Genomic DNA, 111,433 nt, shown 5'->3' on the forward strand with positions numbered 1-111,433 from the left:
CTAGGTAGCTTGGAGAAATCGATTCGATTTGGAAAACTGTCCGCGGACCGAGATTGCCGAACACGCTTCGTGTTTACTGCTAACTTCTTTCATTAGTTTCTATCGTGCTCGCCACGTTGCTCTATTTTCGTTTCTTGACATTAAAGGATGGTCAGCATTTACAAGCATGAAAATGCTTAATTGGCTGGGTCAAATTATATTGAGTTGAACTCTCTTTTTCAAAGTCGGGTTAAATGAGGTATAGGGTATATCCCTTCAAAGAAATAATGCCGTCATAGAAATTCCATATATGTATATATGTCATGATTGTTCTGCCTATAACTAATTTTAAGGGTGGCTCATCTTGGCTCACTAGGCTCATCTTACCCTACCTCCCTACTGATCAGTTATTACGAATGCGGCTGATTTTTTGGAAAATGGGTATATTTGGCCTAGTATATATTTATTAACGTTGCTATATACTTTTTGGATTCTGCGTAAATATAAGTCAATTAAGATCATCGCGTCATGTTGACTGCATTTGAACTTTCAATTACAGTCTAAAATTGAAATTCACTCCTTGTAATGCATATTCTGATATGCGAACGTCAATACCAGAGAACGACTTGACAAAGAACGTAGGACGCGAAGAACAAAATGTCGAAGGAAAAGGGGTCAGGTGTCAGCAAAAGGTGTCAGTCGTGCGGCAACCTCCTCTATTCACCACTTCCGTTGGGTCACATCAACTACTGGGATGCCGATTCTCGAAACGTTGGTATCACAGTCAGTTTTTTAAAAAATAATTCACCACCAGGACACCAGATGGTCTATTTATTTTAGTGTCAATAGTATAACTGTCCAATTTTTGCAAACCAACCTGAACTATAACGTTATTAAACAAAACTTACCTTTCCTACAGCTTCATTGGTTAAAACGGTAACGCAGCATTTTTTGTTGAAAAAAAGTTATACCATTTTCACAGTCAGAAGAAATATTAAAATGGAAACAAGACACGTTGATTAGATTCGTCCGGTCCAGTTGCATATTAAGTTTACGAGCCTGTCTGATGCAAAAAAGGAAGCTTACGGAATGAGGGTGCGACAAAACAGAGGGCTCATAATTTTTGAATTATACATATAGTAGGGAAATGGTTACAGAGTTGCGAGTCAAGGTAAATAGATGAATGAATAGATAGACAGACGGATCAAGAGTATAAGAGAGAGAGAGAGAGAGAAAGAGTGAGAGGGGGGGAGGGGAGATACATAGTCAGATTGTTAGAGGAGCGAGAGAGTTGAGAATATATGTATAACGGTATATAGGTATAGCTGAAGCCCAGAACACAGATTCCTGTAGCTACTTCACCTCATCCACAGCAATGACCAATATTATGATAATTCAACCCTCTCGTGTACCTTCGTCCGCCCTCCGGCGGCCATGTTTGCGTGGGCGTGGTTTTTCCGGTTTCCTCGGCAACGAGACCGCGCGTTATCCAGATATCGACCTGGACCATCGGAGGGTTGCTAGGCTCCCGCCCGGGAGGGAAAATGTTATCACTGCTTTGTGGTGGCTAAGATAGCAATCCTCTCCCTGTCTCTACGTGTGTCAGTGGTGCAGGAGCCGGGATCGTACTTTGGTACACGGGAATTTCCAGAATGTGTGTGTACCAGGGATGATATTAGATTCTTGGGCAAAGTTTTCGCACAGCCGAAGTCTCGAGAGTTGTATTCTCTCTCGCTTATGAGAATACCTCGTGTTTCTCTTCGACTTTCGAAGGAACTGTCGGATTCACGCTCGACCGTTCTCTTAATTTCATCTCATTCGTCTGTCCTTAACGGCACGAAATTTACAGTAGTTTCTTTTGACTATAAACGAAATAGGGTCTTCCTGTTATTTTCATAATATTTAATTTTTTACTTTCTGACTTGTTGGATGAGAAAAAAACAGACGAGTCAACCTGAGTATTGCCCCAGTTTACGTTAGGCAAACGAATTGTCATTCAGAACTATTTCTTCATTGATAAAAGGAAAGATTGTTTTTTTTTAAAGAATCGCAAGTGTTGGTGATTCGAGAGTACTTGGAGCTGCGTTAAATCGAAATAACAGAAATTGAGATGAAAAATTTCAATTGAAAAAGAATGGAAGTAAATGAGACAAATGTTTCCAATTGATTAGCACATTTTAGAGGTACCTTATTCTGATAAGACTACGAGCCTGTTTTGAACTTGACAAATAGTACATTAAGCTTATTGTTACTTTTCTTTTTCCTCTTCTTCGGTCATCACCTCCTATAGGGGGATGCATTTCGGTATAAACTTGCTTATAGCTACTCTGTAATATTGGATGACTTTAAATCCGTATATACGGTAATTAACAAATATGAGCAGATATCAAAGTGACTGACATGATGCTTTGCTTTGAATTTTCAAAATTTTTAAATCCAATATACGAGTTTAATGTGGTGGGGTTGGTTGGGAAATAGTGACATAGCATTTCACTTTCTAGTCGAGACATAAGTACTGGTCCACCCTTCGAATGGGAATACGAGTTTTTCGAGTCGAATCTGCGACACTTTATTCTTCCGCGTGCTGGGAGGGAAGGAAGACGTCAGCCACGTGTCTATTCTTTCTCCTTCCCAGCGGAAAAAAGGCAGAAAAAGAGTGTTTCCAGAGAGACAAAGACATTTATAATGTATAGGTTTCTTGGGAAGATTCAGGCGTGTGTCTCAAAACTTTTGCTCGCCTTTGTCTCCTGGCTGGAGTGGTTTCCGGAAGAGTAATGCAAGAACAAATCCGAATATCGGTACGGTGACAAATACAAGTAAAAACTTACAGGCAAAGTTGTCGTTCTCTATGCTATTGACTGATGCGTTTCATTCTTCTTTTTGATTAAATTTTTTTCAATTCGTTTAACGCAAAAACGTACATTTTATACTTTATTTTTTGTCAGCAGTGTTGTTTCATCGAGAAGCTTAGATATTAGACAATATACATATATATATTTTACTCAAATATATATTTGAAAATATTCACGTACCTTTCATTCAAAATATTTGACATGAATACAGGGTTAGGTGTATAACAATAAATGTTTTCTACATTGAAATAAGTTCATAATCGGCATAATCGTTAGTAGTCGTGTCTGCCATTAAAAATCGTAATTTTCATTTTTTGTAATCAATTTTTTCTATCTTTGTTCTATCAAAGTATTCTTGGTGTAATTATAATTATATGTAACAGATTGGATTCATTTTTATTTCTTATTTATAAAATTGATGATAATCTGCAAAGGATACAAGTATTGAAACGGAAGACAGCAAATCAATGTAATTAATACAAAAATTACCGTTGAAGTATTTCTGAAATGATAAGAACGTAAAGTTGCTGTCATTCTTCCTGGAAAAGGTGATTTGAAAAACCAAATAAAAAAAAATAAATATTTTAAGCAATCGATAAATTCGTAAAGTTTAGTAATAATAAAATAGGGGATGAATCCTTATAACTAGCAGAATCAATTAATATATTTATTTTTATTTATTCTTCGTATACCTAAAGTGCCTAAATTTCTTGTAGTACTGGATGCATACAAATTCCATATTCACAGTTAATACCTAACTACTAAACAATGATATATCAGGGCCATGACTTACTTGTAATAGAGATTTAGGAGGCTCAGATTTTGTACAGGTAAGTGCACGTCTCATATATGTATAATTGTATACGTAATACCTCGAGATAAGCAGAACATTCGATAGTGAGGGACTTTCGGAAGAGAAACTAAAGAGAGGTTCACAGGTTGGCCGCGGGCTGTGTAACTTCATGCAATTGCTAAGCCTAAAGTTTAAACATCATTACACCCCCAGGCCCGAAGCAGAACAAAGCCGATCCAGTACGCACGGACAAATTTAAATCTCACTAAGCTCGACCATTAGTACGGAATGTAAACACTAAACAGTGCATTAAACAGTACGTGTGGGCTATTTCACCCTAGTGAGAACGAATGAGCTAACGCGAAACCAAGTGTCTAGTCCCACGGGGATTTTGGGTACAATCTTCGGTCCCGTATCTGCCATGTTATACCTATACGCACGTTTACCGTTCTCTCCCTTTTGTGAGTTTGCTTATGGAGATGTTCAATACTGCAAGTTGCCTGATACATTATTTGTACTATGTGATAGTACGGAACCGCGCTGAAGATAATAAACGAATTTTACAAAGAAACGTGATCGAAATTAAATATCGGAATTGGAAGGCAAAGAATAAGCGGTAAAAATCGAAAAATTTTGAACATTCGCAAGATTTATTTTATTTAAGGAAGTATTCCACTTTGAAATTTTTTAAAAATAGTGTTTCGTTTCTTGATAGAGTCCGAGAGAATAGACATTGAAAAATACTTTTAAAAAATAAAAGCCGCAGAAGTTTTATATGGACCCGACATTGCCGATTAAATATTTAACACCTTTAAACACACTTTTTTCATATCGACTTTTTTTCACCTACCGGAGGTAAGAAAAAAAAACTAGCTTTCCGATCGAGCTCAAATTTTTACACAGTACTCTACAGCTTACTGGCTCCATCCCGTAGCAAAAGTAAATTATTTTCTTAATAATTTCCTATTTTTTTTTTTATTGAAAATTGATTATAATAAAGGGCAAATTTGGATACTTTTTCTCCACTAGTCGCCATTATGTTATTTATTAATTTAAATTGTTAATTCTTCTAGGGATGAGAATTATACTCGTATTAATCAAGAATTTTATACCACTTTGTGTGTCGGATGATTACGAGGTTGAATCACCTGCGCCGCGAAGGGTCATTTTTAATACTGCTCCACTTTAACTCCTGATTAAATGCACTAAAAAATAAAAAAAAAATATAACCAAATGGTTTTCAAAGAAAGAATTTTCAAGCTATCCATTTGAAATTTTAACAGAGCATTCTTCACGTTATTTCTTATGTTGCTATGGAAGCTTTTTTTTTTGAAATCTTATTTTGTTTTACGAAAAACTGTCGAAAAAAAGGCTAAATTTTATACGTTTTGTTCAAACCGACGCAATTTTTTGAAATTTCACTAACAACAAAAAAGTCTCCATAGGAGCATAGCGGCTTTCCTACAGATTTATAAATCATTTGAAATTTTTGTTTGAGGTAAAATTTGCGCCCGCAATCCTGGCCACCATGGGACACCATTTTTTTTCCATTCAATTTTCCACAAATTAAAACAACGAATACATAAAGAAACTTAAAAAAATCATTTTGTATACTTCATAGGTGCTTCAATTTGTAAAAAAAAAATTATACCAATTACCATATTCCATCCACCTAAAAAAATAATCGCGAAAATCGGCTATTTTGCGGGCGGTGACACTGTGATGATCCCTTAATAAGCATAGCGATTTTGTACATACGAAAACCGGAAAAGAAGAAAAAAGTTAATTAATGTTTTTTTCTTGCGTAAATAACCTATTTATTGTTAATATTGCTAAATAATATTATAATAACTATTCAAAATGGTGTCCTTCAACATCATTGCATTTTCGAACTCTCTTGAGCTAAAAGAAAGTCTTAGTTATTTAAATTTGTTTACTTTTTTTTAATGCTACACATCCGGAGTTGTGATGAGCTTATAAAGTGTTTCGTTAGGTTAGGTTAGAATTTCAATGCTGTGATGCCTGAGGGTATTAGCTAAAAAAACGTTAGCTCGCTATTGTGAAAGCCCCTTAATCGCCTGGGTCCTCAAACTATACTTTCTACATGATTATATACATATATAATATACTATAATATATTTTATTATTGATATTTTTCTTGTTCTACTTTTTACAGTGTTTATTATATATATATAATTGTAGTAAGGGATACTTTGGGGGCACGAAAAATTAAGGGGCGTTCACAATAGCAACCTAGTGCTTTAGAAAAAAACCTACTTGTGTCATCACAGGATTGGAGTTTTGAGCTAATCTAGCCTAATGAAATATTTCTAAGTCCACCACAAATACTGGATGCCTAACATTGGAAAAATGTGAACAAATTTGGTGTGACAGTCTGCTTTCCTCAAAACAGCCATTACGGTGGAAATTCTTTGGAGAAGGTCCGCAAAACAGCCACTTGGTAAATAAAATCGTCTCCAAGGTATCCCTTAGTAAAAAATATACCTGTATAAACTTATATTGAAAATACTGGTCGAGCAAATTTCTAGGATAGTTCCGATAGGTAAACACATAATAACAAGTCATTATCTAGTTCTTCCGACTCATAGACGCGAGTGTCGGGTGAGTGATAGTAGTTGCTACTGACGCGTTCAGCTGTGTTTGATGGGTTATAATAAAAAAGCGGGAAATTACATAAACCACTGACTTTTCATTTATCCATCCAACTTTGATACCGCGGTATGTTTCAGAATGACAAAAATGAAAATTCCAAATCAAGTACCAAGTGTGATTACTAAGGGATCGAAATCCTGAGAGCCGGGAGATGAGTGACCAGGAGCGACGATTGAAAATCTGGGGCCAAGGGAATAAAGCTGCGCGACTTTAACCTGTTAGGCATTAGTGGCGCATGATAGGCGCCGCGGGTGGTGCTGCGATGAAACGAGAGTGGCTGTGGGGAGGTCGAAATAGATTGAGAGGATCCGAGGGGTACGAATGAAACAATTAGGGGTGCGTGGACTTACACTCGAACGACCACCCCTCACGCTTCAAATACTTCCCGAGCATTTGACGACACAGCGAAACCTTTGCCTTACAGCTACTTCACTATAGTATAGATTTATACGCTTCTTCCACGCTAATTCAAATATAGTAACCAGCCATGCTTTCAATTTTTGACGTTTGTACTATCTATTAATTACTTATTAGGACACAGTTGAATTATCTGCATGAGTATAGTTTGCGTATAGTAGTTAAACAATTGTTTGTTTATTTAAAATGATATTGATTCACATTGTAATTGTTTACGAAAATTGTATAGTTACGATTATTAAACCAGTGATTAGTATTTGGACAGCAGCAAATTTTAGTAGTAAATAACAAAGTTATTTAATTAAAAATACAATGCAATAGCAAATCTTCATAGAATTGTCATTGCTGCTTGAAATTGTCGTTCACCTAATCAAGATCTACTCATCGTTGCTTCGGGTCTTAGAAAGCAAAATGTGATCTAAGAAAAAACGGAGATAACGAAAATTTATACAATTCGCATTATATTTGTTTGTTACTTATGAACAGTGCTGTTGAATAATCTGCATATCATTTAACCTGTAAGCCTGAGTTGTTGAGTAAAGTCCTAAGAACGCGTTTCTTATAGATTTCCGATTCATAGAAAGTGAGCAACTGCTGTTCTTCAAATGTTTACGGCATCGCTGATCGGCAATACTTTACTGCTGTTTGCCGCTTTATTACTACAGTTACGTGATGCATCGATGTCAGAGCAATCTAACAGTCTAATGTGAACGCACCTTGTAGCCGTTTTACTGGCAAGCTGGTTCACCGTTGCTAACGCATTTCTCGAAAATTCGTAAACAAGTTGACTATGTTTATATTAAGAAAATGGCATTGACAATTTCTACATACTGCTACGGTGTCTATCCGTATTCGATTATAAAATTTTCTGAAGCTCACAATCGCAACAAAATCGAGCGATTTTCGTATATTATATATATTTCTCCTGAATTTTCTCGGTCGGATTTAACTTACTTGAAAATACTTAAATTTCTCGAGGTTAGGTTACTTTTAAACTGCGTTACGTTTAGTACGAATAACAGAGGAAAATGCTTTCACGGTTTCCAAGTTGTTAAGGAAAATCGAAGAAGTACTGAAAACTTTGCAATTAACGTTCCTTTATTTTCTTGAGTTTGAAATCCGCGGTACCGCACAAAGTAATAAAATGTCAGGCAATTAAACTCCTCATAACATTTTTATAAAGTTCTCTCCGAAGATTTCGCCCGCAACCATTCGCCAACTGTCCGCGCTCTTTAATGTCAAACAAAAAATTACCGTGAATTTAGAAGAAAGAAAAAAACAGCTTCGCGTTCCCTTCTCGAATCTGAAAAGCTCTCGGCGTTCTCCACTATTTTGCCGAAGGAGTTTCAAGCTTTCTTGTTATCCCACAAAACTTCTCGCTAACTTCGTTTAAGATATCTCTCAGGATTTTTCATCGAGAAAAGTTGAGCAGCCTGTTTTTCCCTCTCGCCTTCTATTAGTAAAATGTTTCTTTCGTTTATCGCGTTTAGTTATAATTTCTGACTCCGTAAACCGCACACTACAGTGCATACCGGTTATCATACTATATTATTCATATGTATAATTATATTTAAGGATATTCCGGTATGCGATAAAGTTTAGAGGTCGAGAAGGATGAACGTTACTATATAGTATAACATTCCTAACAGTTTGCCAGGATATACTTTGTGCACGGACTATACCCTCCTTTACGTTGAACGAATTTTCCGCTGGATTGCTAGAGCTGAACTGTAACCAAGGGGGTGGGCAGCCTGAACTCTAGGGGGTTCACGCTTCAACGGGGAGCAAATTGTTTTTAAATCGAGCCCAGTAGAGCTGCTGTTGTCTCGAAGTTGTTCTATACATAGATTTCTCTCGCAAAGCCTTATAGTGCATATTTTCATCTTTGACATTATCGATAGTTCGGTTATATATTAAGACAATGCATTTTTTGCTCATGGGACAGCTCTTAAAAAGAGGAATAAAGATTTTTGACATTGACTTCACTTTTATTTGCTTAATTTATTTTGATTTAACAATAGTTACTTCAACATAATTTAAAAATCCTTTTTCGATCCATGTCCTTTGGATTTGAAATTATTTAAGTTAAACTTGAGCCTGCCATTATGAATGAGTTTATGAAAGCGGTCAATCCTATTACGTGAGTAGATTTATTTTGACAAGAGCACGTGATCTAACAAAAACATTTCAACCCTTAATCCACTTAGAGGCGAATCGAAAAGCAGCACCTGCCTTCAACCAGATGCGTTTTGCCCCTATGCATTTATATTCATTCGCAAAGAGGTTTTCTTTCGGAACCTGTCACTGGACACAATGCTAAATTGTTTTATTGTGCTTCATAATATTCTACGGCACGTACGTAATGCCTTGCTCATTTATATACATGCAGATCGATTTAAAATATTCTTCATGCACAATTATAAAATTCTTTGGCAACTTCTAGTAATTCATTTTTTACACGTAATACATATGTATATTTTGACTATTCATTTCTTGTGCTTTGGATTAAATACTTTTTGAGCTTGGTATACAAAAATTTATTTCATTAGGAAAATTTAGACATCAGGTTTCAATATAATAATATAAATAAAAATGAAAAAGATCGAATATAGAGCACAGATATTTATTTTTTATAGTTACCACGTGGTGCATTTTACAGTAAGGAAAAAGAGGAAAATCCGTTTGGTATACCAAAAGAATTATTCCTATAGGAATCGCTAGCTTATTGTCGAATGTTTAATCTGTATACTATATAGTAATCAATGCATTAAATATCTGATTTATTATTACATGCGTAATATTATGTATATTTTAAAAAATTCCCTTGTACTATCGAATTTTAGACATAATCTTTTTTTTCTATTTAAATGAAGTGGTCAACACATTTTCTCATGTTCAGTACAACATTTACTAGAATCTCGAATAATATTTTTAACACTAGAACGACAGAACCCATAAAAATGAGAGATTACTCGCTTTAAATTACCAAAATTATTAAAGTGTTTTTTCTTGTTGGAATTTATCTTGACTTTTGTCGAGATAAAAGAACAAATATACATATAGTATGTGCCAATTTTTTATCCACCAACTGCTAGAATTTCAATGTTAGGATATTTATATACATCAAAAACAACGCTAATTATTCTAATGGTAATTCAGTAACAAAGCAATGTCAATCAAGCGACAGCATCAAACTATATTGAAATAAAAAATAATTTTTCCTGTACAATATTCTGCATATTTTCATGGCAATTCTCAGTTGGTTCAGCTTCATTGGTCTGGATTAGAAGTAGGTAATATAGTTCAGTTAGTCTATAATATTTCAACAATAAAAACTATGTAACTCAAAGTGTGTCCACTAGGTGGCAGACTGTAAACTTATTAACCCGCAGTCAAAGTGTGCTTCAATGTATACACTAGATTAATATATATGATTGATACATTTATTGTCATTTTTTTCACTCGTACGCTTTTTTCCAAGTTATGTTTGAAATCGCTAAACGTCTTATTAATCGAAATTATATTCAAAAAATACCCAAACGGCTACAGCAACCTCATCACGCCATCACGGTTTATATTTTCTTTCCTTCTCAGAGAAGCATATAAACTGTGGGTTGGTACGCCGTGCCAGTCATTCTGACTCATAGACTTATTGTTGATGCTTCCGCTCACCAACGGTGGTTCCTTTGATTGGAGGTGGTCTGCGGGTGGAGACAAAACTTGGCGCCTTCTTTCTCCTTCGTTCTCTTTGGATGCACCTAAATAAAAGTGTGTAGGCCGAGACTTGACCTATCAGATCGATCAATTGTGACAACAGCATACAAATAAAAGTGTTTGCAATGAAATCTCCAGCATCATATATTATTTGTTGGTTTCACGGCATGACTACCGTATAATGTTACAATATATTAACAGAGTAAGTTGGCAGAACTAAATAGTAGCTGGAACAAGTATTTGATTTTGATATTGTAGATACTTTTCATAATTAGCATCTCGATATAAATAAACGATGAAGAATATCAATACGATGAAATTTAATGTACCAGAAATTAATACGTGTATATTACTGGCTCGTTACGAAAGACCGATATTCTATGACATACAGCGATGTTTATTTTTTCTCTATTTTTTCTCCGTGTAAATACTGACCGACAGACAAATGTTTCATGTAAGTAATATTTAAGAAAATATATTTCACATATCACATGGTGAAGAACTTTGGTAAATAATAATATAAATTCTATTAAGCAGTATTGTCAAAATTGTTCATACTAAAATGACTGTTTACTGATACCTCAATAGTGACGAGATAGAAGTCGAGGCTCTATTTAAATGTGGGATCGCTGATTCACTGTAGTGCTAAAGGAAAACTCTATAATGCAGAAACCCCACATAACAAATTGTTCAGCAGCCCATGCGGTTTCCGAGAGTAATACCCCATAATTTACGACCATAACCCCGTCTCATCTCGGTTATAGGGGCATGTCACTAGTTATGGATGTCATTTGTGAGGCTGGAACAGAGCTTATCCCCCTTACTCTGGTGTGACCTGTATTAACGTATCGAATGCTAAGGTCAAACGTTAAGCCGCAACACGCGACAGAAATACGAGTCGTCCCTTGAAATGCACATATATATATTATTTGCCTATTTACTTTTATAAATATATTTCCTATACCGCCAGTACCAGATTTGCCTTGGATTCAATGAAATTCTATTATTCGTTCAATCGTTTCTCGTAGGCATACAAAAGCACGTATTTCATGTATTTTGTCATTTATAATACAAAGATATCATCAATTTTGTTTGTTACTAGAGGAGTAAAGTAGACGCGTTTATGACACACAATATAATTTGAGCGTAGATTAAGTGTAGAACTGGAAGAATGACGTCATGCTGATATAAAGCTCAATAAAGTTTTTTATAAATGTGGTGAAAATTGACTATTAACGTATTAAAGATTGTTTTTGAAGGTTAATCGCAGAACCTACGGAGTCGATGTTTTATATTTATGTGAATTTTCGTAGCGAAATGCCGTCTTGAATTTTATTAGACGATCGGCCGATTTCGACGTAACTTCACGTCCTGTAAACTCGTCGGACGATTCGATGGTATGGCAATAATATTGGTGCATTCCGTGACAGTGCCGCTTTATTACCCGGTTCACACGTTTTAGTCTAGTCTAGTCAAGTCTGGAAGTTTTGCGTCTGGGGATGTAATAGTCAGCAATGGACTGAGCTTATTAGTTTTATACCTTCATGTTATCCGTTAAAAATTAATTGACTGTTTTTATATTATTATTTTCTATTTTCTCCATGTCATTCAACATTTCGTCCTGTCTATTATTTTATGTAATTATCTAAACTCACCAACTTCGTTCAACCAAGTTCGTTTTATTGTATGAATGCAATGGACCGGCTAGCCTTACTTGGTAAATTTTTCTTAATAAGTCTTCTCTGAACCGAAAAAAGTCCTGCTTCCCTACTTTCTCATTCTTCTCCACAGTACAAGAACAAAATTTATAAGTTCTATTTCAATCCGTAATACGCAACAAATAGGCCTAGGTCCGGACCAAAAGAACGAAATCAGACCCACGAGGACCGAAGCATTATTCATTTTTTGACTCGAGGGGCCTTTTTTCATAGAATATGAAAAAAAAAGAAAATTATATTAAATACAAAATTTGATATCTTTTTATTACATGAAACCAACTGGAAGATACACGTAAAATAATATTTCAAAGTAAATCGTCCTACGTATGTTGTCATGCAATCTGATGTGTTACTAACGATGATGTCAATCAACAGAAATTTTTATAATTAAACAGCAACGTTTATTTATCACTAATATGTACAATTGTTTAATATGACAAAAGTATATATTTTCCATTTATGTTTAGAACTAAGTAATGGCTTTTTTAGTTCTTAATGTTGTATCAAAGAAATTTTAAAAAATTCAAAGTACATAGTTTTCTAAAATATGCAATGTTTGGTGTAGTCATTTTATAGGCTACCCTTTTCTTTCACCTTTCCCGATTCACAACAAAATCCTGCAATTTAAAATAACAGTGTGAAAATCAATTTAACTCATTTTGAGCTTTAAGAGTATCTGGCAGTCTTGTTGCAGTTAATCGACTATATTTAGACGTATTCAGAAAACTGCAAGGACAGGGGAATTCAATGACTTTTTTTTTACAGTTTGCAAGCAATGAAATCCTTAGTAAATCACACGTGGATTTACGTACGAGAACGTAAATATATGCTAAAATAGAAAACTAAAATATTTTTAGTGCAAAAACATGTGACACGTGTGCCTTGCTAGAGAATTTATTATTTTTGATCTGTCAAAAACCATACTCAACTCGTGGATCGACTATAACTATAGCTACATAGACGTCATAAAGGTATGAACATGGCGATAACTAAAGTGACACGTACTTCATTATATGAACTTGTGAAATTGTGTAATTGTAATCAACTAGAACTAATAATCATTTTGCGGAAATTATTTAGCGAAACGTATGTAGATGAAAACAATGGGCGCATGCAATACAGATAATAAAACAGCATATCTTTGTTGAATGATGTTAAGAATTTGGTCGTTGCATTTCTGTGAGCGACAATAATTAACGAATACGCAAGGGGAATGGCAGTGTGCTTTGTGCGAACGAAACAATACGAGTGAAGTCGCATTAGACGGCAAAGAGGCGGCATCCTCTTTCAGAACGTAGCGGAATATTTTATTGCAAAGCGAAACCCTCGTATATTATAGTCTGAAAACACGAGCCAATATTTGTATGAATCGTACTCTCTAAAATTGAATCAATGAATATTCATCCATTATCAGTTGATGACAATGTGACACTGACAATCAGTGAAATTCGACTAATTTAATCAGTGAATTCGACAAAATGTTTTCTACATGCAACTACTCTATGAGTGTTTATTATGGTTTTTTTCCGGTAATTATACGGATAAAATTCACGATTAAAAGAAACTTTTAAAAATGTATGCGTATGTGACTTATGATCGGTACATGCACCTATTTGCATTGCCGTGAGTGGGACTCGAACCTGCGATCGTCGGGACGCTCGGGAAGTCACCGGGCCAATTTGTAAATTTTACTTTGATTAAATATTATATTCGTCAATATTAATACATATGGATACATATAAAATTTGAAAATTATTATTGCCACAAGTAATTGCATGAATATGTACAAGTACAACTTACATCGCAATAAAAGTACCATATCATCGTAATACCATTGAAAGCTGCATCAGTTCATTGTTTGTTAATATGACCAGCTAGTATCACCAGAAGCAAATCACAATAGTCGTACGTAAGTATGCGTCAAACAATGTGGTGGCGTTACAATGAATCCGTTATACAGCTCCTATAACAGGAAACCACTGATTTAGTAATGATTTAGACCCGAAAGCACTATTTTTCGTAAATTTTTAAAGAACTGAAACAATCAGGGAAAACTGTCATTGAACATTTTTTAAAGAGTAACTTGTGCGTGCATTTCGGATACATGATAAATATAAACAAGGACGAAACAAGGATGGAATGGCGTGGAGTAGCAGGAGAAATTACGGTTAGTTGTGTTAATGTTATCAAAGGGGCGCAGGACATTATATCTCAAATTCCCTCAAACGAAGGCAAGGACGATCATGACAGTTCGTAGAACAAAATTGACATATCTTCTAATGACAGTCATACCGAGTGTTATTCTATTTTCACGTGCCAGCATGGAATCAATCATTTTTACTATGCTTGTACCTTTTTGTCGCACCGATGCTACAAGCTAAAAATACTTCACCTTTCTATCTTCCAAGTTAAAGCTAACTGGTAACTTTAATTCGTAGCCGAAAGGCGTTACAAGAAATAATACTATAGAGATTCGGAAATTTTTATCTTGTAATTTTTAGAGTACGTAATATTTCTATACTGGGCTACGCAGGATCGTCTATGAAAAGAACAAAATTTCATATGATGCGTAGAAACGCGCACCCAAACGAGTATCTAGGATATACGCGTGGCTATACGTATTTCGAATATTCATTTCGGTTTGTTGCTCAAAGGGGTAGCTGTTTGTTTAGCTTCAAAGCGAGACTGAATATCTGCCTTGTTTGTACAGTCACTAGTGAAGATTCAATCCAGGTATAAAAAGAGCCTGAATAGGGAGATAGTGAATTACGACCGTATAATTCTAACATTGATTATTCGACTATCATCCTATTTTAACAGAATTTAATTACATCAGACACGTGGCTTAAAGAATTTTCATCGTACCGAACAGGTGAATCCATAGCGAGTGTTTTGCAATTTCTATTGACACTCCATCGATTAACCTATTTTTTTGTTATCTAATAAGCGCGGCAAATGAACAACGAAGAATTCCTTAATGGAATTACTAAATTTTTTTTTTTAGTATGGTCACGAAGTATTACAGAGATTACGATATGCACTTGAAATAAAACGAAATGGTTCAAGGTTTTGCTCTTGCAGTACAATTCACAGACAAGGTTAATACAATTTAATCCTTGTTAAAGTTTCAATCATTCACTCCTCATGCCTATTCGTACTCGGTATTTTCAAAAAATTTCGTTGACCCAGTTTTTTATGAAAACGCGACCAAGGAATAAAGGAAGTATAGTGAGTAGGAGGAAGAAAGAAAGAAGTAGAAAACAAAGGCTCCGATCCGTCTCATAATATTAAATCTATCCAATTTTATTTATAGCCAACGACGTTCTGGGGCCACGATAATCGCGAGCAGAGAGGCGACTCTGAAAAGGAATCTTAGTCGCGTCTCGTGAAAAAAAAAAAAAAGAAAAAAGTGCCTTTGGCGGTTGTCACGGAACAGTAGCAGAAGAATGGGCCAAATGAAGCCTCCTGAAATTCAACACCCTCTTGAGGCATCCCGCTACCCTCGTTTAATCCCTACCATCAGACGCGAAACTACAGAGGGGTGCCGATGACGCGAAGTCACTCCGGGCCAATGGGCAGGCTCATTCGTCTGTGGTGGGGAGTGCTCCGATGGGCGTGGTTAGTGGTAAGGGTGGTGGGGCTTAAGGGTGCCCCCGGGTGTAATATCATACCACTAGGTGGATAAATAGACGCGTGAGACGACTGGGTGGCAGGGCCACAGGGATAGAGCGAGCCACAGTGGGAGGAAGTGTGGCTCTAGTTGACGTGGATATAGTATACGCGACGAGTAAATGTGGGTGTCGCGGGAGTAGGAAGGAGGGGGAGAGCGAGAATTGATGGGAGGGGAAACAGGCAAGAGGGTTCAGATGACGAGATGACGAGAGGCTGAGACGAATTGGGTGGCTGCCGTTGCCACTGCTGGCTGGGAGACTAGAACAAATAATGGTTGTAGGCAGCCTCAGCTTCTGAGCTATTTCCTACTTGTGTGAGTTATGTATGCGTACGTATTTGACGGGTTCCAAAGGCTGAGGCAAAGTTGGAACGTGGCTGCTTCCCGAAGGAGCTGAGTGACGGAACACGAAGCAGAAGGGTCGTGTATGGATATATGTATATATGATTACAGAAAATATTTCAAAATAGATTATACTATTCGTAATTGAAACGCAAAATGGTTGAATCGTGCAATTCTCATATGTATTTCGTAACTTCGTCCTCGCGTTTTCACGTATCGTATTAGTTCAAGCTTTTTTTCTATTCTCAACCAGTCTTTATAATCAAAAGGGAACGGAATTGACCTGATCGTGAAAAGGGGGATAAAAATTATTAGTTTGACTTTCTTGAAATCTGACGACTTGTTTGCTTCCTGCGGATACAAATATTGGGTGCTCCGATTCGAAAATCGGCTTATTGAAAAAAAGTTTCCACGGTCAAATACAAGCAAGGACAAATTCAATTCGAACACGGTTTTGCCAAATGCTGAATAGCAATGTGCTACGGACTCGAATGCTGTTGGCTGAAATTAAATTTTCCTCCTAGAACGACGCGTCGCTCAGCAACCTAACATTGTGAGTGTCATGTCTACAACACTCGTTTCGTGCCAACTCGGTAAAAAGCGGATGTCGAGGGTAGGCAATGACCTCGTTGCGTCCCTCTCGCTTCCACTCACTTCTAACGATCAACCTCTCGTGCTTCTCCTTTTTCTTTTGTATCCTTCCGTCCGGGATATTTCTATCGCGCCTACCAAAAAGACTTTTCGAATGAACATGCATCGTTTAATGGATAAACGTCGTTCCACGAGTAAAATATTCAGTCGGGGGGACTCATTTGCTTTAAAACTCATAAAAAGATGACCCCTCCAGAAGCTGTGTTACTCGTGGACGGTCTTTATTCGTGTATTTAAGAAATATATGAAAAGAAGCCTTTAGAAGTCATTTGTCCCGTGGACTTTTGACAAAAGCCGTGAATTATTCTTACGAAAAATTTAACAACATGACGGAAACCTATTTATGCACTTTTTGCTTTAGTTCGTCGACACTATCCTATCCCGGCCGTTCATCAGCCTTTATCGGCCTTTCACTCTTACAATTAGATTCTTCCTATTGGACTCTCGCTCGCAGTTTCAAAAGCGTCGGCATCCGTTTCCATTGAGCTAACTACACTTACGGAAGAAGGAATGCCGAACCAGACAAATTGCTCAGTTTGTACATTCGCAAGGACAGCCATCTTGAACTTGCGCCCCTAACATAAAAGTACAATTCCGAACCTGTGCGAGTGTAGATGCTGAGGGTGGCACAGAGGGATGGTGGCTATGCGATATGGGGTGTGAGCATAGGGGATGGATTCACCAGTGCGCTTGTGTGTATATACGCGGCACACACAGCGATTGGGAACAAGTACATGGGGCAGAGACTTTTATGCGATTGATTCAATTAACGTGGATTCGGTGGTAAGCATTATTCATTCAAATGGCTGCCATTGGGGAAGAGATTCGTATTCTTCGAGAATCGGATCAACAGCGGGTCATGATGGAGATGAAAATAACGGAACGTCCAATGAAGTGTCCAAGAAAATGCCCAATGAATGTCCAAGTGTCCATCTCCAGATGAAAATAACGAATACTGCGAAGAAAACTAGTATGTGGATGTCGATTAAATCAAGGGGGTCAACCTGTTAGGGCTGGGCCATTGTAGGCAGGTTCTCCCGAAGACCGGTGAATTTCTTTATTTGGCGAACACTACGCGATACACACGATTGCCCTACTGGATTGACAGAAATTAGCGAGTCGTTGCGGGTAGTCCGCTCGCTTCTCCTCGTCGTACTGCCGACCCCCCTGCGCACCCCGCTACAGGCTTCCTTCCTCTACCCCCTCTGGCTCGCGTCTATTTTCATTTTGTTTTTTCTCTTAAAGCCAATGAACAAAGCGCGCCGTCATGTATATACAGTGTGACGTGGCATTTTGATGCACGTCACAAAAGTAGGTAAATTCGACTACCTCGTGGGGCCTGATGGGTTATGGAACGTTTCGCGTGACGTTGGACTGACTTGATTTTGAGAATTTGTATTTATTTGCCTTTGGGGAATGTTTCGTTTGTTTCTGAATTCATTATCGGGTCCGAGAGAGTCAACTACGAGCCTGTCGGAAAGCTGTCGAGAAGAAGCGACGTCAAGACCGAAGGACATAATCTAGCTGCTCGAGTAAAATCAGAAGACATACAGGGGTTAAAATTTTCGTAAATCATTTTCTACGAGTGTCCATAAAAATATAATTCCTCGTTTAGAAATTTGGGAAATTGAGTTTTGGCGCTTGTTGTCTCTTTCACGTTCTACAGGCCTGTTAAAAAATGTTCATTGGTAGAAAATATTCAGGTGATCTTCGGGCAGAGACTGAGGTTTGCCTGTAAGTTACATCTGTGCGATTTCCCTATGGCCATCTTGTATTTACTGCAAAATACATATAATAAAGCTTGAGTATATACATATAATATACTTTATAATCGTAATATAGTAATATTTGCAATACAAGAAGAATAGTATGTTGCATAAAAAAATACTATCTCATGCCATATATTTCCCTACGCTATTGTCATTTGTATCAGTTTATTATATTCGTATAGTACTTTATAGGGCAACTATACAACTCTTAAGAATGAATTTTGATCAATTAGAAATAATTTCTTTAATGTTTTTAAAATAAAAGATTTATTACTTAAAATAATAGCCGCGACATCAGTGCCACATTTAACGAAAAATTTTACGTTTTAACTTATAAGGAGCTGGTCGCTCGAAAACATCTACCAACCATGGCCATTTTCTTTTTAATAGAACACTAGGACACGAACTTCAGCCAATTGTACACAATTGTCTTTTTCGTCCTGTAGTGGGATATACGTACAGTTATGCTGTTTATTATACAGACTATCGAATATTATCGAAGGCTACCGAAGACTAAAGCAGCCGAAAGTTGCCGACTATTGCCGAAGGTTACGCGCGGAACCAGCGTGAGTTTCTTGGTCTAGCACATTGTCAAAGCATCAATAGAATCTGATTACAATGGCTTAGGTTTCCGGCGGAGTTCAGTTGAGGTGAAATACGTATTGTATATCTATAGATTAATAAACTATAGATATACATATTCGTATTCCAATTCTCGTTTGACTGCAGTGCAAACTTATACCCAATGCTTACGAAGCATGTAATATAAACTGTAAGGAGTGTGATAAACGTTACCATACATACTTTGTTTGAAATATAATACATACTTTGTATACAATAAACGAATATAAACTCAGCAAACACAATATTACATTTAACGTACATGGTGGTTGTAATTTCCTTTATAGTTGTAAGTTGACGTTATCCATACGAGTGCAAAATTACAACTGATATGCACGTTAAATGTGCCTACTATTGTATTTGCTGGGAAATACTATGTGTTTGTTAGAGTTGCTACCTCATATGATATTCGTTACTTTAAACATTGCACCAGCCGGTATAATAGCGACAAATAATGGAAGTATATATATATCAATCTTTCTATTTTTTTTTATATACAGGGTGAATCACGAATCGTGATCAGTAGAGATTACTTTGTTATTAGCAGTCCGTTCGAAAATGTTTTTATCAGCTTTTTCATGGTTTTAAGAGAGCTTTAACGTGATAGTGAAAAATTACTGGTCAACTCTTTTTTTAATGTTTTTTCAAGGTTACCTTGAATTTTTTGTCTGTTAGAAGATTTCAAGACGAATTCGGCACATGTAAGGACATGACATTTTTTTCATCTGGTTCGAAAGAAAATTAAAAAACTTTGTATCACAAGGAGAATCACAGCTACGCCGTTATACGCATCCATTCTGTCGTCTTCAGTCGCCATCAGTGTGGAGGAGAGGCCATAAAGAATAGAAAACAATCTTTTGTTCAACGTCTACGCGAGAGCACTGCAGCTCGTGAACACTATTTTGAACATCGTTACAATTAAGATTGGTAAATTTTGACTTGTCAACAACATTGGTTGCGTAATAACGGCGTAGCTGTGATTCTCCTTGTGATACAAAGTTTTTTAATTTTCTTTCGAACCAGATGAAAAAAATATCATGTCCTTACATGTGCCGAATTCGTCTTGAAATCCTCTAACAGACAGGCGTAAAAAAATTATATGTTCGGTTGCAAAAAATTCAAGGTAACCTTGAAAAATCATTAAAAAAAGAGTTGACCAGTAATTTTTCACTATCACATTAAAGCTCTCTTAAAACCATGCAAAAGCTGATGAAAACACTTTCGATCGGACTGCTAATAACGATGTTCAAAATAGTGTTCACGAGCTGCAGTGCTCTCGCGTAGACGTTGAACAAAAGATTGTTTTCTATTCTTTATGGCCTCTCCTCCACACTGATGGCGACTGAAGACGACAGAATGGATGCGTATAACGGCGTAGCTGTGATTCTCCTTGTGATAAGGAGTATCTAGTTTTTTAATTTTCTTTCGAACCAGATGAAAAAAATATCATGTCCTTACATGTGCCGAATTCGTCTTGAAATCTTCTAACAGACAAAAAATTCAAGGTAACCTTGAAAAAACATTAAAAAATGAGTTGACCAGTAATTTTTCACTATCACGTTAAAGCTCTCTTGAAACCATGCAAAAGCTGATAAAAACATTTTCGATCGGACTGCTAATAACAAAGTAATCTCTACCGATCACGATTCGTGATTCACCCTGTATATGGCTGTACTAGTATCCAAAGCGATAATAAGTCAATGTTTCATGCGTGTAGATTTCTAAAATGTGTTGATAAATTCCTAAGCGTCAAAAAGGCATCCTCTTACGATGTCAAACTTGTTTTCGTGACTAAACTTGAGACTTTAAAACTACAAAAAGAGTAAATTTAAGGGGCTTTCTCTTTGACCGGGTCAAAAAATATTGATTTTTTAGGAATTTTTTCTCTGAAATTTAAGAAGATAGAAACTTAGAAATTGACCATCACATTCATCGGGGTTCGAATTTAGTACCTCCGTTATTTTCCAAAAACAAAAACATTCTAAAAAATCGTTACTTTTTGACCCGATCAATGAAGAGTACCGCCTTAAGGCTGTTTCCAGCAAGCTGATTGGTCAAATTTGACAACTGTTGCAAGATACACGATCAAATGACCAGTCAAATGCTTTTGCTCCTTTAACGCTATTTCCACTAAGCACAACGTAATACTATGCTGGTAATTGAAGAAAACATTTAAGTTAAGTTTACAAGAGTGCCTAAGTAAATGGATGCCGCTGGTAGAACTTTACTAAAGGATGTCTGTACCATATATATGCAGATATACAGGGTTATCCAAAATTAACATGCCAATTGATGATAGTTCTACCATATGAATCAAATAGATGGTTCGATTTCAGGTGATGCGTTAGACTTGAATAACCCTATAGTACAATACAAGCGTGAATAGCAACGGAGGGGTTCTGAGTGGCAGAGGGTTACTTGATTGTGCTGGAATACATTATCACTCACTAGTCATTCCAGTCCTTCACAGCAATTCTCGTAAATCGTGATGATAACGTATCGCCCTCGCAAACCTACCAATTATTACCAGACCTTTGTCTCGCTCGAATTTGGAAGGATATTGTCAATATAGGCTGTGTTCTAAAATTCACTAGTAGTATTATGAGTATCATCGTGTTTTGATGAAGACGCAACACAATAGTTGCTATACCATAATTCGTATGCATTCGATAGAGGACACAATGATTGCTTAGGGTGCTGACAGGAAGCTTTAGAATGTACTTAGACATAAGCTTTTATTCGTCTAACAAAGCTCATTCCATGGAGTAAGAATGAGAAGATACTATTCTTAAATTCATTTCATTTGACGATGTAAAATATTAAACGTATATTATATAAACGTTCAACTATGAGGATAAAATTTATACTCGATATATTGATTACTTTGAGTTTAATAGTTAGTTGATTAGTTGAGTTAGAATACAGAGAAGGAGAGGGGGAGAGGGTGGAGGGGGAGGGGAGAGAGAGAGAGAACAGAAGTAGTAATAATAGGACATTCGTCGGTATGCTTAGTTCACCGTGCAAGTTAGATGCAGGGGTTGACGAAGGTTAGGTCAGAGAGAGTACACAGGCTTTGACGAGGGCGGTGTATCCGATGGATAAAAAGTCCTGAAATTATGTTCTTGATGACGAGGGGCTAGCCATACTGGATTGTAAAGTTTAAAGGATCTAATCGCTTCGCGTAGTCTTTGAATGCAAAGTTAATAACGAGTATTTATGTATTTGCCGCACGTAATTGCCTGTACCGTGATGTATGGTCCTGTTACGGCTATTAACTCCACTCTGAAATGCGTGGACCCGCGGAATATGCGAGGGAGTGAAGTACTCCCTGAAGTACGCCGAGTACCAAAGCATAGAACGATCTTGATGCCAAATTATCAAACCACCTAGGCTGATTTCTACGCTATAACTGTGAATAGAACGGGTTATTACATTTTCCATGGCGCAGTCGAATTTTGTATGCCTTTAATATTACCGAGATTTTTCAGTCCTTCGCACTGATAGGTCGTATTGTTATTTTCATTAATTATTTATTGTAACGAGCGAGACAAATCACTGCACGTTTACTGCATCGTACTGTCGTTATTCAAAGTTGACCGTACGTTGTTTAATTACATCATTGTGATATGACATCATTGTGTCTGCAAACGTACTGTTTCATCCATATTCGGAGATTAATTTCTTCGGTGTCACATTGTCATTGCGAAAACGATACCACAATGTTGGTTAAACTAATAGAATTTGTCGTCAACTGCGCATAGGGAAAAAAACTATTGACATTGTACTGTTTATGAATTTCATAAATGAAAATTCAAGATTATCATCACGGGTTCCTAGAACAGTTGCCGTGGAAAGCGAAATGAACCAATCATGTATCGGTAATTCAGAATTGACAGAACCTTGAAAACCGTCAGTAGGTAATAATGAGTGATGGTAATATCGGTTTAATACATAACCTAACGTATAGTAACATACATATTATATGTTAGATATATGTATGCTTACTCAAACACGTAATAGATTATATTCTTCTTTGTCATGAGGAGGCAATATTAAATTTACATAAGAAAGATGAATGCATTGTGTTACATATTCTACTAGGAATTAACATAAATAAAAGGCATTTCTTAAAAATGGGCATAATAATCATCAGAGAAGTTCAGTACATTATGAATGTACTTTAATACGTATTGCATTAGTAATACTTTTTTTAATTGTTACATGATATACTGTGTTTCATATAAATCATGACAGGTGGCTCGACTATTCTTATCATTAGACGTGATATGCTTTAGCATGGTGTAACAAGATAAGGTGAGCTCTTGCGCACGAATTTTGTGAGAGCCAATAGAATCGTGACCTCACAATACGTCATTACGAGCGGAAAATTTAAAGTTCAAAATTGCAAACAGCGTCTATTAATTCAATTATTACAAATGCAGGTAATTACTTGCGTGCAAATGCTATTTGACCGAATAATGATTGACCATAGCATAAGGTCACTATAGAGGGTCAAGTCAAATCGTAAAAGCATCATCAGTGAACTCAATCGTTTTAATCTTCAAGGATTACACGTGACAATTTTTTGCCACTGCATATAAAATTTTGGATCGATAATCCGTCATAACGAAAAAAATGATTTGATGAAATCTCTATATCGACATGAATTTTAATGTAAATCTTTGCTGATTGGATAAATCGTAAGCTTAAGGCTAGATCTTCACACAGACGCCAGGGCTCAAACGCTGTACTTTGATTGGCGAATACCAGGCGGTAGGAGAGAAATTGTCATTCTTCACCCACCAAAATCCTGCGTTCAAGCGGAGGCGCCTGTATGAGGATCGAGCCTAAAACGAGACAAGGGAAAAGTAGAAAGAATCTCAAAGCATCGACAAGATGAAGACAACTGGTTAATTGGGTTTCATAATAAATAAGACGTTTTATACACGGACATAATCTGTATTTTATAATTCTGAATTGTAAATGTACATTTAATTATCGAGTTGTTCGATATACATATTTATATTGTGTTATTTGTCATTTTATGCATTTTCCTTTTCGTCACTGAATCACGGTTACGGTTAACATACATATTTCAGCCAATGCCATTGACTAATTTTTATCACCGGTCGAAAACAGTCAATGCAGTTGGCTGAAATTTAATAACCGCAAGCGTGGTTCAATTACGGAATATACTCTTATGCCCTTTTTCTCCAACGTGGTTTAAGCCTGGTTCAATTTTTTAAATATAGTTTTAAGTTATGATAACCATAGTTTAAATTTATATTAAAATCGGAGGAAAGGGACATTAGGCCTGCTTTCTTCAACGTGATCTAATGCATAAACTCCGTAGTTTATGCATTGAACAGCATCGGAAAAAACGGGCATTAATGATTACGATGATTGAATATCCAATAGTGATATGGTTAAAAATGAGAACTCACCATAATTTAAATTAACCTCTTTAATACCCAACGACGCACACCACTGTTTTCCAATTTCTGGATCGTTTGGGGACCGAAAAATTTAATTTTTAATTTTTTCATTTCTTTAGTACGATTTCTGCAAGCTCTTACAGCGTAAATGGGTATTTTATTATTATTAGAAAAACCACATCAAAACTGCGATAAATGCTTATGTAACATACAATGATCATACCAACCACTATATTATGTCGTCATCTAAGGTCTGCGCAAAGCATACCAAAACGTATCATAGAAACGAGCACATTACATCATCTGCCTTAATGTGTATGGTACTGTCCTATCCATTGCAATGTACTGCCCTTGAGAGATTCATGTAAAGGTTAATTTCCTAATGAGTTTCCCTGACATTTAAAGGAATGTTTTGGATCGGTGTACGGTGCTTGTGGTCTTCAAGATATGTAGATTTATGATTAAAATTTCAACACATGCTTTTAATTGAATTTATTAATGGTTAATAATAAATTATCTGAAAGACGTGTCACGTCATAAATAGTAAATAAGATGTCTATCTTACGTCTTGTCACTGCATACAAATGTTATGCAAAGAATGTAGTTATTAGCAGGTAACATTTACGTTTATTTTCTCTATGAACTTTTTATTTTTTATACTTATCCTTTTACATTCACAATTTTGAGGTTAGAAATATAATATCAACAAAAGATGTTTGTTTCAAAATATATTTGCCAGTCTGGAACATTGTATTTTACTTTATTGATATAGTATCGAGTAATTAATATGGAAATGATTCCATTGTGAGTGATAATTTTCCATTATTTAAAGTAGACGAGTGATATTCTAGATCATTGAAATAGATTTCTATAATCCATTTATGTATTTAAAAATTCTTTATTTAGTCATTATAGTGAATCTCAATATATCATTGCCATTTCTTACAAATATAGTTAAAAGAGAAGATTAAAGAATAAGTTTGTATCATCTGATTAAGTCAGATATTTATTACTATATATTATGGCAATAATATCAAAGGCATTGAATATTCTTTTTACAAAAAAATAATATTAATATTATATAATTTCAGAGATAGGTGCTTTCCATACTCTCTAAAGCCAAGAAATCATATACTTAATAGAGTTAGAAGAGAGTTTAGTGTAACTCTTCGTAAGTTTACTAAAACACGAAATAATGAAACAAAAGTCTGGACATGTTTAATATTTGGTCTGGGGGGATTTGGAGTAGTAACAACTTTTTTTTCAAAATTATATACCAATCGTGCAATATGTGAGAGAAACCGAACAATTGGATCCGTAAAGTCTGATAATCAGGAACAGCCTTTTAAATGGCGAGCGTTTTCAAGATATCTTTATCCACACTTTTGGGAGTTATTAATTGCTATAACAGTAAGTTTTTTCAGAAAACATTATCTAAAGTTTTAGTTTACATGTGTATATAAATACAATTTTCTGTTATACAGAGTGCATTCATAGTTGCTATTTTGAATATATGGATACCACAATGCGTTGGAGGGGTGGTTAATGTAATAGCAACATTTGCTCGAAAGGGTTCAAGTAATGGCTTCAATGATGATTCCATGATCAACATTCTAAAGCAGCTGTCTGAACCTGCATTTAAGTTGGCATGCATGTATGTAGCTCAAGTATGTAAATGATACAATATTAAATATTCAACTTTAAATAACAATGAGAACATTTATTGCACTTTGTTTATATGTATATATGCCTGCTTGCATAGTATAACGTCGTAAGCAATTTGCATTTTCTTATCGTATCATCAGTCAGAGAATTTCAAATAAACATTTAAGTAGATGCTATAATGATAGTAAACGTTTTGGTGACTTCAATACTTTACTTTAAATAGCTATAACAAAAATGGAAATAACTAAAATTCTATTGGATTAACTAAAATTATAACATTCACTGATGCACATTGATGAAAAAAAAAGATAAAGCTTCTGTATAAAAATGAATGTTTTTATAATTATAGCATATCAATTTTGTAATCAATATATTGATTTTCTTGCACACTGTACGTGAGATTATAAATGATTGGTGTTAATTATATTTAAGTAAACAAATATCTACATCCAAAACTATTTTTGATTATAGGAGAATGTTTCACAGTATTTATAACGCCAGAAATATAAAATATTGTACTTGAATTATTTTACGTATTTAATCAATTTCATGTATATTTATAACTAATATAAAATGATTGTTCAAGCAGCTTACAGTATCAAAACTTTGCTTTCACGATATAAAAATATTATGTAGGATGTTTTTGAATTCGTTATGGTTTCTATAATACAATATTTTTGATAACTGTAGTTTATTTGATGTAATTGCATGCACCAAAAAAATGAACTTTGAGCAGTAAACAACAATTTTTTCGTGGAAAAAAATTGCAATTTATTTGTTTTACTTTTATAAACGTGTAGTTTAAATTGAAATAAATAAGCGAAACACCTAATTCTTAGTACAAACTACCATACTGTATACATATGTTCAGAATAATTTTTTTTACAGGCTGTTTTTTCTTTCGTGTATATTTATACGCTTTCTGGAGTTGGGGAGAGAATTGCAATGAGGCTTCGGCAAAATTTATTTAAATCAATAATTATGCAAGACATAGCCTTTTTCGATAAAAATCGCACCGGAGAAATAGTTAATCGATTAACTAGTGACATACAGGATTTTAAGAGTGCATTCAAGATGTGTATTTCACAAGGATTAAGGTGCATGACACAGATAGTGGGTTGTGTCATTTCTATAACAGTGATATCACCACAGCTCACTGGTTTTATGGTAATTTGCGTGCCAACAGTGATACTTGTCGGCACGATTCTTGGCAGCAGTTTGAGAAAATTATCAAAAGATGCCCAAAATCAAACTGCAAAGTCAACAGCCGTGTGTGAAGAAGCAATTAGCAACATACGTACGGTAATCTCTTCTACCACTGACGTCACTGGTACACTGAATACTCTTATATTATTATACTTTGTTCATTTGGAAATGGAAATCCAATATACGTAGTTTATACTCTTAATTATTTAGCGAATTAAAAAAAAAATCATATTTCCACAGGTTCGACCTGCGTTATTTGGTTATAAGAGTAACAACTCTATTATAGAATCATTATATAAAACTAGTTTTTATTACAATGCAAATTAAAAGAAATATGTAACATGTCAGCTAATATTAGTAATCCTTTGCCAATAAGATATTTAAATAATTCTGATTTCAGATACCTTTGTTTATTATATTGACTAAAATGCTATTATAATATCTGTCGCCATGATTAAAAGGTATATGCTTTCTTGATTTAGGTACGAGCCTTTGCTGCTGAAGAGAGAGAAATTGAAATGTTTTCTCACGAGATTGAATTGGCTTCGCAGCTACAGGAACAATTGGGGCTTGGTATTGGTCTCTTTCAAGCAGGAACTAATTTGTTTCTTAATGGAATTGTACTTTCTACGTTATACTTTGGTGGGCACTTAATTTCCACTGGTCAATTAAGCTCAGGAGATTTGATGGCTTTTCTGATGGCCACTCAAACCATACAAAGATCCCTTACGCAATTGTCCTTGTTATTTGGCACCTATGTCAGAGGTATAAGTGCTGGTTCGAGAGTATTTGAGGTAAATTCTACATATGTGTGTCTTATCTCATTATCTGTTCCTCTATCAATTTTTATTTCTTCTCTATAACATACATATTTACACATTTCCTACTACGATTAGTTACTTATTAGTTATATCCAACTTTTCTTATAATTGATGCAGCAAAATATTTAACTAAATGTTTCTGTACAGTATCTAGAGTTGCAACCAACATCGCTAATGGTTGGTGGCGAAATAATCAAAGATCGATCCTTCCGTGGGAATATAGTTTTCAAAGACGTAACATTCAGCTATCCCACCAGAACAGATCATCCAATTTTAAAAGATTTTAATTTAAATATTCCTGCTGGAAAAATGATTGCTATTGTCGGTTCAAGTGGAAACGGAAAATCAACTGTAGCTGCATTACTTGAAAGGTATATATATAATTGTATTGTTTCATCGTTAAACGCAAAATATAAGTGTAGCATATAAAAATGATCATTTTAATATAACATATTATTTTTAGGCTGTACGATATTGATAAGGGTGCTATTACGATCGACGGTATAGACATCAGAACTTTAAATTCTAGTTATTTGCGGGGTGATGTTTTAGGCTATATTAATCAAGAACCTATACTCTTTGCAACTAGTGTTATGGAGAATATCAGATATGGGAAACCTGATGCTACAGATGAAGAGGTAAATTTATTATATATCTTTGATCTTGCCCTTTTCAACCAAAATTTTGGCATGTAGCAATGTTTTTATTAATTCCTAAATTATCTATTTCATTCCAAAGTAGTACTTGTAACTTTTGTGTATTAATGTTATCAATTACAGTCATACCCCGAAGTTATGTTGTAATTGACTCCGTGATCGACGATGTTAGCCACAAGGACGTAATTCGAGAAAAAATTCTTTGTTGTATAACGTCGTAATAAAATAGGAGGTTGGTTTTAAACAATTAATCTTACCAATAACGATCTTGGCACAGATGAGTCCATTGTCAAAGCGATAGTAGAGTTAAGGATAAAAGTAAACAGAATATAAAATTACAATTTTTTAAATGTAAGAAAATGAAATTATGCAGAGTTAAAGTGGTTCGGTAATAATAATCATAATAGTAATGGGGAAGCATGGGTTAAACAGGGAGTAAAAGAAAGATTCCAAAATTTTAAGTTAAAAAATATATGGGTGATAAACAATATAAGATAACCACAACATTCGAGTCCAAAATTATTATATTATACTGTACGAAAAATGAAGATATTGAATTTTGATGTTATTCATTTTTATACATAGGTTGAGTATATCTCATAGGGTAGGGATGAAAAGGGGGTAGAATTTGGAACCGAAACTTCCTTTTCAATTGTAGAATTTTATCACTCATTAAGAAGTTATTAACGTTTGAAGTTGACCAATCACAGTGCGGCTCCGCTTCGCGAATCGATTGTATTCAACTCAATATTCAATAATCAACTTAACATATTTATTATTCTGAAACTTCAATCGTTAATAATTTCTTAATGAGTGGTAAAATTCTACACCCTCTTCAGCCTCGAGAGGAAATTCACCAATGCCGGGACACCCTGTATAGTGAAAATTGACACGCTTAGACTTTTTATATCTCAAAAACAGTACGGTAAATGATATTCAAATTTTGCATAGGCGAAGATTTTGGTGTTGTCGATTATATACAAAAAATGCACAATTTTATAATTTTAACTTGGATTATGTATTATCACCGAATCTCTTTAGTTGACATATCACTTCTACTCGCGCGTAAAAATATTTTCAATCAGAGCACTCGGGTATATATGTATTCGTAGGGTACGCGTTCAAACATATTTGCGCGTTTTGATACGGAGTGTTTGGAAAGAGCGAAAAGTAGATCAGCCGAACAATTGAACTACGAAATGACGACGTAAGTCGGGGGATGGCTGTATTAACTGCAAGTGCATATTAAAATGAAATCATCCATCTATAATTATCTAGTCAACATGTAAATCGCAAAGTCATCATAAAAATGTCTAAAAGACAACTTCTGACGTCTTAAAAGTGACTTTTGGATAGTATGTGTTGTCTTGGTAAATACTTGAGTCAATAATAGTACTATAAATTACATGTCATATTGTGCATCGCACTGCAAAAGGAAAACGCAATAAATTCGAATCAACCGACGGCTGTAATGCGATATGTTACCTGCTCTTTATGGTACTTTAAAAATGCCTGATGAAAGTAATATTTAATTAGATGTCATGTCTCTTTTTTTTCATTTTGAGATGCGTAATAATTTCAGCCAATCAACAATATTAGAGTCTATTAAAAAATATTAAGATAATGCTAATATTTCTAAAGAAATGGTTGCTGCAAAAAATGCATTTTGCTTATTTTGCACAATTTTTATATAAAACATTTATCTATAGGAATACAAATTCCTAATAGCTACCAGTGACGCTCAGATAAACTGCTCTGTGTTTTATGAAATTAGAGTAGTGTCACATCTCCTGCTTTATATTGTACACATTTTAATCTATGTATTTGCTTAGGTAATGGAATCAGCAAAAGAAGCAAATGCTCATGAATTTATTATGAACTTCCCAAATGGCTATGATACTCTTGTTGGTGAAAAAGGTGCACAGCTTTCCGGTGGGCAGAAACAAAGAGTCGCCATTGCCAGAACATTGCTGAAGAAACCATCTATACTGATTCTGGATGAAGCTACTAGGTGAGCAATTGAACAAAAACGTATATATCAATTGTGCACATTTGACATATTTTCTTTTTGAAAACGTGTCTTTGTGCTGCTCTTGAGTTTCTGTAAAATTTACAGTTTATGTGTAACGTATTATACAATCGTGTCTTTGAGTCGTCAAGCATTAAATTCATACAACTTATCTGACATTGAATCTGCGTAATGTCAAATACTTACCTGATGCACTTCTGCCACAACAAAGTTTAGTTTTAAAGTACAGTCAGAGATATTATGGTTTATATAATACGTGCTAGTCAGTTAATTTATAATATGATAATATCACGTTATCATGATTTTATTTTGCAATTGATATGATAGTCAGGAACATGTTGATTGGATGCAACGAAGAAAAATGCTTAGCTATAAAAAGTATGATCTATCTTTGAAAAGTCGACGATGATTATAATTTAATTTAATTTATAAAATCACTTGCAGCGCTCTGGACTACAAAAGCGAAAGAGTCGTCCAAAAAGCATTGGAGAATGCAGCAAAAGGCCGTACTGTTTTAGTTATAGCCCATCGATTAAGTACCGTTAAAGCTGCTGATATCATAGTAGTGTTACAAAACGGTGTTATTGTGGAGGTAAGATGATTTTTTTGGTAAAATCTGAAATAACGAATTGCTTTCCACTATTAAATATATAATATACTTATCGCGAATCCTATATTTCCAACATTTTATATTCAAGCCTGCTCAATAGTCCTAGCAAACATAAACTATCGATTACATATGAGCGCTGATACAATTTGCTACTCAGACATTTAATAGTTTTAAGACAACTACTTTATGTAACTTATATTTGCTCCAGTAAAAAATTATAACATTGATGATATTTAACTGTTACTTTGTATTTGCTGGAGATATTAACCCATTGAGTGTCAAAAAAAAATGTGGCCAAAAGTAGTCTTGATAGTAAAATTATCAAATTATTTTAGGTATTAATTCTAAAGGGTTTTTCGGGTTGTTGAATCCAGTTCTTTGATTCAAATTTTCGAATTCAAAATGGTGGCTCCAGTATGGTAGCAATCAGTTTAGAAAGCTGTCAGATTATTGAAAATAAATGTTATCGTTTTCATGCAAATCAAATTTTTCTTCATGTTTTCGAATATGATAATTTTGACATCAGATATGAATTCATCAACCCCGAAGAGTGTTAGATAACATGTTTCGTGAAAATAGCACTAATAGATAACACTCTTTTTTAAAAAGACGTCTGTAGATAGACGTCCTTGCCACTGGCAGTCTAAAGTTCTGCAGACGTCCCTGACACTCAAGGGGTTAATGAAGCCTTATGACATTATTCCTTATTCGATGTGCTGAGTAGTAAATCCTAATAAGACCTTTGTTACACGGTGTTGGTATTTATGTATGTCTATACACATATACTAATTTTATGTACATTTCTGAATACTTGTTCAGGACTATCACCACAAGTCGACGAAGTTACATTATTCGTTGCAATTTGTTACCCAGTATTATTTATTTTACGTATTATGCGGATAATGCTGCGTTACGCTCATCTTCATCACATAAATAGTTAAAAGATGAATATGTATTCTGTGGAACCATGAACTGATAACTCCCGTCTAATTAGTTTGTAATTTTGTAAACTATGTATGATGTTATAAAACGGAATCGTAGTCCTCGCCAAGCTTTTATAAAACTAGGTTCCCTCGCGGTTGCTGTGAATCGTAGCAATGTGGTCGGGATTCTTGTTCAGCCAGTACTTACATCGCGCGGTGTGAAAATCTAAACAAAAATATAAATATTAATATCAAAAGTCCGAAAAATACTCTGTTTTTATATTATGTATGTGGGTGTGTATGTACAATACATACACTTCCAACAAGATCCCCTGTATATACAGGGTGTCCCTAAATTGCCTTACTAACGGGGTACAGCGATGTACGAGGCGCATTGCTGATCATGAAAATGTTCTTCTTTTTGTTGGGAAGTGCTTAGTTTTCAAGCTAGAGCCGCTTAAAGTTGGTTATTCAGAGCGAGGTATCGGCAGAAACGTAGATATGCGTTCTCTGAGTTTTCTGCCCTTGATTTTAATTATTAGAAGGCAACAAAAATGTACACTTCTGTCTTCGATTCAGAAAGATCAGCATGTTTTAAACACGTTATATGTATTTATATTATTTAGAATCAATTTTTTTTTTCCTTATCTCATCGTATGCTCAGATACATTTATATATACGATCGGTTGTAATAATAGTTTCTTTATTACTGTTATAGAGTTTTGCAAACAAAAGTAGTAGTAATATTAAATAATTTATTTTTTGAACAAAGATTTTATTTTGTGTAGATGGGTACACATACTGAACTGATTAAAAGGAAGGGGTCGTACTACAACTTGATTAATCAACAAGGAAAAAATAACGAGAATCAGCATAATTGATAGAAGCCAGAAAGAAACTGTGACATTGAATACCTAATCACGAAGCGAATCATACAAACAAGCAATATTTCAACGATTCATCGATGAAATTCTTAGATACATTTGTTATAAATTATAAGACATCTTGTATGTATATATGAGTAATAAACACAAGGTGTTTGGAATAATAAAATGTATATAAATGCCAATGTCATGTTACTGCTAAGTCATTTCTGGAATTATGTCTGAATATGGGAATAAAGTTTAGCATGCGACTAGCTATGTTGAAGGTTGGATGCAATAAAAACAAAAATGTATGTTTCATTAATGCAGATCGATAAGTAGTCACACGTTAGAGGTCATTCTGTGTCGACCCCGGAGGAGTCACAATATAAAGATTTTCTGCAAATTATGAGACGATAGATAACCATATCGAATCGAGAAAATCTGTTATTTTTTGTTTAAACATGTTTAATAATTTATTGCTCTAAAAGATTTCAAGGTACCAAATTTTTCAAGACTTTAAATATAATCAAAAATCGTTTCCAAAAGGAAAAATCAGGAACCTCTCGTCGAGACAGTATGACCCCTAGCGTATGTACTAAAGTACACATGTATACGATTTTATGAATTTATTGATGACATCCTTTTCATCGGTGTTACTCTGCTTAGTGCAATGGACTGGAGAGTAGATTTTGTAATCTCAAAATGAAATATAATAATTTATAAGAATGTAACAACAAATTATCAGGCAAACGCATTGCACGTAGATTCTTGCAAGCTGCACTGTTATTTGAATGATACATTTATGCGGAATAATTGTGAAATAAATAAATGAGATGAATGCATTTTTTTGACATGAAAGGTGATCGTGCAAATATTTTGCATTCACCTCATTCCTTTATTTCGCAATTAATTCTTATGAAAGTATCATTTTAGTAATTATGGATCTTATACAAATCTGTCTCCATCTGAGTTCGATGAAGATAATTCATCAATTTCATGTAATTAACGATTTTCCTAATATACATTCAAGATGGCCGTTTGCATTTTCCAGTTCCCTTAATTACTTTTATGTGAGTTGGACATAACACAATATTAAAGTATACTATAGAAGCTAGTCAAAAATATCACAATGCTTACCAAATTTAATAATAAAGCGTAGAGACTTTATTTTTAATAAATCTTTTCAGGATTATGACATGGTGGATTGCCCGAAATTCCTGAAACTGAAAAATAATTATTTTTACATTGAGAGATCAAATAGTTAAATTATGTGAGGGGAAGATTCTATTTCGAATAATTATTTACGAAAATCATACATTAGTCAGGTATCAATTGCACAAGACCAATTTTATACAAATACAGTGAATGAGATTTCTTATAGAAAGGTAGTCATATATTGAACTATTTAGCATTTTAATATAGAGAAATGTTAGGGAGTAAGGGAGAAAGAATCGAAGAGGTTACATACATGGATGAGTTGTCATATACTGTTCAAAAAATTTACTAGAGAATTACAAATCCGAACTAGAAATTTTTATTCATATACCGTACCATAAATATCTTATCCATTTGAATTAGATATTAAAAGTAGCATTACTGAAAAATAATGAAGATATTTGTATATTTACTGATACAAGGTACTAGAAATGTACTATGTCCTCGTAATATTTTATGAATAAGATGCAAGAAAATTAGTAGACGTTCTGTACTTTTTTTATTTCCTATGCCGTTTATAAATTTCGAATACATCTCGAGTAAAATTTATTGACCCTCTGTTGAACCCAAAAAGCCGAAGTTGCAATATTAAAACAAAATTTTTTAATATATATAATATTTCGTCTAGAGTGTCATTTACTATCTTGGGCTTGTTGTTAGATTGGTCTATTTAATTATTTCTTCAAATTACATTCTCCATCCTACTCAGGATTCAAACCAGCGACCGAACGACTAAAACCGTATGCACGCTATCCACTACGCTATGGACTACTTGCCAATTCTTTGTAAGTAAATAAGATATGAGATGCATCGGGTGCAAAAATAGAGAAATTAACTATTCAATTATTTTGATTACACTGTTCAAGCGCTCAATGCGTCCCTTTGAATAGACAAAGGCAATCTTCTTTGATAAGCAGCACTATTTTTATTGTGTTTTTCTCGATCTAACAACCATATTACAATCCGAATAACGTAATATTCAGTGGCAATCCGTAATTTTACTACGCGAATTTCGAATTTCACCAGGTGAGCTTAAATTTTTCCAATACAAGCGTACTAATAATTCCATGCGTCTTTGAAGAAAAAACCATTATGCTGTGATTTTGTAGTATGCATCCCACAGAAATTTCATTTAGACTCGTACCCAGTCTTTCAAGTATTGTATCTGAAAATTCGGTAGGAGTGAACTTGTAATTTTTATATAAATGTTCAAGTTCTGCATATAAATTTTCGAACGGGTCAATGAATATTAGAAACCGGATTTTAATTTTACAATTTTTTTATGTAGCAACCGAAATGTTAAACAGGTTACGTGAATTTTCAGAAAACTTTAAAAAATGTATCATCAAGTACATATAAATTTACCCTACTATTATTAATTTTGTAATGCGTATTATACAAATGATTATTTCGCATACCGGTTTTGTAAATTTCGCACTACTTGTTACAGTAAATTAACAATTGTTTTTACAGTGTACGGACGAGGCTGGAACCGAGGAAATTTCGCACCCGAAAATATTGTAATTAGCTATACAAGAACAATTCCCAGTAATATTTTGTATACCTGATACAAGTAAATCTATTCCTGCGTGTTTTTTTTATTTCATCCGTGACTCTATGCAACATTACGATAAGCGTTGGATAGGGAACGGTAAAGATCAGTTCCTCTATGGGCTGCCATGACTGTATTGTAGGCTTTATATTCGAGATTCAGTTATATTTTATATATTTTCTGAAAAATAATTAAAAAATTCGCCTTGATGGGGAAAAACATTTTATGGGAAGACACTAATTTTATACATTCAGTGAAAAGATTTTTGGGTGAGAAGCTTCCTCGCTTGCAGCCTTGTCCGTGTGACAACTCAGCCATAGAAATAGCTTTTTCTGTTCTCCCATAATGCTCAAGTAAGAAAGAGAAAAGCTTCCATGAAAATAAATACGATGTACACAATAATAGGCTATGGGAGCGTAAGCCATAAATTCCCTAGCTCATTTAATTTAGCGAGGTAGATGTGATTTTCGTACTTACATTCATCCATTTCTGTTCGATCGCCACAGTAACCCCCATCTTCACTGAAAAACTCTCCATCAGGGCAAGACCATTCTACTTTCTCTAAATCATACTGTTTATCCATTACAGCACATGTGTAATATTTGTCACAATGGTAAGGATCCGCAAAGAATCCAGCCTCTGTACACTGACCAGCTGGATGAGGAAGAGGATTTTTTATATTTGCAGCAATATCACAACACAATGTTTCAGGATTATAGATCAAATCTCCCGAACAAATACTCGAAGATAATATTAGGCCCTCGGATGATTGGGAACACGTGTAATATGTTCGCAAGTCTACAGTATCGCGGAAAGTACCAACTCCAGTACAGTTCCGGAACTCACTCAAACCATCTGAACATTCAGGAACATTAAGCGCATAATCGCATCTTCCTAACTGCTGATTAAACCGTAAACAAGAGGGACAAGACATGATTTTACTTTTCACGAAACCACCATTATAATCTGGATCACACACGTAGTATAAAGAGCAGCTATTCGGTACCCTGAAAGCACCTACACTAGAACACACATCTGTAATTAGAAAAAAAAAAGAACACTTGTCAGATCCAGGAAGGAATTCCTTACAGCAAAACGGATTCAATTACGGCAAAATAATATATATCAATGAATAAAAGATAATTAATAATACTTACCGTCGCTAGCGCTAGATTCTTCCGTGGATAAAGAAGAAGGGTTGGTGCTAGCACTAGATTGTTCCGTGGATGAAGCAGAAGGACTGGTGCTATCACTCATTGATTCCGCCGCTGCGTTGGAGGAGCTTGAGCTAGTGCTAGATTGTTCCGTCGATGTATCAGTAGCGCTAGATTGTTCCGTGGATGAAGCAGAAGGACTGGTGCTATCACTCATTGATTCCGCCGCTGCGTTGGAGGAGCTTGAGCTAGTGCTAGATTGTTCCGTCGATGTATCAGTAGCGCTAGATTGTTCCGTGGATGAAGCAGAAGGACTGGTGCTATCACTCATTGATTCCGCCGCTGCGTTGGAGGAGCTTGAGCTAGTGCTAGATTGTTCCGTCGATGTATCAGTAGCGCTAGATTGTTCCGTGGATGAAGCAGAAGGACTGGTGCTATCACTCATTGATTCCGCCGCTGCGTTGGAGGAGCTTGAGCTAGTGCTAGATTGTTCCGTCGATGTATCAGTAGCGCTAGATTGTTCCGTGGATGAAGCAGAAGGACTGGTGCTATCACTCATTGATTCCGCCGCTGCGTTGGAGGAGCTTGAGCTAGTGCTAGATTGTTCCGTCGATGTATCAGTAGCGCTAGATTGTTCCGTGGATGAAGCAGAAGGACTGGTGCTATCACTCATTGATTCCGCCGCTGCGTTGGAGGAGCTTGAGCTAGTGCTAGATTGTTCCGTCGATGTATCAGTAGCGCTAGATTGTTCCGTGGATGAAGCAGAAGGACTGGTGCTATCACTCATTGATTCCGCCGCTGCGTTGGAGGAGCTTGAGCTAGTGCTAGATTGTTCCGTCGATGTATCAGTAGCGCTAGATTGTTCCGTGGATGAAGCAGAAGGACTGGTGCTATCACTCATTGATTCCGCCGCTGCGTTGGAGGAGCTTGAGCTAGTGCTAGATTGTTCCGTCGATGTGTCAGTAGCGCTAGATTGTTCCGTGGATGAAGCAGAAGGACTAGTGCTATCGCTCATTGATTCCGCCGCTTCGTTGGAGGAGCTTGCGCTAGTGCTAGATTGTTCCGTCGATGTGTCAGTACCTCTAGATTGTTCCGTGGATGAAGCAGAAGGACTAGTGCTATCGCTCATTGATTCCGCCGCTTCGTTGGAGGAGCTTGCGCTAGTGCTAGATTGTTCCGTCGATGTGTCAGTACCTCTAGATTGTTCCGTGGATGAAGCAGAAGGACTAGTGCTATCGCTCATTGATTCCGCCGCTTCGTTGGAGGAGCTTGCGCTAGTGCTAGATTGTTCCGTCGATGTGTCAGTACCTCTAGATTGTTCCGTGGATGAAGCAGAAGGACTAGTGCTATCGCTCATTGATTCCGCCGCTGCGTTGGAGGAGCTTGCGCTAGTGCTAGATTGTTCCGTCGATGTGTCAGTACCTCTAGATTGTTCCGTGGATGAAGCAGAAGGACTAGTGCTATCGCTCATTGATTCCGCCGCTTCGTTGGAGGAGCTTGCGCTAGTGCTAGATTGTTCCGTCGATGTGTCAGTACCTCTAGATTGTTCCGTGGATGAAGCAGAAGGACTAGTGCTATCGCTCATTGATTCCGCCGCTTCGTTGGAGGAGCTTGCGCTAGTGCTAGATTGTTCCGTCGATGTGTCAGTACCTCTAGATTGTTCCGTGGATGAAGCAGAAGGACTAGTGCTATCGCTCATTGATTCCGCCGCTTCGTTGGAGGAGCTTGCGCTAGTGCTAGATTGTTCCGTCGATGTGTCAGTACCTCTAGATTGTTCCGTGGATGAAGCAGAAGGACTAGTGCTATCGCTCATTGATTCCGCCGCTTCGTTGGAGGAGCTTGCGCTAGTGCTAGATTGTTCCGTCGATGTGTCAGTACCTCTAGATTGTTCCGTGGATGAAGCAGAAGGACTAGTGCTATCGCTCATTGATTCCGCCGCTTCGTTGGAGGAGCTTGCGCTAGTGCTAGATTGTTCCGTCGATGTGTCAGTACCTCTAGATTGTTCCGTGGATGAAGCAGAAGGACTAGTGCTATCGCTCATTGATTCCGCCGCTTCGTTGGAGGAGCTTGCGCTAGTGCTAGATTGTTCCGTCGATGTGTCAGTACCTCTAGATTGTTCCGTGGATGAAACAGAAGGACTGGTGCTAGCGCTAGATTGTTCTGTGGAAGAACCAGAAGGACTAGTGCTATCGCTCATTGATTCCGCCGCTGCGTTGGAGGAGCTTGCGCTAGTGCTAGATTGTTCCGTCGATGTGTCAGTAGCGCTAGATTGTTCCGGGGATGAAGCAGAAGGACTGGTGCTAGCGCTAGATTGTTCCGTGGACGAACCAGAAGGACTAGTGCTATCGCTCATTGATTCCGCCGCTGCGTTGGAGGAGCTTGCGCTAGTGCTAGATTGTTCCGTCGATGTGTCAGTAGCGCTAGATTGTTCCGGGGATGAAGCAGAAGGACTGGTGCTAGCGCTAGATTGTTCCGTGGACGAACCAGAAGGACTAGTGCTATCGCTCATTGATTCCGCCGCTGCGTTGGAGGAGCTTGCGCTAGTGCTAGATTGTTCCGTCGATGTGTCAGTAGCGCTAGATTGTTCCGGGGATGAAGCAGAAGGACTGGTGCTAGCGCTAGATTGTTCCGTGGACGAACCAGAAGGACTAGTGCTATCGCTCATTGATTCCGCCGCTGCGTTGGAGGAGCTTGCGCTAGTGCTAGATTGTTCCGTCGATGTGTCAGTAGCGCTAGATTGTTCCGGGGATGAAGCAGAAGGACTGGTGCTAGCGCTAGATTGTTCCGTGGACGAACCAGAAGGACTAGTGCTATCGCTCATTGATTCCGCCGCTGCGTTGGAGGAGCTTGCGCTAGTGCTAGATTGTTCCGTCGATGTGTCAGTAGCGCTAGATTGTTCCGGGGATGAAGCAGAAGGACTGGTGCTAGCGCTAGATTGTTCCGTGGACGAACCAGAAGGACTAGTGCTATCGCTCATTGATTCCGCCGCTGCGTTGGAGGAGCTTGCGCTAGTGCTAGATTGTTCCGTCGATGTGTCAGTAGCGCTAGATTGTTCCGGGGATGAAGCAGAAGGACTGGTGCTAGCGCTAGATTGTTCCGTGGACGAACCAGAAGGACTAGTGCTATCGCTCATTGATTCCGCCGCTGCGTTGGAGGAGCTTGCGCTAGTGCTAGATTGTTCCGTCGATGTGTCAGTAGCGCTAGATTGTTCCGGGGATGAAGCAGAAGGACTGGTGCTAGCGCTAGATTGTTCCGTGGACGAACCAGAAGGACTAGTGCTATCGCTCATTGATTCCGCCGCTGCGTTGGAGGAGCTTGCGCTAGTGCTAGATTGTTCCGTCGATGTGTCAGTAGCGCTAGATTGTTCCGGGGATGAAGCAGAAGGACTGGTGCTAGCGCTAGATTGTTCCGTGGACGAACCAGAAGGACTAGTGCTATCGCTCATTGATTCCGCCGCTGCGTTGGAGGAGCTTGCGCTAGTGCTAGATTGTTCCGTCGATGTGTCAGTAGCGCTAGATTGTTCCGGGGATGAAGCAGAAGGACTGGTGCTAGCGCTAGATTGTTCCGTGGACGAACCAGAAGGACTAGTGCTATCGCTCATTGATTCCGCCGCTGCGTTGGAGGAGCTTGCGCTAGTGCTAGATTGTTCCGTCGATGTGTCAGTAGCGCTAGATTGTTCCGGGGATGAAGCAGAAGGACTGGTGCTAGCGCTAGATTGTTCCGTGGACGAACCAGAAGGACTAGTGCTATCGCTCATTGATTCCGCCGCTGCGTTGGAGGAGCTTGCGCTAGTGCTAGATTGTTCCGTCGATGTGTCAGTAGCGCTAGATTGTTCCGGGGATGAAGCAGAAGGACTGGTGCTAGCGCTAGATTGTTCCGTGGACGAACCAGAAGGACTAGTGCTATCGCTCATTGATTCCGCCGCTGCGTTGGAGGAGCTTGCGCTAGTGCTAGATTGTTCCGTCGATGTGTCAGTAGCGCTAGATTGTTCCGGGGATGAAGCAGAAGGACTGGTGCTAGCGCTAGATTGTTCCGTGGACGAACCAGAAGGACTAGTGCTATCGCTCATTGATTCCGCCGCTGCGTTGGAGGAGCTTGCGCTAGTGCTAGATTGTTCCGTCGATGTGTCAGTAGCGCTAGATTGTTCCGGGGATGAAGCAGAAGGACTGGTGCTAGCGCTAGATTGTTCCGTGGACGAACCAGAAGGACTAGTGCTATCGCTCATTGATTCCGCCGCTGCGTTGGAGGAGCTTGCGCTAGTGCTAGATTGTTCCGTCGATGTGTCAGTAGCGCTAGATTGTTCCGGGGATGAAGCAGAAGGACTGGTGCTAGCGCTAGATTGTTCCGTGGACGAACCAGAAGGACTAGTGCTATCGCTCATTGATTCCGCCGCTGCGTTGGAGGAGCTTGCGCTAGTGCTAGATTGTTCCGTCGATGTGTCAGTAGCGCTAGATTGTTCCGGGGATGAAGCAGAAGGACTGGTGCTAGCGCTAGATTGTTCCGTGGACGAACCAGAAGGACTAGTGCTATCGCTCATTGATTCCGCCGCTGCGTTGGAGGAGCTTGCGCTAGTGCTAGATTGTTCCGTCGATGTGTCAGAAGCGCTAGATTGTTCCGTGGATGAAGCAGAAGGACTAGTGCTATCACTCATTGATTCCCCCGATGCATTGGAAGAGCTGGCGCTAGTGCTAGATGAGCCCGTAGAAGCGTCAGAAGAGCTCGTCCTAGCGCTGGTTGGTTCCATTAATGAAACGGATGTGCTGGAGTCGGTGGTTGATGAGTTAGTTGATGGCTCGGGAAAGCTGGTTGATGTGCTGGTTCTCAAAGATTCACTGCTTGTTGTTTCCTTTTGATTACATGTTTCTCTGTATGTGCATATTCTAGTAATTGGATCGTAGCCAGTTGGTGGTGGACATGCGTGAACAGTTTGATACATCTCCTGACAATGTATATTACACATGTAAAATAACGTGCAGTTGTTCGGTACTGGAAATCTTCCTAGTTTTTTGCATTCTGGTAGCTCTAAATGATTGTATTCTGGTTGCTGAGTTGTTGTACTCGTTGTTGCCTTATGTGTTTCATTATTAATAGTGCATCTTCTCAGTCGTGTGTCAAAATGCTGCGTTGATGTGCATGAGGCCATTATGACTTTATGCTTTGTACAGACATAGTAACGGTTTGGATCGAATGTATGTGGTTTGATTGTGGTTCTAGCACAGTTCTGTTTTGTATTCTCATATTCGAATGTACCTCCGCCAGGAATCCCGATGCACCGACCTTCAGTTTCATCGTAATATTGTCTTGTATTAGGGCATGTCGAAGTTGTTCCATATGGTGAGCGACGGTTACGTTGCTTTCGTGGAGGATATGGGGAGTCGCTGTAGATGCTGCCTACGTACTGTAAATTGGTGTTCATATATTTTTAGAATATTTATTTATGGCTTGAATTTTCTATAAGTTAATACTTCCATTAAAATTAATACTAAATGGATATCAACGTAGCGTCATAGTAATATTTTTATCGGTGCAGTAGGGTAATGATATCAAATAGCTAATGCCGGCCATACACGCTACGGTCTACCTGAGAGGTCTACCTGAACAGGTATGCCTGCGCCGGTAGGCCGGAGTGTGTGTTGGAATAGACCTGTGCAGTTTTTTAACCTGTACAGGCGACCGGTGCAAGATCGAAAATCAATTTTTTCGAGTGACACTGTACGATGTACCGGTGCGTGTGTGCAATTGTGCATGTACTCCGGTCGCCTGCGCAGGTCGCGTCAGTTGTTTCTTCACCAAAGCCAGTGCGTCCTCGTTCGATGCCATCGCGAAAAAACTGAAGACCGCTCCGGTACACCGGAGACATATCCGACGTCCGGTTTACCTGCACAGGCATACCTGTGCAGGTACACCTTTCCGGTAGACCGTATCATATATGGCCGGCATAATTAAATTTGATTCCATCATCTATCACCTGACATTATATAGTGCAAACTTAAGGATAAGCAAGGTAGTATAGAAATATTGAGTAAATCATTTTAATTATCTTAAACCTTATTAAGGTCAATAAAAAAATTGTATAATGGATTTGATGTAAGCAAATTAATTATTGAATTTGTAAATTAAATTTGTAGGTGGCACAGAAAGTTTTCGTGATTCATTATGAATGTATAGGAGTTACAAAATAATGCTGCGTATCTTTTTTCCATATAACTATCACGATATATAAATAATTTGTTTGCGTTGCAACGAATATGTTATGGTCACAGAAAATACTTATTTATTTATTTCATATTTTATTTTTGATAGTTTAATGAGTCTTTCACTTTATTCAACATACCGAATTATTTAGTGCATCAACTATGTTGAACAATTGTAACATTAAAGGATAGCATTTTAAAGGATTGCAGTTGTTATTTAAGTTGCACGTTTTCTCAAAGTTATACAGTATAATCCGTTTACTATGGCTCCGCCTATATTGACCAACCGCTTAATATGACGTAATTGCAGTGCGAAGTTTAGTTTTCATATAAACTACTGTGAAATAAAGTTCGGATACAATGACTTCGCTTATAGTGACATATCGCTTATTATGACCTATTTTTAAGAAATTATGTCCGGTATATATAGTGACCGACATGATTTCTAAAATTTTCATTCGATTCCACGACCCCTCCCGCCTTTCCCCTGTGCCAGCAACGTCCGGGGCGTTCGTGGCGCGTTAAATTCATAATTCAATATGAATTATACATTATCATTTTTCTCCGAGAGCCCGACACGTAGTAATGCGAGAACGCTCAAGCGACGACTTTCTTAGAATCCTATTTCCCTAATCGCCTTAATGTTCGCTTATAACGAGAGAGTACTGTAAATATTAATAACGACACGTGTGCAATTTGAAGCCGGCCCGTTGTTCGATTTTCTCTAAAAACATTCCCAAATTATTCCTATTTTTCACTGCTGCAAACCAGAGACCCCGTTTTAAAAGAGCACACGTACGTACGACAAAATATGAATAATTACATAAATATTAGTACTCAACTAAAGAAAAAATTAAATAATTTATCATAAGATTCCACTTAGTAATGAATGCGCGTATGTACTTACATCTCCGAGTACAGCAGGTAGGACGGCGCAAAAGATAAATACGCCTCCCAGGAACATGTATTTTTGGGGGCTCTTCATAGTTGAACGTCGAACTCAAACTGAGACTAACTAATAATTATACCTCACCTGCTGCACTTGTAATTTTTATGCGATAACAAAATCACGGTATTATCGTGTCACGAGTTCAGGATTCGTGTATCAGGAACGTGCTCAAAAGTAAACAAAACATGCGCCTCATGATTACTTGACATCAATGTTTTTCAAGAAACGTTCAATAAATGGCATTTCAATTTTGCATAGCTTAAAACTTAAGCTAATTAACTTATACATCAAGTTTAGATATTTATCTAGGAATATGAATTTATACGGTTAATGAAATTTAAAATTGCACACTTATCAGTTTCAATTTTATTAATATTGCATTATGGTCATATATAAAACTGTGTTCACTAGGATCCACATAAAATTTGCACTGAAATTACATAGCTCATCGTCATTCCACTTGATTGTGAAATTATTTCGTTTATTTTGCCCTTTATAAATTAAAGATGTAAATATTTGAAATAAAATTTTGTTTCTTCCAAATATTTAAATATTTTGACTTCTGAACTCTTCAGCGAAGAGTGGCAATGCCCCTTCTAGTACTATGTAGACGGATTCATCTATAATATTCGTGTGAGCTAAGCCAAGTAAATGTATAGATCTTTCATCAAAATGCTGTTGATTTGTTTAACATGGCAAAATTGTATGTCTTAATATGTACGTGGCATTAATAGATTTAAATGTATTTAATATTTCAATATCAGTTCTATTTGTACTATGAGTAACACGTAAAAAAGAACTAATGCCATCTTCAAATCAAAATTCAGACTGTGCCCATAATGGTCCAAAAACGAAGTATAAAATGCGCATTGTCAAATAATGACATTGAATGGACATATATTTTTCAATACCATATTGCTCACTGAATTCAGTAATAATTGAATTCTCTGATGATGAATTTTGATTTTAGCAAGATTTGAATGGCACACACATGTAGCAAATAATTTTGACCCTTTGAGATCTTTTACATGTTTCATTTCATCTTTAATTGCACTTGATGCCTGTGAGAGCATTTTTTCATCGTTCGCATTGAACGATTTGAATCAGAAGGTGGGTATACACGTGCGAATCCTCGTCCAACTACGCAAATTTGACCTTTGTGCTCGCAAAATGAAAATTCATAGTTAGCATTAAATTGCATCAAGTTGTGGATAGATGCTCTTGCGAGACAATCCAAAGTAGCAGTGAGTCCCATTACAACACTGCTCATTACTGTACATCGCTTATGCAAAAGGTTTCAAAAAAGTATTCATAGTTGGTTTGGAATGTAGGCTATAATAGAGGTGACATATGAATTAAAATGTTCAACTTCTTGGAGGCACATTTAAAATTTTGCATTTGCACGGGCCAAAGTTTCGCATTAACCTGTTTCTAAGTGGAATTCCATCCGTATTACAAAGAAGACATAAATCATAGTCGACCTTTATAACTGTGAGTTTAAATTTTTTGTATCGACAACCACCAGTAATGTCGTATGTAAAACTCTCGTCATATCGCTACTGCAGTATTTCTTTTGTTTATCTATGAAACTGTGCAAATTTCTTTTTTTCGAAAGCATGAGTTACCAGCGACGATAAATTTATTGTACTCGACAAAAATTCCATCGACTCTTTCGCTTTTATAAGCTTTACATGGTTCAACTGGTTGTTCGGTTGTTCACTCACCCATGTAAAATGAGCAAACTTCACAGAATCGATACTTTTTTGTAACATCGAAACTCCATGGAAGTAATTCATTAATGAGTTTGCAAAAGTGATGTTTTGTAAGAGGGATGTTATTAGGCTGCTGTAGTAAGATGTTTAGTAACTCTAAAAGATCAGCGAGCGTTTTTTTATTATATAGAGAGTTTTTCAAGGAGAATCCAAGAATATGGTGAACAGATTCACCTACTGTTATAAAATCATCATTGTTATACGGCATTTTATGAATCCGTGATCGTGATTCCTGCTGTTTTTCCTTATTCTTTTTGCAGCGCGGCTCGGAACGGGCGTCGGTACTGAAATTCAGTGGCTATTCATTTCCGGGGTGAAAATGTCCTGTATAAAATTCAAATTCGTCTAAATTAATTTAGAGAGGACATGTCGTATTACTGAAATCCGCATACATACTAGTGCCAGATAGCACTAATAATATATCGTCAATGTATAATAATATTAATTTTTAATGGTAAGAATAATTATTTATTGAAGTAAAACTATTAGGAAATTCAAGAAACCAGTACTTGTGTACATAACATACTTCTACGTCTACAAGATCAGAATTCAACATTTTCGGCTTCCGTTGAATTTCGCCACCGACGAAGTGTATAACGCGGAATCGAAATTATTCAGATATTAAAAACGTAATAAATAAAAGCAATGACAACACTAGTTATTATATTGTATATACTAATTATTGTGTAGTACCTCCCAATCCTTTGTGCAAACTTTATATCGCTTCATAGTTACAAATATACAGAACATCTATGCATTTAATAAATAAATTAGCTGAAAAGATTATGATGATTCATTCAGTGTACTTGTAGGCACCCACTGATTTTTTAAATCACATTATTAAAAATCGAAAAATCAGACTGCCCGAAAAAGAAATGCACGAAAAATGTATAGTTTGCAAACAATCGAAAAAAAAGAAAACATGGTGATGAATGTACTAAAGTTGCAAAATTTTCAAAATCACATATTTTCAAGAAACTTATAGAAAATTCGCCTGAATCTAACAAGAGAGTGATCTGTTTACCTAAAGACAGTACATCTAAAACAACACAGGTATGAAATATGGAAATCGTTTAAATTTTAATAATTCAATACTACCTACAGTCTATCGTATAAATATTCAGATACTATGGCATTTTCTGTATAAATTGTTATATATCGTAGATTTTGGAATCAAACAGACATTCCTTTTTGGATGCAAAAACTATTTTTAATAAACTAAGTTTTACGTTACGCTAGACGACAAACAAAAGCACATTCAGAATGAGTTTTAAAAAAAACAAAGAGCATGAAATTCCGATTTCCGAGATTTACAAAAATGGCTACGATAGAGTAAGATATAGAAATTACGAATGAAAAAAAAAGCAGAAAAATTCGTATCCATTCCCACCTGGGATTTAGCGCATAGATTATTTTCTAATGTCCGATAAATGTACGAAGGAGGCTGAACAATTCTCCAGCATTCTGACGTATACGAATTCTTAGGATTAAAGATAGTAAACGTCCACTGCTAATGTACGCATAAGAATGTATTTAGAATAGTATTTCAAAAGAATGTATAGGGGAAAAAATATCATTTTCATAATAAGAAGCAGGTATGGATATCATCTAAAGCTTTTGTTCGAGATACTTTTCTATATATACTCTATATGTGCAATATAAAAATCTATAAAAAGCTTTTTTTGAATACAAAATTGAGTCACGTTTTTATAAATCGTAAGTCAAATGAGGCGAATATTAGTCATCTAAGGGAAAACGTATACGAAAATGATACAAATACATCAAAATACCAAATTTGTAAACAAATAGCAACATTTTGTTATTTAATAAAAATTTCGAACAAAGTTGTAGTTACTTGTTTATTGAATAACCTATATTCTTATCAACTTAGTATATTGATCATAATTCATATATTTTCGTTAGGACTTCAGATAAGCACTTAAATTATCTACAGATGGGATTATCTTAATTAATTTTGTATTTCATTATTTAATTGCTTTACTTATTTTAGAAAATTTTTAATGATAATATTTAAATGATATTCGAGAAAACGTAAATTTATATTTCATAATATGTGTGATCACTGATCATACATATGTATATGACACCATACCTACCAGATACGCATATGGGACTAATCTAGATCATGTAGGATTATATAAGTTTTATGTCTATTCACATATGGTTTATGTCTATTCATATCTGCTTAAAATATTATCCTACATGAGCATATAAAGTCATGCATAATTTTGTTCTTCTAATATCTAATCCTAACACATAGCTGCAATCTCAATTCTTAGGTATCTTTCTGCGTAGCACACTGACTGGTGTCGAACGTTCTTGCCAATATACGATACTGATTCAGTTTGCAAATAGTGGAATTATATCGACTCTTAAACTCTTATTCTTAAATCAATTTCAGCTACAAATGTATATTGAAACAAAGCTGCCAGATCAAAAAATGTGAACTCTTTTTGTCCGCAATTTTCAACAAACAATAGAAAAGGAGACTTTTTTACAGTCCGGTTATATTCGCCAGACGGACAGAATCAGACTTTTTTTCGATAATAATAATTATTATCATAAATAATAAATAAAATTAATAATATTCTTTCTTGTATAATTAAGAAATTTTTTAAATTAAATTTTTCATTATAATAAGAATGTGAATCTGTCCCATGTTTTGTATTGTCAATAAACACATTGTTGTTACTACTATTTAAAAAAATTTATAACTTGATATATTACACTGATTCTCTCCTATCTCATCGTAATATTAATTCATCAATGATGCGGATAAAAACAGATCAAAAAATCACTGTTCGGATAAAAATGTTACTTTTTTTATCCTTTTCTTTGAAAATGTGTATTATTTTTGTCCGGTAGACTTTATATTATACTGTTTTTGGCTGAATAGTCCATTCGTGAATTAATAATTTGATGAGCAATGATAAATCATTTAAAAATTTGAATTTACACAATTTTTGAAAATATTTCTTAATTAATCAAGAAAGGTTATTATGCAAATTATATTCTTGCGTAAGAGCTAGTTACTATTTTCCATAATCAAAATAATCTTTTATTTATATAAAAGACAAAAATCTAAAGAAAAAGTCTAATTGTGTGCGTTTGGCGGATGTAATCAGACTATGAAGAAATCTTTTCTACAATTTCTTGAAAATCGCGGACAAAAACATAAATATTATAGGATAAGTTTATTATTTTTAATGAAAGGCAAAAAACCGTCGAAGATTTTTGACCTGAATAACGAAACACTTAATATATCCACCTCCTACCTATCTCTAATCTGGCACTTGGCTCTATAGAACACAAAGCCAATAAGGATCAAGAAGAAGAAGAATACCTATCTTTAATGTGCGCAATGCTCATCGCATTTCGATATAACGATACTGCCTCGTATTGTGGCACGCTGTGAACAAATGTGACACAATTATTGATATTTTGACTAGCTGTCACACATAGTAGCACAAACGTCTGACGTCACGCCTCAATATCTACAAGTAACTGACAATGAGTGAAGCATAATCATACTCGCAATATTCGCAGTTATATACTTCGAACTCATAAATCTTATTGTTAGCTATTTTGCTGTCTCGGCTGCAATCTTGAGTTGCGAAGACTCAAAAGAAAATACGAGTCCCATAGTGTAAATACTAAATGGAATTTTGGAATTTCTCAGTATAGTCCGTCCAGGAGTTCAATGTGTTTTTTTCTTACAATGCTTAATAATGCGATGCTTAATAAATCAGATGTGGCTCTACGTACAATTTCTTGTTAAGAAGGTTTCGCACTGAAATATATTTTGTTCTACTATTTTCATGATTTATGGAAAGCCATGTGTGACTTGCTAAGGATTGCATTGTTTTCAAACTGTCAAACGAAATACATTGAACCCATGGACCGATTATATTTCAAAGCGTAGCCCATGTCTAAGGGTCGTATTCACAATCAGTCTCTCGTTATAAGCACGTAAGAATAAATAAGTTTTTAAATTGATAACTTATACAGATGTTTCGGACAAGGGTTGCGAAACAGTAGAAGAAAACAATAAGATGAATAGTTATTAGAATCGAAGTCAGATAAGATGGCATATAAATTATAAAAAACTTTTTACAGTTAAGATAGCTTTGGGAAAATTGATCATAATTCAAGGAACTGATATGTCTTACGTAATTTCTATCAAGTTTTCGCAGAATATCGCACGAAAAAGAAACATAACGATAATACTGTAATTCAGACTTTTGTAGCGTCATCCAGGATGCATAACACAGGGGTAAGCTGTATTTCGCAATCCGCACGTGCTCGTATTTGTTTGTGTGCATATATCGGTAAGTCATTATAAGAGGTGTTCGATGTTACCGTCGTTAACAGCAATGCATAACTCCAGTGCACAGCGAAAATTCGTAACGACAGAACGAACCATTTGAGGAGGTATGTTCATGTTAAGGAGGTTTATATGATGACACTTATGATGCGTCTCTACAAGTCTCGTTGATTATTGATTCTTTTAATATTCTAATATAAAAAATGTAGGAATAAGCAAAAAATCGAAAGATATAAAATATAAGCAGCCCGTATTATTTTCTTAAGGGAACTCCGGACCTTTTATTTACCACGCGAGTAAAATGTAAATGAAAATCGTAAATAACAGAATTTTTATAGAAATATTTTCCCAAAGTGGAGTTCACCGCACATTCTGCAATAATAACAATCATTTTGACACCATCTTCGTAATTATTAAACAAACTGATAGAATAATCCGATCGAAAATTTTACGCATTTTTCAAATTTACATCGAAATTTCTGGATCGGATTATTCTTTCAGTTTTGGGTTAATTATTGCAAAAGTAGTGTCTAAATGACTGTTAATTTTGAAAAATATGTGCTGAACTCTATTTTGTAATAATAACTTCTATAAAAATCCTGTTATTTACGACTTTCATTTGCATTTTTATATTATTATTTTTAGATTATTTATCAAAATTGCTGTGAATAGGCTGCAGGTAGTATTTGTTTGAACAGCACTTCGCGCTGCCAATTCTCACTCAGCCAGTCTTGCAAAGAATAAGAAAATTAATAGGTTTAAAATAATCGAAGAGTCCAATGTCCCCCCAGTCCATGTAACTTTTTGGTTCGACGAGTCAATTTTCATTTATTTTATTTCTTTACACATAATTACTTTTTAGTGTAATTGTAATCAAAATAAGTCAATATAGTAAGTTGCAGTGTTCGAATGTGTTTCTACGCACTGATATGAACAATAACGCCCTATACTATGCAATAGGAAGAAACTTGGGCTTTTTTATATTTGACAGACACAAGTCGTAATAAGTGTTCAGGTTCAGATTATTAATTTAGGTATCCCATCATCACAACTAGACACCTGGCCGTGTAAAATGCGATGCAACTTTTTCCCACGTTATGCAGACCAGAGAACGATATTCGTCTGTCAAGTCGACTCTCATTTAATTTGCGACGAGTATCAGATAAAGATGTGCCTAATCTGCTCCGGGCAGGATTAAGTTAAACTTTGTGTCGTTCTTCTTTCCACATTGATTACTAAAATCATAGTTTTCTATATACATAAAAATAAAATGGTCAAATCAACATCGACATTATTACTCTTTCCCTTTTCTCTTAGAAAAGCCTTTCAAAATTTCGTCATTTTCATTTCTCTGAATAGTTCCATTTTTTATAATTAATCTGGCTGCATTTTGTATTAAAGATTTCAAAATACGACCAATTTTTTGTCTTCCGTCCAACCGAAAAAAAATTAATAGTAACTGGGCCTATTGCATATTTCTATTTTCGAGCGTATTGGAAGTTTTTAAGCAGCGCAACATTTATATTAAAGGTTTCAATAATTTCAAAATTGCACGAAGATTTTAATTATAGTCTATCTACAGTTTTCAAATATATCCAATTTTTTAAAATTTAATGATCAGGGCGAAAATAGTACGAAAATACGTACACTCCGCGTATCTAAAAAAAGAAGATAGAGCCGAAGATTTAAGTGAAAGTTTATATAATATTCTTCGAGAAAATAGCAATGCAAATCTCAGTCATTTTAATAAACGAAAGTAATGACCTAGTTCCACCTTCCTCTTTATTAAATATGTAATAGAAACCTATTGCATTATCAAAATTGCTTCCAAATGGATTGCATTTATCAGAATAGAATATTTTTATTTCTTGCAACAACAATAACCAAAAAAATGCTGATTACTTTTTTTAAGTAACTGTTTTGGGACGTAGAGAACTTCACTACACCATTCAGGTATATTTTTCTATTACTGGTTAGGAACTCAAGCCTTTCCTATTAAGAGTTACATTTGCAAAATAATATTATATCAATGACGTAGAATAAAAATTCGCATCTATACATATAAATTTCTTATATAAAACCTCATAAACCAATATGAAAAAACTTCTTTGTTTTTTTAAGTACTAAGATTGATTCATTTACAGTAATACCCAGCAAACACATTTGCCACATTTTTGTAACTTGTACATAGTTGCTGTAGCGTGTCTTCATTAATAAATGGATGCTTTCACATGAATTATATCTATATATAGCGATTTACTGGAGCCGTTTCTTAAGATGCTTACTTACTGATAGATTCACCCTACGACAAAGTACAATTTATGTACAATAGTTAAGTTGTAGCTGCCACAAAAATGTGTTTCCTGGGTAACCAGTTAAAATGGGTTTGAAGGTAGCAAACGTTCAATTTCGATCTCATATACCACCATAGCATGTAACGTTAAATTTGTTCAGAACCACTACTTGATAATTAAGCGTACTTGTAACATAGAAAGCTAATTTCACGGAATAATGAGGAACTTTATCTATTGATTGTGAAATTCCTTTTTTAAGCAAAATGCTGAATACACAAGAAGTTAAGTTAAGGAATACTTTAATCAGCAAACACAAAATAACAAGAAGTACATACCTGTAATATTACAATTTACTATTTAGGGATATAATAGTTATGTTCACCAAGTCTTTTATAACTATTATATCCTTGCGTAGGAAATCCTAACATTTCTGATACGTAGATGTTGTTTTAAATGTACTGGGTATTTAAATATTATAATATTATGAGGACACGAGATTAAACTCCCTCGTCAAGCACTGATTTTTCTTGAAAAAACCAAGGATTGTTTTCCATCAACTTTTTCACATTCAGGAGATGATCCAAGTTCATCTTGACGATAGCCAGAACACCTATGGATGCTTAGGACATCCTTGAGAAGTGAAATCTGCCCTCCTTGCTGGAAAATTGTTGACGATACAACACAAACCTCTGCGCCAAAGTAGCCTAGGCTGGTTTTTGAATCTCACATCAATATAAGGAATGTTCTAAAATTAATCACTATGTAATGTTTATTCGACAATGTGCATAAAACATTCTCAGCATTTATTTTATTTATAAAATTTATACAGCGATTGGACTGTGATATACATATATGTACAATGTTCATATATTTACATAATAAATCCTTTTACTAGAATTGTTCAACATCTTGTTATTTTAGGCTATATTAAGATTTCCTTAGTGATATTTCCGTTTTGTTATCTCCTTCATGAAATTTATTAACAACAACCTTCGCTAGCCAGAAATACAAGCTCGAACCAAATTCATAGACAAAAAAGGTACAATTAAGAATAATTTTCTTACATTATATACATATTTATCGTCTTTGATCTCAATAACCAAAATATGTTGAGATATATATGATTTACTATCAAATATTTTAAGAGGACTCCAGACCTCTTATTTACCACATGAGATAAATGTAAACGAAAATCACACTTAACAAGATTTTTACAGATTCTTTCCCAACGGGGAGTTGAGAGAACAATCTGTAAAGTTAATACTCATTTTGACACCAGTTTCGCAATAATTAACTCAAAACTGGATGAATCAGTCAGGTACAAGGAACAGTAATGACGATTCCCTCTCTTTCGCTACTCTGGCAAATGAAAGAGATCTGTCTCTTCACTTACCTATGTAAGCTGGGTAAATGAAAGCTAGGCGAAGTCTCACTGTATTGCGAAAGTAGTATCAAAATGAGTACATTCTTTTATGCAGCAACAGTAACAGTGATTATAATATAATATTCACTGCGTAACAGAATGCACTTAATGATTGACTTGATAATGACTTAACCCTTACAGAATATGCGTTCAACTCCGCTTTGTGAAAGAATCACTGTGAAAAACGTGTTATTTACGATTTTCGTTTGCATTCTACTTGCATAAGAAATTCGTATAAGAAAGACCCCTTAAGAAACAAGTATCATTGTTCTTTTATTTTCTGACTTATATTGAAGAATCATCATAATGCGAAGAATGGAAGTCGAGTGTATTTTCATCAAATTTATGCGTGAATCAAGTTTATGATGTTATGAGATACAAATCTCTTTTATTATTAATATTTAAATATTATTAAATTAGGATTTATGTAAAATTAGGATTTATAATATGTATACCTTCCAGTGGACAATTGCATTTATAAATTTAAGAAAACCAAGCGATATAGCTTATGCAGATTTATAAAAGTTTGGCAATTAACAAATGTTTTGCATTCTTTGCGAAATGTATGAATTTATAGGGATCTAACATTCAGTGTCATATATTATACAAAATTCTGATCACCAAAATATAATAACTTTATCACTTTTCAAAACACTATATGTGAAATAAAAGACAATAAACAGTAATCAGAAAATGTAACTGATGAAGTAATTAAATATACTCAAAATCCAACCTGTTGTGTTTCACCAATCAGACTGAGGTACTCTGTATGTAAAATTATTACTACTAATTACTGTAATCCCTGCTCCATAATATGGCATAACGTATTGTGATCCATCAGCAGGTCCAACAATTTGCGTTGCTATAAGTATTACATCACAAAACTGACCGAGGAATAGAAACCCTAACGTGCTTAATTTAAGCAACCCAAGGGCAGGGTATCCAAGGTAAAATCTGTCGGCTCCAAACATCCCAAGGAAAATTGACAACAGTAATGATGTCTCGAAGGAATAGCCATTGCTGTAAGGGAAGAATTTGTTTAATAAAATAACTAAAAATTAAGTTTTATCAATAAGAAAAAATTAGTTAATATACATACGTCCATTTGCAGGGAATATCCTTTTTGAAGGTATTATTTTTTGTTTCAATACAAATAATTCCATCTGCTGCTTGACATATAACTGAGAAAGAAATACAGATGAAAAATAATGAGTCTAAAATATTATTACATGGTTTCTATAGCTCAGTGCAGAGCTTAATAATTGGCGGTATAAAAAGAATATAAATATTGTATTCAAAGAGCATTCTGAAATAACATTGTTACTACATTGAAATATAGAACATGTGATGTAAAATGCAGTAAACTTCAAAATGCTAATTAACTGTACAGAAATCATGCACTCAACTTTAAAGCACAATTCAACTGGAACATATAGAAATAGGGATCCATCTTATTAGGGACTTCTTGTGAAATTGTAATAGGATATTTTCATCAAGAACGTTATTCGAAGGTGCCCAAAAAATATAAAACCGATCAACAACAGTACATCATGTCTACTGATATTATTCAAATTATTTGTCTCTTCATAGGTTATGTTTGTATACACGATACTTCTAATCATAGATAAATTATAGTCATAGAAATATTATAGGAAAATATAAATCTTTTGCTTACTTTTGGCTTTATTTTCTTTTGTACAGCCTTTGGGCTGTTGAGTTTTTGGATCGATGAAGTCGTAGTCCGGGTGAGGACATATGTACTGTCCCATTCGGAGGTTATTGCAATCGATTTCATTAGGGTTGTCTGTCTGATCACTTAACGAAATCGTTATCATGAATACGAATACACTACAGAGACGCACCGATTTAATCATAATGTATCATTTTACAATATTCAACACTTGCTATCACGTATAACCTCGCTGAACGTCAATAATAACAAACTGCATCGTGGAACCGTGGAACTCACGGTGGAATTGGACCGTTTACTAACTGATACCAACACAGTATCAAACCCAATCAAACCCACTTCCTGGTCGAGACATATTGTGCTGCCATCAGTTGAGTTTATATTGACATTAAATCACGTTCCAGAGGAGACGTGGTAAAATCTTATTTACAAATCGTAAGTATGAATTTCAATCGGACGTAATAGTCAGATAAAATATTACCTTTCAAGATTTAGAGCAACTAATTTATATATAATTTATTTAATTTCATACATTCGGTGTTTTATATTAATAATCTACGTTATTAAATAATGCAATTGGAAGTACATAGAGGACTTTGTTAAAGATATTTAATGATATGAAATGAGTGATATAGTATTGTCATTGTATTACAATAAATATATTATAATAAATCCGTTAGTCATTTCAACTTTTGTACATTACTCTTTTTTTTTCATTGCTAGACAAAATGTTACACCCGAAAGGTGAAATATTAAAAAAAAAACAGCGTAGCGTCTACCGAATGACTTTTGCTATGCGAAATGGCGTCAACGTCGATGAAAGGCACACGGAAAACATATAGTTTTGAAGAACGAGAGATTCTTATGAACCTAATTAATAAGTACGACGCAGTGGAGGACAGGAAATCGGATCCTACGTCCATGTGTAAAAGGAAGTCGGCTTGGGCTCAATTAGCCGAAGAATATAATTCCATGGTTGGCCCAGAAGGGACTCGATCAGCCGTGCAATTAAGACGTTGCTGGGAAAACATGAAAGCTTGCAAGAGAAATCGAGAAGAGAGGAGTTCTCGGTAAACCGTAACAATTAACTAGTTTATTAATCCTTATCAAGTTTTTAATAATGCAACGTTTGTTTGCAACAGTATATATCCCATTCGTGAAACTGCTGTTGTAATACAACTTTGAAGGTTTTCCGAAATATTCAAAATATATGGTACATTAACTGTCGGTTTAGATTTGGATTTTAGCAGTTACATCTATGTTCCGTATATGCGTATGCAATTGTGGCGTAACCTCTTTATTACTTTGAGATCTGCCCTTAATATTATGATATATTTCTGAAAAAGGAAAAAAATTGGTACAATATTATTTAAACGCAGTTTTTGTTTATAGAAGTCATTTAAAGAGTTTTAATGATCTTTGCAGTGACCGTACTAGAGTTGTTGGACCATCTTGGGAGAATTGTAATTCTAACCAAACATCAACGGAAACTCCTTCAAGCAGCGGGAACATTGGACTTCCTCCAAACGTAGTTTTTGAACCCAAAGCGTCGGAACCTTTTACTCTTCAAGGAGTATCTGCGCCAAAGACTTCTAAGCTTGGCATAAAAAAGGAAATGCCATTACGAGATTCAGGCTGTCCGGATAGTCTGAACTCTTCGAGTTTTTTATCAGGGCTTCTTCAGCAGCCAGAGGAAGGAAGTAGCGGCAAGCAATTCATAGTAATTTCAGACCCTTTTGGAAATAATCGAGAAAGCTCCTCGTCCGTTGGCCCAAGAGATGATTGTAGTGACAGATTGATTACTGATCGCGAATCATCTGTCGAAGATAATCAGGGGGAAAAAGAAGAGCTTGCACGAAAAAAGCTGATAAACTCCAGAACATATCCTACCGACGTCATGATATCGCCTCAAATTCTTCAAGGAAAAACTCGTAGAAGCACTAAAAGTTCCCAAAGAGAAGAAGAGCTTCACGTACTTGCGCTTTCAGAAGCTCAGATGAAGGTCGATATTGCAGTTATGCAAAAGGAAGAGATTCGCGTGAAGCTCGAAGAAGCTCACTATCGGAAGGAAGAAGCTAGATTAAGAATGCTTTTCTTTACGTATAAACTTGACAGAATAAAGGAGGATTAATTGTTTTCTTTTTTTTTCAAAATTATTCAGAAGCAGTCATAAATATTTAGCAAGAGATACGTTTCTATTTTCCATAATATTATATTTATTTTTCATAAATACCAGTAGCAAATTAATACAAATGTTTTCTCTTTATATTAGTTTATACTTATTGGCTTCTCTTTATGAATAATGCAATTATAGTTAATGTTTCAATTAATTCCGAAATGGGGAGAATACTTGAAACATATTTCTCCATCTTTGTACCCGCATTTTACATTTTTACTGTTAAATGCACTTCTTTGTATTCGATGAACAGCAATGATAACGTAATTTTTCACCTAAAGTGTAAAGAAATCCGTAAAATAATTTCACAGTTTTGCTTTTGCGAGCTTTGGCGATTGCATTCTTGTTTTTATGTATTGAATACAAAATGTATTATTTTCGCCATAGATAACTTAATTATATTTATCCTAACATTTAATAACTTGTTTATGCTTTTTGAAAAAATTATGATATTTATAGGATAAATGAATTTTTGACCACCACACATTTCAATGAATAAAGCATTTATAAGATCTTTATTCGATACCTCAAACAACAATTATTATTACTGACGAATCATCTTCGCCTATAGTTCAAGTATTTTTTTTTTCTTAGAAAAGGGATCCTCCTCGTGTTATATTTTGTATTAAATATGATTACGACTATCATTTATTGGTCTAAGTAAGGCAGTGTGCGGATGTAGTGGATTACGAGACATAGAAACCAATTTAAATATTTTTGGAGAATTCTACAAAATTTGGAAACTTCAATATTACGATAAAGTCTTATCTATTGGCAGTTAGTAAATTCATTATAAACATTGGCAGTTGTAGCTGTCTGGATCAAGTAATCCTAACGAAGACCAATAAAAATAAGTACCTTAAGTTTATCGTTAATTACAAAAAGAATTTACCTGACTAAGCTACATCTCATAAATCGTATTAATTGACACTGATGCTATTCGCTTTTCGAGAAATATTTCAAAGTCTTCTTGGACACGTTTAATTTCTCGCATATTTCGATATTATGTTTCTCACCCTTCGTTGATAATAATAGAATGTTTCAACACCAAGGTCATTGTCGCAGTGTGCTATACAAGATGAAATTATTGAAGTCCAGAAATCAGTGGCCAATTGTGTGTAAATGTCAATTTATCAGCGAAGGGACCGATATCAAATATTACTCGTATTTTTTTTTAATATGGTAAACGTTCATTACATGAAATGAAAATTGTCATTACGCGCGGATTTTGGCTCATTCGTTGAGCAGTGCGCAATTTCAAAAAGCGATGGGTCGGTATAAATCGGCTCGCTGGGATCAAATCCGCTTCTTCGATTAGTTGCTAGACCAACAGCTCCTTCTAATGCACTGCCACTGCTCAAGCGTTGATTTATCACGTGGCTCAATGATCTCGAGATAGATCTATCAAATAAATATGTTTATTTTTATAATGAAATATAAGGTAAATGATATATGATTTCAAGCAAATTGATCTATGCATTAATTTTCAAATAACTTTATCGGCAAAGATTATCTTTTGTGCGCTCAGTTTGTCCTATTTTCAATCGTTATCGTACATTGTGAACTTGTATCCAAAACTTACGTGGATTGGAATGGCTTTTGTAGTCCAGATCTTAAAAATGAAAAATTATTTTGCACCCGAGTACTGTAAGCATCTTCAGGATTGGAGCTGTGATGTGATGTCTTATCGGCTCTTCGATTCTTCATAATCACTGAATAGGCATATTTCCTATAGAGTATTGAATATATTAAAATTATTTAATAGACTATTTTATAATTAAAAGTGAAAGAAACATTAAAAATAATTGTTAACATTTTTTCAAAATGTTTCAATAAACTTTGTCGTATATATTCGTTGCCCTTGTACAGGTGCTGCTTCATAATTTGATATAAAGGCCAATATATTGTAACGAAAATGAAATTTTCTTAGTAGGGACGATTCGGAAAAGTGTAGCAAGTGGCTGGCTTAATTCAGTAGTCAGAGCAGTCGACCGGTAATCGAAAAGTCCCGGGTTTGAAAACAAAAAAAATGGATAAATAGTTTTCAATGGCAGCTAAAGATATTACCGTACATAGTTCAGTGAGTTGAATTTCTAATAAATATGTGAATAAGCAATAATTTTGATACATTTTCACAATTATTGTTCGATCAGCCAGTGATCATTATTAAAACAATAAAGTAACCTTTGATTTGAGTTCTGGTATGATGTACCTGTTTTTTTTTTAATTTGTTCTATTTTTCTGGCCTACCCAGTACATAAAATATAATAATATTTTGTATGTCTCATCCCAAGTAGAATACCTGAAGTTGCCGCGATCGAAAACCAGCTAAAACTTCATACTATACCGAAGAATAATTCGTTCGGCAGATGCGATTATTATTACTCATTTTCGATCGCAGCAACTTCCGGTGTCCTACTTGGAATGGGACATACGGTATATTCCTTTCTCTGTTAATTAATTCGGAATTTTCTCTAAATTTTCTCACAGACACAAGAATGACTTTTCATTCGTTTGAACGAACGAAGTCAAAGTATTACATACTGTTGAATATTTCTTACCTGTAAACAATCATAGAAAGGACAACAACAGATGCCAGAAGTACCACAAGGCCACAAACTGCAATAACTAATCCATAGTATTCGTTTGGAGTGATGCAAACAGTCTCGACGACTTTTGTTTGTTTTTCGACAATATTCTCCTCAATCATATCCATGCGCGAGTCGAAAACCTATAAATGATTGAGAAGATCATTTTTTACACTGAGGTGGACGAATAAAGTAACAAAGAATCTCACATAATATAATATAATAACCTAACAATTTTAACGACTCTAATTGAGACTAGAGAGAGATTTTTTAATATTACAAATGACATATAACTTACCTCTATCATTTCTCGAACGTGCTCCTCTTCGTTCTCTTCCTCTTGCTTTTCCTCTTTTTGAACATCCTCATCGGTGCTTGTAGTATTCATTGTTGACGTTGAGACTGTCATATTTGCCACATCTTCATCAGATTCAATTAAAGTATCGTTGCCCACATCCCTTCGTTTCCTACCGAAGGACGGTTCGCTTCTTCCTGCACTTCCCGAACAGTAAGCTGGTTGACAGCCGTCTCGACAAGTACGAACTGTTGCCTCAAATACTAAGAAATTTGATTCCGGAATTTTAAAAGCGTTGAAGCGAGCTTCGAGACTATCGCCTTCGCGAAGACGATCCAGTCCAGGAAAAACAAAGTTGTCCACTGGGCAGCTAAAAAGTGAATTTCGGTCAATTATGAAATCAAATTATTATTTTTTATTATGCCTAATCTAAATGAACTGTTTTCATACCCATATCTGTCTATAAGCTGAACACTTCGTCCCGAATATGGATCTCTAGCTATAACGTTGGTTGCAAATATGTCCGTTACATAGTTGTACCTAAAAATAATAAAATTGCCAAAAGTCATTGTCGGCAGGCGATAAAAATGAGAAAATTAATAAATATTTACCCGTCTTGAGCTTCCAATCTGAAGGTCAGTGGATCTCCAACCGCTATGGTTGTCGTGGGTCGACCTTGATAAAGGATCAGCAAACGTACCCGAGAACTTAACGTATTTTCGGCTGGAAGATACTCGATCGGGATGGGTGACCCCGATCTACTGAAATTCAAGAGAGTCCAATTAGGTACCTATATGATTCATATGTGACCGAAAACTGGTTGTGATCAAATCGATTTAACTAAGCAAAAGTACACGTTTTGTTAAATTCATAGAGATTCGGAAACAACGATTCATCAGATACCCATCTCTTGCAAAGAATGGTGCAGTTCAATATGTTATTAAATCTAATGGGAGTATTAAAACGTGGAAAGGTAAGCCTATAAATAATGTGCAAATTATCAACACCTTGGTGAAGATGAAAAAATAAAATTTGTGCCGCGGCTGTAAATCTGTTATGCAAGCGTGCACGTCGTTCTGGTGTGTATAATTATCAGGTATTAGAAGTTCAGGCGAAATCACGATGAAAATGGAAGTAGTGAATTTGGTGCATGAAGACACACAGAGCGGGGTATGACCTGGCGTACCCGGCACCGATGTAGCCGGAAGTGACGACAGCTTCGCCTGGGCCTCGAAATAGACAAGTCAGATTGAATCTCTTGTCTCTGCCAGTTTGCACGTAATCCGAGAATTGGACTACTACGATGTTGGTCATCGTGTCGCCGTACTATGATTTAAAATATTTTTTTATAAGCTGCTTGTAAGTATTACAATTGAAGGAAAGTTTTTAAATATCAAGTATTAAGATACCCGCTGAGTGCCGCATTCAGGATATCCTTGGGCTCCGCTTATCCGGAGTACATTTACCGTACCGCCGTTTCCGCGGAAGAAACAGCGATCATAATATCCGTAAGTGTAAATTCTTCCGATAAATCCTTCTGGAGTTCTTAGTGTGAATTCCATACCGTCTTCGTTACAAACTTGACTCACTGAAAACAGAGAACACAGTCGATGAGAAATTTCAGTCACGGATATAAAATATTTCGAGTATTGTTGATATTGTCATACTTTTATCTTTAATTACTAAATTAATATATTTCAATATTACTGACGAAGGATCATTTTGCTCTCGGTAGGCATGCAAATTTTCAATCAATTCATATATGATGTCGTTTGAAATAGGCAATAGTTTAACGATGTAATTCTAGTGCGTATTCATTAAATTTTTCACATCAATACGGAAAATAGATCTCGACGGATAGATAGAAAATACACTGTATTTTAATTTTAGATCAACGTATGTCATATAACCGAGTAAATGGAGAATAGAGATTTTTCAAATTCTATCACAATGTGGTGCATAGGCTTTTTTAATGTCCGATCTGGGTAAGAAAAAGCTTTTAGACAGTAATATGCTTTATTTACTTGTGATTTATTTTAATTTTTTTTTGAAATTGACTTTCTTTATTTTTCACGCAACAACGAAGTTTAAAGCTCAGTTTAGTTTCACTTCGTAATTTTAAGAAAATCATTGTACACAAGATACGCGTTTGATTATAAGATGTGATTCCAGAAGCAAATTCGCTTTTTTACGAAACCCTATTAAAGGTAACAAATTTTTCTGGTCATAAGCGAAAGACGGCATAGCAAATATTTTCTTGAATTAGCTGAAAAGAAAGAGATTATACGTTTACGTATACCTTTTGTGTATCTGCCTTTACAATTTCATGCACGTGCGTGTCCTTAAAATTAAAAAAAAAAATCTTAATCTATCCCTTTCACAATATACTCACCATCAAGACATTCGCCATCGACACCCTGTCTACCATTGTTCCTCTCGTAAAAATCATAATCAGATCCACTGTCATAATATACAGGATTTCCCATATCCATGTCTCTGGAATCTCGGTCGCTTAATTCACAATTGTCACGTTCCGCCCCATAGGGCGCTGCGTACGGTCTATAGTTGAACGATCGGCACACAAAGTCTCGGGCGTCTGCACATTCCCTTTCGCACTGTGCCAAAGACGAAGCCGTTGTGTACCTTCTTACAAAAGGTTTCCGAACTCTTGTTCGGGCACCCACTTGTCGAAAATTATCTTGTTCGTCGCAACGGGAAAGTAGCGGCGGCCGACCAATAATTGGTCCACCATTATTTCCAAATGGACGAGAATGATAAATTCCTCCCTCGCCTATGTAACCGCCGCCACTAATACCACCTATACTATTACCATAACCACCGTCATAGTCATTTATGGGTCGAGCATGGCCGTACGGGAAACCGCTATAAAGGGGTCGCTCTCCGTATCCTTTCGTTCCGCGAATATCGTCATATTCGCCTGGATATAAGCCATTTCCTGGTAGGCCTGGATATCTAAAGACGAAGAAAATATGTTTTCAATTTTACTCGAAATAACTTACAGAAATGCTAATTGTTGTTTGTTTCAACAGGACTTACCGGTCTCGCGTGGGATAAGGATCTCTATCTGGGAATCTGTCGCTCACGGGATAACGATCAAGGGGTAGTCTACCCCCTCCCGGTCCTATGGGGTAACGATCAATATGGTCTTCCGGAAGAGGATACCGATCTAAGGTGGTAGGGTAACGATCTGGGCCAATTGGATATCTGTCTATAGGTCCTGGACCGCTAGGATAGCGACTTCCTTCGATTGGGAATCTATCCCCAATGGATCCTCCCCCAATGGGGTATCTATTGCTGCTAATTGGATATCGATCTCCTCTAGGTGGATATGGATCTCCATGAATAGGATAACGGTCACCGACTGGATACCGATCCGGACCACTTGGATAACGGTCACCTCCGATCGGGTATTGACCACTACCAGGATACCTGTCATCAGGATATCTATCACCTGGTATTGGGTAGTGATCGGGGTAACGATCACCTTTATCGCCAGGATAGCCTTTATCGTAGTCAGGATATCCTATTAATTAAAGATATAATTAATTTTCTTAGGAACTTTTCAAACTACTTATTTCTATTTTAAAATTCCTTTCTAAAAGCCACAATTAAAAAACGTAACGTTAAATCTACTATAATTAAGAATGAGTATTTTCTAACTGAACCATAATAATTCAATCTTCAAGAACAAGCAATGAGTAACTGTTAAGCGTGAATACGCATATACCTCGAGATTATTATTACGTAACTTAATGAAATTTCGGTTAAGTTATCATTCTCACAGAAATGTTTTAATGCAAGTAGATCACCGTTTGTTTGATGCAACATGATCTTACCTGGTCCACCAAGAGATGGTCTGCCTACATTGGTACCTTGGCCAAGAGGGTCCGGTCTGAGCATAGATCCGTCTCCGTCAAGGAATTGATCTGGAATCATATATTCAAAATTACATATGCATAGAATATCGTGATAGAGTCATTGCATGAACCACGCTTCGAGTGCTTGCACTTAAATAATGCTCTACACGCACTGCTGCGCAAGACACGAACCACAGTACTGTGAAATGAATACGTTTTTGTCTCAACAATTAGCATGTTATTGAATGACAATGGGGTGCTGATTATATCAGTCTCCGTATATTGACCTTGCCGTGTGACTTTTTTTTTTAAAGTTCATTACTAGCAAAATATCTAAAAATATATTATGAGAATATTTATATTCACAGAATATAAACATGTCAACGATGCAGTGTATTTTAAAACACGAGCAGTACATTGAATAGCATTGTTGCTATATGATTATGTATTTTAATGACATCGAGATATCGTGAGGTAAGAAAACTGTGTAATGGATTACTTGATGCTCAAAAAATAGAAGGAACTTACGCATTAAGTTCTCGTAGTAGTCATAGTCCGCGTCATAGATAATTCTGTGTCCATCGCGTTGATTGTATCGACTGAGGCGACAAGTATGAAAGTGTTCAGAGTAAACAGCACTTCTGCATTGGAAACTCGTTTGCCTGAGACATTCGTCGAGGCACTCGCTGAGGCTTCGTCCGGTGATTTCAGAAGGAAACTCGCCGCTGAGGCGTGAATTTCGGTAGCGCTGGAAGGCCGTGTCCGGTCGACGCCCGGGGGCGAAGAGGTGAGAGGTCACGCTGTTGTCTGGATATTCGGATCCTCGTGCTACGGCGGACGGATCTACATTACGTTAGTGATGACATGGGTCATCCATCGCTAGCTATTTACCAGGAATAAGTAATTCGTGGGACTCGACAACCCTCGCGAGAATTATAAAGGAGCATTTTTTTTTCATTACCCTCTTCTACCTTTATGAAAATTATGGCTGTTTTTAAGCCACTGTATGAGATAAGATTTGGTCTCGAATGACCTTCATTGTGAAATTTAACGTAATATTTATTCCTGGTTATAAAGGTAAGATTTTCGAATTTGCTTGTTTGATTTATACGATTTTTCCAAATGCATGATATGAATTTAGTTTTTATCATTTGTATTAAATATACACGCGATTATTCAGGACTATTGAACCATCTCAAGATCGTTCTGTCCAATTGATTTTTACTAATTCCCATGGTAGAACCATCTTCAGGTGGTTCGATAGTCCTGAATAACCTTTTTTTGGCTTACTCATGATTTAGTATGCTAAGCTTTAAGTGAGTGTTTACTGTCATAGAAAAACTTACGATTGTCTAGACAAACCAGATCGTAGAAGTGGTAGCTTGGGCTGCTGCTGATACCAATATCATCCTTTTGTGAAACTGAATCCTCTTCTGAAATTACGCACTGTCTCGTTTGCTCGTCGTATTCTACGCTCCGGCAAAAATACTTTTCTGCTCTTAGGCAAAGTGCCTGACATTCTTCGAGGGTTAGATTCGTGTAAATGTCAACCTCGAATGGACCACGGAGACGCTTGTTCTCTTCTTTGATAAAAACGGCTAAACCATCGCATCGGCGTTCCGCTGGAATTATATGCTTGTTTATATAAAAAAATTCATTTACTTCAGATTCTACGACACAAATCAGCTAATCTATTGGCTATGCGCGTACGTACGCAGATCCAATATTTGGGTATGTATTCCTGTGCACGTGCATTCACTATCAACGCCACTAATTTTGCTGGACGGCCTTTTTTTCTGGACTCTTTCTTCGCACGTGAACTGAAGTACATGTTTAGATATTTGATGTATGATATGATATGTGAATGATATTTTCGATTTAGTATTTTTTTAAAATTAGAAATCCATGTTTCAAGTATTTTTTGGAAAATACTATATACAGGGTGTTTTCTAAGCCCCGGTTAAGAGACATACCGTTAGATCCAGCGTGAAAAAATAAAAAAATTGGCGTAACAAAAATCAAAAATTTTAATTAGTTTATTAATTACTAAAGACTAAAGTAAGCCAATAATAAGCGCGTGAAAACTGGTAACTCCTCGTCAGTCTCCTCCCATTGGGGACAGCCAATCATTCATTTCCCCACAAAAGACATTTTACATTATTCTTTTGTTTATTTACGTTACTATATTGTTTATTTACGTTACTATATTTACGTATCCACCGGTCACTGTTTTTGTGGGGAAATGAATGATCGGCTGTCCCCAATGGGAGGAGATTGAGGAGGAGTTACCAGTTTTCACGCGCTTATTATTGGCTTACTTCAATCTTTAATAATTAATAAACTAATTAAAATTTTTGATTTTTGTCAACGCCAATATTTTTATTTTTTCACGCCGGATCTAACGGTATGTCTCTTGTGCGGGACTTAGGAAACACCCTGTATATGTAATCATAATGCGTAATTATGAAACAGTGAAAATATAATGTTTTATATGAACGACAGCTTATACGATTGATGCACTATAGCCATACCATTCAAACAAGTATTTTCCAAATAATCGGAATTCGGATTGTCCTCCAAAAGTTCCGGATGAGTTCTTCTCGTGAAACGACTCAAAGAACAACTTCTCAATGCTGCATCGTATGTCGCGGAGCGACAAACAAAACTAAACTCGTTCAGACACCTGTATTCGTTTACAAAGATAGGACCAAAATAAACAAAATAACCAAAATTTATATAAATACGTACTACACGTTCAAACTATTGATTCATTAGTTTCTACTATCATAATATTCCCACTCAAAATAATAATTTAATATCATACCTATCTTCACAATCCGTCCTGTTAGCTGCACTAACTTCCTTGAGATCGGTTAATGGTAATTTCAATTTTTTTCGTGGATGCCTTTCAAATACATATCGACGGTTCGGACAGTCTCTCTCTATACGATTTGCTATCGACACAAATAGTTGATTATATTAGTAAAGGTATTGTTCATTTTTTAAAAATATATTCATTGCGATAGTATAACAATTAATGGGTCATAGTCTATAATATATACTATACGTCGACTGTTTATTTTACCAATGTTATTCGTCCAGCAAGAAACATGAAAATACTTACACGTGAGACAGACTTCAGTGAAGTGGACGCTATTGGGTACTAGCATCAGATTTCCAATGCCCTCTGGCTGAGCTTGCTCTCTCGTTAGATAACAAGTGCTCTCCTCGTACTCGGCAGCACCACTGAACGATGCTATTCTACTTCCGGGTTGAAAATCGAAGCTCGTGCAAGCTCTCACGAGATTATTCGTTGCAGTTCTGTCTCTCAAACAAAGCTCTTGACATTTCTCCAGTACTCTGAATGGCGGCGCGGAATCTCTTACCTGGATAAATATACAAGGTCGTAGTAACACTCGGACAAAATATATTCAGTGGATATATCTATAAAGGCAAATATTTCTTTTGCATGCGCTCAACACAAGTATTAGTTTATTTTAAAAATATTCTATACTTACTACGTCATCGTCGAAACCTTGAAGTTGTTGATCCGGTAATCTCTCATAGACAACTCGACCCGATCCGCCATTACATGTCGTCTGGGCTGAAAAAGAATTTAATAAATTATTTTTGTAAAACTTTGTATATCTCTATGGTTTTCATAAAATCGAGGTTACTTCCTTTCAGTCGGATATGAATCAAAGTTCAACATAAAACGTTTTGATTTCATCTGGCTCGTACATCATAACTATCAATTGTACAGGGAGAGACCGATGCGCTGAATCACGCAATTTCGCAATCTCGTGACATCCTTTGATTTACATCCACGATGGGCTACAGGTAGTTTAGTTATTCGCGAAATTTTTTTGCTCATATAACCACCGATTTTTTTCATTATCGTCATCGTTAGCATCGGTATAAATATTTTTAACTTTAAAATCTGGATAAATTTATGCCAAATAAATTTTATGTCGATGAAAGTTATTGCTAATTAATATATTTCTTTTGACAGGATTATTTGCCGAGGATAAAAGTTTATGAACATTGTTGGTTTGTATTATGCCTGGCATTGGCAGCGTGGATTTTGAGATAGCGAAGCGGCTACAGGAAACCGGAAATTGCGTCATCACATTTTCATGAGGTTGATTCATGCGTGCCATTGTTCGGTATAATAGTTAGGTGATATATTCCCAAAAGTTGAACCTAGGATTCTATTCTGTATTATACTTCTGTATAGTTTTCACTTTCTTTTTTTATGCTCGAATGCTACAAATAAAAGTCGAATGGCATTAGTGAATTCTGAGAAAACTTTTAACCTCGGCAGAATTCTATTCGCATTTGTTCCAGATATATGCATTTTATGTGAATTCAATGCATATTGAAATTCTTAAAAGTAATTACACGATGACGTCGGTGAAATAGTACTGTGACTCGCGATATTATTAAATGCGTTCGTTTAGATCTTAGTAATGCAAAGTATTCAAACAGCGAATGCCTATGAGAAATACATAGTATATGAAATTTAAACATGGTTATTTTGCCATAAAACCATACTGATACTTGCCTTAATTATATAGCATTAAGGTTTTTAGCGTAAACTATATTATTATTTTGACAAGTAAATTCTGTTGTTTGAATAACAGGTTACACTACAGTCTGACTGAAACGTTTTCTACTACTTACTGTATTTGCTAAGCGTCAGTAGTACTACAGTAGACTTGAGATATCTTTTGAATTTGAAAGTAGAGCGCTAATGTTTAGTACAACTGAAGTATATTTTGAATTTTAAACAATTCTCTAAGATACAATTAACACATTGAATGTGTACGTTCTAATTGTTCAGGACGTATATATGTATGAGTAGAGTGTGTAGGTACTTTGAAAAAGTTCACACTTTGATCCTGAAAGCACTGCACTCTTATATGCCCATTTTAAAGTTAAATATTAGAACGATTTTGTTACAACTAATTAATAAACTTACCATTGGCGAGCATCTTTAGAATCGTAAGAACGGTGATAGCTTGAACCATACTGAACGTGTCATGAATTCTTTTCATTTTGAATGGTAGATTCTGGCGACACAATCAAGTGGTCATTTCACTTGTATCGAAGTGCTGAAAAAAAATATAATATATTTTAATATAATTGGCAAATATTTATTTACTAGACGTACGGAAATACAATTCCGAACATTTATTTTGATGGTTGCTATAAAATCAAGTTCATTTCATCGATTTAAGTAGTTTCATGCACCGAGTCATTAAAGTATTTGCGAGAGAAAATAGATGAAAAATAATCAAGCTGTGCTGTTCTTAAAATAAATAATTCTACACGAAATAGAGTCATGAAGAAATTATACGTACCACTAGGAAATTCATTTTCTTCTATTGAAATATTAAATAGTTAAGTATGCTTGAAACATCTTTTGAATTAATTTGTGCGATATCAAATAATTAGTTGTAAGCAATTTTAGTATATGTAAACTATATCGTGATTAGGTTGTACGTGGAATAGCGGTACTATCGCGAAAGGAATACGCGCTCGGAATTTGACTAAATCACTTGTTGCCTGGACGCGCACTGACCGAACTAATTTTTCACTGAACTGAATAAACCCAAGTTGAGTCGCACACGTACGCATGATAACTATCGAGTGTCCCCATCAGATTCCATGGGTTCGCATTTGCCGAACAATAGGGTAAAGCCTCGACATAACCTATGCCATGTTTCATAATTGCTTTGCAATTTCTCTTCTTCAGTGTTTCATGCAATACGCAATTTAGTCCCACAATAAATAAAAGAAGCACTGACCCCATATTACATTAATGCATTCGAAGAAGTGCATTGAATAATATTGTAGAATGCATTTGCTTGTATACATGTACCACATTTTTGAAAGACAATTTTATCTAGTACACAAATGATTCGTTCCATTTATTATTTTCAACAAAAAAAAAACAACAAAACGCGTTAAATGGACAATCAAGTATTTTTAAATGTGTCTACGTCGATTGTGAATATTTCAAACTATTTAGCAATAAGATAATTTATCTTTTATATGCGAAGCGTTGATTTACGGAAATAAAATTTTTAATTTAGATTGCGATTGAAATTTAGAAAAATCAGTATACTATTTAGAATCGAAGACATGAAAGTCCCTTTGCGTAATCTCATATTAGGTGATCGGTGTAATGATAACCAGCAACAGAGTTCCGTAGGGAAGATGGAACCACGCTCTGATGCCTTTAGGGGCATGTGTGAGTCTTTGACATTTGTATATGCGAAGATACGCGCGTGCACGTCTACGCACTGTGTGGAAGTGTTCAGGGTGAGTGCCTAGTAGGAATTCCATAACCCTTGTTCCAACATCACACTTATAACAAGAATTGGTACTGCGCAAGCGGTATTAAAAAAAAATTTTTAAATAAAATTTAAAACGAAACAAAATTTCAAATAATCCTTCCTTCAGAAAAATTTAACTTTTATCATAGGTTTCATTATCAATAGCTTTTATCAATAACTTGCATATCAGCGATAAGGTTAGGCTTGCAGTTTTTGGTTTTTTAAACAAAACATCAGCTACAGTTACTTGGTTCACTTTTAAGTGACAAACTTTCATCCCGTAAACGGTTAGATCGAATGGTCAAGATTTGTTTGACTGAAAAGCCGAACATAACCTCACTGGCCTGCGCCACTTGATAGAAGATTTATACACCAATAAATAACACTTGCGTTAAACGTCTCTAGTGTAATTAAGCGTAACCCACGTTCCACTGAGTAATTCATTGACCAAATGTGAACATTAATATTGAACGTTTGTATATTGTTCACGGTAGTGTGAGCTTTGGACAAGATTGCAATTATAGTTGTTCCAGGGTGCGAGGACAGCCGTCCCCTGTCACACATAGTTACTAACCACACGCATGCCTATTCAATTCCATTGCCACCTCCCCACTTTTGTATCCTTTTATTATATTCTTGTTTCGATTCTGAATGGTTTTCTCCCCACCACTCCCCGTCCCCTCCTCCGCCCCCCCCCATTTACTCTCTCTCTCTCTCCCTTTCTATCTTTCTATTTTTCTCTTTTACAAGCATGCGTTTTGGCATAGCTTGATGGACATCAGGTACGTTGCACAAATATACAGCAATTTGCATATGTCGCGTTCTCAATTAATGCTATGTATTCTGCCAATATCTCAAGTCGCCTGCACAAACATAATTAGGGTTTAGGTTAAGTAGAATTAAGAAAGGTCAGTTTTATAATATATTATAAAATTAATGGAAATAAATCGTCAATTTTTTTATTAGAATTTTGTATTATAATTTGAGTTTCGTTAAAATAGTCAAAAGTCATGTAAGGTACTATGAGTCAAAGAATTTGTAGGTAACGAACGAGTATATGGGCATATTTCATAAACCAGAATATTTATGGATATAAAAATGAAATTTCAGGTTTTTTTGCCGTTCGGTATACTCAATGTGCAAAGGGCGTTCTCATAATATCGGTAATCGGTTTTCACAGTAATGGCAAAATGACGCGATTGTGAAAAGGAAAGAGGGACTTTTGTGTACTTTTCAATGTTTTAATGTGCACGCAGCACGCACTGCACGATATTCTCATGCGTGATGCAGTTACTAGGCACATCTTACAATTAAACCGGAAACGGATGGATATTGTGTTGGGTGACGTTAACCGTCCAATAGCACGCAACGGATTTTCTTCTATTCCCAATACCTTGCATCATATTGCAAGGATTGCAGCTTTTGTGGAAAGTAAAGAATTCCATTCTTAAATATATCTTTTGCACATACGATTACAATTATATTTAGAGTTTTAAACTACTATATGTATGTAAACATGTTTAGAGCAATTTCGAGGCCATGCGGCACTCACAACGGCAATCCAATGTATTTTTTTTCTAAAAAAAAAAAACTAAACCTTGGAATATGTGACATTGAAATTCTAACATAATTTAACCTAACGAACTACTTCTTAGCCCATCACAACTCCAAGTGTCCAGCATAAAAATTTTTTTGGAAAATTCGGTGTGAGTGCCGCCAAACAGTCCTGGAAGTATGCGTTACGTATAGGATTTTTCCAGCTCTGGAAAATACCAAATGTCCTGGAAACTGCCAATACGCAAGAAAAAAAGTCATGGAAACTGCCTTTTAACATATTTATCCTGTGATATTAAAAGTCTTGTGATTTTTTTTTTCTTCAAATTTTGGAATATTTCTCGTTATATATTTTAATCGATTACCTTGTGTCTATCAAATTTATATTCCTAATTTAAAATGAGATGATGCAATACAAGTTGTATAGTACATACGTTCATGAGCAAAATGTATTTTAGAGGGGCCATTTTCATATGAATTACAATGTAAATGAGTCCCTTAGACGTTGTACTTCATTTATGGCTTGAGAATGTATGTTCTATCCGTTAAAATCATTAACCTTTAGAAGATGGATGGATTTTTTATTGATTACTCCAGTTTTAGATTTGGAACTTTAATATATACATTAAAATGATACTTCGAAAAAACATGAAACCGATAACGAGCCGAAAAATCGGATTTCCGTCTTCTAGAGGTTCATTAGATTCATACTATTTTTTCGTTTCAATTCTGGTCTAGAGTCCAGCTCATTCACAATTGAGTGACTCGTAAAAAATATGTAAGCAAAGTTATTTTTACATAACTATTTTTCCATATCGACAGTTTAAGTTTCGTTACTACAAACAGTAGCAGCTGCAGCGAATTTTAGCTGTTTTGTAGACGTGCAGTAAAATTGCATTGACGAGATTTTAAGTGCTTTCAGAAAGAGAAATCGTTGATCTACGTCAATCGGAAAAGTAAGAAATATTAATAAAAATATTAAAAACGCAACTCACGCCCTTCAAAGACCGTGCAATGATTCCAGTGCATATAACGAAACGTTATCTTAATTTTATCTTAATTCACATTCTTTATCATTTAATTCAGTGAAATGTGCAAAAATATGTTTATCAAGTAACTCAACGATTTATCGAAAAAGCCTTCACTATATTTTTTTCGCGAATTTAGCAATACATAATTCTCACGAGTGTAAATGAAACTAGGAGTGAGAAGCTGAAGTCGTAAACAAAATTACGATTACCCCATTGTATAAAAAAAAAAAAATAGAAATAGGATAAAATAAATAATAAAAAAGAAACTTACTTTATAAATAGTTAGTCGTCAAGAAAACTGGCTGATTTTCAATGAAATTGGAGATGGCCGTGTCCTTGTCTTATTTGTAACGAAGTATAGGGTAAAATAAAAAAAAGTCTGGTGCGAAAGTATAAATGATGGCAACAGGTGCCAATGGAGGGCACGTCCAACGCGAATGGCACCTGTAATCAAACTGGATGAAAATCGATCCGCTGAAAATAGTAGGATGCATGCAAGTGGCAATCGCAGGCCATAGGGGGTAACGCGCATCAAATTATGCTGTACGGGTGTAAGAGTACAGTACGTGCTCCCTTGGGCCCCACCATCCAGCTCCCTCCGTAGCGTCATGAGTTCTGGCCTTGCGCGTACCGGAAGTACCACTATTGTTCTCGGTTTCCGCGGGGCATCCGGGAAAACGCATAACTTCGACGAGTCGCCCGATGGCGACTGACCGTCATGGCGGAACCATGGATTAGAGAATTCAAACGGACGTGGGGCCAGCTAATATTTTATTTTGTCATGTGAAAAAATGGACTATACGTATAGAAATTTCAAACTATAAATCTTGATTTTGCCAACAACGTCACTTTCAAAATATATTATTTAACAATCTTCAAGTCGATTAATTATTTGATAAACTTCTTATCAATAAATATATCAATTTTATGAATTCAAGAACATCCATGAAGTTTGTAATGCTTTTACTCGATTTTGTGTACTACTGAAATTGCTGAAATCAAGGGAGTCGCGAAAAGTTTTCGATCTGAATGAATTTTGAATTTTGAATTTTGAACCACGACACTCGCGGATTTGATACAATTTTCCGACAGTCTCTATTCTATCTCGTTCCCAGCAGAATTGGTCACCCGTATCTGTGGGTTAATGAACTACTGGAATCCATTGAATTCGGCATTCTATTGGAACTCCGATGATTGCCCTCATGAACTGTTAGGAAAATGATGCCGTTTGTACTGTAAAAAATTTGGTGTTAAAAATAACACTAATTCAATACCACCTCGTATTCTGTATAAGTTCACACAGTTTTCAGCGTTGATCTGCGTGGTTCAAAATATGGTGTTGAAAAAGTGTCAAAAATTATAAGACCATTGATACGTCCAATCGATGTGTAGTATGCAATTAACACGTGCGAGTGTTCAACCATATCACATCGGTTGATGTACGAACAGTATATATTTTCTCTAAAAATGTTGTTAATATAGATTAAAATGCACAAATAATGCAATCGGCATAATTGTATGTAAAAAAAAATGGGCGCGTGTGTATTCATGACTGTTAGGTACCCATCTATTTGTAGGGCTGGGAGCGGGATGCTTATAGTGAGGAGTGTGACACCTCGCCCACTGAGCCACCAGCTCAATTTGTAAATGTTTAAAATTAGTTACGAATTAGACTCAACAATATTCGTATATATGAAAACAATAGCCGATGCTGAATTTCTCAAAAAATAAATAGTCCAATGAATATCCAAATATGTATATCAATTCCCAGTGAAGTTCTAAACTTTAATTACAATATTTTCCTTTAATAATGACAAGAGCAGAACTGCTATTATAAAATGAATATTGGAAGTAGTTATGTAATTCTTCATCCCCGAGCTGCACGGATTAAACTAGTTGGGTAATAGATGTTGAAAATGCTCTTATTTAATCCATATAGCTGTACTATTTAACAGCGTAGTGATTTTAGTATTAGAATGGTGGAATATGGACTAGAATTACATTTTTTTTAAATTAGCATCTGGGTCCTTCTCTTATTGGCAATCGTGGCAGCTAGAGGACCGCGCCGGAGGGTGACACCGACTGGAGAATCGCCCTTGGGATTGACGTCGGCGAACGTCATAAGAGGGTACCAGCGAGGTAGGGACGGGAGTAGTCAAGCAGATTTCGAGCAGCAGCGAATTTTATTCGCCAGTTAAACAATAGGTTGTCATTTTTAAATGGCTAGCACTACAGAAAATTAATTTGGTGAATTCGTAGGGCAACTTTCAAGAAATAAAATGCGCGCATTAATTCTTTGAAAAAACTCGACGGAAATGTACTTCTATGGAAAATAGCAATGATCATTCAATGCTTTAGCAAATACATTGCTAATAATGTTTCTCTAGGTTAAGGACACATCCTGTAATACAAATCGCCCTCTATTACTATCAATTAATATATTGAACATTGTAAAATTCATTGTAAAAATGTAGCCCTCATTTGGCTACTGTGCAGCGCAGTATTAATAAGTATCTTAATAAGTATAATGTGATACACAATGAAATCGCACCTAAAGCAAAAAGTACACAAGCAAAGTATAAACCAAGTTCAGTGTTTGACTGCTGTTAAACAGTGTAGATTTACATTTTATATGACTGGTGTTCCAATTTAATGAGTAACTCCAACAGAATAGGCACCAATTTTTCAGAGTGTGCTTCTATGAAACTATTTAGAAGTTTTTGTGAATCGTGATCTAATAATGGAAGTTCAGTATATAATATGAATATGATGAATTTTGAAGAGAAAATTCACACGTCACTGTAGTTTCTCATATTGGGGGATAATTAATATGGCATAATTAGCATAGGAAGCGATTTAACATGAATCATTGCAATTAACAAATGCTAATTATAAAAACTTGAAATTACATTGCGACTGGAACCACGCAACAATATAGGGAGCAGCGTTGAAACGTCACATTGAAAGTATAAATAAAAAATTTACTGCCAAGATTTGCAACAAAGATTACTCTTACGTAAGTAACTCTTAGTATAATAAACGTTGATACAATCCGTTAGAATAATGCTCTTTATAGTTGGATAAACTCTATTCTTATACGGCAAGCTGTGCCCCACTGTCAATTCTAACATTTAATCGTTGTCATGAAATCAGTTTACTCATAGATGACTACGAGTGTAACTGTCAGATATTCCATAATGCTTAAGAGTTACTAAACATTGATGTGCAGATTTTGAAAACGCAAACGAGCAATTCTTATTAATTCACGTAGTGCTTCCTGTCAGTCGGCAGTACAATGAAATCAAATTTCCAGAAAGTGAATCTATCTGTCACATAAATGTCCTCGACTTGAAATGGCAATGAAAAAATGTTAAATAGTCTGTCGACAGAAGAAAACAAAAGGATCCCTTGTTAATGTGTTTCGGTTATCGAACCATGCTAAACAAGCCTCGTTACAATAGGAGCAATATACATAAACCCTATTCAGCAATTCTGCATGAATCCTTCCACAGAATTTCGAGGACCGTGGTGAATGCGATAGGTGGATGTTAAATGATAGTAAAAAATTTATGAAAACTTCAAAGAATATTTTATAAGCACTGTGACGTTGCAATTCTGTCATCATACAAATTATTTTAGAGTTTGTATATTTGTTTTTTTGTTATGAGGGACGCATTATCGTCCCTTGATTACTGAATGTAGACCGTTAACACTCCAGGTTCACGAGTTGACATTTAAACCTATTCTGATTCTATAATTCTAAATGACTGGGAAAATTATTTATAGAACTTTCTCAGATTTTGTATCGATAAGACAACTTTGGAGATGAAACTTTGACAAGGAAATCATAAAAAAAATAATGCTTCTTTTTCTCTGCGGTTTTGCTTTCTCTTACACAAATAGACTGTCTTTTTTTTTAATATAACTGAATAAAAAATGAGGTATCTATAATTAACCTACCCGGTGCATTTTGTCTCACTTCTCCCCTACATTATCCAGTATTTACCAAAAATCCTGATTCTACTATATTCAACCCTTATCCGACTACGGATGCATATGCATATACATTGGCAGACGCAGTAACACGGAAAGGCGGTAATGTAAATGAATCGATACGGTAATTAATTTTTAGTCGTGAAAAAAATCACTTTATCACTTTGGCGATGACAAATTACACAAAGTAGCACGGTATCAACCATATTTTGCAAAATATCACTGAAAGTTGCAGCACAACGTAGACAAGCGATTGCCGGTAGGCTACAACTAAAAGTTTGAAAATATATCTGTGAAAGCCATCTAGATGGGTCGTTGCGATGATCGTCGTTGCGATAGCGAATACATTGTATCGTTGCGTCCGCCAAGGTGTTCGAACTCAAGAATTTCGTCTGCCTTTGTAAATACAGAAGTATAATGACTTGATATAAATTTTATTCGTTGTACCAATCTTACTGGTATGACGTAAGTATACCACATATTTTTCCCCCTTCCTTGATGTCTGTCGCCATTCTCCCACTAACCAAACTGTCTGCCATTACAATATATTTCATAAAATATTATTGACCGTCATTACACAAAAAATCAGCCTCACTTATATCACGTTTTTGTAATGATTTTTTAAAACCTTCTCAGTCTCCATCGCTACTCTGTCCACCAGTGATTTTGTGGCAGACTATACAATTAAATTCTACCTATGTTAAGAGTGTACAATTACATCGGAAATTTTCATTATCAAATAACGTAACTATTTTTGTCGCTGGCTCTTCGTCTATTAATAAAGTGAATGTAGAATAATATTTTTTTTAGTTAATTCACTTCTTTTATATATATATATATACTTCTATTATATCATATTTATATTGTGACATGTCAGCTTGTGCTCGCCACAAGATAGCTTGAAGAGAGGCAATAGAGAGATTATTTTGTTTTGCGTGCTTGAGACGGTTCCACTACTAGGACGACAGTAATACAATAAATATAATGTATCCATATCACATACTGTAAATAAATGTTATTAATTATCTCTCTGCATTATATTTCATCTGGTCTGCATCAATCTAAGCTTTAAATTAAAAAATAATAATAAAAATACTACTCATAGCATTGATCACTACTGTATGAACATGGCTCATAGTAGTACTTACAGCAGTGCTAATGCCAGTGCTAACCACGTAGTGCTCCCACGATAGCGTAGTCTTCGTAGTAGTGTGTGAATTTACTAGAAATTTTCAGCTAATGGTGAGAATTCTAGTACTTGCTAAAAGCTATTTATTAAAGGGTTATAAAACAGACTTCGTGAAATAAGTCGATGACTGTTAGGAAGCAGCGATATCAATAATTACACAAAACCGTTATAAAAAATGAACATAAAAAATATTATTCTCCATCTCTAACGATTTAGAAGAACTAAATGACTTAAATGTAATATTATTTCCTAAATTGAAATATAATTATAGCACTTATCCAGCAATCATAATGTGTAATACACACGTTAGTTGTAATGTGTCCATCAGTTACATAACTTCAACGTACCAGTTATAACTAATGTTTGTGTTATGTGTGACGATGTATTTGCTGGTTAGTCCGCATTAAAGATATATTTGGTATGTCCAAATATCTTCATTGCGGATACCTAAGTACTTTTGAAAATAAATATACCGATCATCGAATCAAATGTTCAGATATTTGAATCATCATTTAAAATGATTTTATAATTCTGGTCGCTATTTCCTATGGTTAACTTTTCTGTTGGACGTGTTATGGATGCTTATGAAATTTTTATGCTAAATCGGTTAGTTTTAAATGGTTCAGATCATAATTCTTGGTACCAAAAAATTGTTTGTTATACTTTTCGATGACATGGTCTAAAGATCGTTGTTTGTTGTTTGTTAAATATTTTATATTTTACAGGCGTCGTTAATCATCGACATTGATACTCGAATATATCTGATTATTGTCCCCAAAAAAGGTAAAAGCAAATGCCATGAGTTAGCTACCGAAATTAGTAATAATGTAATTTCCAGATTCCAATAAAGTTTAGTTATTATTTTTCATTTGCACGGTCATCCCGAAACAGGTAATAATTATTAAATTGGCTTATTATAAGCAAAGTAGTATCATTTGATAGTTATCGATATTGCCTTACGATATATGCGATCTTCGGTGAACCGTGTTTGGTTTTGCATTTCCAATATGCGTAGTGAGGTATTGTGTAGTGTTCCGTTATCGGGTCAATGCCATACTGTACAATTTGATGGTTAATTCTCACCAAGCCATACAATGCTTTTGTACATCTACTTCTTATTGGACCCTGTCGAATATTGTCCTGCTTTCTCAAGTAAAGTAAAACCCTTTGTCAATTTATTGAAGGAATTTCCTATGTTAATTCTATTAGAGAGGTTCATTGACAGACTCGGGTTACGATCGCGCAGTGTCATGGTTGCTGAAAAATAGTTTCGAATAGAGTACATAAATAACAGTATAACAATTAATAACGAGTAATAAAGATCATACAATATGCTGACTGTAAGTCTACAAGCAAATTTTGATCCTGGCAAACGAAACGCTTTTGATCAATAGTACAATGCGAATGAAAAATAGATTCGCATTTCTATCAAATTGCATTTTCTACCCGGCGAGGGTCTGATTCAACTTTTTTTTTCACTAGGTACCGCATTATTAATTCGTATCCCCAATGTTTTATGTAATTTGAAATTTTGAACTCTAATTTCGGAAAAATGTTTGTGACAAATATTTTTCATGTTTTAATACGTAAAGTAATGAGACGTTTCGTGATTTTGGAGCCTTAGGAATCACGAGACTTTTTGTAGGGTTTGTGCACTTGGCAGGCGTCTTCAGAAGTAATTAGACATTGGAGTTTTTAAAATAAAAAGATGATGATATATTGTCCTATAAATTACAGACTAGGTATCCTTAATATTCTGTTTTGTTTCTCTCACACATGCACACACTTTTATAATTGTCTCTAGTTTGATAGTCGTACCGTAGGCGACAAGAAGTGTTTTTGCTTATGTACTCTTTCTGCTAGCCGTTTGGGATGGAGAGAGAGGTAGCTGGATCCACAATACAGCAGATTGCACAATGCGTTCGATGACCGTGGGCCAGCTATTGGTTCGGATGATAATGATTCAGTACTCACAGGAGATCACAATGAACCCCGTTTGCTGAATCCCTTATCTTGAGGATAGGTCAGGCTCAGATAGCTACTAATCAAAATGATATTGGGAGCTGAGCTTTTTAAGGAGTGTGGTTGTTATGCAGTGGTCGATTTCTGACAGCTCCAGCACAATGCTTTCGATGCAGAATATCTACAAGGATGGCAGATTTCCTGATACAGGGTGGAGACACAATGCTTTCCAAGACCAGGAACTGCCGAGGATGAGTTCCCACAGTTTGCAGTACAATGATCTACAAGGATAGCAGATTTCCTAATACAGGATGGAGACACAATGCTTTCCAAGACCAGGAACTGCCGAGGATGAGTTCCCACAGTTTGCAGTACAATACTGTTCACTGGTTCGCTCTGGAACAGAGGATTGGTTTTCTCCTAGCTTTTTGATAATTTATACTTTCCAAATCTTTACTTGCTTCTTGTCGTCTTGTGGTGTACAAGGGTCTTGTCGATTCGTCTAGATAGACACGAGTGAGTCTCCTATCGAGGAAGCCGCTGCTTATATCCTCGATAGGCATACGTTAAAACCAGTGGGGATAACGATTTTTATCCTCCCGAGGCGTTAACGTCGCTTTTTGGATTCAATTATTTTGATTTATTATTTGATTTGATTATTTGATTTGACTAATTGGATTAGCGGTTTCTTCAAGTACCGGCTTACTGGTATTTCTATTGTCTTCGGCGCGTGCCGGCTTATAGCGTCTGGGCACTTTGTTTGGTTTGATTACAGTCTGCCGTATTTCGGATTCTAGGAATATTAAAAGTAATAATTTCTAATATTACTTCCTCATAACTGTCGCTGTGACTAGTTTCAAGGGAATTACGCAATATTAGAGATTTAAAGGTCCTGTGTTCCCTTTCCTTTATCGGCGTCGCTGTGAGAGGTCGATAGGATTATTGAGGAAGTCTAGGATTTGAGGAGTTCTCTCAGATACTGTTATGCACATCCACAGTGCGCTATGCACTCTTATTTGGGGCTCTTGACGTATCAATAATCGAGAATGGATGATTAGGAAGGAAAAAGGATGGAGGATAGGGGGGTATAAGGGTGGAACGTTACAGTATATTTTCAGGCCCTAAGCACAATTATCCACATTTATATGTCTTACTGGATATAACTCTTCGGGTGCACTACCCAGAATATAAATTGTTAAACGGATACGTACCCGCAACCTAATATCGTAAATGGCTGCGAGTGCTTCGGCCACGCAGTCTATAAAACTATTTAGAAATAACGGCGGTCATTATTTTTTGAACCAATATTTTTAACGTTGCAATTCGTACTAGAATTCGAACCGCGTACTCATAATTGTGCGAAAACTAACTACCATAAAAAAGATAGGGAATAACATACTTCGCTACACATTTAGATTTGCAATTTGAACACATTTGAAAGCGATATTTCAGACATCCGTAATTTTTTTTTTTTTTTTTGACAGTAGCTGATCGATATGTTACAAATTATGTTAGTGTCTTAAAACATTCTACACACCAAACGGTAATCCTGTCAAAGAATATTTTTATAACTTTGGAGCAAATACTTGTGCTTATGTCCAGAAATACCATCATAACTTTATATTATATTAGGTATAGTTGGTACTAAATTTTGATTTCATAAATGTTTATGAGGTAAGTACTCGAAATCGAAATGTTATTGTAATTGACCTGATACTTTTAACTTGGACATATTTTTGCCAATTTCCTGTTTAAATGGTGAACAAATTAGCATCTAATTCTATGAGATTTAGGTTAAACGAAAGAGGAGTTTATTCATTAGATAATTAGCCGAGCAGTATAATGGAACAATTGGTTTCGATTTTCGAACAAATTTGTTCTTTACGTGAATATGAGTGCCAAGGGTCATTTTCCATGGAAGCAAATACCTTCACTGTATTGGGTGCGATGATGTGGAAAACATACTCTGATTTAAATATCAATGCAACAGCATTGGAACTACGGATACAATTGTGAACGAGCAAATAATTGACAGTGGAATCCCTGGGAAACAGATACATAATAGTGGGACAATATATGTATATTATATAGTTGGTTGACATTATCATGTTTACTAGGCAATACGCGGTGATGTCGCCTATTTTGAGACCGGTTAAAAAAGCATATTCATTATCGCTCATTTTAAACATACTGGGTATCCATTAGAAACGCGTTAACTGAATTCGGCTTTTACTGCAGAAATTAACGAATGGGTTAACCTCAATTGGCGGGTTTATTGAGTCGTAATTGAACCTGTATTTTGAATATCCTACTATTAAACCCAGTTTGTTTTGCCTTCATACGTAACATCTCTAATTCCTCTAGCTAATCATAATCTATATTTTTTTTCTTGCAAATCAGATATATTTTCTTTAGTACTCATGGCTTTCATCCGGAAACCATGAGTACTAATGACAATATTGGCCGTGAAAGCCTAAAATCTCGATATATTTTCTTTTTCATAAAAATTATGTTTTTGTGAAACACAAATTTATAATACATTAAAAACATTCATTTTGTTATGATAAATCGTTTGAGCACGCAGTACAGATTAGGTTTTCAGAGCATATTCTTTTCTCCAACTTGTTTCTAAACTGATACTAATCATTTTTTGAAGTGGATGTATCCTCATGTGTGTGCGCATGCGCGTATTTCCTTCTGTGTGCAGATGTGTCATTAGGTACTATGGTCTATTTATTTTACCCAGCATGAGCCGCGTCCCAGGTAGGAGCTGCTAGCTCTCAACGATTGGATTACGCTTGGTCCAACTTTGGCCTGAATATAATAACCAAGTTTATGCCAAATTTCGGTATTTCAATCGCAGACCTAAGCCCTAGCCAGGTCGCGGCCAACTTCATAGCGCCAATCGTTGATTTCATCTAATCACTATTTTCGTCTATTTGACTTATTTCTTTTCAATTATTCAGAGCTGATAACATTTTTTGCTATGTTACTTTGTAAAATTGAATCTGTGAAAATTTCACTGATTGTTTCAGGTGTTTGAAGATTCACTGAAGAAATAGTGATTTTAGATCCAATCCATTACCAAATGAGTGACTTTGTGTTATACGAGTCCTATAACGGGTGTTTATTGTCGCGGTATCATAGACTATGTTTACACGACGGTCTTAAACCGGTTTAGTTAACACTAATCTAAAGGAATTGACCAATCATAGACATTTATACTCGTAAGAAATATTTTGGATTGGTCAATTCTTTTAGATGATTATTAATTAAACCGGTCTAAGCCCGTCTTGTGACCGTAGTCATATTGTTTTTCACACTCTTACGTCAAGTGCAAGTCGCTGCAGGTGATAAAAACTGGTCATATTTACGAACGATAAATTGATGCAGCTTGTACCTACTGTGACGTTGTTCCGTCAACAAAACGTAAATCCCCCAAAACCCGGAATCCCGAAGTACAGGTGGTCTCGGCAAAATTGAAGTTTTGAGCGCGAAGTACCCTCAAAGGAGTACACCACGAGCTCTAGGCTCGTTACCGATACAGTAAGAGGCGCAAACGATAGTCAGTTCAGGGTTCAGGTAACCAGTTGCCACCAGGCGAACTACAACCCAAGGGCCTTTCGGCCAAACGTAACAGATAGGGGCATCATGGCCAGTAAAGAAGGGTACAAAACATACCTGAACCTAAGGGTTACCCGGAACTTCAAGAGGTAAGGAAGAGGTAGCAAGCCAAGGACTTCAGGGAAGCGATAAGAAACACTACAATAAAATAGTCCAAATTAATCAGTTAACGTACCGAAGCTGTATTAAGCCAAATCAACAATCCAAATAATCGGGAAGTTCAACGGAAAATGTATAAACGCGTTAGAACGGCATTAAGAGAGATGCGAGTGAAAGCCAAGCATATGTTACAAAAGGCCTAAAATTAATTCACAATAATCGTAATCAAAAACGTAATCTATACAGTGCAAAAGAAATTAGAAAAATATAGGAGATTATCGGTGGGTCCTATTTATCGAAAATTGCGGCGACGCAAGGTGAACGTTAGCCTTGACGCGAATAAGATGCCGGCTCGATATTTCTTAAGAACAATATCAACGGAAAATAATGCGGACTATCGAATTAATCTAATAAAATTCAACTAATCGGAATAAATTAACAAAAGTCGGAACGGAGGAGGAACGAATACGCGGTAAGTGGCTAGAACGCGACACGCCGGAAGGACGTTCGCAGTACGCAAAATTCTGAAATGTTCCACAGGTAATATGAGTAAGAATAAAATAATTTTCGGCAACTATAATAAAATACGACACACAAGAAATGCTTCACAAAACAATGGAAAATATCGCATACAATCAACTAGGAAAAATCGTTACAAAGCCAGAAATTGCATTTCAGAAAAATCAGAAAAAGTCTTAGCAAAAAGAGAGATTTCAAATTAAATAGCAGTTCGAGAAAAGAAAAGAGAAGAAAACGGTGAGGTATCCTGATACTTACAAATTTAAGGCCTGCCGATTGTCCACGACAGTGCCTCCGTTCGGCCGAGAAGCCGCCTGAGGAACCTCGACCCACCAGACCCAGCTTTTCAAAGGCTACGCCTACAAGACTGCCGCCCGTCTGCATCGGCCGACTTCGCCGGTGCGCGTCAAAGCTCAAGAGAGCTCGGTCATCTCCGTCAACGTTCGTCCCGTTCCGGTGCCGTTTCTGTCTCACGTGGGCTCGCTCGCCAACGATCACCGATCGATTCTTCATTGTCGTGTGAAGCATAGTAATGGATAGCTGTACAAACATTTCGGAAGAGTGAGAGTGAGTGAGAGAGAAAGAGATCAGTTGCGGCCATGCATCATTTTCGCTGTTTCTTGCCGCCTTGGGGTTCTCTTGCTTGAGTTGCATTGCTTACTTTTCTTTTTCTTGGTGAGTTTTTTCGCTTTCATTGATACTTTCTGCCGTTTCTTATTGAAAATTGATTATAGTATACGTGCACGGCTAAACCGTCCGTTTAGCCGGTAGCCGATTCCCTTTTCGTTATAGGGCGAATGTCTTCCCGCTTATTATAGCATAAAGGAGATAGTGCCGTTATAATTGTATTATTGCGTCTTCGATTTTTTGCTTTTCTTATGTGATTTGTGATTTACATCCCTCGTGTGAATAACGAATTTTCTGGAATCTTCGCCAAGTGTACGCGGTGGAATCTGTCTGCCCGAGCGTTTGAGAGCCAGATTCTCTCGCTGCCTATTTATGCTATTTTGCCAATTATCATAAGATATCGTTTACCTTAATAATGCTATTGTTTCAAAACTGTAAATTACGTTGAGATTTCCGAACCCTAAGTTCTGTTGATTTTTATGGCGAACTCACGCCTGCCCTATTCTGAATATCTGGACACTTTACTGTTCCTCGGCTCTCTTTTCTTTTGAGCTGTTATAATTTAATTTGAATTCTCTTTTTGCTGAAACTTTCGTTGATTTTTCTGAAGTACGATTCTTAGCTGTCACGACTTCTTCTAGTTTAGTGTATGCGATATCTTCCGTTCTTATTTTTGTGAATCATTTACTGGGTGGCGTATTTTATTATCGTTGCTGAAAATCATTCTATTCTCACTTATATTGCTGGTGGAATATTTGAGCCTTTTGCGTATCGCGAACGTCGTTCAGACACGTCGCCTTCTAGCCGCCCTCCAAGGTGACCATTGTTTTTTATGTTCCTTTACCTCGTGCCTTCTGCCGGTTTTTGAGATTTTACTACCCGTTCCGAGAACGCCGTACTATTGCAACGATAATTAAATACTCGTTATAATATTTTATTTTCTGAATTATGATATTTTTGGTGTGCCATATTTTGTCTAGTGGTAAATGCCATGCCCCTATCCGTTTAGCTTGGCCGTGTGGCCCTTAGATTTAGTTTACCTGGTGGCAATCGGTTGTCCTGAACCGTTTCTTTTTTGCGACTCTTACATTATCGATAAAACGAGCCTAGAGCTCGTGGTACTTCTTTGTGTGGGTACCTGGCGCCCAACATTTCGAATTTCGCCTAGAGCACCTACGCTTCCGAATTCTAATCTTTTTGAGTTACGTTTTGTTAACGAAAAAGTAACGTCGCGTACACCCAATACATTCAATTCGCTAATGTAATTTTCTGAATCATTCTGTTAATTTCTCCTGTTAATTACATTTGTAGTAATCCTTCTTTGTCATTCTATTATTTCTTAGATTTTCTTCAGTAACGACTTCACTAACTTGATCAGATTCTATTATTGTTTCTGGATCTATAATATATTACGTTGAGATAAATTTTCTGATATAGAAAATATTGAAGAGATATGACTTTTTTTTTAAATTTAAATTGAGTGAACAATTTGTATACATTTCTTGATTTATTCGAGATTGCTGTAGACAATTATTGTCATTTAATAAGTTGTTTACAGAAATCTTTACAATATTATGGAAAAAAACATAGTTTTTCTTTGATATACTTACGTCGACGTCGTTGATGCTCAGCATTTTCTTTGCACCTAGCTCGTTTCAATTCTTTCTCTTCAGATATACGATAAATTTTAAAAGTTATTAAAATATAAGTAATTTTTTCGTTATAAATCGAGTTTTTGTTTATTTCATATATAAATCCTTTCCAATTGTTTGAAGACATGTATACTAAAAAAAAGTGCAATTCAGTAATATTGTTTGTATCTGAGAGTTTAACAAAAATGTAAGGAAAATATTGATATTTGTCTATTAAAGACTTTTGCTTTCAAATAATTCTAATTTCAATCAATGTTATAATTTTCAGTCATTTTATATATCATATTCGTTTTGTTCAATTAAATCATTATGCCATTATCATCATCACAATCGTCATTGTTATAATAAATCCTTTTTTTATATTAAGAAAGATATTATAATCTAGTATAATATATAATACAATGAATAATTTGTAATGCACTTATATTAACATAAAAATACAATAAATATTTTTTTGCAATACTGTATGGAAAGTTCACAGTTTTTGCACCAAAAAACAAGCATAAAATGGGAATGTTATGATTCCCGCACATTCTGAACTTATCAAGAATCGGCCATTTCGTGCTTCTTTGTGATGCGTATTCTGTGAACTTTCCGTACATTGTTGCAAAAAATAGTATATGATACGCGTACGGGTTGGCGATTCCTACTCGTGTGACATTTGCCGTTACACTCATCAGCAATCATCAACTTTCTGTCCTTGTATCATAATGTACTAATAATATACTTATGATAATATATAAAAATAATAATATTAAATTCAGAGTTCAATCAAATGAACTGTATCACGTGTAGTCTTCTGTCATTGATTTGACGTTGATTTTGATCAAACACTTTCCACCTGTAAAAAGAAAGAATTTTATTATACAGGGTGAATCACGAATCGTGATCAGTAGAGATTACTTTGTTATTAGCAGTCCGATCGAAAATGTTTTTATCAGCTTTTGCATGGTTTCAAGAGAGCTTTAACGTGATAGTGAAAAATTACTGGTCAACTCTTTTTTTAAAATGTTTTTCAAGGTTACCTTGAATTTTTTGCAACTGAACATATAATTTTTTACGCCTGTCTGTTAGAGGATTTCAAGACGAATTCGGCACATGTAAGGACATGACATTTTTTTCATCTGGTTCGAAAGAAAATTAAAAAACTTTGTATCACAAGGAGAATCACAGCTATGCCGTTATTACGCATCCAATGTTGACAAGTCAAAATTTACCAATATTAATTGTAGCGATGTTCAAAATGGTGTCTACAAGCTGCAATGCACTCGAGTAGACGGTGAACAAAAGATTGTTTTGCATTCTTTATGGCCTCAAAAACATTTTCGATCGGACTGCTAATAACAAAGTAATCTCTACTGATCACGATTCGTGATTCACCCTGTATAATAAATATAAAAATTGTATTTTTAAAATTATAGTCAAAATTGATATTTTTGCTACATGTAATGTTTATGAATTCGATATCATTTTTTGACAGTTTCCACATGTGGCCTTCATAACATAAGGTCATATGTTAGAATAGAAAATGTATTTAGTGCAAAACCATGCATATACAAGGTTATTCAGTAGAAACACACCACCTGAACAAGGTTAAGGTCTACCAAAGTAATCAAATGGACGGTAATTGTAACCTGAGAAATTTCAATGTACAAATGCTTGTTATTTCTATACTAACAGTATATTGATAATTTAATTCACAGTATTCATTGAAAATTCAGTTGGTCTTAATTAAAATAATATCTAAATAGAATTTGGGATAAAATATTGTTTATAAGGACAAGATTTATAGTAGATATTTTTTAATTAATGGAAACCATTTTACTGAATGATTTTTATTTACATATAGTGTTTATTGGAGTTGCAAAATGTTGTGTGATTATGCATTTGCCTTATCCAATAGATTCAAATTAACATTTCACAGTGTATTACAATTTGTTTAATCTGTTGACAGCATGGACACAGATGACTCAGATTACGACTTAGATTACAGATTTAAAAAAAATAAAAATGGAACCTTGTGCAAGGTTATCCGAAGAAGATGATATAAAGTTTCAACTGGAGAAAGATATTTTAAATTTACCAGTTAAGCCAAGCTTTGCTCCAGAAGGAACCAGTAATATAATAATAGCCTTAATGGTACACATATACATTAAAAAACCTTTTCGGACGCTAAAAACTTCCCTGGAACTTTTGGCTGAACGATGCATACAAGGTAATATGAAAATAAATATTGTAACCTTATATAACGTACGAGTTTGGTATATTACTTAATGAGTTTCTGAAATTATGATTGTTGTGTTGTATAGCTGGAGAGTCACGAGAATTTAGTTGACAAATGTATATAAAGAAAAGGGTTGGCTCAAGTGAAGGTTCAGATAAAAGCAACACAGAGGCGGATAAATATTGTTGGTGTCTTAAGGCCTCTGCAAGACGATGTGAACCTGCAGAAAACAGTTGTAAGTATGCTTTTCCTTATAAAATTTACTACCCTGCTCTACCGCATTATGTTATGCAATAAATAAATGCTATAGAACTATTCTAACAAACCTTACATATACAGTCGCGGTCACATGGATAGCCTCACCCGTTTGAATCGCCGTGCGCTTGTTTTTAGTTCAGATTAAAAACAGTTACTACCTCTATTAAATATCTCCTCTAATTCTAAAATATCTGAGATATTGACTAGTTTATTTAGGTTTGTAGATAATGAGGAAAAAAAATTCTCATGGCTAGTCAAATAAGTATCCGAAATGAATAGCCTCATGGAAAAAAAATTACTAAATTTACAAACAAAAAAAAATATTTTTATTTTTAATATTTTGTACATTTACCTTTGTTCTTAATAACTTCAAAGATACGGTTGGGCATTGATTCATACAATGAATGGAGATATTCTAACTAAAGTTTGTCCCATGCATCGTGAACTGCTTTTATTAACGACTCGGTGTTGGAAAATTGACTGCCCTCTGCGTAGAGTTTTCGAGTTAACCATCCCCAAACATTTTTCATAATATTTAGATCAGGAGAGAGCGATGGCCATTCTAATAATTTCACTTTTTTTTTTGTTCAAACCAACGTTTTGTAGCATGAGCGGTGTGCATTGGGTCATTATCTTGCTGGAAAATCCACTTTTTATGACCACTTTACAAATTTTGTCGTATCCACTGTCAAGGAGATCTACAGTGAGTAACTTTAATATTCGGATACTATGAGATTTTTACTATATTACGTTATAACTTTATTTCTAACAAAAAAAAAAAAATGATTAAGGATTATGATGACGTGTACGCTTAATAAACAATAGCGTACATTTTATTTACATAACTTGCAACAGTTGTTACACACTTGTTGTTAACACTAAAAAATAGAAAAACGGATCTTACACAAAGCCCGTACACATGAATTAACGTTAAACATAAAACCTTTTTTTCGAAGTCGTCTAAATGCCTTGGTACTCCACACCGGATCAGCTTACTCCCAGTCACTGTCCGTTTCATCATTGGATTGGAGCCCTATGATAATAGGATCCACGGGGAATCCTTCCGGGACAATCATTTTATTATACTCGGCCTTGATCAACTCCGTAACATGGTTGACACAATTTGCCCAACTGTGACAGAATACAACATTTTAAATACTGCAATCATATCATTTTTTAATACCTTTGTCTGCGAAATGTATTGGATAAGCCAATATTTCACAACTACTGTCTGAAAATAGAAAGTTAATGAAAATCCATTGTAAACGTTTACAATATGCTGAAAGTCGTTTTTTTTTGCGTTATAAATGGATGTTCAAGAACAGTAGTATCAATTATAAATTAGGATTAAACCATTGGGAGGTCACTGTTTCAAGGGCTTCTTCCCAAGTCTGTCTGACTGTTGCTTCATTAAAAACTTGTCGTTCTGGTAACAGGCTGTTGTAATATCTGTAAATGAGTTATAAGAGTGTGAAGGGCTATTGCAGCAGGTATTATAGATATAGCAATCGGCTACCCGTTTTAGCGCAGGTAGTTTGAAGCAGGAGCAGGAGAAGAGGCAGTGTAAGATAGGGTCGTAATAAGCAGATTAGTGTAGCGTTGTTTTCTACAGAGTAAAAGGATAGATGTGTACCGTTTAGCCAGACCGCATACCAATTCGATAACATTAAATTCTCAATGATAGGGCGGTAAGCGGAGTACCTGGTGCCCAGAAGCCAATATCAGTTCGTCTACCCTGAACCTATTAATTAATAGAGGACAGTCAGGATATGGGAACAGTTTGGAGATTGGAAACCCAGGACGATAAACCATGACACTGAAAAATAATATTTATACGTTGCATGCACACCTTTTTCTCTCTCTCTGTGTAACTGCTAGCTGCTGCAGAACGGCTCATATCGCATTCGGTGGAATAGGCACGTTTCGTTTTTCAAGAAAATCCTGATATTCGTGTTTTTTCCACGACGTTGTAGGCTGTTTTTCTGCAACAGCACTGTGGTACGGTGCATTATCCAGTACCACAATGGAAGGCTCATCGCATTACGCATGTTTCTAAAATAAACTCGTCTTCTTAATGCTTCCAATGTCTTATCAGGACCTAGATGAGCTATAGTGTTGTGGGTTTCCATAATTACATCACGACGCATCTCTTCATCAGTTAATTTCATTAACTTTATTACAGGTGTCATGGAAAGTTTCTTGTCCAGCACCCTCTTTTCAATGACGACGACTGGCATCATTTAAAGCTTTTGATCCATCTGATCCTGAGATGGTTCCTCAAGATTCTCCTGGATAGGTTGATCGCTGCATCCAATTCCTTCCTGGTAAGTAGTCTCTATACTATTGATAAGTTTGACAGTTTCCTCGGATATTGGCTTCATAACAATTTTATTTGTTGTATTTGCTCTTACGAATGTGATCTTCTGTGCTATTACCTCTGAGCTTATTACCTTAGATTTTGCTTTAACTAGGCCTGGTACCCTTTTGTTAATGACTGGTTCCTTTCTGCCCGTGATATAACCTAGGTCTTTGAAAGTGTTCACAAACTTCCCCTGTTGCTTGTTATCCTCTTGCAGAGCCTCTTCGATGCTTTAGGGTTATGTTGCTTCTTATAGCAAGGTCCTTAATCAGGAACTCTCGCTATTTCTCCAATAATGACTTCCTTGAAGTTTTGTTCGAACACCTGTTCGATTGTTTCAGGGTCTTTGTCCATGTTTTTTATTTTGTTATGTTCATATCGGTTTGCAATGTAGTTTTCCTTTTATTGTTATAGGTAGCTCTTATTCCGCACAAGACAGCGAGCGCGCGTTTTCAGAACGAACAATTGACTCGACTCTCCACGTGCTCTCTTACTATTGGTTGCGCGCTCCACGTTGGTGGCGCACTCTTCAAAGTCCCTCGGCGACTACAATATTGTATTATTTGACTCAGAGTGTGCATCATATATTGCTATAAGTAATCTAGAAATTTTTTGAATACTTGTTTTTCTCATCTGGTGATAATCACGGCTATCTATTTGACACCTTTATTTAGCAACAGTTAGAGAACCAAATTTTTGAGTAATCGTAACTTCTCTTTGTACTTAAAAATAAAATATAACGATCTAGAAAAAAATAGAAACGTTCTGCTAGCACCGGTTAGAACATAGGCTGTACGTTCTCATGCCATTGCCAATGCTGAATCTTTAGCAATGTAATAAATATGGATGAATCACATTATTTAACTACCACTCAAGGATTATTGAAAATGACAAACGTATTAACTTTTTACCACGGGCGAGTTCTCCGCCGCGGTAGCCCCGCTGAACGGGCCGCTGCGGCGCGTCGCAACTAAATTGCAGTCTACGCGAGACTGGTCGTCAGCGACTGCGCTCGCGCCTCGCTACAATTGTAACTGGTTTGACGGTGTTTCAAATCACCGAACAAAACAAAATTTTTCACAAAACAGAGTATTTATAACGTCTTAACATGCGCACTTTTAATTACAGTTTAAGAAGAAATAACATTTCGCAATATAATAATATTAAATAGTATAATATGATAGTATAATTATAATGGCCTTTAGTAATGGAATTGCGCATGATAGTTTTCAAAGCACGGTGTAATACATAAGCCAACATCACAAATCTCGCACTGATATCGTGATTCGCACCTCCTGTCATTTTTAAACATACTACGCATTTTCGCAACGGGTTCTTTCCTTTTGTTTTTTCATTTTTATATAGTGAGGGGAAGTGTCTTCCAGTAAGGCGAAGTGGATTCGTTTGTCCGAATTTATTAGCAGTCTTATTCTTATAGCTTGATTGATAACGACTTAAAAGTTGTCGAATTAATTCTAGATGAAATTTTGCCATTGAGACTTGCTTGCCACTTTTTAACTTTAATAGGCAATAAGACTTCCAAATGCACATATGAATTAAATGAAAAAAAATACTTTTTGTACCACTTCAGAGCTTTGCGTTGTGAGTGAATGGTGCTGATGACCATGTCTATCTACAATTTCCATCAATGTATTGTAATCGACAACATACTTCGGTTGTTTAATCATTTTACGCGTTCGGTAATGACGTTTCGTCTGAACAAATTCCTCATTATGGAAAGAGGAAAGCATATATACTTCCCTCTTATTACACCATTTCATCGCTAATAAATGCCTCGAGGACCGAGGACCTCCTCAGGCATTGCTCAAAATGCCCACCTTCGACCGCAATGCAAGCTCGTATTCTGATTATAAAATTGCGCTTTACATTTACGAGCATCTCGGGAGTGACGGTAGCAAACGCTTCGTTTATCCGGCTTCTTAAGTTTTCGACCGATCCAACAGGATGTCGATAAACCTTCTCCTTGATGTACCCCCAAAGGAAGAAATCCAGCGGGTTTAGATTTGGAGATCTTGCAGGCCAGAGCACGGGTCCACCGCGACCAATCCATCGGCGTGGAAAGGCATGGTCAAGTTCTACTGGCCCAGGTGGCGCGCGCAACGCTGGACAGAATTTACGTCGGGCAGCAGCAACGCTGCCGTACCCGTCTATATTTCATTGTTAACTACAACTAGAATAGTTAACATTGTTAACATTGTAAACTATTATAATTATAATGTTATAATTAAACCCGCAGACGCTCTTGCAGCGTCTCGATGGGTGTCCTGTAGACGACTGACTTCACGTGTCCCCAGAGGATGAAATCCAATGGCGTCAGGTCTGGGGAACGTGCCGGCCAGCGACGAGGTCCTCCTCGTCCGATCCAGCGCTCCGGAAACATACCGTCGAGTTGATGACGAATGATGCGGGCTCCATGTGCAGGAGCCCCGTCGTGCTGCAGCCAGATCCTCGTCAGGTCCTCTTCCAGCAGTCCGCTGATGCGCAGGAGGGGTTTTAGGTTGCGCCTGAGAAATCCATGGTATTTCTCGGCGGTCAACGTTCCCTCAAACTGGAAAGGTCCTATCTGAAATTAAAAGAGCAATTTGTTTTAAGAAAAAAATTTAACTTCAATTCCAAGATTACTTACCAGTTTATCATTAATTATTCCTGCCCAAAGATTTACGGAGAATCGGCGCTGATGGCTCACAGGTATCGGAGCGTGCGGATTCTCTGAAGCCCACACGTGAATATTGTGTGTATTCCAGCATCCAGACCGTCCGAAAGACGATTCATCGGTAAACATAATGTTTCCGATGAAAGTCGAATCTTCCTCGTGCCTCTGGAGCAGCCACTCACAAAATTCACGCCTGATAGTGTAATCAGATGGCTGAAGCTCTTGGACACGCGTATAGTGATACGCGTGCCACTTCTCAGCTTTTAAGATCCTATGGATCGTGCCTCGCGATAATCCTAGCGAGCGCGCCACCGACCTCACGCTCGCCGTCGGATCTTCGCGAAACGCGTCCAAAACACGCTCCTCACTTGCGGGCGTCCGTCTCTGACGCGGTGCACCTGTTCCTTGGTGATTAGGCATCGCATTTCCGGTGGACTGCATGTAGTGATACGCGTGCCACTTTTCAGCTTTTAAAATCCTATGGATCGTGCTTATTTTCTCGAGCACTACACATATCAAAAAATTATTGAAATCGGTGGGGTCGGGTTGGGGGGGTTTCCTTGTTAGTATTAGAAATAATTTCCTTAGTATTCTTGTTCTTAGTACACTTCATGATATACTAATGAAAAATTCATTTTTCTCTCACCCTTACGAGCTATAATGATAGCTTCAAACCTTCCACCCTTCTTCCACTTAACAGTACATTTATTGTTGTTGATGTTCATAAGTTTCGACGTTTGAAATATGTCATGATCTCCGTTACTAAATCGTATTAACGAAAACATCTTTGACGTTTACTATCACTGATACGTATTATTAACAAAAACGTCTTTCTTTTTCATACTTCACATATTACTAAGGTACTTGTTACACAAAGGAGTCAGAAAAATATACTAGAATAAAGACTGTTGGGGAAGAAAAATAGAACGATACTCTAGCGTACCAAGGTAGGTTTGAACACACACCCTACATGTAGATTATAAGTGTTTCATATACGCGTGGTCGTGCGCGCGACAATATGCCAGCCAATGAAATTCTTATAATATCACGTGGAATCGCATCGCATAGATGTAACGGTCACAAAAATACTACAATTTCTATATTCTGTGTTCAGAAGCATAGATTTACGGCAGAAAAAATAAATTTGATTAATGAAAGTTTTACTCGTGTTTGCAGTAACCCCTTTGTTTATGCAGTTTTAAAGTCTGAGAGACTTAAAATAGCCGGTTAGCAATGTGCTAAAACCGTTAGATTTACGAATACGACCAATCGAATTCGTTTGTTGTTTGCGCAGCTTTCTGCTGAACGCAGTCTTTGGTTGCCGTGCTGTTGCAAGATCTAGTTTGAAATCGAGCTCTTAACGCTCTTAACCCATTTTGGCAATGCTGAACCCAGGCACACTAGAGTGAAACTAATTATTGGATTGCTTGCATTAAGTAAAAAAACCTTATTTTTTCTTATTTCGTTTCTAATTGTTTAAACATTTTGGTTTAAAAAATTGATCAAATATTTTCGAATTTCAAAAAAAAAATTTATTCGATTCTACAGGAAGAATCATAAAAAAAATGTTAATAACATTTTTGTCGTGTCCGAGCCTAGTCGTTACAAACAAATAAGAAGAATCACGCGGCAGCGAGCTCTGGCGTGGTACGGTAAACCGTGGCATTCTCATTTGTTTATAATGATTTTACTACACAAAAGAGGTTGGGACAAAAATGTTATTAACTTGTTTTTCATGGTTTTCCCTGTAGAATCGAATGATGTTTTCAGTTTTTTAAAATTCGAAAATGTGTAGCCAATTTTTTAAATAAAAATGTTTAAACAATTGGAAATGAAAAAAGAAAAAACAGCATTTTTTTTTAATTAATGCAAAGAATCCAATAATTAGTTTCATTTGATCGTACTTAGGTTCAGCATTGGCGTTAATGGTTCTAATACATAGGTTTAATGGTATTTTCCAAGACCGATCGTAAAAGTAACATACGAGCATAATTTTGTATTAAATTTATAGTGTATCACTTTTTTCATAATATGTAGCATCAAAATAACACCTTCTTCATGATTAAAAGAACAGAAATCTTTTAAAAATTGGATTAATCAAGGCAAACATATATAATAATTTTGTTAACCACCTTCTAGGACCACTATTAATTCAGACGTATTCTCCATAATTTAGGATAGATCCTATAGACTTCCATTATGTTTACATTTTTCAACATATCTGCTCTGTGAACACATAATTTGAAGTTCACGTATAAGCAGCAGCGCTGTTTGATTGCGTTGATTGCTTGATTGTCTTCAACTCAACAGTAACTGCAGCATATTTTCAAACGTCTCATCTGAATTCTTAGTTCATTATTATTGTAGCACTGTGCTACAGAGGCATTTGTGACATATAAAAAAGTGCATTTATAACATATACATATTAATTAAGGGAATGAGGCCTATCAAATAATTTAGGCCTAGTGGCACTTTCTAGGACCAATAATAATTGTAACGTATTTTTTGTTTAAGTTCGTCATGAATTTACAGTCAATCACAATTAAAGACGCATGTATCTTAATCTAAAAGTTGTATAATCATGACAGGTAAAGAATCATAAATGTTTTGCACATAGTGGCTTATTCGGGGATCGATGATAATTTTGAGATGTTTTCCAGAGTTTCCAATCCAATAAACAGTTATTCCTTACTTTAACAATATCTGAAACGTGCATTACATCAGTAAGGAATTAAAAGTGTATGTATCTCACACATAGCGCAGCTTCATTATAAGCAAAAATAGTAGAAAATATTTTAAACAAAATAAAACACTACGCAGTCGAAGGTAATATCACCCCATTTTACATAATATGGATTTGTAATTATTTGGTTACAAAAAAAAATTAATTCAGCAAGTTCATCATCATCATATTTGAAAACAAGCGGAATCAAATTTCACTATATGCTCAGTTCTTTAAATATTAAGTTATTATTATGTATATTTCATGTCAGCAATAGATGGGTATACTCGAGGACCGTAGACGGTGTTAACTGATTTTTTATGAAATGACAATTTCCAGGACCGGGGCGTGTCGTGGGCGTTTGAAATTGGGTTCTGGAATGTAACTTTATATACAAATTTCTATTTTAGACCCTGAACCTACCATTAAGTACAAAATGGCATATTTCAGCCAGGTTCTTAAAGTAACCTTTGTATCTAGAATTCTGCCAGGTCCGGTCTGGAACCCCACAGATGTTCTCGAAACAACCGTTCCGTACCGATTTTGGTCCTGCGAACAACCTCTTGACATACATATATATATATGGAAGCAGGGGTCTTTAATATTACACGAACTTAATGTAAATTAAGTTATAGATAAGAAAGATACAGGGTGTAACTGAATTGTAGCACACGGTTATTACAGTTCGACGCGAAATTAACACCTGAGTAAAAAGGTCTCTTTTTCAGAATTCTATAAAGTTTGGAGCTTATCGGGTCAGTGACCCACTTTTGCTTGCGGGTATCCCTGTCCCTCTGGTGGCCGGTGGTTGTATTACATGTATATAGTTTCATATTGGGGCGATTTCAGTGTTGCCTGATTTCACACCTAATACGACAGCTCTGAATAACGCCTGACTACGGCCTAGTCAGGCTTTCCGTAATAGGGGTTTCCGTGACATTGCCTGATTGTGGCCTGATCCTGGTCAGGCAAGCCCTAAGAAATTTCTATGCGGGTTCTAGGTCATTACATTGTCGTTGTCTAATGCTTTTAAACTGCATTAACACATTTTTTGTACATAAATCTCGGTAATAATTTTTTATTACAAAAATTATAGTTTGTAGATATTTTTGAAACAACATTGCAGAGGCCTATTAAGGTAAAGAGGACCTTGGCGCAGCTGCAGTCTGTCTGATTTACCCGGAAGCACAGTGAATTTCAGTTGATGTAGGACGTTCCTATCAATATTCAATAGCACATGGCAGTTGGTTGAGTAGTAGTTGACGACGAAATATTTGCTAAGATGATTGGTCTCCAGTGAATATCGACTCATGCGAGGAGCATAAGGAATGAGGAGTATTATCTAGGAAGGGGAAAAAGATCTTAGAAATTACGAAGGTAGTGTTAGGTGATCATTCGGTAAAATCACAGGGAAATTAGGCTTTGCTTTGTGTTTTTATAAAGTGAATATCATTTAAGCTCACGTGGATTTAAAGCAGATATTCAAAATGGGCCACCTTCGGCTTCCAGACATAAACAAGCTCGAGATAATAACGTTAATTGGGTACGAGCAATCATTTCTTCCGTAATACTTGAAACGGCAACGTGTATTTTCATCATGAGATTATCCCGATCTTCAATTTCTTCTTTATACACTACTGATTTCATGTGTCCCCACAAGAAAAAGTCTAAGGGATTGAGATCGGGAGATCTCGGCGGCCAACGTATAGTCCCACCTCGTCCAATCCAGGCGTTGGGAAATTGTCTATGTACTTCGTTTCGAACTTCGAAAGCATAGTGGGGAGGTGCTCCGTCCAATTGAAACCACATGCGTCTTCGATCGACGTTGTCTAATTCTTCTATGACCTCTTGAATATCATTTTGAAAAAAATGAAGAAAACTCTCACCAGTAAGTCGGTCAGGCAATATACAAGGACCCACCTTATGGTTATAAATTGATTTCATTATTGTTGAACAGGGTACACAGTTTTGAAGAATCTTTGAAAGATACTTATGTATAAGACTGTCGTATAATAAAAGAGTAGTTTATGTTACTTACTAATTGATTATCAATAATTCCTGAGATTCCATAGAGTTATACTAAATTTTTCCTGGTGTGCTCTTACGACACTAACATGAGGGTTCTCTGTCGACCAGTAGACATTATTGTGTAAATTAAACACCCCATCTCTTGCGAAGCGTGATTCGTCCGTAAACATAATACTTTTTATAAATTCAGGATCATTTTCGTGCTGCTGAAGAAGCCACGTGCAGAAATTTCGGCGTAATGGAAAATCCTCCTCCTTAATCCGTGCATTTTATTTTTTTTTAATATCCTCTGCGTAGTACTGTAACTAACAGCGCACATTCGTGAGACATTCCGAATGCTTCGTCTTGGACCTTGTTCGAATGCCTCTAATATGGCGTCCTCTGTCTCAGGGGTACGTGCTGTCCGTGGTGCACCTCCACCTCTTATCGGAACTAAGTTTCCTGACACGGCTGCTCTGTTTGAAAGATTTAAGATAACAGAACAGCAAGGTTGTCGACGATCCGGGTACAACAATCGATATTGTCTAACAGTCGGGGATGTCTAACGGGGATGCTATAATATGTTGCTCAATATTTTCCATATAAATTATAACGAGATAAATCCACATGACAGTTCCATGTTACACAATCCTTGTCTCTATGAAGATGCGCGTAATCATTATCCTTATGATTTTAAAGTAAACGTCAAATGAACATATTTACTCAAGCCATAGATTCATTTTCGTAATAAATTATTAACAATTACGAGTAAATAGCATTACGAATAAATTTCCGATATTTATAATTATGCACACATCATTTATTAAACAATTGTTATTACATACCATGAAAGTATCTATTTGGGAATCATTTAAATTACGATCTAAATAGTTTCACTCAGGGTACTGTCTCACACTTATGACCTAAGACTTAAGATGACTGGACAAGGCAGTCCAAAGGTCTTGTTGGGTCGCCATGACAGGTACAGTCCCGCCAAACGTGACTTTCAGAGAACATTTCGAACACTTCTCGATGGGATATAAGTCGGAAAAAATTAAGCATGTAAAAGGTAAAAGAAAGATCGATTTTGCATAATAATAATTCCAAAATATTATTAACAAATTGATGAATAAAGAAATTGTCGAATGAATCAACCGACAACCCAACTTTTTTTTCGAACGAAAATGATTTTTTAATTTTATGAGCTTGAAAATTTCTGCATCTGCGAAAAGAACCTTCGGCAATTAGTAGCGCTTTAAAAAACGGCTGACGACAAAAGTCTTTATGGACTTTTTTAATTATTTTTTTAATTCTCTATAAACGGATTTTTTGAAAAAATTTTTCAAAATTTATTAAGAGTCTGGTTTTACAAATTCCATACATTTGATTTTTAAAAATAATTTTTAGAACTCGTTAAGAGCTTGGTTTTGCTAATTTGTTACTTTGGCACCGTGGTACGCCTTCTGTATTGGCTAGAGAAGGTTAAAAGGCGCGCTATTGCGATTTTAGTATGCCGTACCAACGATGGCGCCACTGACGCGTTTGATGAATCGCGCTGCGCATGCGCCATGCTTTTCTCGTCAGTCCTCTAACCGTGCCATTGAAAGGAACAATACTAACAATAAACGAAGAATTTTAATATTCTCACCGCCTCAACTTTACTTCCACACCTCTACATGTTATGGGCCCAGAACACAGAATGAAGTTTGAGTTCGAAAAGCATTGGGAAAAGTACGAGAATCGTGAACAGTGAGGTCAGCGTCACACGCAATTTTTTTTGTGTTCTCGAAAAAGTCGACAAAAGAAAATTGGCCTCGTGAAACCTAGCGCGAATAGAACTCTTGAATAAGGACAATTTTGATGCGTGGGTAATACAGATGGAGGCGATATTAACGAAAAATGATGCCTGGGGTTACGTGTCAGGTGAAAAAATAAAGTCCAAGATCGTCGCGGAAGACGCTGCGTCAGCGGTCGCGGCAAGAGCATGGGTCATCGAAGACGAAAAGACGAAGCGGATATTGTGCAGGCCATAAAATCGTCTGAATTGAAGTAAATTAAAGGTTGCGGCAATATGAATGCAAAATTTACGGGTACCATCCAGAATTGCACCGGAAACGTAAATAAGGCGCGTGAATCGGCGTCTACGCAAGTCGAAGGCAAAGAAGATGTCTTAGTCTCTTAGTCTCTTAGTCTATGTCATAGTCTCGGAGATATATGTTCATGAAAGGAACGTGAACGTAAAAGATGTCTTTCGAGTTCCAAAGTTGCGCACAAATTCGCTGTCGGTCGGAAAAACCATCGATCGAAACTTGAAGGTCATCTTCGACAAGGAAAAAGTCGAAATCGTGGATAACAAATGGAATACGATTCTTACCGCCGATCGAAGGGACGGGCTGTACTACTTACGAGGATTGAACGATGAATACAACGCTAACACCGAAGTAGTCAAAGAAAGAACAACGAGAACTCCGATGGAAACGTGGCACATGAAGATGGGTCACTTGAACGCTAGGGATCTCATTCAATGCGAGCGCAGCGCCTCCGTGCTAGGCATGAATCTCGGAAAATTACCAGAGGACTTCGTTTGCGAAATTAGCCTCCGCAGCAATAATGACGAGGATGCCTTTTTGCAAGAAATCGAAAAGGATTTCGGGACTGCTGGAAATAATACACAGCAATGTGATCGGTCCGATGAGCGTGGAATCGAACGGGAAGGGCGAGATGGGTAGTCACGTTCATAGACGATTATAGTAGATGGTGCGAAATACGTCTATTAAACAGGAAGTGCGAAGTTTTCGACGCTTTTAAAGCCTTCAAAGCCCTCGTCGAAAACCATCATGGAAGAAAAATAAAGTTCCCACAGTCGGACAACGGAACTGAGTACCGGAACGAACTCTTCAATACGTTTCTGAAGAAAAACGGTATCAGCCGAAGGACAACGGTCACACATACACCCGAAGAAAACGGAATTGCGAAGAGACGAAATCGAACCCTGATGAACATGACAAGGTGTCTCTTGGGCTCAGTCTTCGTTGCCACCGTCATTCTGGGGTGAAGCACCGAATACAGCGGATTATATTCGAAATCGCTGCCCATCGAGAAGTCTCGGAGGGAAGACGGTATATGAGAAATGTACGGGAAAGGTCCCACACGCCAGTCACTTCAAGGAGTTCGGATCGAAAGTTTTCACGTTGAATCGAGAACCGAACAAGGGGAAATTCGACCCACGTTTGAGAGAGGGATTGTTCGTCGGATACTTCAACGAACGTAAAGGAAGGGTACCGGATATGGTTGACGGATGAGAAGTGGATTGACATCGCACGGGATATATAATTTGTTGGACTGCCGAGTGCATCTACAGAAATTGAGAAGTTTGACGAGATTTCAATGGACGAAGAGGACCCGACACACACAGAAGTGGTTTTACCTTCCGGAAGCACCATGAACGTAGGCCCTCCAAACGAAGCACACGACCGGAATGACTAAAACGACGATGACGGTCAAAACGAAATTGAAGAGGCTATTGACCAAGTACTCTCTAATCCGGAATCACCACGAAGAGGTCGAGGAAGACCTAAAATAGTAAGAACGGGTCAGAGGGGGAGACCTCGAAAGGAATTTCACGTAGCTGACTGCATGGGTGAGGTCGAGGAATTCTCATGTCTCGCTGAGATATCGTTCGAGTCAGCTGTACACGGGCCTCACGCTGAGGAATGTTACCACGCAATGGAATCGGAAATAAGGTCAATCATCAGAAACGATACCTGGACCATCACGGATAGACCCAAAGATCACAAGATAATCGGTAGCCGCGTCGTACTCAGAAATAAATATAAACACGAATGGGACACTGGATCGGAGAAAGGCTCGATTTGTAGCGAAGTGATTCTCCCAACAGCCAGGCGTCGATTTTAATGAAACATTCGTACCTGTGGCGCGACTTAGTTCGATCAGAACTATTGCCGCTCTAACTGCGGAAAACAACACGCGCCTTAAACAATTCGACATTACGACAGCGTAGCTGAATTGAGAACTCAAAGAAAAGGTTTTCATGGAAATCCCAAAGTACACTGTTGATATTTTGGGGAGGATCGTATCCACGGAAACCGCTGAGACCAGTCACGGAAAGAAAGCGGCACGAATGCTCAACGAAATTGAAAATAGCAACAAAGTTTGATCGCTCAGTAAAGCTCTCTACGGTCTTAAGCAGGTCGGACGCTGCTGGAACGAAAAAATTGACAGGGAAATCATCAAGTTTGGCGCAAAGAAGTCAGAGTCAGGCCCATGTGTATACGTCAAGGGTGAAGGAAGAAATTAACTTTTGATCGCAATATACGTCGATGGTATCATCGTTGCTTCACGAAGTGATTTCGAAATGACGGAATTTGGCCGGCACCTATCGAGCCTGTTCGAAGTAAAGGACCTAGGAGCGGCAACGCATTGTGTCGGAATGAAATTCCTCCAACAAAAGAACGAGATTTCAATTTGTCAGTCCCGCTATACATATACGGGACGTCGTCAACCGTTATGGAATATCTGATTCGGAAGCTGTGGCGAGGCCGATGGATCCCGGTACCAATTTAGAGAAGGTCGAAGAGGAATCGAATTCAAGCGAAAATGAGCTCCCTTATCGTGAGCTTGTCGGATCCCTTATGTATCTGGCGGTGTGTACTCGACCCGACATCGCATTCGCGGTCAATTATCTGAGTCAGTTTAACTGTTGCTAGAATAAGATTCACTGGGCTGCAGCGAAACGAGTTCTACGGTACCTTCAGGGAACTCAAAGTTTGGGACTCAAATACCAGAAAATAGGGAGACCACTGGATGGAAGGCTTCGCTGATGCGGATTGGGCAAATTGCATGATCGACAGAAGATCGTACATCGGGTACACGTTCGTACTCTGTGGATGCCTGATCTGGTGGGAAGCAAGGAAGCAGAGAACGGTGGCGCTGTCAGAAGCATCAAAGGAAGCATCTTACCTAAAGCATTTTCTGAAAAACATAGGTTTCATCAACAAGGCTGAAGTCATTGAAGTCTTGGTGACAACAATGGTGCACGAAAGCTTGCTGAGAACCCAGTATTCCATAATCGCAGTAAGCACATTTACGTGCGTCATCATTACGTTCGTGAAGTCATATAGAGAAGCGACATAACGATCGAATACACTCCAACCGATGAGATGGCTGCGGACATTTTTACCAAGGGATTATCCAGGCAAAAACACAAAGTGTGTGGAACTCCTCGGTTTGTCTAACTTCCCGATCCCGAAGAAGAACCATCCTTAAATCGAGGGAGAGTATTGAATTTTAAAAGGCACGCTATTGCGATTCTAATATGTCGTACCAACGATGGCGCCACTGTCGCGTTTGATGAATCGCGCTGCGCACGCGCGATGCTTCTCTCGTCAGTCCACCTGTAATGGTGCCACTCGTTTGCAATTGCTTGAGTTTTTTTTCTTTTCGTAATTCGTGCCCGAAGCTACATAGTTATGTAGCTTCGACCTACTGTGTTAAACGTTCGGAAAGCAGTAAACAACCATAGTGTTTACGGTGCCAAAGTATGAAATTTGCAAAAACAGGCTCTTAATAATTTCGAAAAAAAATTGTTCGGAAGATCCGTTTGTAGAGGATTAAAAAACGAATAAATCAGTCCTTAGAGATTTTTGTCCTCGATTTTTAAAGCGCTACTAATTGCCAGTGGCAATTCACCAGTGGCAGATGCAGGACTTTCCAAGGTCAAATACAAGTTCTAAATTAATTTCACCAATTTTCTTTCGATTGAAGTGGAAAAAGATCTTAGAAAAACAAAAAATTCAAAATATATTTTAAAAAATTCAAAATATTGGATACGACCTTTTTTCACATAGCACGCGACTTCTCAATCGTAATGGAATCTTATCACATTGACGATCACATTTATTTAAAAATTCGTGAGCTACTACAATTATTTCAGTCATCGGCGAACACGTTAAATCAATACTCGTGTAACAAATTTCTATAATTATTAATTTTCTAATAATACTCTATATGAAAATAACTCATTCACATACTGGCATATGCGCTACAGGGGCGACGAGAGGGAGCGAGTGGGGTCAGGAAAGGGCAGATAAAATGGAACAAAGTATCTAGATCCCGAGCTAGCTGTCCTGAACGTTAATAGGGCTAGGAATTGTGGACAGTCCGCATTCCCTCGAATCAACTTTAGCACAAACAAAACGACCCTTGGTGAAGCACTTAGGCTGTCGTAGTTCCAGACTGATCAATATTTTCCATATACTCCATATATTCCTTGGTCTTTAAACTATTTTCCAGTTTGCAGAAAACGGAAATAAATATGTTTAGAAGTAAATATTTTTTTAGTGGTTTCAAATTGTCAAAATTTTACATTCTTCGATTCATGTATTTCAGGAGCAGAACTCAGAAATTTTGAAAACAGACAAATCTCAGATTTTTTTTCTAGTACATATAAATACAAATTTGTATCTTGGAAAAAAAGTAAAATAACCTGCGAAATATATCGAACTCTCTTATAAAAACTTGACAGGAAGTTTATGTTTCTTAATAAAAAAAAAAAAAAAAAAACGAATGTAATACATAATACATGTGGACCAATTACCTTGATAGAATTTTGTTGCAGTTTCTCCTGCTCTCCATGGAAATGCGTACAATGTTGCGCGACGGACGGATGCCCCTTTGAATTTTTTAAAAGACCCATCCTCCTCATGGCAGTAATAACACCAGTAGAACTCTTTGAGGTGTTGCGCATTAATGTGGTCCTTTATTCCATACAAATTCAAAGTTTTCCGGGAGTGCTTCCAACGGCACTTGTGTATTTCTTTGGGCTGCAATCATAATCTTTTGTCACCTTCAAACATTGGATTGCGAGTGGTTGCCACATTTTGAAGCCTACTTTATTCGTGTCCGCATGTGTAGAATCCAGTTTACACTGCTCCGTACGTTTCTCAACCACATTGGTGTCCGGTGTTTCCTCCTTGTTCACGGGCTCTTCAAGCTGACGGGACGGAGCTTAAAACATAATTTCATGAACATGTATTAAAATGCTGTTGCGCCTCGATATGATCAAATACTGCGAATTAAAGACGAAAAAAAAATACTTTTGACGTTTCTCTTGTTGCATGATGAGCAAGAGATGTTAAATTTAAGGATTTTCTTTACTTTTATACAGGGTGTTCGTTATGAAACGCACTGTAGTAACATCGTTGCATTCCTTGTCAAATTCCAAAGAATACGTGTATTTTCATTTTTTATTTCATATATAAAAATTTCGAGATAATCAAGGTTGAAGTTTCAGTAATGCGACCAATCAGAACGTGTTTAAACGGAGCGTAGATGACGTCGCGAGCCAGCCCGCAAGGCCTGCTTACACTAGGCCAATAACACTAAGATTATCGTCTCTTGTATCTTACTCAATTACATCCAGATAAACAGGGACACTACGACGATAATCTTAGTGTTATTGGCCTCCTGTAAGCAGGCCTTGCGGGCTGGCTCGCGCCGTCATCTTGTTATATCCCAAAGCGGATCTATTCAAGTAAATGCAATCTTAGATTCTTTGAGCATGCGCAATTATGGCTGACTTTGATCTTTCCCTCTCAGGTTGACATCTCCGGGTCATCTCGACCCAAAAATTCTCAATGATGTTTAGGTCGGGAGATTTAGCGGGCCATTGCACTACTTGGATGTCCGGATGATTCGAAAACCAATTTCGCGTTTCACGAGAAGTATGGACAGCGGACTTATCTTAAATAAGACGAATTATGGGCATGTCATCTGCCGGATACACCGCGCGAACTGATGGAAGCATAACTTCCTCCAGTACGCGAATATACTCTGCAGAATCCATGTGTGGAGATATCTCCACTAATTCGCCCAGAGTCTGTTCGCTAGTCCAACCCCACAATCCACACGAAATACGCCCGCTGCGATCTGCAGGGACGACGTATCTCGCATCAAGCCGAACACCAACTGGCCGCCACACGTGAAGACGCCGGTCAGTTGACGATTGGAAGACTCCTCTTGTCCGTCCAAATCGTAACCTCCCAGGGCTCACGTGCCGTTTGCAATTGTTGCTCCGCAAAAGCAACGCGAATTCGAGCGAGGGTCGAGCGTGTATCGAGAGAACAAAGGATCTCGGATAATCAATGAGGGCCAGAGGGGCGCTCAATATTCAGCAATAAATTACTTTGGAAAAATCTGAAAGCTACAAGCAACAACTAGAAGATGCGAGACATCAATAAATTATACGATCGTGAAATGTCGCCAAAAGCGCGGCGCTACTGAAAGATTTTAATATAAAAGAAAACTTAATTTTGAGACAGATTCCAGCATAGATTCTACTTTAGGGCCTCATGCGGCAAAAATCGAACAAACAGAAATTATCGGAATACTAACGAATCGCAAAGCCCAGCACTATCGTCCTTTTTGCTAGCCCGATGCGGAAAGACATTCACATCGGAACTCTCAAAATCACGGAAATACTTCCGCTGAGGCAGGAGGCCTAAACGGTACTTTTTCACTAACATCAAAAATTATATTTTGCCAATTTAAAATGGGGGTAGTCAAGGGTCTCACCAAAACACGCCTCGGCAACCGTGGTCGGTTAAAGGGCCAGAAGGGCTTCCTTCCTTCCTTCTATCTTTATCGTCCGTTCTTTTTCTCTTCTCGACTACGCTTACTACTTTCCCTTTTCTACCACCACTAGCTAAGAAGCTCCAAACGTAAGTGAAGCTTTGCTCCAATTTCACCGAGCTCGAAACCTCTTGACCCCCGCTCTTTACATTATTTTGGCACTTATGGAACCGTCACAAGTCATTGTACTTAGAGCGTATCAATCGCTTAAGGGATACATTGCGGTGAGGATCATAGCCATTCACGAAGATGACCGAAGCTGTTGGCGGCACGTTCGGGAGTCTTTGGGTGCTGCGGTCCGTTCGTAGGCCAGGGAGCGCGGGAGTCCGCGGTTCTGGCTGCTCTCCCTCCGTTTCTCCGGCGGTACATCGGCATGAGCCGTAGATATTCTCGCAGCCTCGCGACAGGACGAGGAGGACAAGTCGACTCCTGGTCGGCAGCGAAGGCGGCGTCGATCATGGGGCGTCCCAGCTGGACGGCCGGCAGACGAAAGCTGGAGCTCCATCCCGGGTGCTCTGGAACTCTCCTGGTTCCTTAGGTGCAGCAGCCCGTCCTCGTGGCTCGGCGGCAGTCGGTCTCCCATTATCACCAAAATCAGCTCCTCTTTCCTCACTTCCCCCGTTGTTCGGTTTCGATCCATCAGCGCTCGCACCAAGCGATTGCATCAAAGCGTCATATTTTTCACCAGAGAAATAAAAGAAAAGAAAACAAGCAGCATGCAATAAAGCCAAGCAAATAGACATTAAGACGGAAGACAGGCTGGTTACTTAATACTAAGAATCTGTGCGCCTTAACCTAGAACTGACGTTTGGAGCGTTTGACTGTTATTTCCTACGTCCCTAATACTGCGGGTTATTTGTGGCGTGGGATTTCCAAAAAGTAACGTCACAATATATATACTTTTTATACATGTTTTATACATATATTACACGTTTTGAGTCTCTAGACAGGAAAGGAATTGAGGAGAGGATTACATAGTTCGGTTAATGTACAAAAATACATTTGTACAATTATAAGTTATTTACAGATATTGTGGTACCGAACAGGCTTCCGAGGACAGTAACTGAGCCTTTCGGCCATACCTGCCCCGCCGCTAGGGTCCTGGACCCCTTCGCAGCTAGCTTAATACAACAAGCGTGCTCCCCCCACACTTTTGTACAAGCCGGGATCGACACATTCGATCAACACGCCTTCCGTAGAAGTACCAAAAACCTTGGTAAAGCCGCCAGATATCTAGCAGACAGATTGTTACATCTGTATTCTGACTACCCATCTCTTTCGGTGGGCACGCCGAGCTCTTCGCTCTTTTCGACTGACGCCTCCCATTAATCGGGAGGTCGCCCTCTTCCCAAATGCATGGGTCAACAACCACTACCACCTCGAGTCCGACACCACATTCGGGCGAGCCTCCCTCCGAAGAGGGAGGTGGCTTGGAAGCCCGAATCCCGAGGTAACACTTTTGCCAAACTCTTCTATATTTCAAGACCCTGTTGGTCACGTCCCGTGCTAAGACGTCTCTGCTAGGGTTTTTATGCATACCAATTCTGTGCGTTGGTGAACACTGCACGTCAGGGCACCGCAGGGTCCGTGAGCTTCCCCTGTACCTTAAATGAACGAGAAAACCCAGTCCACCAAGATCCCTTACGGGATACTAGTTTAAAGCTACATTATTCGTATTTGCTTTACAAAGTTACGGGGTGCCGAACAGTTCTATTAACCGCCGTTTTACGCGTTCAGAGCGCCTTCGGAGTTCACCCTTCACGTCTGGTCTTCTGGGGGTCGAAGGTAGTCGGCTAATGACCGCTGGGATTGGTGTCCTCTGAACGGCCGGAAGGTGGTACCGCCAAAATGGCCGCGTGTCGGCGACCTCGCAGACCGGGGCAAAGGTGGGTTTCCCGGCAGGGTGCGGGTCCGGATGGCGAGTCCTCCAGACGGACTCGACTGGTGCTATGTCCAAGGCCTTTAATCCGTAGGACTTGGTGACTACTCCTCGGCGTTGAGCAGCGTGTGCCTTCCGTCTTTTACGACTGCTTCGAGGTCTTGTCATGCACGAGCTAAGAACCGAGCGTCTATTAAGACCGGCCGAAAGTCCCTACCAGGGTCCCTCGCAGCGGAACCTAGGTTACTGCGGGGAGACTAGGAGGCTGAAGCGAGGTCGTTAGACCACTCCTGCAACTTCACCAGTCACTGGCCGGTCAGTCGGGGCAAGACTGACTGACTTTACCCCGATTTCGCGACTTTTTATACCCTTGAAATCAGGGGTTGCTATGTAACTTGCCCTTGGTGATAACACCTTAACAATCAATTAAACTAAATTTATCTGGCCAGCGGACCTCACCATCATCCCCCTGGTGATAACAACGCAACAATTGGCTTCTCGAAATATCGTTGTCTAACGAGCCATGGAACTTTCAATATACTATGTGGGTGCGCGAATTATCAGGCAGGCAAGGTTCTTTGTGTTTTCTAACGGGTAACAAATTTTTCCGTTTTAAACCCCGTAAATATTCACAATTTTTATCATAATTAATACGTTTCTGATCTTGTTTATTTTCTTTTAGTTCATTATACTTTATACGAGCTGCCTCCCGATTCTTATCAACATTAACAGCGTTACGTTGACGCGATTTCTGTCAACACTAATAGCATCATTTTTACGAGCAGTTTCTTGTCTTTTGTCTATACTAGCAGTATAATTTTTTCGAGCCACCCCCCGATTTTGTTCAGCATTGTCGGCATAATTTTTTCGTTTCCGTTTTAGTTTATTTTCTTTATTCAATGAATAATCTCCGCGTTCTTGAGAACATTTGCTCGTTGCTTCATTTGAATATTTAAGCCGTTTTTGTTTATTATTTTCATCCTTTCGATTTTCCCAGGAATTTTTGTCAAGTACGTTACTTCGATCATTGCGCTTACGTGCAGCGTCGGCATTTCGAAATAGAATTACTTGTAATGGAAGAAATGGTTTCTGTGGACCATAACGAAGATCTTGAGGAAAATGCTCTAAATGATAT

At 36.7% G+C, this 111,433-nt stretch overlaps 5 protein-coding genes and 2 long non-coding RNA genes across 21 annotated transcripts; 3 read left to right on the top strand and 4 right to left on the bottom strand.

Moving 5' to 3' along the window:
- Window positions 1–23,357: 23,357 nt before the first annotated feature.
- On the bottom strand, window positions 23,358–24,850 carry LOC107267244. Its single transcript, XR_001537583.2, has 2 exons — window positions 24,644–24,850; window positions 23,358–24,046 (listed from the first exon to the last, which is right to left on the bottom strand). It is a non-coding gene; the product is annotated as an uncharacterized LOC107267244 (long non-coding RNA).
- Window positions 24,851–24,955: 105 nt separating this feature from the next.
- LOC107267248 (ATP-binding cassette sub-family B member 8, mitochondrial) lies at window positions 24,956–33,613 on the top strand. Of its 6 annotated transcripts, none has more exons than XM_015738698.1 (10): window positions 24,959–25,248; window positions 25,726–26,044; window positions 26,119–26,301; window positions 27,188–27,601; window positions 27,988–28,299; window positions 28,474–28,697; window positions 28,790–28,964; window positions 30,815–30,993; window positions 31,456–31,603; window positions 33,333–33,613. In XM_015738698.1, exons 1-10 carry the CDS (start codon window positions 25,187–25,189, stop codon window positions 33,423–33,425), a joined length of 2,109 nt encoding a protein of 702 aa, XP_015594184.1. In that variant the 5' UTR covers window positions 24,959–25,186; the 3' UTR covers window positions 33,426–33,613. The 6 variants fall into 6 exon arrangements, 5 of the variants coding, with proteins under 5 accessions (XP_024940230.1, XP_015594184.1, XP_015594185.1 ...); XM_015738700.2 differs by having other exon boundaries at window positions 25,202–25,248; window positions 25,726–25,805; window positions 26,119–26,288; XM_025084463.1 differs by having other exon boundaries at window positions 25,204–25,248; window positions 25,726–25,805.
- Window positions 31,659–44,525, bottom strand: LOC107267239 (serine-rich adhesin for platelets). Its single transcript, XM_025084469.1, has 6 exons — window positions 44,433–44,525; window positions 39,504–42,729; window positions 37,335–38,321; window positions 36,655–37,212; window positions 34,548–34,633; window positions 31,659–32,770 (listed from the first exon to the last, which is right to left on the bottom strand). Exons 1-5 carry the CDS (start codon window positions 44,508–44,510, stop codon window positions 34,581–34,583), a joined length of 4,902 nt encoding a protein of 1,633 aa, XP_024940237.1. The 5' UTR covers window positions 44,511–44,525; the 3' UTR covers window positions 31,659–32,770; window positions 34,548–34,580.
- Window positions 44,526–53,665: 9,140 nt separating this feature from the next.
- LOC107267250 (TM2 domain-containing protein CG10795) lies at window positions 53,666–56,300 on the bottom strand. The gene is made up of 3 exons (XM_015738706.2): window positions 55,984–56,300; window positions 55,408–55,489; window positions 53,666–55,328 (listed from the first exon to the last, which is right to left on the bottom strand). The coding sequence occupies exons 1-3, from the start codon at window positions 56,180–56,182 to the stop codon at window positions 55,052–55,054; spliced, it is 558 nt and encodes a 185-aa protein (XP_015594192.1). The 5' UTR covers window positions 56,183–56,300; the 3' UTR covers window positions 53,666–55,051.
- A 2-nt stretch (window positions 56,301–56,302) lies between these two features.
- Window positions 56,303–58,156, top strand: LOC107267240 (myb/SANT-like DNA-binding domain-containing protein 3). Its single transcript, XM_025084468.1, has 3 exons — window positions 56,303–56,433; window positions 56,722–57,068; window positions 57,424–58,156. Exons 2-3 carry the CDS (start codon window positions 56,800–56,802, stop codon window positions 58,127–58,129), a joined length of 975 nt encoding a protein of 324 aa, XP_024940236.1. The 5' UTR covers window positions 56,303–56,433; window positions 56,722–56,799; the 3' UTR covers window positions 58,130–58,156.
- Window positions 58,157–58,282: 126 nt separating this feature from the next.
- LOC107267249 lies at window positions 58,283–74,301 on the bottom strand. Of its 8 annotated transcripts, none has more exons than XM_025084467.1 (19): window positions 74,133–74,301; window positions 69,917–70,049; window positions 68,454–68,539; window positions 68,060–68,321; window positions 67,760–67,889; window positions 67,467–67,618; window positions 66,282–66,557; window positions 65,464–65,763; window positions 64,915–65,004; window positions 64,115–64,601; window positions 63,450–64,030; window positions 62,467–62,645; window positions 62,244–62,383; window positions 61,669–61,818; window positions 61,508–61,597; window positions 61,061–61,427; window positions 60,736–60,905; window positions 59,757–59,903; window positions 58,283–59,575 (listed from the first exon to the last, which is right to left on the bottom strand). In XM_025084467.1, exons 2-19 carry the CDS (start codon window positions 69,990–69,992, stop codon window positions 59,368–59,370), a joined length of 3,891 nt encoding a protein of 1,296 aa, XP_024940235.1. In that variant the 5' UTR covers window positions 69,993–70,049; window positions 74,133–74,301; the 3' UTR covers window positions 58,283–59,367. The 8 variants fall into 8 exon arrangements, with proteins under 8 accessions (XP_024940235.1, XP_024940234.1, XP_015594189.1 ...); XM_025084466.1 differs by having other exon boundaries at window positions 62,235–62,383; XM_015738703.2 differs by having other exon boundaries at window positions 61,669–61,815; window positions 65,464–65,778.
- An 11,466-nt stretch (window positions 74,302–85,767) lies between these two features.
- On the top strand, window positions 85,768–93,226 carry LOC107267243. 3 transcript variants are annotated; one of them, XR_001537580.2, is made up of 6 exons: window positions 85,768–85,922; window positions 89,481–89,741; window positions 89,836–89,985; window positions 90,615–90,711; window positions 92,191–92,332; window positions 92,782–93,226. It is a non-coding gene; the product is annotated as an uncharacterized LOC107267243 (long non-coding RNA). The 3 variants fall into 3 exon arrangements; XR_001537581.2 differs by having other exon boundaries at window positions 89,513–89,741; XR_003059530.1 differs by lacking the exon at window positions 90,615–90,711.
- Window positions 93,227–111,433: the final 18,207 nt, after the last annotated feature.

Source organism: Cephus cinctus, unplaced genomic scaffold (genome assembly GCF_000341935.2).
Source record: "Cephus cinctus unplaced genomic scaffold, Ccin1 Ccin1_scaffold0378, whole genome shotgun sequence".
Taxonomy (NCBI): domain Eukaryota; kingdom Metazoa; phylum Arthropoda; class Insecta; order Hymenoptera; family Cephidae; genus Cephus; species Cephus cinctus.

What these genes read in the sequence shown, in the direction of transcription:
- LOC107267250 (XM_015738706.2), bottom strand. Translation starts at nt 56,182, where the DNA reads ATGATTAAATCGGTGCGTCTCTGTAGTGTATTCGTATTCATGATAACG. An exon ending in AAAAGAAAATAAAGCCAAAA is followed by an intron (nt 55,490 to 55,983) that starts GTAAGCAAAAGA and finishes TTTCTTTCTCAG; the next exon opens with TTATATGTCAAGCAGCAGAT. An exon ending in GATATTCCCTGCAAATGGAC is followed by an intron (nt 55,329 to 55,407) that starts GTATGTATATTA and finishes CTTCCCTTACAG; the next exon opens with CAATGGCTATTCCTTCGAGA.
- LOC107267239 (XM_025084469.1), bottom strand. Translation starts at nt 44,510, where the DNA reads ATGAAGAGCCCCCAAAAATACATGTTCCTGGGAGGCGTATTTATCTTT. An exon ending in TACCTGCTGTACTCGGAGAT is followed by an intron (nt 42,730 to 44,432) that starts GTAAGTACATAC and finishes ACCAATTTACAG; the next exon opens with TACGTAGGCAGCATCTACAG. An exon ending in AGAATCTAGCGCTAGCGACG is followed by an intron (nt 37,213 to 37,334) that starts GTAAGTATTATT and finishes TTCTAATTACAG; the next exon opens with ATGTGTGTTCTAGTGTAGGT.
- LOC107267240 (XM_025084468.1), top strand. Translation starts at nt 56,800, where the DNA reads ATGGCGTCAACGTCGATGAAAGGCACACGGAAAACATATAGTTTTGAA. An exon ending in CGAGAAGAGAGGAGTTCTCG is followed by an intron (nt 57,069 to 57,423) that starts GTAAACCGTAAC and finishes TGATCTTTGCAG; the next exon opens with TGACCGTACTAGAGTTGTTG.
- LOC107267249 (XM_025084464.1), bottom strand. Translation starts at nt 69,992, where the DNA reads ATGAAAAGAATTCATGACACGTTCAGTATGGTTCAAGCTATCACCGTT. An exon ending in ATCGGTGCCGGGTACGCCAG is followed by an intron (nt 61,819 to 62,234) that starts GTCATACCCCGC and finishes CTTGAATTTCAG; the next exon opens with TAGATCGGGGTCACCCATCC. An exon ending in CAGCTTATAGACAGATATGG is followed by an intron (nt 61,428 to 61,507) that starts GTATGAAAACAG and finishes TTCACTTTTTAG; the next exon opens with CTGCCCAGTGGACAACTTTG.
- LOC107267248 (XM_015738698.1), top strand. Translation starts at nt 25,187, where the DNA reads ATGTCTATCTTACGTCTTGTCACTGCATACAAATGTTATGCAAAGAAT. An exon ending in CAATTAGCAACATACGTACG is followed by an intron (nt 27,602 to 27,987) that starts GTAATCTCTTCT and finishes TTCTTGATTTAG; the next exon opens with GTACGAGCCTTTGCTGCTGA. An exon ending in AAAACGGTGTTATTGTGGAG is followed by an intron (nt 31,604 to 33,332) that starts GTAAGATGATTT and finishes TATTTTGTGTAG; the next exon opens with ATGGGTACACATACTGAACT.